Here is a 144,179-nt window from a genome sequence, read left to right on the forward strand (position 1 = left end):
CCTGAAGAAGAACGTTGGAGTGGGAAATGGAAACCACAACCAAGCGTCTGACTGGCAGCTGGTGTGCAGCGGGGCTCTGGTGAACCAACGCAGCGTGGTGGTAGCAGCCCACTGCGTGACGGAGCTGGGGAAGGTGTATCCTCTAGATGCGGCCAAGATCAAGGTGGTGGTGGGAAAGCACTTCAGAGATGACCACAGGGAGAGTAAAACTCTTCAACACCTGAGGGTAAGACTCATAAGAGCACTTTTTACTTTACAAACTTGCACGATATACAGTATACAGTATATACTGTCAATATATATACATCATTTTGTTGTCTGCTTCAGGTGTCCTCCATTGTTGTTCACACGAACTACGACCCCCATATCCTGGACTCTGACATTGCTGTTGTTAAGTTACTGGACAAAGCAAGGATTGGAGACAAGGTTTTACCTCTTTGCCTCTCAGACAGCAAAGGAGAAGAGGTCATCTCTGGACAAGGGCTTGTAACAGGCTGGTCTCCACTTCCTGACTCAAATTTGGGTCCTGATGAGAAGGCGAGGGTGGGGCTAGTTAGCCTTGCTGATGTAGTTCCCTGTGAGCAGCAGTACGCTCGCAACGGCGTGCCAGTCAGCGTCACAGACAACATGCTTTGTGGCAGCCATAAGCCAGACTATGGGCACTCTAACATATGTCCCTCTGACACTGGTGGGATCCTCGTCCTCCCTGCCCTCTCTGACAATCAAGCCAGCCATGACCGAAAACCCTCTGTTGGCTTATCACAGGCTCCGAATGAGAGCAAAGGGCTGTGGAGACTCCTGGGACTGGTGAGCTTTGGTTATGATCAGGGAGAGTGTGATCCTGACCTCTACACAGTCTACACACATGTAGCAAACTTCAAAGACTGGATTGAGAGCATTCTGAAGTAAACAGTAAAGTAATCCTACCAGCTGACTCTCCTTCTCCCCCTTTCCTTCTGAAAATACTTCCATATCTTACATTTCTTTCTTTTGTGTTTGTTTTTCCCTGGTATTTTGCACAAGGGCATTTCTTACACCATGCACCAGCACTGGACACACTGAACAGTACTCTAACTGAAGGGGGTGCTAACACATTAGATGTGCCAGGCATCAGGCGACTTAATCGCTCAGGTCTCTAAACCAGAGGTTACAGACTTGACCAGAAAACCTTCTGAAGCCTCTTGCTGATGATAGTTTTATTGTACCCATTGGTATGTATATATGTTGTAATGTACTGAATTATTCAATCAATTCATATGACTGAAGAGATGTAAATATTGTATTGAAAGACAGAAAAATCACAAGGTTTTTTATTAAAGAAAATGTGGGTGTGGTATAGCTGGTTAGAGTGTGGTTATTTTTAATCATAGTGTAAAGATCAGAATGTATGCATACCCTTTAGAAATATATGCTTCCTACTTCATATGGATTAAATATGGCATTACAATGATATAAAATAAACACCGTATATTTGCTCTCCAAAGCACACAATGGGCGTGTGCAGTGAAGCCAATGAATCCGGGTCAGATCAGCGCTAATTTTCACAACCGTAAACGGAGCACGTTATTTACAGATGAAGTCCTTTTTCTGTGTGCAAATTAAATCAATTACTTCCAATCTGATCCTTCCCTATTATTCAGAAGTAAGAGTGCACAGAAAGAAGACCTACAGCTTATATCGGCAACCAAAAATGGGCAATAAAGAAAACATTTTTATTCCATGGGGAGGAGTAATGATGAGGGAGCTGGGCCTGGTTGTTCAGCTCTCCTTGATTTGGACATTTCCTGATTATTATTAGAAAAGAGACCAAACAAAAGCCCTGGACACGCTGTTGGTGTGATGAGTCAAATCTTGGTTCTCATTAGGAGTTTTCCGACAAAAGGTTTTTGGGGTAATTTTGAAGAGGAACTATATCACTCGGGTGCCCCGAGAACTACATATCATGTGGACCATTTTTATCTGCATTCGGAGTGCCATGGTGCTGGGAGAGAGACTACTCTGAAGCAGGAGCTAAAGGGTTCCTCTACTGTAAATGTGCTAGGACGTAGGTGCTGATTTGGTTTGTAATTCCTTCTGTGGGGAATCAATAAAGAAGAGACCTCTAAGTCACTTTGAGTCAATCTGGAGATCTGAAAACCTCTGTCACTTATTTTTAATTGTAAAATTTGTTTGTAAATGTTTTCGAAAACGGTTCGTGGTTAAACAGGTAGAAGCCATGTTTCGTCTTTTAAGGCTAAAAACTAAGCTGCTAAGAATGGGGAGTAAAAGTGTTTCATAAATGTTATGTAAATGAAAATGAGATGGATTGAAAATATGTTTGTGCTGTTTAAAAAAGTGTTATACCAGTAATGAGTAGTACCAACAAGATGATTTGATAAGGGCTCCTCACATTTGTCAGAAGCTCACAGCTCCGTCCAGGCTGATGGCAAACGGAAACCTCATTCATGGATTAACCCATAATCTATTGATTCTGAATGAAATGATATGACTTACTTTGAATAGGTCAAAATGCTCTAGCAGCACTATGAAGATCAACTTTTTCCACTGTCAGCTCTGAGATGCAAACACCAAGCAAACACTTCTGCCTGTAGATGCAGAAGTAATCATATGAACCCTGATGTTGAATCGTTATACGCAAATATTGATCATCAACAATATCATCCAACTCCGCCTAAAAACACAGCAACACTTTATTGCACTGCACTACAATCATCCCTGAAAACAAAAGCAAAAAAATCAAATATCATTTTAAAACGCTGGCGCATTCTTCAAAATGATCCAGAATTGGAATTTTTCCTGCTATCCCTCTGGCAAACAATTCCCCCCTAAAATAATGGAGGTCGATGTTCGGTCGATGTTCGGTTTAGCAGGAAATATTCAGGGAGTTCATCTGGAGAGAGGGGGAGGGGGTGATAACGTTTATATCCTGTAGCTGGCTCTGGTATGTAATAAAACTGCTTCTCAGAGATTTTTTGTTCTCCAGTATGTTCCTCTCTGCTCTTTTGTTGACACAACAGTGGGCTATATGTCGAGCTTTACATAGCTGAGATATAAAGGCAAAAATTGCCATCATGGCATCAGACCATGTTGCTTCATCAGTTATTTCAACATATTTTTCCCCCATTATGTCCTGTCTCCTGAGACCCCCACCTGGATGTTTAAGCAACCCATTTTTTTTCTGGATTTAATAATAATAATAATAATAAAGATCATTACTGTTTAAACAATTTCAGAAATGGGTTCCGAGACTGAAACGCTTCAGAGACGTACGCCAGCTGTCTGACTACGTTCTAGTCTCTGGGAGAAACAACATAATTATGAAGCTTCTGGTGTACAGCCAGCAGGTAGAAGAAGCAAGATGGAGTTGGAGTGCAAACATCTGTTTAGAGACACATTGATTTCAGGTAAATCTACTATAGATGATTGGGTTTTGAGATAATACTTCAGTGGATTGCCTTCCTCCCCCTTAGCTCTCCACATTGATTGTTTTTTTCCTGGGTATAGTCAATGCCTACTGAACCACAATTGGACCATTTTACTCTTACCACCAAACCAAAATCCAGTCTTGTGCCCAGTATGTCTGAAGTTTTCAGCCAAATATATGATAATAGGTTACTGTTGAAAATTCAATCCATTCTATCGAGACCTACAACTGCCTTCCTTGTACATCACCCTGTCTATGTTTTAAATGACAAACATGTTGAACAAAAATTCTCTATATCACTTTTACTTCACCTGAGGTCTGTCATCTTCATAACTTGTGCTGAGTTAAATACCTAATGATATTATAGTTAACAAATGTTATTTGATCAGTCTCGCTGAAGAGAAAAACTTCTCCCCAATTTGACTCTTTTTTCAAAGTTAAGATCATGCAGTCTTTCCTCAACTGAACTTCCTTCCTCTCCAATCCAACAAGCTGGTCCAAGACATTTCTGCCAGACTTTAAAAGAAGGCATGCCAAAAAAAAAATAAAAAAAAGTAAGATGACATAAAACCTGATTTGGCTCATTTTTTGCTCTCATACATTTTTTCATTCATAATGTCTTACTTCACAACTTAGCCTGATCTGGCCAAGATGATAATTTTTTTTTATTTTTTATATTGAATTAAAACAAGTTTAAGCATAACCTGTAGGCATCAGAAATCCACTTTAACGTTTGTCTTTACCACAGGTGCAAGGAAGTTGTAGGATGTGATCTTCAGTTGATTTTTATTTACTCTTCCACTTCCAGTCTTCAGTAACCTTCAAAATATTTTTTTGTGATATCTGGTTGTAAGGCGGGTTTTTATTCTCTTTCCCTCATGCACAAAAGACGTACCATTTATATTGACCAAAAACATCCTCACTTAATTATATAAATTCATATTTGGAATGCAAAACTGATGTAGTATCTTCTCTGAACTTTTGCAAGAATCTCTATCAAAGACTTTCTGTCTTGTCTTTCCTTCACCCATTTACTGAAGTTGAACAGCTTATTGGAGGCTTATGTTTCCCAAAGGAAAGCTCTGTCCACTCAGGCTGGGAGGCGGTTTGTTCACAGGCCCCGGTTAGCTCACAGGGCATCATCCATAGAAACACAAACGACACTTAACGGAGCATTGACTGTCCTGGGAACAGAGATGTAACCCTGAGTAAAGTACCTGGACAAAGATGAGAAAATGTGACCATGAGAACTCCAGAGCTAATGCTGGAGAGGCGGAGGGTCAAACTACTTAACACCAGTCTTAAACAAAATGTTTAGCTTTAAGTAAAGTGTCTCAGTTAAGCTGAGGGGGTCTCTGCGCTTTGTACTCGCTGAGAGTGGAATCCTTCGAACTAAAACATTTTCCCAATGAAGATTCACACACAGTTATGTTGTTAGTATTCGGACCTGGCCCTCACAACATGTGGCCTCTGAATTGATATAGAATATGTATTCCATTACATTTAAAGAATATGTGTTCTGGTATGTGAAGTCACAAATGTTGAAAGCAACATTTTAAGCGAAATGTTACTCAGTGGGCGTAAATGGACCAGCTGGCTATTCAGTCATTTAGTGAGCAATTACCGTAGCAACAACAGAGTCCATATTTCTTAGACCAACAATCTATTTCCCAGCAACCATGGGAAATAGATTGACAGATCTATTGATATTGCATATGTCTATGATAGATAGACATATGCATTAAGGTGCATATGTTAAGTCTATTGCATGGAGAACCAAAGTGTTGTTCATCGAGCTTTAGTTACCTGCATAATACTGATTTGTAGGATCATTTCATTGTTGGTTTTGGTCTTATTGTACTCTCTGTTGACCGTAAATAACCTCTCCATAAAAGTCCAAAACTCATTTCTTAGCCGTAATATGTTTACTACCCTGTGATGCTATCCTCGTTCCCCTTTTCTACCCATCATGCCCTCAGCAACTCATCATGTTGCACCAGTGACAACCAGTGGGGGTTTCAGCCCCTTTAGCCCTCTAATACATACAGTATGAACCTCAGCAGAGCCGGGTATTATTCAGTCATTACCCCCAGCATATGGTTGAATAAAAGGGAAGGTGGCCATTTATACACTTCCGCACAGTCCTGAATAAATATACAACACACTCGTGTTTCAACACACAAAGCAATTTTTGCGTTATTGATGCAAAGCCCCGGCTGTGTTTTCATCCATATGCAAGCATGTGGCTGAATTGCAGAGCGAGAAGTGGCAATATGATTTATGATAGCTCTGATGGTTTGACTCCTACAGCAGCTGCACAGAGCCTATGTGATTTCTGGCTGATGCAACTGAGCTGAGTACATATAGGGAAGCATAGAGTACAAAGACAACAGGAAAAACAGGAATAAAAGATTGCGGAAAATGTGCAGTCTGGCTGGCATCTGTGGTTCCTTTGTTTTGAGGCCTATAACATTTTCTTGGTTTAGTTGTTCTTGCAGAACAAGAACTAAACATAAATGTAGTGCATTAACCAATCTTTCAAACATATAAAGCTAAGCACATGGGTCAATACTTGCATTAACATCTTCCCCATAGGTAAACTCCCCATCTCCCTTGGGTATTTCTGAAGACTGGTGAGCTTAAGACTGGGGCGGCAGTAGCTCAGTCTGTAGGGACTTGGGTTGGGAACCGGAGGGTCGCCGGTTCAAGTCCCGGCACGGACCAAGTCTGGAAATTGGTCTGGTAGCTGGAGAGGTGCCAGTCCATTTCCTGAGCACTGCCGAGGTGCCCCTGAGCAAGGCACCGAACCCCAAAACTGCTCTGGAGCGCTCGCTGTGGGCAGCCCCCTCACTCTGAGACCTCTCCATTAATGCATGTCACTGGAACCCTGTTTGTGCATGAGTGTGTATCTTGGCCTATGTGTGTGTCATTAGACAGAGTGTAAACCGAATTTCCCCTCATGGGATTAATAAAGTATAACTTCTTCTTCTTTATTAACCTCAAACATCCTCGTAACACTTTTGCAGGTTTTCTGATTGTTCCTGTGAGGCCATTAGCGTTTATGTGCCCTTAATACTGCAGGTGGTGCAAATAGTATGTTTTTTCCCTGTAAAGTGTTTTGATATCCATAACTTTAAAAGGAACATGCACAACCTCTTTTACAAGTAAAGTAAATGTTTAAAAAGTTTACTAATGCCTTCGAAAGGATATGGAAAAAAATTAACTTGTGATTTCAAAGTTAAAAATCCTGATGGGCATCAACAATAATCTTGTTGAAAATAAATCTTCATGACTTTAAAGACACAAAATTATGAAAAGAACATGTTTTTGCTCAGATAATTTATGCTGACTTTGCTGTAATGAGTTATCACATTTTGATAACATTTCTGCTAGCTGGCATACAACAGTCACAAATGAGAGGAGGAAGCTGAAGCCCTGCTACCTGCAACTTATTTAATTGGTCACTTAATGATGAGAAAAAAACATTTATCCGCATCACAGTAAACAGTTAGCATACAGATGCAACAAAAAGTAGGATGTTCAAAAGCTATCTCTGAAATGCAAACTGATGGATTCATAGCATTAGCCAGTGTCATCAGTAAAGTGTGTATATGCTACACACTTTACTGATGAAAATACATGAATCAGCTCACAATAAACTCCTGCTGCCAAGAGATGAGCTGGACTATCAATTAACAACTCCAGCTGTAAAAACACTTGTTGGTTGCCAAACACCTAACACATAGCTGCCATGAGATTTTTGTCCTGATTTTTAAAAAATGCTTTGCCCAAATTCATGATACAGACATTTCAAACCCAATTACAGAAAATCAGTCAGAAACTTTTTATTAAACCGTTTTTAAAAACATATTTGAAATTTGGATTGAAACGTTGGTGTTATAGTATAGTTTAGATGCTCTCCATTATATACACAAGCTCCTACAATTAAAATGGCAATTGTGGATTTGGGTCTTTAAATATTTTGATCCTGTAATTGTATTAAAGTACATCTTCAGTTATGCTACTCATTGCTTTGCCTATCACATCACGAGTGCCACTTTTTTGTTTTTGATAAAGAAGAATGTGGAAGTCTATGTAGGCCTGATTTGTATCAATTCTAAAAACCCTTTGATTGGCTCTCAACAAATTGTTGCTAATAAGGCTTTTATCTGTACATTTGAGTATAGTTGGGCAAGCACAGTGATTAAAAGGATGAAATTAAATGTTCGGGGTTAGGGGTTATTATTTGTAACAGACTAATTCAAAACAAAAACCATGCCAGTAAAAAAAGGAACAGTGACTATCTGCTACCTTATAGGATGACCATACATCCCAATTTTATTAGGACCATGCCGTTTTCAAGCTCTGTGTCCTGAGTCCCCACAAATCTCTATAAAACACTAATATGTCCTTCATTCCAGAAAATGTAGTTCTTCAAGTGCCTGCTTGAAGCTTGCTCTGAAAGCCCCAGAAGTCACATACACCCCCCAGAAATTTGACAGCCTGTTACAGAAAGCGACATTGGTCAGATTAGTTATTGCCCTTATGAGCACACAATGCACGGGGGAATGGTTTTTTTTTTATAATCCATCATTTTTGAGTTTGTGAACTACACAAGTTATCGAAAGATAGGCGAGAGGCTGACCGGATTTACAGGCTGCACGTTGTAACAGTTTGTCAGGAGGCTTAAAACCCACCTTGGCTCTCAAACTGCCGTTAGGATGTTTGGCTGAGACAGGATCCAGTATGGTGGCTTCAGCTGATAAATCTTCGGAGACCCCTGCAGTAACAGATAGTGTATATCACTCAGGCTTTATCCATTAATATTTACTCAGCTGTAATCACCTGAAAAAGCTAAGAAAGTGACACATGGGGGATGATTGTACTGCTTTGCATTCATAAGATTATTGTTTTGTCATGAACTGGTTTAGGGAGTCACAGCAGAAATGTAAGACACCAATTTAAAGTTTAAATATTTATTTTTAAACCAGATCAGATCAAATTAGCTTAACTCTTCATTATCTCCAATTACAGCAAATTAAATATTTACAAACAAGGTGTGGTGCAAAGTCTGTTGTGTGTAATGTGCATGAGTTGAGAAAACTTATAGCAAAAGGTAACTTTAAAACAAACAAAGCAGGGAGTATACCTGTGGAGATTGTGAGAGCAGAGAGGGGAGTGTGTGTGAGACTGTAGGAGATTTGGTAACTTCAGCACACCGGGCCCAGGTGTGATGAATTACTCTCATTAGTGAGCTGCAGCAATATTACAGGTTAGACACATCTTCAAGACAATCCCAATGCAATGAAAGCATTTCAGTTTCAGTAAGCAGGTTAAACAGTGGTTTCAGTTACATGGACACAAATAATTGGAATAAAAGCCTAAAATACGAAGTCATGAATTATGACTTAGTATCTCGTAATTATTCAATTCAATTCATAAAAACTCAATTCAAGGGCACACGGAGCAGCAAATTATTATAATTATGAGATACTATCTCATAATTATGACTTAGTATCTCATAATCATGAGACAGCAATACTTAACAATAGGTTTGTAATTTTGTATTTTTTTTTCAACTGGCGGAAACGGGCTTCCATAGTGAAAAACTAATACAGTCTGATTTTAAAGTAGCCTAATGTCGAAAAGTGGCAGCAACTCATTCACATTTAATGTATGTTTACAGTTGATCATTAATGTGAGTCGGATGATTAATTCAATAATCTAACCAACACGATCATGTTCAGACAGTCACAAGCTTGAGAACATGAACGAGTTCAAAAGTTAAACAACACTGCTGGAAATGGTTCAAATGTCTGACAGGTGTGTATATTACAAAGTTTACATGATGTTTAAACTGTGAGGAAATATATCTTCCATCTTCAGGGTGTAAAATAAAGCATACATACAAAGTATGTACGGGCTGAGACAGGCCTACGACAGGCTGAGATGTCACTTCTTCTTCTTCTTCTGACGTTTCCAGCAGATATGACAGGTAGAACCAGTCTGCGCACGTCACAAAACAGTAAAATTGGAATGCCCAATCGGAATGATTTCAATCTGATTGAAGAAATTCTGCACATGTAACTGCAGCCGTGAGTCAGTTAACTCTGAAATGAGGGAAACTCTGAGTTTTCCGTTTCAGTAGGGGAGGTCACTCAAACCCCTTCCAGAGGAAGAGATTACTTTAGCTCCAAGTCACTATTACTATAATAACTGGGTCTGTAAACCAAACCTCATAGGGAGCAGCTTTTTCTTCTATAAACCCCGAGTTTATCTTCTTACGAGTCTGTGTCAAGCGCATGTTAGTGAAGATCCACTGTTTGTCTCAATGTCCTGGTTGTAGGTAGGCTGTAGCCTATTTCTCTAGCATATAAAATAAACTATTTTGTTTGTATACCACCATGAGCCTAGTTTGTTCTTATATTCTATTTAGAGCTGTTTTAACGTGCCCTTTCTCCCGCTGGATTGCATCTTAATGAATACACATTTTACTTTTAATACAATTCCACCAGTTTGGACCTGCAATATTATCATTTGTGTCATGATTTGGTTCTGTTAGTGCCCTCCTTGTGTGTTCTCTGTTTTCCCATGTCTGTCTGCTCCTCTTCCTCCCCAATCAGTAGCGGCAGGTGTGGCTTCCAGGTGCTCCCTATCAACTCATCAACGACAGTATATAAACCAGATTATTGACTTCACTAGGGGGGTATTGCACAAAAGTAAAGAACTCCAGGAGAATTGAGCAAGCGTGGCTTGACCTAGCCTTCTCGGCGCATCCTGGCTTAATTGGTTGCACGTTTGCCGAGTCAGGATGAAAAGGGCTCGTTCAAGCGAGGTGTAGATAGTCGGGATAAGTGCGTGTTCACTACTTAAAAACTTAAAAAAAAAAACCTTGCGATCGCTCACCTGAATTTCCCTCGGGATCAATAAAGTATCTATCTATCTATCTATCTATCTATCTATCTATCTATCTATCTATCTATCTATCTATCTATCTATCTATCTATCTATCTATCTATCTATCTATCTATCTATCTATCTATCTATCTATCTATCTATCTATCTATCTATCTATCTATCTATCTATCTATCTATCTATCTATCTATCTATCTATCTATCTATCTCACATAATCACTGATGGGAAAATGGACAAGTCGCGCTTTGTATTTCACGGTTGCTGAACAAGAGTTCCTGATACAGTTCTATGAAGAGGTGAAAGAGACTATGAGAAAAAAAGGCAATACCAGTGCCATGATTAAAGAAGAAGGGGGGGGGGGGGGGGGGCAGACAATAGCAAACCTGCTTAATTCGCAAGTAGTCCAAAACTGTTCAATTTAATAAACAGTGCTCCACTGGGACTAATAATAATTAGAGTATAATTAAACTAATAAAGGAGCTACTTTTCAAATTCACTAATCAACTGTTATACACTTTGCTTTAAATGTGGAAAGTAGAGGTGCATGTTACTCAGGAAATGTAGAGTGTGATTAAGTACAAACAATTATCCACAATGTGTGTAATTTAATCTACTTTTCTCGTGTTTTTATCTATTTTATCTTTCTATCCTTCATAAAGAACAAACTTGTCTGACCATAAAAGGACCTGGAAGCAAGTTAAAATTAAATACAAGAACATTTTGCAGGCTGGTTAGTGACTCTAAAGTAGATAACAGTGAATAAATATGGGGATTAGATTAGGTGTCTGCTGACATGTTGAATGTCTAAAAAAGCCCATAGCACTGGCACAGGGGGCGATCCACCAAGCCAGGATATGACCCCAGTGGAGGAGATGACACTCCATTTAAATAAAGGGAGGCCAGTGATGGAGGGGATCCAGGGAGGGACAGTAACCGACTCTGTCCCAGCCACAGAAACTGTCCGTTTCATACAAGGTACATATTGCAGTACTACGGCACATGGAACACAATAAAATAAGTATATTATACTGTCTTACTTTAGATTTCCTTGCAGTGTCTGGGAACACGCTTGCGCTTTTGGAGCCACCACAAGATGATCTGGTTAGCGCATTGTATTGAAATCACAGGCTTGGTATGTCCTGTGAAATCCTAATTAAACTTTTCTCATATACATGTATGTATATGGCAGGGGGAAGGCACATCTGCAGCTGCAGAATGCACTTCTGCAGATAAGGACACTGTGTCACTGGAATCCAGAAGGCTTGAGGTATGTCAATTTTATGAAAATATCCTGCTTATTTAGTCCATAAAGGATATAAAGTCAATGATGTGATGCTAATAGAACATATACTGTATGTGTAACAGGACCCAGATGCTGCACAGTCTCCCAAGCAGCTTGTTAACATTGTGAGTTTTGGCAAAAGTAAAAATACATTATGCACAAATCCTGCTGTCCTAAATGACATTTCTTTTACAGACGTCACAAACTGTCAGACGACTATATGCCCTGAGAGACAGATACAGCTGGCAGAAGTTAAAATCACACTCAAGAAGAGAAAGCTCCAAGAAATAGAGCTGGATCTTGAGATCAAACACCGGACACTCAGGAAGCTGGACCTGGAAATCCAGAAACTAGAAAGAGAAGTGAGTATTTCAGTGCACAAGTACAGTAAGTGCACAGTAACCAAGTTCTTTGTTGTTTTTGCTCTCTCTATTTCAGGATCTAAGCAACCAAGAAAAATGAGGACTGCCAACAATAAAACTAAAAAAAAATCTACAAAACATTGTGGTGTCCTCCCTTTTTCATGAATTTGAAGCCAAATTTTAAAAGAGAACCACCAATGCTAAACAAAATGCACACTCAACAAAACGCATAGATTTAGGAACTTTAAGTAAACCTTAAGTTAAGCTAAATCCAGAAATTAAGTGAAAAAACGTGCAATATACTGCTCCACGACGAGTCTGCCATTAATATTGTCTGGGAAGATTCTGGGAGAGAAGTCAACATCAACAGCCACTCCTTTCTTAGGCTTGCAATGTTATGCAGTGTGGACTAGCCCGAAAGACTCTGGAGTCCTGCACTGAGCCAGGCCACCTTGCCTCTAAATTTCTGACGAGGCAGTCAGCGTCACAGATCATCTGAAATATTAAGTTCTAACCTATTAAGGGCATTTAATGATGTTGGTCATAGTAACCACAAATCACTCTTACCTGAGCATTGATGCTGTGGAAGGATTTCCTGTTAATGTAATCTCCCTCATGTTCTCCTGAGGGGAGTTTGATCCTGATGTGGGTGCCATCCACTGCACCAATGATGTTAGGGAAAGCTGTAACAAAAAATAGTGAGTACCCAACTGTAACTGATCAAATTAGAAACTAATGGTTGCCTGTTGATATTCAGGTTATACACTCTTGTTAAACTCCTCCTTGATGTACCAGGGTTCTTCTGTGACCAGGGAAGGTGATGAATATGTTGATGAATGATTTTCAGCGCCAGACAAACGCGTCTTATTGCACGCCATATGTCTCCTTTATTGAGGTTCTCTGCATCCCCAACAAAATAAAGGAAGCTCCCTCTTGCAAAAAATCTTAATGTAACACAGACCATCTCATGGTACAGTGAGAGCATTGGCTTCGTGCCATCTGGCGCTGTATTCTTGGACCCAGCAGCCTACATAAATACCTTAATCCATTACCTGAGAATCTGTATCTCTCAATGAGATGGTCATCTCCAAAGGCCAATGGGTCTGATCTGTCCCGGGAGACTCTTTCATGCCTGAATGCTCATGACACGCTTAGGGCTTCCTCATCCAGTCCATCCTCCAAAAAAGGGCAAGCCATTATGAAGAGGGAACAGGTGAATGGGTATATATATATATATATATATTGCCCTTGTCACAGATTTAATTGCAAACACCTTTGCAACTTCATCAGCTGTGTTTTGTAATCTCAATTATTGCAATAATAACATTATGAAACCTCTGACAGCAATTTGACAATTTGAGTCTTCATTCAAATATAACACTTGGCCAGAGTAATAATTCTATCACTTGAATCAATATAAAAAGACTGTTGCAATTACAAACAGCCATCACATTTAAGTGGCATGTCATATTTTGATACAGTTTTAAAATGATGCAACATAATTAGAAAAACATGCTGTAAAACACATTAATTCCTCACAGGATTGACGGTGGAAATACAGGTGACTCACTAGGATTAATCTTAGCCTGGCTGTTAGCCTGGTCAGGAGCATGCTAGCTGCAGAGACTAAAACACTAGTAACTTGTAAGTTAAGTTTGATCTGCTTTTATGCAACTGACTTCAGGCTAAATTCAGCCAGGATAACCAACATATCCCGCCTTAATCCTTTATCTTGGTTTTGTGCAATACCCCTCAGTGGAACCAAGTTCTAGTTTCTCGTCCCTTGTATTTGCTCTAGTCATTATTTGATGTCTGATTATATCCATATTTACCTTCCTTGCGTTATCTCTCCCTGCTCGTCAGCACTCAACAAGACTCACTTGCTTTCCTGCATTCCTGTCTGTATGCCTGCCTGCTGCTCTTCAACCCCAGTCTTCACTTCACGTGTGCTGGGACTTCAGGATTTCACTCACCTCACTGCTTGCTGTAGAGAAAAGACTTTTGGCACGTTTCACCTCACCTGTGGTTTTCCTCGTGACGTTAATTAAAGAACTTTGTTATCACGTGCCTTATCTCTGAGTCGTGTGTCTGGGTCCAAACTATACAAGCACTGTGTGTATCTTAACAATTTTGATTAAATAGGTCTATGTAAATGAATAGACTTTATTATGCGCTGATGCGAGGAGCTGTTTTCTCCCACACCACTCCCTCAATTGCGCTGCCCAGGGTTACTTTTTTCCCCTTCTAAAAACTGTGCCTATTTGTCCACATGATACGTTATATTTCGAGATGGTTAAAGTACGAGGATCTCTGTTTTTGTCTTCCATTGCCTTGGTGAATCGTAGTATGGGGCTCCATTAATGTGGCTATTTATCCTCATGGTTCAAGCGCTGAACACAGTGAAGTGATCTAGAAACGGAAAACCTGTGGGTAAATCTACTCTCAGGGTTAGTGTGAGAGTTTGTTGAACCGTCTTTTAGAAACGGGCCCCTGATGACTCTACTGGGCATCACACTTGGCATACCCATATTGACTTCCTGTCACATTCAAGTCTGGTCGCATTAATCCTCACACATTCAAATGTGTGAGACCTACATGATTGGCTCTATCTCATGGGCAAGCAACCCAGGCTATGGTTGGATTTGCCCTGAAATTCTATAGAGGATTTAATTACTGTAGCATAAAGCCAACAACCTCTGGCAGCGAAGCAAGCTACAGGAAAACGGGAATTTTTTAATAAATTAGAAACATTTAATTTATTGTTTGGAACATAACTTGTCAAGGCTCCTTAAAAGGAAAATTCAAATCTCCTGTTTGTTATAGTCAGAATCATTTAGGGTAATGCTGGCAAAAGCTGGCCCAAGTGCCTTGTGGAGCTTATGATCATTTAAGATCAGAACAACTGCACAGCAGGTTACCCTTCCAAAGCAATGACACAATGAGGCAAGCATTTCAGGCTGGTGCTGGCTCACTTTCTCCATCAGAGCGTTAAGACAGCAAAGGGCACCAACTCAAAGCTACCTATAATGGGCTGGTAACAAAGGGAAAAAAAACACTTCTGTTGATCAGTATTATTTTCTTTCTTAACATTTTAATATGTTTAAAGTTTCAAAAACTACCATAAATGGTAGTCTGATCTGTGTGTGTTTCATTTGACTCATATGAACAGCTTTAAGAGAAGTTTCACTGTCCTCTTTCGCACAAACACACTCATCAATAAACACAAGCTAATTGTCTAGCAAAAAAATAACGTCATCACGAATATACCCTGGCATGTTGGAGGCCTGCAGCCATTTTCATGCAAATAATTCTCTTGTTCATAACTTTCGAGATAGGAGTAGAGGGAGACACACCAAACACACATGCCTGCTGGTGTTACAAAGCTTTGCCAGTTTGGCAGGTGTAAACAGAAATAAAAGCGTTTTTATTTGATATTAGAACATAAATCATTATTGTTGAAGTTACTCGTCAATCTACAGTTAAACACATTACAACAAAACTATGTTCACTTTGGCCTTTTTAACCCAACTTGTGTTTTATATAATGAATAAAGAATCACTTTGCCTCTTTAGTTTGTTGTAGCAGACAAAATGACAAAATGCTGGTGCAAGTGTTAAAGGCTGTGTCTCCTCTTTATGAAGTTACTTCGGATGACTGATTATGCACAGGTCCTTTTCAGTCCAGAGCCGTAACATTTAAGACAAGTCTTTTACTCTTGTTAACCTAATGCTTTAATGTATTCATTATTATGTGATATGATATATGAACAGGAAATAAATATGAACATGAAATATGATCAGATAAAATAAATCAGCCACCAGCTATTGATCTAAAATGTAGTGCTAATTTTTTCTATCCCCTATCAGTCTTCACCTGAGAGTAAGTTGCCATTTAGGAAAACTGCTCAGCCTTTCGTTCTCCTGTGTATTTTACTCATGATATTTACTTTGACATTTTCTCCTGATGACTGACAGCTTTCCTTTGTAAAGAAACCACACACGACATCAAAACATTCCCTGGTTAACCTTTATGCATCATTTGAAATAAAACGTTTATTTGTTTCACCAAAGGAATAAAATGAGACATGTTTCCAACTACAAAATACAGAAGCAAACAAACAACAACAAAGATGTCATTATATCTGAAAGCTTTAACAGTGGCTCAGTTAAAACAAAGTGGGTGTGACAAAAATAAATAACAAAATAAGCAAATAATGCATGACGTACAGTACGTGAAGCATGTGACAAAATGCCAAATGATACATCCATGACCAGACTCCATAGTTTGATGCTCTCCATTCACTGTCAACCAATAACATCTCCATTTTGATCTACTCCAGCCAGGTATCAAAAAACAATGTCAGCACCCAGCGGTCTTTCTTTCTAGGTTGTCAGAGCTGTACAGCTTAAGTAGTTGCACAGAAACAGAATCAGCTTTTTTTTTTTTTTGGCTCGGTATGCTTACACACATCAGAATGAATTTAACTTTGGTGAACTGTGCTCTTAATGTACAATGTATAACATTAAATATTAACCCCCCCCTAAAAAAAAATAAAATAAAATAGCAAAGATTATCGACAAGGCTAAATAAGACAGTAGAGCAGTGGTGAGTAGTGCAAAAGATGCAGAAGTAACATTATAATAAAAAGATGCACATACTGAATGTGACATGCGTTGAGGTAGACTTTTACAGTATTTACATTGAAAGTGTGTGTAAATTGATCATTTAAATTAAATGATATATGTATATGTGCATTCACAGTGTTATTTCACAGCGACAGGTGTGACACTGTGACTGTTTAACATTCATGAGAGTGACACCTGGGGGAAGAAAGTGTTCTTATGATTGTTCTTCTCAACGTCAACAGTGCATTCCATCAGTTGCTGCAATGCTAACAGATCACTTTGGGGGGGATTTGCTTTTATTAATCCCTTCTCATTTGTTGCTTAATAATAAGCAGAAAAGACACAGAGCACTAACCCAACTTGTGAAAACAATTATGTTTCTGTCAAGTCTATGAGCAGTTTGGAGTTGAGTGTTGTCATCGTCTGTGGAAATGTTGCCCTCCTTTAATGGGGTCAATTATAAATGATTTTATGGGTCATTTTTAAGTTTGGGTAGGATGACTGGCAAACAACGTGTTTTTTTATCTTCCATTCTCAGCATCAACTGTGTTGATTGACAGTCTACTATGACCTCTTACTTTGTGATATATGATACACTTTGTTGCTTTTTTTTGTTTTGAAAACAAATGTTCTTGCACCATGTGGGAGAATTAAAGCATTACAACTACAGTTCAAAAAGGACAAATAAAGTTTAAGAATCTGCAGTTATATAGAGAGGTGTGAGAATTGTTAATGAAAAAAAAGAAAGAAAGAAAAACAGGTCTAGTTGTTTCACTTTGTTTTTAAAACTCAAAGTTTGCAAAGAGATTTAAAGATGAGCTTTGGAGAAAGTTCTAATTCCGGCTTTGTTATGTTTAACTTTGACCAGCATGAATTTGGGTGTTATTCTAAGTTATAAAACAGTTAGCCCCCTAATTCCAGGAACAGGTATGTGAGGCAGGAGTTTCAAAAACTATCAAGCACTAAGTCACTTTTTAAAAAAGGAATGTCTCAAACAAGTCGTTTCAACAAGCATCTTTAAAATATGGCCCTGTCTCCAATCCTGCCATGCACCCTTCTTTTCTTGTTATTTCTCACTTCACAGACGTCATTGTGATGGTATCCAAAAGCATCTGCATGAATCTAAAAGTCAAAGAAGTTGTTATCAGTCCCCCTACAGAAATAAAGGTCTCCACCTCCCTAACATAAATGGCCCGAATGTCAATCACAGAATATTAATCTGCCAATTGTTTGATTATTACTTGTTTGGATGAAATAATTATCAACAGGATTCATATTACTGATCTCTATGTTTTAGTTTACTTTTACATAAAATTGGCTCTGAAAATTTTACTTCTGATTTTTTTTGTATTAAAATGTTGTAAAGTGTTTTTTAGGATTAGATTAAAGTAATCAGCATTATTTGAAAAAGCATTATGACACAATTGTTAAATGAAGCCACTTCTTTCACTTCTATTCTGTGACTGATAGACGTTTTTGTATTTGCAAGGACCTCAACCTTGACGTCATGCAAGCTGGTACCATAAGACACAAATACAACATTTTGTCACTGTCAGTCATGTGTCATGAGGCACAAAAAAGTATTGTCAAGTCAGTGAATATACTGAAATGAGACAAAGATCTTACGCAGCCCTTTGGCTCTTTTCTACTTTGTTTTGACTTACATTTACAGCTTTTTCTTTTCATTATGCATCAATTTAAATTGCTGTCTAATACTGTAATTACATCTGCAGTACATCATGTTGGCTTCTAAAGATTAAAGAAACACTTAGGCTTGCTATTTCTAGCCTTGGAAGCAAAGGTTTAATGAGTCTCTCGTTAGTGCTTCAAAATAAAGGTCATAAAAAAACATCAAAGGCTGGCCAGAGAGGCTCATGAGAACCTACAGGACACCATCTGCATGTTAATGTAAGATTTAATTGGAGTACTCTCTATGGTTAGAATGGAATTTTCATATAGGGCAGTTCATAGCTAACTAGGAATAGGTGTTGCGTCAAATTCAATTGTGTTTTTCAAATCAGAGTGACAATGAGTGGGTGAGAGAGAGAAAGAGAGAGATGGGAACAGTATAGGCTGTATCCTCAACCAACGGGAGCTGGCATTCCCATGTAGCAGAGACAAAGAGGGGGGAAACGGGCGGAGGCGGGTGCGGGAGTAAAGCGCCGAGGAGTGAGGTGAAGCAGAGCTCATTCAGTGGTATCGTTGAGCTGCGGAGCTCCTCGGATTTAACTGACAGAAAATCCCTCCGTGTGGTCCGTGATCGCCCCTGTGTCCTGGACCCGCCGTGCACCCTGCAGCTCGCCGTGGCTGACCACATCTGAAGCGGATGCGACAAGACCCTGCAAGGGGATAAGACCAAAAACTTCTCTCTTTTTCTGCAAAGGTAAGACATTCCCTTGTATTTCTTTACGCTTACACATCAATGGCTCATTACGCGCGCTGGTAAAGTTGTTGAGGGTATTACTAGATTTTGACGATCTAGACGTGTAATTGGGTAATTGGTTGTATTATCACAGGTTAATGGGAATGATTGCTTTCAACGAGAAATTAAAGCAGGTGTAATGGGATAGCGTGTTTACAGGCAAAACATTCAGAAACACAAATTAACAGATCTGTTAAGTGTTGCTATTGAGTTCTTTATATTTATATAGTCATGTTCTTTATATTACGTTTATGTTCCACAAACAATCATAGATTAAAACATTGCAGTGACAAGGAGCAGTGAAAAACTCTGGAAGCGCACATCGCACACGGTAAGCTCGAGCTGCTCCCCAAGCGTAAACAAAAGAGCCGCTTTTACGCACATCTTTATTCCGGTTTGACAGGTAACCGCCTTAAAACGCCAATGCTTACAATGATTGTCAAATTTTAGATTTTGAGCAGATAAACAATTAGTTAGCACTCTATACACTGTCCATTACAGTTACATCTCAGGAAACAAAACGTGAGGTCTCTGAACGTTTGGTTCTAAAGCAGCCGCGGGCAACACTTTGTTGTCGGAGCTTTACGTTTGAACCATCACCTTATGATGCTGGGGTTTTTAAAAGGCCTTTCAAAAATCTTTCCCTTATCAAAACCAACTTCAGTTTAACGCGTTTGGTGATTGAAGGACGAGAAAGTTGCTTTTAATTGAACTTTATTTTTTAAATTGTCGATGATGTTTCTTGAAAAATTAGTGCATTCCTTAAGGTTATAAACCATATTCGACTGCACTGTATTCTGCAGAGGCCTGAAGTGACTTTGACTTCAGTCAACAAGTTGAAACTCGAGTACAAAATGTGGTTTAAATGTGTTGAGGCTTGCTCAAGAAGATGCAATACCTGTTTCCACTTCTGAGGAAGAACCACAGTTTTACTTTGATCTCAATCTTATTTTTTCCTATAAAAAAAGAAAAAAATTTTGATATGGAAATTCATCTGTGTTTTTCTGGTCTGTAAGCTTGCCTTTTTCTTCTTCCACAATGACTACATCTCTATTTCCGGAAATAATTTATTAATGCACAGAAAACACACCTGCAAGGGACCAACAGAGTCCCTCCGATCTTCCCATCGCCACCCACCTCTTGAGCCAATCACTGCAGCGCTTTCCCTCTTTCATATTAAACCTATACCCGTGCTTGTTCACACACACACACACACACACACACACACACACACACGCAAACACACACACAGTTTTCCAATTGCACCATCAGTGTCACCATGGAAACCAACTCTCCTGGAACCTTCAGTTGATCGCCTTCAACATTACTCTTGTCTTGTCACTTAGAAAAATAGCCTACAGGGTCTTTCTGGATGTTTCTGTTAACGGCCTGTTGATGTATGCAAACCTTGAGAGCAGGTGGTGCTTTTTAATCTTAAACATAAGTATTGGTCCATACCGTTTTTTTTTTTTACGGTGGTATAACCTTTAACTGCCGATGCTGAGAGGAGCTGAACGTACAGTCTCCTCAAGGATCTGACGAGACCCTTCTTTCAGTGTAATTGCTGAGAGAATGTGAAAAGCGAAAGTGTCCATGCATCTAATATGTTTTGTCCTTTTCCCAGAGGCGACTCTCTATACTACAGCACTGTGGCATTCGCTTCTTTACATGAATGAGCATGACAGACCAGGCAGGCACACACATGCTAAAGGCAGGATGAGTCATTTAATATAATGAGAGTATTTCTTTATCTGTAGGGGGGGTTGTTTTATTTTCATTTTATAAACAAGTATATTTTATCATGAGTGGGTTTCATGCTGCGAATTCAACTGTAACAACCAATCCTTACAAGCAATCTCCATCAATGGGAGACTGTTTTGGCAAATTATACACAGAGGATAACATCATTAGTGTAAAGGAAATTTAGCTCTAAGTAGCTGTGATAATTTGATGAAATGTATTTTATAAAACTTGTTCAAAAATGATAGAAAATCACAATTTTCTGGGTCTTTTATTTGTCCGTATGCTTTCGTTTTTCAGTTTCCCATGGCTGAATAGCATTAAATGCAAAATGATCAAGATAATTACCTTTTTTTTTAATTACGTGCATCTATATCCCATTATCAACATACTTTCATTATGACTACTGGCATTAAAAAAATACAAAAATCTTCATCTAATCTGAGAAATCATTAATCCGCTTTTTTTGTGGAAACAATCTTTGTCGATGAGAAGCCTGTTTTTTGGGATTTGACTGTAAACCTAATCAAACCTAGGCCAACACTCAATCATGTCATTATCAGCCTCCTCCTTAGCACAACCATGGACACACACACACACACACACACACACATACATACACACACACAGACAACATAAAGAGGCACCCACACGTCCAGACAAACCCTCCAGCGTTGCCGATCGCCCACTGGAAGTGAAACGAGTCCAAATCATCTCTCTCCGAATCTGTTCCGCAAACCATCTGTGAGGACGTTACTTTAATTAGATTAGACATCGCTTGGGGTACTCAGGGCAGAGAAGATGTTTACATGAACATGTATGTTTGTGAGTGTGCCTTTACACACACATACACACACACACACAGGGGGAGGGTAGCTGTGGAGATATGCCATGCTAAATAATACAGAAAAGGAAGTGGTCAAAAAAATCAATACGCTGACTGATAGCCTCTTCATTGGCTGTGCTTTGATTAAACTTTAGAAGGTCAATCAACAGTTTTATGGATTAAAGTAGTTGGCTGTGCTTGAGATATATAAATGAAGAATCTGCGGTATGGATTTGTTGGGAAAAATCATAAAAGACAGCCATGTTGACCAGACGGCAAATGAACCATCAAGCAGGCATCAACTGATTAAACCACAATTGCATTGAGATTAAGCTGTAAGATCCATATCTATAATATGTTCACATGTGGTGGGTAGAAATGTGAGAGTATGCTCTTGTTTTCATAGCGAGAATTAGTCATATTTCTTTTACATGGCCTGAACAAACCTGCATGCAGCAGACAGTTCCGGCGTATTTTTCTTGCTGCGTTTATATTTTGTACACTGCTCCATAATGCACTTCAGAGCAGTGTGTGAGAACAATGTGTAGACACTCAAAACTCTGCCAGATTAACTGAGATTTTACACTGCCAGAAGTGTGTGAGAGGGAGAAGTGGGAGTGACTGAAAGAGAAAAAGATGGGGAGGATAGACAGTAAAACATGGACTCCTTCTTTGTTTGAAGACAGATAAATGTACCAAGAATGGAGTGAAGAAGGTGGGTTGTTTTATTCTCCTTGAGGGCTGCACAAGCCACGTCAAGTCGAGGCATATGTTACCTGTCTGTGTTGGACCAAGTCAAAGCTCAACTCTCTGCTTCTTGGAGAGGCTGCAGGGAACAGTGAGAGAGAAGGAGTGGTAAAAATAACGAGTGAGAAAACAATGGCTTTTACACGGTGAAGTGTGAAAAAAGAAAAAGTGATAAAGACAAAAGAGGTGGACAAATGCTAGAAAAGGGTAAATGTAAGATAGACACCTGGATACAGAGAGTCTTCCTCATATTTATTGACGTGTGTTTTTTATGCATTCGTGTGGCTGTGTGTCTCCATTCACGGGACATCTCTGTGGTCTTGCTGGCAGTCTGTTTAGCTTCTAGTGCTTGAGTAATCCTCCTGGGAACATGCTGAAGTTGCCAAAGTACCATCCAGCTCCTCTTTTCACTCCTTACCACCCTCATGCTCGTCTATCTGTGTCTCTCAATACTCCTCTTTCTCTGCCATTAGCTCTTCCTTTCTTTCACTCCTTCCCAATTAACTTAATAATTTCATTTGTATCTGCACTTCATTTTCTTTGCCTGCTTCCCATCACTGTATTCCCGGTGTGAATCTTCCTGAAATGTGGGATTCATGCTCTTTTTATCCGCTCTTGTAGTGAAGCCCTATAGAATCCGTGTTTCGGTTCTCAGAGAGCAGAACAGAGTGAGGCCTTTCCCATGGGTTGACCAAACAAAGAGCCAAGCTCCCTTCACTTCTGTATGACTGAACAGGAACAGAAACACAGGCATTCACTAGCCAGTGTGCTGCTGGGCGGCAAAACGATAGATCTCCGCTGGCCCTGGTCAAAGCATTTCTTCAGTCTCGCTATGAGACAGGCGCGATCATTAAACAGCCCATAAATTCAGTGCTGATGGGTAAGGGATGAAGTATATACTCCTAATGTGAAACCAAATGTGTTTCTCATTAAATCAAGCAGACTACGCAGAACTTCAATGTAAAAATAATTCATTTTATTTCAATGCAGATGGGGTGTATGTTGTCAAATCATTTTAATTATGTGTACTGTATGCTCTGTAAAAATGCAATTATCCCTAACTCCCTCCAATATAGCCACTTGATGGCTGTCATGTGGCACATTTCATTACAGATAAGCTCAAGAGAGAATGATCTATACGAACATAAAGGTTGTTCTCATAAAAGTTCTAAACTGGTGTTCTTAACAGCTGATGTGTCTGTTTAAGTTGAAGTGACTCAGTCTGGAGTTTTCCCAAGCTTTCTTTACACATTATTATCAGACCTTAACCTTACACACTGGGTCGGTGGTACAGTTCAGGCCTCAGCCCACCCAGCCCACCACAGTGCCACTGCCCTCCACACCGAACCACCCACATCCCATTGGCACCTGCTGCATCGGAATTCAGGTCAACAGAGGGAGTCACGGCATTGCTCTAAGTGATTGGTGAAGGGAAGAAGGGGTGCACAGTTGGGGGGGGGGGGGGGGGGGGGGGGGGTTCTCATTTTGTTTGCTTCTTCCCTTGGCACCAAAGGCAATGCCACTGAGAACAGTCATCCCATTGTGCTGTCACAAAAGGATCATAATTAAAGCACATTAAGTGCCTCATTCAAAACAAATGGCAGACCGCATCTCAACAGTTGTCACAAGATGCAGGCTGACAGATTCACATTGGTTATCACATGAAGCAACCTGTTCCAAAGCTGTTGCTCTTTGAAACCTTGTTTTAGATAATATCTCAATTTACATGAAAAAAAAAAAAAGAAGTCAAAGATCGCTCACTTTGACTTGAATCTAAGACAGTCAATGCGTGCTATAAAAGTACATTACACCAATTTTTTTTTTTGTGCATCTTGTGTGGAGCTTTGGAATAAAATTTCCCAAATTGCTTGAGCAGCTTTTCTCCTCACATGCTTCTATCCAAGAGAAAGCATTCATGACAGTTAATAATGAGGATAATGGGAGGAGCAGCGGATGGGGACTAAAGAGGAAGGGGATGAGTAGGGGGGAACAAAGGATTTGATGTGGCCGAGACGTTCCATATGGAGACAAAAATGAGGCTTAATATCACTTTCATATTTGATCCTCCTGCCAACAGCTGAGATCTGACATGACACAGAAAAGTTTTAAGTGCAGTTTGCTGTTCACCCACTTCCCCTCCAACCTCCTATTTCTTTGCTCCCTTGTTACTATTCCACAAATCCTCAATTAAGTGCGTAATGGGCCTCGGAGGCAGGTTTGTGTGCCTCATTGTTCAGCTCAGGGGGATCGGCCGGCATTAATGTTCCTCTTGAGTATGTAAATAGCCCAAGCTGTGGGAGAGCAGAGCAGAGCTGCCACTTGTCCGCTTAATCGCAGAGAGCTCCATCACTTTTGGACATTTTGGGGAGCCAAAAACGGGACATGCATGAGAACTTCAGCAACAAATACAATACCCCGCACTCGGAGGAGTAACCTCAGCACCCATGTCCACCTCCCACCTTTTCCGGAATAAACCCTGTTTGCTCTCTCACCCTTTGGGGGCCTCACCACTCCTACTCCACAGATCTCTGGACCAATCCTCCCTCTGCATGGGTGCTGCTCCCCCACTGCTCAGCCTATCAAATCTCTAGACTCTACAGTCTGTTTTGTTTACCTCACCCACTCGTCCAGCGGAACACACAACAATCCCCTTCATTGCATGTTTGTCAGACCCCTTTTCAGGACTAAAAGAGGAAAGAGAGAGGAGGGGGGGTGTTACAAAAACAAAACCCAAAAAACGTAGGAAACAATTAAATGTCCCCTCCTCCCCATGAAGCCCATGCTAGCGGTTTCCCAGCTCGAGATTCTGTGAACTAACTTGGAGGCCCGTAAAGTGGTCCATTATTCTAGTAGGGGTGGCGTGTTCCAAGAGCAACCGGCCTCAATGTCTGATGAACACAGAGAAGGTTTTGTTGGAGGGTTTTGGCTCACTACATTATGCACTGGTCAATTAGGAGCTACAACTATCTATCTATCTATCTATCTATCTATCTATCTATCTATCTATCTATCTATCTATCTATCTATCTATCTATCTATCTATCTATCTATCTATCTATCTATCTATCTATCTATCTATCTATCTATCCATCCATCCATCCATCCATCCATCCATCCATCCATCCATCCATCCATCCATCCATCCATCCATCCATCCATCCATCCATCCATCCATCCATCCATCCATCCATCCATCCATCCATCCCTTCGCCCCTCTGTCTTTTCATTCGTCCGTCCATCCATTCATTACATTTCATTTCTAATGGTTTCTTTGCCTGATGTAATATAACATAAATACATAACCCTGTGTCAGAATAAAGCAAAAGATCAAACTTGTCCAAATGTATTGTCTATTTCAATTGATTTAGGGTTTATCCACTCCAAAAAAAGAAATCCAAGATCGAATCCTGTTTTATCCGGATTCTGACATGACTTGGAATCCTCGTTCCTCTTATTGTATGAGGATTACAGAGCACCAGGATTTCGGGGAATTTATGTTGTATGCCTCAAATCTACACTGGGGGGGGGGGGGGCCTTTAACACCTTCTGAGCTGGCTAAGATCAGCGTGCACAGGGGATTTAATTCTTACTAGAATCAGACACAAGAGATGTGTGGAGAACAATTTTGCACAGAGATACAAGCAGGCTGTCATGATTAGACTGAATGAGCCTTAGCGAGTGCTTTCACTCTCAATGACATTCCAGTGCTGCGCATGTGACTGAAGAAATATTTACATAGTTTGGCAAAGTGTGCAGCGAAGAATGACGTGGAAAGAAAAACAATGAAGCGCAGAACAGAGAGGTCCCTCTGGAGCTTTTCATGTGTAACAGCTGTCAGTAATAAGCAGAGGTTGGTTCATAGTGTTTAAGGATTATGTTCCTGGTTCATGTGTACAGATGTGGTTCTGAAAGAACAGAGTCAGTGAGTTGGTCCTGAAAGGAAAGCAGGCTTAAAGCCCACAGCTCACAACTCAGCCTGACAAGGCTCGGTAAAGGAGTAAAAATGAAAAGACATAAGTAGCATATTAATTTGACCTAAAAAAAGGCTTTATCCTTACATGATTATTTTGTTTACGTTTTCACTTAATGCATCACAGAATGTGTTGTTTGAAATGCTGCTTGCCATAAACAAAAACGTTTGGACAATTATTAGGTTCCCACTAGGTTCCTATTAGGTTTTCATTCTCTGTCAGTTTCCGAACAAGAGGAAAGTGAAGTTCTATAAATTTCTCTAGAGAGAAATCTGACTTGCATAGCAAAGAGACGAAACGCGGTGATGCAGTGTATTTGTTGCTATGAGATCTTGTATTTGTGAAAGAGGAAGACAAACTGGTGGGGAAAACGGGAGTTAAAGAGCGACTGTAATGAGGAAGAGATGAACACTGTAGAAAACACATATCACACACAATGTGACAGAGAGAGTAACAGTGACTGACTACTCTGTCACACTTCCCTGCTCTCCTGATATGATTTCCTACTGTATTGTGGTCAGCGTTGATGTGAAGCAGCTTCTTAATTGCAGAGACACAGACAGAGAACATTGCATTGAGAGAGAAACACAGTGCATACAGGGGGCATTTGCATCAGAGCTATGTAATGAATCAAATGTCCAATATGTCTAAAATGTTTGAGTTGCTGTTTACAGTGATAAGCACAGCATGACATGCGGCCAGTTCACACCATTTGGCACATGCCCCATTTGGAAAGTGCCCAGAGATAAGTTTTATAGCAAATGGAATTAAAATGTGAGCTTTCACTTATTATGTTTAAGACATGTCCCAACATGCCCTATGGTCACTAAAATATGTATACAGCTTGACAGCCCATAGGATTTAGTGAGTCATGAGCTGGATATGCTCATGTAAGTGTGTGTGTGTGTGGTCGTCTATCCTTGATGGCTGATGTAATGAGATGTATGTGTGTGTGCAGGAATGCCCTTTCTGTCAACACTGCGGGGTAGTGTGAGGAGATTGGGGCAGGGCAGTTGCTGTGGGCTGTGCTTGGTCCCTGCAGACTCCAGTGTTTAATTAGTGAGAGAACATCCATCCTCCTTAGTCCTCTTATTAGCAAATCCTGAGTGAGACTGTAAACCCCTCACCCCGCCTCCAATATCATGGGACTGGACCAACTGAGATTTATAACTGCCAGAGCACAATATTTTCTGAGTGTGTGTTTATATGCTTGCATTATACTCACAGAAGTGTGGGCAATGTGAGGCCAGACAGCGAGTTCATTTATCGTCTACGTATGTTTACATTTTTCGAGTGTAGCAGGTGAGTCTACTGATGTATGAAACATAATTTGTGCAGTAATCTCATTTGGTGAGGCCAGCTGCCCCTCACAGATGTCAGCGCTTTCTGTGTCCACACATAACCTGATAACACAGAAACCCCTTGTATGCTGTATGCATAGGACATGGTCAGTCTCATTCTCCACTTCAATTGATTGCTTTAATCTGACCTATGTCCCACCCTCTCCCTCCACTTTCACTTATTTTCTCATGTGTTTCCCATTCCATTCCTTTGTCTCCATCCCTACCTACATCTGCCACACCTTCCCCTTTCCCCCTCCCCCCCCTTTTCCCCTCCACCCTTCCCCCATGCATTGTTACACATCTATCTGTATATGTTTTTTCCCTCAGTCTGCTACACACCTCCCTCTCTCTCGTACTGTCATCCCCCTCTCGGCAATGTAGCGGGTATACTGTAGTGGTGGTTGTAGTAGGGGGTAGGGTGGTCCTGCCTTACTGGCAGATTTAATGAGCTCCAGTGGGGATCGGACCGAAGCCATCAAGAGGAGCGTTCAGCTGTGTAGCAAGATCTGTTAAACAGATGCAACTTTTCTAATGATAGCAGCATTGCTTCATATGCCTTCAACCTGAATGAAGGTTACAGTTGGAAAAGATGTGGGATGTGTCTGCGAGGTGTGTAACCGCTCTTTTACTAAAGAAGGATGTGGGAAGGAAAATCTGACATGACTATACTGTAGATGATCTTCTTTCTCTGTTGACCTTTCATCTGTTCAGCTTTTGACGGACGATGGGGGTTGGGGACAGAAGATAAGAGGAGGAACAAAATCCTTTTTGGTTGCAGCTTTGAAGGACATCCCAGATAAAGTAACACAACACAGTAAAGACTCTTAAGGCAGTATTGAGGAAAGTCAGTTGAAAAAAGATGAGACATTTCATGTGGGTGGGGGGGGGTCATTCCAAAAACTGGAATCCTACATTTGAAAAGGGAGATATATGTGCAGTCGAGAATTTGATATTATTTATTGCTTTATAGAGAACCGTGGTTAGACAAAAATGCCATCAAACCAAATCTCTCTGCAGATATTAACTAAATGAATGGGAAGCATCCAATTCAGCCCTGTAACAGCCGCACTCCAGCATAATAGGCCGTTAGCACATAATTACAGTGGAACTGGTCACATCTGAGAGACCTATGCAGACTACAACACTGGCCTCAGGATTCCCAGAGGCTCTCTCTAATGACCGCCTCATTACGGACACAAAGAGTTGTGTCAAACAAAGGGAAACCTTAGAGGAAGTTGAGGGACAGGCACGTACAGTGTGGGGCAGTCATGCGTTTCGAGGATGCTGATGCACCCTGATTGTAAAACAGAAAAGTAAAAATGTGATGGAGGAATAGAAAACAGGGTTACAGTCTAACTGCTGGTACATAATGGACAAAGCAATTTGCATATTGCCACACATGATGGACAGTTACCAAAAAGTAACTGCTGAAAAAAAGACAAAAACAGAAATGCGCCAAATAAGGAACATTTGATCCAAGATGCCAATGTATGCTAACCATTTGCCCATGTTTGGCATGCATGACTTGTGTAGGCTCATGGGTTTTAGTGCTGGATGGCACATGCACCCAAGAATCCCTGTTTATCGTGGAAAAAGCCAACACTTTTGAGGTCATAGGAGCTGGGGATTGAGGCTGTGTAATTGATCATGGCTGTTGGTGACTTTAGATTATCTTTCCCATTGGATAACGCAATCAATGTATAAATTGTGACATGGTTTATAACTCTGCTCTGAAACAAGTAAAACATAACAAACCAAATTTATTCCTATGAAGTTAAAAATGAATGGGCTCCTTGTTGGGCATTACATTGTTTTTTTAGCGTCTCTAAATGTCGATATTTTTATGAAAATTCTATTCTTGTAAGATATAAAGGTTGGATCTTTTTCACATCAGCCACATAGAGATGCTCAAGCTGGGAAGAAGTTGCAAGTGTGTTTTGGCAACAACACATGATCAGTTGATAGTGGTTTGATATTTGTGTTGAATCTATGTAACATTTTGAGGCAGCATCGGGCAAAACCAACTATGGGAATGTTTTTGTTGCCCACTACTCATAGTATATGGTGGGTGCTTTAACAGGAAGCGCTCTAAGAGGTTCTTGTGTGTTCTGTGTCACAGGATGAACATTAGGATACACTGAGGATGGACTAATCCAATTCAAATGACAGTCCACACATCTCTCCATCACTAGCTATCAGGGAATGCATTCATCCCAACAAGCATCTAGGGATTCATCAGTGAGAGGCGTGGAGTGACAAAGCTTCTCTTTCTTCCAGTGCTGGAATTTATCTCCCACTTCCTATGCACAGCACAACCTGAAGTGTTTGCTGAGAGCTTCATTTAGGTGATGGTGATGGTGGCGGTGGTGAAGGGGGGGGGTCTTTTTAAAAGCTCCCATGCACCCAGTATGTGTGAGCCGGTTTCTTCCCACTGCATGGCAAGTGGCTGTGAGGCCCAGAGGGGGCTAGATATATCCGGAGCCTGGCCATGATCCAGTTGTCTTTACCTCACAGTATATTGTGATGCCTCAGTCATGAGAACGGGCAACAGACCCTTTCAGGGACCAGTGGGAAACTTTTATTCTCATTAACATCTCCCTCTCCTTCTTCTATATCACACACACAAACAATATGGAGATTCCTTAAGCTGCTACCGAACATTCGTATTAGTTAAGCACGTGTGGACAAGCAATGTGAGTCAAAGCATGTGACAGTAGCCTGTGAATTAAGAAGCAGGAACCCAAAATGCATGTTAAAAGTTGTCCTTTGAAATCTATATGTTTTTTTAAGCGGGGGGGGGGGGGGGGGGGGGGGGGGGGGGGTAGTTGAAGAAGTTTTGTTATGGTATGTGCACAGTGTGTGTGTTTGTTTGTTTGCTTGGTGGTGTGTGTGTGTGTGTGTGTCTTCAAGCTTCCTCTTCCCCCTTCATCCCCTTCTCCCTAAGCCGCAGTTAGTTGCTAGGACAACCCCTCGTGGTCCTTGCTGCATCGCAGCGGCCCTCAATGCCAGCACTCAGGGAACCTCCTCGCACTGGGAAGGCAGCATAAAATCGGGATAATCGCTGTCGATTATGGGACACAATGGGCTGCCGCTTGTGAAAGATGCATTCATCCTGGAAAAAGAGACTGTGGAGGGGGAAACAGAAAGGGGCGCCTTGGTCCCTCCGCTGCTCTCCCACGGTGGGCACAGGCATGACATCAGTGGCCTGAAAGAGCTGGCATTCTGGACATGCCCACTGCCCTCCCTTCCTCACACTACCCTCAAACCCCCTCCCTTCTTTTCTCACCCCTGCCAGTTTGGATGCAGTGCTTGGCCGGGCGAGTTGGGGCCACTGCCACTGTTTGCGTGTGAAACAAAGCCCCTCAGAAGGAAGAGAGAGGAAGCAGAGAGCTTCACATGGTACCAGCCAAGAGCAGGGATGGCCTTCCCCTTGCAGGCCTCTCTTTTGGCTGAGAGGTGCTGCTGTGACCCAAGTACCCCCTTCTCCCCTAGTGTCCCTCTTCCTCCCCCTCTGTAACCCCTTCTTCTCTGTCCGACTCTCTTGCTCCCATCAAAAAAAAAAAATGTTCCTCTCTTCCCTGCAAGGGCCCTTTGAATGAGTACGACATGTCAAGGGATTTAGGATGAGTGATTTCTCATGACACAACCTTTGCAGATAGAGCTGGGATTCCTCTGGCTTTTGTTGTGCGGTTTGTCGTTTGTTTGAAGAGGAAATGGCGTTTCAACACATTTCCCTAATTAAAATAATGTGATACTGCTCAATTCAATGTGAAATCCCATGCTGCTGGGAGACTAGAGGGAAATCAGCATGACACCGTCCTAACGTGAATCACGTTGGTCATTTGCAGAGTCCAGTGCTTTTGATTCTCATTGAATTGTGGCTGACTCTATATGCGTGTGACTTGAATCTTATTTTCCAAACAGCTTAAGATACAGATATATGGAACTTCTTTTCCTTTCATGATTTCCATTTGCCTTTTTTAAGTCATTGAGGGCTTTTCTTTGAACACATCTTTAAATCTAGTGATTCTAGGGATTAGTGTGACATCAAAATTTACAGAGATATTTGTATGTCACATAATACAGTATTTGCTCTAGAGTGACATATGCTATATCCTAAAGAGTGATAAACATTAACCTCCCATCTGCTGTCGATCAGGATGACCCTAAAGCCTGAAAACAGCAGCATTATGCACATTAAATCTTCTTGTTCGTCATTATTTTATCCCCCTCTCAGAATAAGCACTCTGGTCCGAATTGAGCCATTAGCAGGCATCATCATGCTCATCTCTATCAGGTGGCCTTTTCCCTCGCTCTCCAGTGTTTCCTGATGACACTGGGAGTGTGCCCTTCTGGGGGGGATTACAATGTCCAGAGAATGGAGGGTCTCTGAGGGATTTGACTCTTAAGCTCAAATACTAACTCCTCCTTCCACTTCTTGGTTTTATTCATTTCTAGGTTTTTATGATCTGTGTGGGATCTATGCATTGGGGTGTACTGTATCTGGTTGTGGGTGGTGGTGATGGTGAAGTCAGAGGGTGGGGGCTGAAGGGGGTTTGCAGACTTTAGGATGGGGCATTTCAGGTTGCTGTGGCTATGACAGGGTCTGTGGTTTGGTTTGCATTGGCTTGCTTCTCTCTGGATCTCTGGATGCTGCGAGGCTTGGAGGACAGCTGAGAGCTGCTAGCTTTCGGCAGAGCTGCAGTTTTTTTTTCTTCTTTTCAACCTGGGACTTCATCAGGAGACTTCTGGAAATAATTTTTGATGGAGCAGTTGTGACATTAAAACCAAGTTTTTGTGCTGACCACTCTAAATACCAAAGGCTGGAGATTTGATTCTGTTAGTGTACATTGCATTGCACTTACCTCAACTCCAACAGAAATGAAGTAAGTAACATGTAACACAGTGACAGTTCTGGGGATAATGAAGTGAGCTACCTTCACTTTGCATGTGTTTCTTTTTTTTCTTTTTTTTACCAAAGCAGTTAATGCTTTTTCAAAATTGAACATCCTAGAGTGCCTCTGCAGGTATGAGGAAACATATCTAACTTTTCTAGTGCTTGAGTAAGTTGGGATTTAAAATTTGAAAGAATTAGAACTTCTTTAGTTTGAGATTTTCTATAATCTAGTTTGACACCAGGTGTTGTTTTATGAAGACCGTCATTAAATCTTCATGGTGTATGCTGTAATGCAATTAATCTGAGTCAGCCCTGGGCCAACATTAACCGCTTCATGAGATTATCCCATTAGAGGCTGCAGTGAAAAAAGCATGTGTGTGTGTGCGCGCGCGTGTGTGTGTGTGTGGTTTTCCTCTCATACATCTGTGTATCTGTATTTGAATGTTTTGACTTTTGAATTGTGAGGTTTTGTCAGACTTTAAAGTCATATAAACTTAATGAGTTGCTCTGAGTGGCACTTTTCTTTCTTTCACTGTTTCTTAAATAAGGAGCTCACATCCATTCATGTCATTGGATACAGAAGCTTAATATTTCCGAGGTTTACTGAAGGGCAGAAAACGATGAGTCTAACCTTGTGTCATGTTAATTGAAACTTACATTGTGCACAGAAAAGAGACACTTTCACCCAGCAAATTTGTTCTGTCGCATCAAAATCACTTTATTTGCTGCTGCTGTGCAGTGATAGCTCTTTGAAGTAATTCATCCTCCTTGCTATAATTTTTCAATTTCATCTTTTATAGGGTTGCACAAGCCCCACACTCATCTGTCTCTGACTTGGTGAGAGAAGTGCTAATGAGAAGATCATGGCAGAGTAATATCTGAGTGATGTCTGCTTCCTCTCTCGTTCTCTCTGAGCTAAAAATAATGAAAGGGAGAAAGAAGGGTGAACATTTAATTAAAAGGATTCATCACTCTTATGGAATGGGATTACATGGCACTGGTAATTATTTGCCCTTTTATTTAGTGGATTTTACTAAATCATTCAGCTCTTATCTTTGGGTTGAAACAAAGCAGAGGTGGAGTGAAATGAGGGCTACCGTTTGCCTGCTGTTTGAGTATTTTTTCTTCACACCTCACTTTGAATTTAATAAGAGGAGATAGGAACGGTCCATCTGTGTGCCTGGAAGCTGACCATTTGGTCTTCATATAGCCGAGCGCAGCAATACACAAAGCTGGGGGAGGTGTGTGTAAATGTGTGAGTGTCTTTGTGGAATTATTAGCGACTACTTACAAAACAACAACAGCGCCAAAAGAGTCTTTAGATATGAGGAAGTTTTCTAAATGGGGCCCCCTTGGTTTGAATTTGATCCAGTTTGGGCTTTGAAAAAAAAAAAAAAGACCTGACAGCCAACATGATTAATATCTATGAAGTGTTCTGACTTCATCGTGGACTAAGGGGGGAGGGTGTGAGGACAAAAAAACAACAACATCACCATTGAGGCTTCCGTGTGTGAGTTTCAGGCCATGAACTGCAGGGGGTGGGATCATAGGTCAGAATCACATTTTATCTTCTTTGCTTCTCTTTGTAATACATCACAGCAGACATTTTCATGGGCTTATTGGTGATGAATAGCATCAGAAAGAACTTCCATTTCCTCATAGACAAAAAAATATGTCAAACCTAGAAGGGTAATTTGATCGATTGTTCCTCCCTCTTGTTTAGGAAACTCTGCATATAAAGCCACTTTTCTTTCTCCTTCCCATCGTCTCTCTGTGACAGAGTTATTGAGCACCTGCCTAACAGGCATGTGACAAATACAGCTGGCTCTCTTCTCACTGACAAACTCATTCATACCTCAACTGGATGGCAGGAAACAGCTCTCTGATGCCTGTGACGGGAAATCATTTTAATTCAATTAATCAAGCTTTGTGACTGAGCCCTCTCTTGACACCACTGTATAAGAGGTTTTATGTGCTTCTAAATTTATACACAATCATAACTGAGGAGGCGAATGTATAGTAGCGTTTGTGGGTGTTGACAGGATATATTGTCGCTCCTCCCCTGTTTAATTCTTTAACTTTTGTACTGACAGGTTGACTTCCATCATTTTTTTTTTGTTTTATAAGAAGACACACTCACCAGGGAGCTTTTGTCCAAAGTCATCTACAAAATACATCACTTACATATAAAATAATTAATTGAAAACATATGCCATTCTACATCATCTTGAATTCTAACTGTGGAACTGTCTTGGTTGATTTAGCACAACAGTACTTTTCTTTTTTTTTAGATAATTAGAGTAATGCTATTTCATGGCACATGATACAGTAGGTTACTTCCATTAATGACATAACTCCTGACATTTTTCAGAAACAGACTTCTTTAAAAAAAAACTTTAGTGTCAAAAGAAAAAAAGAAATATAACACTAATTCTTTTTAATTTACTGATCAGCCCTAAGGTTTTCTCTATGCATCAAGCAGCAGCATGCGTTCATCTTCCATCTGTTTGATACCATAGTAACCATGAACAGTGTTGAGGAGTGACAGCTTGCGAATACACTTCACATTTTGTATGTACAGTTTTCTTATCATGGCAGTATAGGAGACATTATTCCCACTGATATCCTTGAGGCTATTGTTTCAATGTATTTCATTTTGAATCTGACGAATTAGTGTTTAATGTGCTCTTTCTCTGTTACAGTGCCAACAGTATGCCTAAACAAGTGGAGGTCAGGATGCACGAGAGTCACCTGGAGCCCATTGAGGCCAGGCCTCAATCCAAATGTGCCGCAATCTGCTCGAAGCTGTTCAAAAACCTTCTGCTCACACTCACTGTCCTCGGTAAGTCACCTTGTTACCCATTTCTTCTTTGCACATTTCTTTCTTCCCCGAGGGCATAATGGACGTGCTAAAGATAAACTCCCACCACCACTGAGCTCAGCATTCTGTTCAGTCTGAGCTTGATTATGCAGCATGCTCTTTAGATGACGAGAAGATGCCATCTGTGCTCGCTCAGTGTAGCAGACAGTTAGATGACTGGGTGTCCTGACCTTCACCAGCTCTGTGCCACCTGTTGCTATCAAAAGCTTTCTGCAGGAATGGACAACCAAACAGTCCCCGGTGGTGCCTGTAAAATATTGTGATCATTGCGCTGAGCATCTGCACCCTTGGGGTGGGGGATTTAATGAAAAGAAGAAAAGGCAAGAAAAAAGTGTCTTAAATCAGCTGTGTACACACATTCATAATTTAATTTAACAATTTAATTTTCCAAAGTATTTGTTATATAATCATAGGCTGTGGACCTGCTAAACATGCATATATATATATATATATATATATATATATATATACTGTATATATATATATATATATTTACTTTATTTATTCATGTATGACTATTTGTATCACTCCTGCATGGATGCGTGTTTCTGTGAGAATGTGTAATGTGTACATCTCACCCCACTTGGCAGGACTTAAGCAAAGCAAGATGGCCAGCATGATCATTGATCATCTGTCACTTGGCAGATAGAAGCATGAATGGGAACTAGCAAATGGGCCAAAGACAAGGCACACAGGAAATCAAGTGGCATCCAAAACCATTGGGTGTGCAGAAGCCGCAGGATGCTGCGACCCTGGAGGATAGATTGAAGCGCAGAGGACAGCTTCTGATTTATAAAGAAGAAGAAAAAGAAAGGCTGCAGGACTTTTTGATTACAGTGTGTTATTAAACAACATCTTGGCTGTTCGGTAGCAGAGGAAGTTCAGCCTCGGGTGGGGGGGTGGGGGGGGGTGCTAGCGTTTTGTCTGGTTTGAAATGGACGAACACAGGCCAAGGCTCGGGCTTGCTGGGCCATGCTGCAAGAGAGGTTGGAGCACACAGAGTTCACCTTTGAGTTTGGCTCAGAAACACTGTGTGGGATGAAAAAAGAGTTTAAGAGGCGTATGTTGAGAGTTAGCATGTGTGCCTTTGTTAGGGAAGTGCTGATCTTTTAAATCTCTGTTTTCAGACTTCTAGGGAGTAAGTTAAAGTACATAGGTGCAGTTGCGAAGGAACCAATCTGATGAGTAATTAATACCTATGTTGTCAAAAGATAAATCTGAGATTCAGTTCAACAAACTCTTTTCCGCTCTTATTGATTCATAGTTATAGCCTCTTTTACGGGCACTGCCCTGAAGTGTAAAAATCCATTTGGGGTATCCAGAGACTATTGATTTTACAGCAGGGAGTCTGACATTCTGCCTTCCTCCTTGCTGCTTCAAAGTGATCTGATCTTAATCCTTCACAAGCTTTACTTTCACGAAGCAGATTTGTGTTTTATCTTCTCAACCCACTGTCCTCTTTAAGGATGAAATAGAAATCCTGTTATACAGCTCAAAAAAGCTTCATTAATGTGAAAGGCCTATTTTTTAATTTGAAGATTGTATCTATTAGTGCAGAATACTTTGTCTGTGAAAAATGGCTTTCATCCAAAGGAAATGTATTAATTTTATTTTCTTTTAGTTTCAAGCACTCACACTCCTGTTTTCTCTTCACAGGTGTGATCTTGGGAGCTGTATCAGGGATGTTGCTCCGTGTTGCTTCCCCGATCCACCCAGATATCGTCATGGTGATTTCTTTTCCTGGAGACATCCTTATGAGGATGCTGAAGATGTTGATCCTGCCACTGATCATCTCCAGTTTAATCACAGGTGCAGTGAGACTGAATGTTATGAAAAAAACTAATGTTATTAAAATAATACAACTTACTTCATGAAGACATATTAACACATATTATTGCTGTGCAACTGCTAAAAAATACTAAAGCTACAACGAAAAGCCATGCTTTTCTAATTTGTAATACAATAATTTTGTAGTAAAGATGGAGCATTTACATTTGATCCTCTAATAATCTTTCCACAAAGCCATATAATGCTTCATGGTGTTATTAAAATATTTCAATTCAATGAGTCAAAGTGTTAACTAGGTTTTGGCTGCAGGTCTTGCCGGTTTGGATGCCAAATCCTCTGGTCGCCTGGGAACCAGAGCCATGGTCTACTACATGTCCACCACTATTATTGCTGCTATCCTTGGAGTCATCCTGGTGCTAGTCATCCACCCGGGCAACCCCAAATTGAAGGAAAATCTGGGCGAGGGCGAGAAAAATGATGAGGTGTCCAGCTTGGATGCCTTCTTTGATCTTATCAGGAACCTGTTCCCGGAGAACTTGGTGCAGGCCTGTTTCGAACAGGTAATGGAGGACAAGATGGCACTCCCATCTTATTGCTAGTCTGATCGTCAATGTATAAGTACTAAGTGTTCAGAGCATCTGTCTCTGAGATCTGAAAGTTACTTTTAGTGTTTGATTATTGGCTTAACTTAAATGAATTTTAATGTAGCTTTTACGCAGTAAATTATAGTTATTAGTAAGAAGTTGTGCAAGAAGATAATTGTTTTAGTTCCTGGTTTTAGTTTAGCTTTTTTAACGGTAGAATCCAAATTCTATGATTTTATTAAAATAGAAATAGATCAGAGATTGAAGTGGCCTTTTGTCAAAGACAGTAGGCTAATATGTCCGTTTTTAACGTTGATAAAACCTTTCACTCCTGTAATTTAGGTCCAGACAGTCACAAAGAAGGTGGAGGTGATTGTTGAGGAAGAGATCAATGCCACCTCTGTGGAGGGCCTGGTGGCTAACATCACCAAGGAGCCTCAGTTTATGGTCAAGAAGTCCCTGCAGTTCAAACGTGGCATGAATGTCCTGGGTATGTAACAACGATAAACAGTTAGCATTTACAGAAATGAATGAGTCTCTGTGTGGCTATGTAGGCACATGCAAAAAGCAGCATGCTTACTTACCTATTTACCATGACAATGCTAATATGCCTATTTTTATTGGGTGTAGTTTTTAGCAAATTTACCTCTTTTAAACTAGCAGCATGCTTTGAGCACAAAATAAAGGGTAAAGCAGTGTGCTAACATTCCTGTAGTGGTAATGCTGATTTTGAACTGGTATGGATTTATCATATTCACCATCTTAGTATAACACCTAATCATGCTTACATCAGAAAACATGTTAAAAGCAGCATGCCTACATGCTAACAATGACAACGCTAACATGCTGATGTTAAGGAACAGTATTAGCATGTGTGTCATCTTTGTTGACATTTTAACATGTTAACATTGAGCACAACATATTTAGTACAGCAAACGGTCATGAAATTGTCATTACCTTTATATTCATTTGGTTATAAGGAAGCACAAAAATGTCTTTTTCAATTGCTTGCCATGGTAATGCAGTTGAAAAGTTGATATTTTATTCAGACACATACATGTGTCAGTCTACCTTATCTTGGATCCGACAGGCAAAGTCAAGGACTTGTGAGAGTCAGGTATATTGTCCAGAACCAATAAATGTCAATCCATATGGCTCAGTTTGTTTGTAAAGATGTAGTAATAGCCTGCTGCTGTTGATACAGGAATCAGGGCTCAGATAAAATATAATATATTAATTTAGCTGTTCCTTGATTCCTCTAATAAGCCCAGACGGTTACAACTATATTGTTACTAAAAACTGTGTCATATGACATTTGTAGGTCCTGGCTCTAACGAGTCTGTGACTTTTTCTTTAGCCCCAGAGATGGATTCATTCTCTGAGCATCATGAAATTATCTACGAAATTTCATGGCAATACATCTGATAGTTGCTGAGATAATACAGTCTGACTAACCAATGGACACTGCCCTCTCTAGCACAAAGCTGCTCAAACGGCTTAAGATAAACTAAAAGTTTCCACCGAATATTGCTTTTGCAAACATTTACAAAACAAGATTTGCTGTTAACATAAAGCTTCAAGGCTCCTCATAAGTCTTATTCCCCCATGTGGCAGTCGTCTCACCTGTCCACGCTGGTATTTCTAAGTATGATACATTCATGATTTTCTGTCACAGGTCTGATTGGTTTCTTTATTGCATTTGGCATCTGCATGGGCAAGATGGGAGAGAAGGCCAGACTCATGATTGACTTCTTCAACATCCTCAATGAGATTGTGATGAAAATTGTCATCATGATCATGTGGTTAGTATCACCTAAGAATCTCATTGATCCATTTTAAAACTCAGTCATTTTTTCCTGAGTTGGAAATAACTCAAAATGCCAAGTTATTTCTCCTGTCATTACATTTTAAAAGAGTACAGCTACATTAAGCATGATCAGAGTCCCTATACAGTATGCTCTTTGTAATGTTTGGCTTAATTTAAGGCATACTAAAGCTTTCTCATCTCATCAGGTACTCTCCCTTCGGTATTGCCTGTCTCATCTGTGGTAAGATCATCTCCATCAAAGACTTGGAGGTAGTGGCTAGGCAGTTGGGAATGTATATGATCACTGTGATTGTCGGCCTCATCATCCACGGAGCAATCTTCCTGCCCAGCATCTACTTTGTTATCGTCAGAAAAAATCCCTTCACATTCTTCCTGGGCATCTTCCAGGCCTGGATCACTGCTCTGGGGACAGCCTCCAGGTCAGTATCAAAATGTGCATAGTTAAATCTTGATGCTCAATATAAATGAAACAATTATAAACTGCCTGCTTCTGCTCCTTCTCCAGTGCTGGTACACTGCCTGTCACCTTCCGTTGTCTGGAGGAAAACCTGGGGATTGACAAAAGAGTCACTCGCTTCGTGCTCCCAGTTGGTGCCACCATCAACATGGACGGTACAGCCCTGTATGAGGCTGTTGCTGCCATCTTTATTGCCCAGATGAACGGCATCTACCTGGACCCTGGTCAGATTGTCACTGTCAGGTCAGGGGGGTCACAATAATCCATTAATGAAACAATACATTTTAATTTATGCATTATCAAAGCTCAACAAAAGTTTTTGTCATTTTACAAAAAGAACAGATAAAGACAATACTCATTGTTATGTCATTTTGAAGAGCGTAAACATAATGAATATTTGTACTTAGAAATATTTAAAGTTGTAATTGATGAAGATTGTACTTCTAAATTTTTTATCATATAGCCTTCAATCTTATCCTCTTCAAGACGAGTGTGACTAGCATCTCCTCTGCCCATGTTGTTGACAAAGCTGATATTAGATGTGCCGTAAACTCTTGATTTTGATTGGTCAGTGAGAAAAAAGTGAAATTGACGAGTGCCAGGCTGTTCCAAAATGAAAAAAGGCCCTGCCTGGACACACACCCTAAAAGTTTTATGAAATGATAAAACCCTTCATAGTATTTAAGCAATCCCTTTCTAAAACTTGGCATCTGTTATTGATTCGTTGACTAAGAATTCAAATTACAGAGAAAGGCTTAGTCTTAGAAACTGTAATTCTCACTATTTAAAGTTTGGACCCTAAGGATCCAGTTCAGCAAGCACAGTCTCCTCTTATTAACTGAAGACAAACACCAGTGAGAAGACATTTATCAGTGAACAGGAAACTCTCTTTGGCATCAGCTTTAGAGTAGACATTTACAGTTTAGCTCGTAAACCACCAGGAGGAAGCAACAGCATGCCAGCACTGTTTTTCAGGAGGACAAACTCAAGTATCTGGAACTGTCCTTTCCAAAACACTCTTCTCTTAATGGAGTAAGTCAAGGATGAGCGCCCTTACGCCTGACATTTATACAGCATATCAATCCAGGAACGCTGAAATTAAACATCCCATCTCTAACATTTACACCTCTCTTCATGTGCGATGGAGGACCCACTTTGATGCTCTTCATACAAGTACTATAGAGATTAAATGTCTCCATCTGTAGCTGCAACTTGGTTCAAGTCAGGTTCATGGGTGTCTGAGAGGGTTGTGAATGAATAACTGAGGGCTGCTTTTCTGTGTTTCTTCTAGTCTGACCGCCACTCTGGCCAGTGTTGGAGCTGCCAGTATTCCTAGTGCCGGCCTGGTAACTATGCTCTTGATCCTGACTGCTGTAGGCCTGCCAACCCAGGACATCAGTCTGCTGGTTGCTGTTGACTGGCTGCTGTGAGAGAAACACACATTAAATATTCCCTTATCTTCTTAGGTCTTCAAAATGCGCATTTGACCATCTGTCATCTTCTCTCTCTCTCTCCTTAGGGATCGATTCAGGACCTCAGTCAACGTGGTGGGTGACTCCTACGGTGCAGGCATCGTGTACCACATGTCAAAGGCGGAGCTGGAAGAGCTGGACGCACACGCCAAATCAGACGACATTGAAATGATGACAAAGACCCCGTCTTATTACGACGACATGAAGAACCATCACGAAAACAATTCCAACCAGTGCGTCTTAACCGATACCGCTACCACAACCGCTTCTGCCACTGCTAACAATTCTGTCGTAGTAGATGAATGCAAGGTACAATTAATGCTTCCAGACATAGAGACTTGTATATAACCCCTCTGTAGTGTGGCATGCTCACCCTGCGCCTTTGCTTGACTTTGTTCTATTCATCAAATCTTTGTACATTGTCATGTAAATACACACAGTTATTTTATTACAGACATGAAGTGAGAGAACAACAGATGCATGTGCACGTATGTATTTTTGTTCTACTGGAAAAGCAGCTTTTGTGTTGAAGACATGTTAAAAAATTCACAAAAAAAAACACTACAAAAAATATACAAACCAAAACTATATTTATAGATTATCTTCTTCGAGCATACAAATGAGAAACCTGCTCACAGTTTTAGCTATTCAGTTATAATCATTTTAACCTGGTGAGGATTGGCTCGAACTCAAAAGGAAAAGCCAGATAATCCTCATTATGACCCTAAGGAATTATTTAGCAGCCCTCCCATCTATCACATCCTCTTTCCAAAAAGAAATAAAAACCCTCCCATGTAGTATTTTTTCATGTTGTTTCTGAAAACATTTTAAATGTTTAGCAGGTTTATTTCCCAACGCCAGCCTTTTCCCTATAGGGTTGAACATACAGAAAGGGAACATAGAGAAAGGGAAGGCTAATTAGCATTTCATACAGTCCCTACATACCATGCTGTCTGTGAGTCATTCACAGTCAGGTTTTTTATGTGTGTGATTTGACACCAGCTATTTCTGCCCTCTGTGAAAACTGTGCTGTGAAATCCTAAAGCTGTGAAGTATAGCTCTCATAATGTAAAACATAATGCTCTTTGAATTCAGTCTCTGAATGTACAGTATCCCGGGCTTTTAGAATAATATATGGAAGTTCAGAGGGCTTGTTCCCTGAAACACACACACACACACACACACACGCACACACGCACACACACAGAGACAGAAAAGGTCTACTGATGAGCCTTTTCATTTATTAAAGAATGAAAGGTGTTGCCTAGCAACACTGGCAACCTTTCATTCAATTAATCAGACGGTAGTAGAAAGTTACATCCGCCCTTTTTTTAGCAACCATTTTTTATGAGACATTTACATATAAATCTAACACAAAAGCTGCTGTTTCCAGTATCAGCCATGACTAATTTCTTTCTGTTTGGTTGTATGTTTTTCTTGTAACTAGTTCGACTCACATCTCCACCCCCCCTTTCAAAGATAAACCCATTATTGACTGCTAATAAATAGCTACTGTAACACTGCATTCATTCTTTAGTGTTGTACCTTGTTCTCCTTATACTTTGTCTATGTTTTAATCATTTAATCCAGTGTTGTTTTTTTTGTTTTGTTTTTTTGTTGTTGTTTTTTTCACTGCTTTTTGAGTCTGTGTTCGTCTTAAAGCTGTGGTCTGTTCCCAGGTCAGTATTAAGGGACTCCACTCTTAGGACTTCCATGTGCATATTCATCTGTGATCATACAGTACTTACAGTTTTCCTTTGCAGTTTTTCTTTTTGGATGTTACACACTCGCTAAAAGCCTGTGCTTTAATTGCCAAAGAATCTAAAGCTAATGCATCCAAAATTAGAGTAGAGAATACCCTTAATGGTAACATGGATTTGCAGTTACAAAATGTTTACAGATGTGTATTAACAATCCGATAATAGCACAATTAATGTGTGAATGCATTAAGAAAATGTTGTTTGACTGTGCCTTGAATCAGTTGTTTAGATCTCCCTGCTAACATCTTACAGGTAACCTCAGCCACAAACGGCTCTGCTGCGGAGTGCACGCTTGTTGAGGAGGAACCATGGAAACATGAATAATGGCAGCACAGAGATCCCCCCTGCTCCAGGGCTCCACAAGATTTCCTACCTGGTGATTAAAACAACAAGTGAATGGGAAAAAAAAACAAGTCAAACGAACAGAACTACTAATTGTTTTTTTTATGTAGTTTAGTTTTTTCTTTTTTTTTTTATTTAGTCCCTTTAAAAAGATTCTTGTAACTGTCTATCTGACTGATATGTAACACTAATTCACTTAACCGTGAAGTGATAAAAGAGGATGACCTGTTAGAGCACAATTATGTCCTATATTATAGCAGATACTTGCACAATATACTTCAAGGCTCGGGGAGGGAAGGAAGAGAAAAACAAGTTAGATAAGCTGTTTCATGTCGGTTACAATATGGGGAAAAAATGGCTGTGTAACACGGGATGCGCTTAGATCCTCTTCCTATCTATCACACAGGTGATTCATTATTATAGTGGCAGAAGAAGAGTGGGAGTTAGAGCATTACTTACGTCACCAGACATACTGAACTTCCTGTTTCACATCCCTGTTCGTAACATCGCAATGTGTTAAAAAGCCACTTATTTTTCTTCTCAGCTCGGTCTTTCATCCAATAACATCTCTTTTGCTTCTTATACTATCAAAGCCTATATCTGGCTTCTTTTTTACAATATTACCTACGTCCCTGAGGGCCAGTAAACTGATGAAAGCACAGTCACGGCTGAATTAAAAAGCACAAATCAAACCATGGAGTTAATATTTATCCCCCCTTTTTTGTTTTCTTTCGTCTACGTTCTGGACAGAAAAGGGACTTTTATTTTTCTTTGTTTCAACTGTTTGTGTGACAACGTTGTTGAAAAAGAGAGAGAGAGAGAGAGAGTGTGTGTGTGTGTGTGTGTGTGTGTGTGTGTGTAAGAGAGCTGGGTTTAAGAACATGACCAAGTCAATGATGGGGACCAAACAGGCAGAAAATCAATCAACTCGCAGAGGCCTTTGAACTGCCTCTGCGACGTCACTCGCGACACATTCGGTTCAGTTAAATCTTTCCACTGGAGCCAAAACTGAAAGCAAAGAGAGTCACTGCCCTAAATGTGAAACTTCATACAGTTCTTCTCATTTGCTCCCCAAAAAACAACAACTTTGTGATGCCAATGAAATTAAAATGAAATTAGCCCTCCCCCCCCCCCCTGAAAAAAACAACAACAATTAATAATTGACATATCTGAATAAATTGAAGCACAAAGAGATTACATAGAGCACACACAGAATAGAGCACAAATAAAGCTGCTGAGGGCGGAGGGGTCAATGGCATCATTAATACCCAGCATTATTGCTCATATCGACATAGATCTTATTACAAATGGATTTTTAAAACACATTATTTGTAAGAAAATGATACTCAGGCTTGTATGTTTACACTTTACAGAGATATATTAAAAAAAAAAGTTGTCATCCTGACATGTTTACTTGTTCACTAGAGCTTTGAGAAAGTGACGCCCCAGCACAGCACAACACTGAAAAGCATTGACTTTAAAATTGCTGCAAAAGTGTTTTTAATATATTAAAGGCAACATTCCAATAGTGATGTACTACTATCTTAAAGCACAGACACGGTTATTTCTAACAAGATTCGACGAGGTGAACTACGAAGATAATGTGAAAAAGGGAAACTGAGGTACAAAAAGATGCAGTGCAGTGTTCAGCTGTCAAATGGGTTCTTGGCTTGCACAAACGGAGACAGATCATTGATTCGACACTACATGGAGGCCTGCCAGCTTCTTGTTTAGCCAAACCTTAAAGAAAAGTTCACAGCATATATTTTAGCCACCAGAGCTCAAGACTGTTTCTACAAACCCTAGATGCTGCAGCTGCGTGTTCATACAGAACTATGGACACTTCACATGCCAGAATGTTCCCAGCTATCAGGTAAACATATAAACAGTATTTTCCTCTCATGTGACCAAATGGCTTAAAACATCTGTAGACACAGAGACAAAAGCCAAACTACTGGCTGTTAACCTTTTTAAGCCTGTGTGAGTGAAAGTGACGTGGGGCTGATTTGATTGGTCAGTAGTAACGTAATCTTCTCTTCCGTCTCGCTTCTTTTCATTTGTGCTAAATGTGTACTCAGCCTTGCCTTGGAGATGTTCGCTTAAAAAACAAATGCCAATTAAAGTAACACTTAGGAAACTAAAGAAAACATTTAGTGCAGCACTCCAGTCCTTCTAGTTCCTGAAACACACACTCTTTCACGTTCTTTTTTTCATTTCAGCAGAGCGCTCTGATACAACCTAAGAGTATGCATGCTGTTCTGCTGCACACACTGACTCACACAAAAAAAGCACACATACAAGTTCAATTTTCAAATGCACACACATAAAAACACACATGCAAACACCCTCAAACCTTGAAGGTCTCTACATGTCTACTCTGCGAGATGCAGAGCACAACACTGACACCCAAACAGGCCCCACACATCTGACCTTTTCACCTTTAGGAAATATATATTGAAATATATATATAAAAGGAGAAAATGCAGACCATACAGCGTCAATGGGGATTGAGTGTTGGACCAGTATTATGTTGAAATTCACGGTTTTAGAGGCATGAATAAAAATAAAAGTATAATTATTTTTTTGCACCACTATCTTAAAAGCATGATATTTTGAAGTGCCTACTTGCACTTTGTGTATATATTGTAGGTAACAGATGTTTTTTTTTTTGTTTGTTCCATTTTTTTTTCCTTTGGGGGCTTGACATGCTATGTAGGATTATAGGTTCATTGCTGTGACATTTTTAATGTAATCCTCTAGAAGAAAAATATCATCTATGTCCTGAATAAAGTTAGAGTAGACGAAAAATGTATAGAGAGGAAATCGTGTAATAAAATTGCTTGTTTTTTTTATTCTCTCCTAGCTGTTAACTAGTTGTTATACTTACCTGTCACACACCAATATATAAATATCTTCTTTTTTTAATCTAATGTAAGCATTCTGAATGTTTGTTCCATGGAAATATAAGCAGTGTGCATTCATTTTCATTGTACATAAATAAATATATAAATGTTCTGTTCAGTGGCGATGCAGAAATTTTCTGGAAAAATGACAGTGTTCCTGAAGCAGACGCTGTTGATGCATGAGGAAGAGAAAGATAGAGAGCGAGAAAGAAAGAAAGCAAGAGAACAAAGGGAAGTTAATGGTTTGATAGAGGGGGCCAACATGAGTTATTTTGGCAGAAACAGCAGTGACGGCTGATGAAAAGAGAGACAAATAAAGGAAAAAAGGTCATAAATGCCCTGTATGTAGGATAGAGTGAGAAATCAAACACAGCCTCGTCTTTGAGAGACAGAACACACATCAGATGCATTCAAAAGATGGTGACGGCATAGAGAAGTATTCCTCAGGTTGACTCATCAGAACCATTTTGTCTTTTCAAAGGAGAGAACTGGCTTTAGTCTCAGGCATCTTTATTCACCTGGTGCACGTGCATTTTAAGCAGCCACACCCGGATATCTGGATCATTTAGATGTCATGCTGCATCTTCACACACCTGTCATCCATATCATGGAGGGTTTTTTTTGTTTTTTAATAATCTCACTCAGTAAACTGCCTTTTACTCTACTTGCCTTTTTTGGGAAATTTATGCACAAACTAGCCAAGATAAATGTTCGTGATTAAACGTAAAATGATGACACGGAATTACAACAATGAGCCAGTGTATCTTTGAGCTTGTCCTTTTCTACTGAAATGAATCTTCCTTTTTTTTTTTTTTTTTGAAGAAACTTCCTAAACAGAGCTGGTAACCTGTCTCACTCCTGCCTACGACGTGCTTTCCTGATCTTACTTTTCTAGGCCTTCCCTCTTTGTAAAGCTGTTGTAATTTTGATGTAAAGGCAGAGCGTATGTGTGCGGGAGATACACTATCGAGAAAAAAAAAGACAAAAAATATATGAATACTTTCCTTGGTCTATGGTATACATAAAAATAAATCTGTTTCTACATATCAATAAGTGTTGTACCTTTGGTGTACATATACAAATATAACTAATAAATGTTTATTCATAACTAAACATTGCTGCTTTTCTTGAGTTTTGTGTATTTAACTTGATGTTTCAGACATCACACAGAAACACAATTTTATGTCTGTTACTGATTTGTTATTTCAATTAAAACATACTCCGATTATGTTTATTACAACAGAAGTAAACGCTATTAACTCTGATAAGTAAGTCACTGTTAGAAACAGACAATGAGCTGTTATATGTGGGTTGTCTGGCCTTTTGCCTTTATTAGATAGGACAGCTGAAGAAACACATGAAGTGTTGGGAAGAGAGAGTGGGGATGACATGCAACAAAGGGGCGTGGTCAGATTCAACACCCACACCTGCTGTGACATAGACTATGGCCTCCCAACATATGTCACAAGATGTAGGCACTGGGTTAACTAATGCTCCCCAGCTCAATGAAAAGGAGACGTTGAGTGATTATCAACTATTTCACAGGGGAAGAGCATGCTCAGTCAATTAATCTGAAGTTTTGAGTACAGAGACACCGGAATCAATGTCTAAACTCCACACTAATATGAGCAACACCAACTGGTGGATGCACAAAAAGCCAATTAATTTTGGCATGAACATAGAATTGTGCATATGGAGGTGGTGGAGGTCCAGGTGGTCGGAAGTAATTAGAAGAATGACATTGTTCCTGTACAGGGATGGAAAACAGTCCAATTGGATTCAAGATCAAAAAAAATAAAAACAACAACAACAGGTAAAAGGATTTAAACAATTATCTATTTAGTTTGATTCAATGGCCAGGGGGCGCTAATGGCCTAATGGTTGGGTCAGCCACACACAGAGGATATTCCTCAAAACAGATGGCCCAGGTTCAAGTTTGACCTCCATGTCAGCATGTCTTTACGGCCTCTTCCTTATTTCCTACTCTAGCCATTGTCCTACCCCACCATCTAATACAAGAACTAAAAACAAAACAGTCACAATCATTAAAGAGAAAGATGGCATCCTTGATAAGCTACCTTTTTTCTGTGCTTATTATTCCACAAACACAAGTAACCACTGTTTGAAATTTAAAAAAAAAAGTCTCTTACAAAACATTAAAAGTGGAAAAATAATGCATCTTCCTCATGATCAGAATCCCCTATTAAATATAACAAATGTTCTCTGGCAGCTTAACATCTGATCAGCTCCAGAACAGTGTTTAGTGACTGACTGTGCAGCAGACTACATGAATAATAATGAAGCAGTTATTGTTCCCTTGTCAGTGTATGTCAGAGAAGAAAACTTTTTGACAACACAACTCTGGCAGTTTATGGAAAGATGCCATCTGTCTTTCAAAATGGCTGCCATTATCTTAGTCTTAATTTCTTGCGTTAACATGTTCTGCTTTAACAAGTCCACTGCCATGGAAACCTCACTTCCAGCTATGTGTATAGCAATGTAACCGCTCCTATTCCCTGTCTTTAGCATTCACATGCTCTCTTTTGTCAACACGCGCGCACACACACTCACAGTAATCAGTGAATGAATGCCACATTCCTGCACAGGTCTTTCTATGCACATTTATTTTGTCATGACTTTACAAATCCATTCAGCAACATCTTTTGTTAATTCGTCATAGAAACTTTTCTACACTAATACATGTGCTACATGTCTTCAAAATGGATCATTTATGAGCAAATGAGGGAAAAGTCAGAAGTCGGGAACAAAAAAAAGCGCTGATTGTAATCCAGCGTAAGCCCTCATGTACAACGAAAAGCAAGACAAAGTAGCAGATATAGATGTAATAACATTAATATGACACTGTATGATATATTTCACCAATGAGAAGGTGGGGAGAAAAGCTGCAGCATTGTTTCAGTGTGTGAAGATACAGAGTGACTGGCACTTTGGGGTCTGTAGGAAAGCACGCAGGATTCATTCATAGAAACCCCTCCCCCATATTGTCACGGCTTCTTTCATGTGAAGAAAAGCTTTAACATGGCTGTGAATTTACAGCACTTGGGCCCCACATTATCATATGTGCACATTAGTATCTTAGGCTGTTATTTACTTCAATTGAGCTTAAGGTTTTGCATCGAACAATTGTTAATTTGGTGTGTCCAATTCTGTTTTGGAGTTTTTTCCTTTGATCAATGTACACACTGTGTATATATAATTAATACATCTTCTCTGTCATTCCACTTACCCTCAGGATAACATCAGACTCTTCACATTATCATTTTTCCAACTTAATATAAATATATATATAAGCTGACTTCAATGTTGCATTGATTGCCTATCTGTGGATGCTCTACACTGACTTGATTCATACAATCTCAACCTCTCTTTGACTATTGCAAAATTCATTCACAATTGTTCACCACAGAGGTACACATTCTGATTAAATAACTCTCAAAAATGACACATTCCTTTTTTTTTTTTTTTTTTTAAAAAAAGGATATAAAGTCCCATTTTTCTACCAAACAACAAAATGCACTGGCAGCTACTGCTAAGCTGTTTCAAATAACAAACTTTATATACAGAGACCAAGAAAAAGGGATCAAAGCTGCATAAATTAAGATATCCCCAGTTTCCTTGAAAAAGAAAAAAAAAAAAAAAACTTCAGTCCACAGGCAATGTCTGAAATGTACACACAGCTACAACAGAACGTATAGATGCAACATATGGGACATGTCAAGGGTTATTTAGCCTGTCTTGCTGGAAAGATCTTCGAAGAAGTAACATAGTCTTCCTCATTTTTTATTTCATTAAGGCTGAATTAGTGCAATTCAAATTTAACCAATTCTATTTAAATCATTGAATTTATGATATCAGTATGTCGTTGCACAATGGGCTTCGATCCAGTCCTGTCAGACACAAAGCATACATCTCTCAAACACAAAAAAACAGAAACACATCCCATTTACAGGCCCTGCTTGATGCCCCACCATGCATGACACTCTTTGACGGCCTTTCAGACCAAACCGACCTGCCATAACAGAGGGAAAAAATACAGTGTCACATTGAAAGACTCGGTCTCAACAGCTTCAAACCCAGTCCAACACTTTGTACCAGGTCAGGCAAAAAACACAGAAACATCTTCACTCAGTGTAAGCAGGTTTTTAGCTGCAGAGTATGGAGCTAACACCCCCCCCCCCCCCCCCCCCCCCCGAAACAAACTCCCAAACATCTCTCCTCTGTTCTACATCCCTCCTTTTCCTCTTTTCTTCTTCTACACTCCTCTCTCACGCCAGTTGCTCTTTATCCGGTGACTCTTCTAGTGTGATGACGGTGAACTCCTCTGTGTTGCCGTTCTCCTGGATCTTCTCCTTGTTCATGAGGGTCACCATTTCCTGGTCTCTCTCCTGGGCGTGGGAGCTGGATGCTGATGCCGCTGCCCCATTCCCCTCACCGCCATCTTTGGGTGTAATTATCAGGGTCTGTTGTTTGCCGCACCAGCTGGAAAGGCACATTCAGACACGTTTATTTATCACTGAGCCCTGAGTCTGCCGCAAATTGTGTGAAAATTGGAACTGTGACTATTGACCATTGTGCTTAGTAACAACAGGATGAGGGCTCTTTTAGTGAAGGTGGAAAAAAGCAAATAGTCATCAAAGCCATACCTGTTTCTTTTAGCAACAGCTGCACACACGAGTAGGATAGCAGCAACTGCAACAATCACTCCAATGATAACCAGCCAGCCTAGAGGGAGAAATAACAAGATATGGGACAGAAGGAGAAATCAGTGCAAATCCACATCAAAACAGGAAAAACTAAATAATCCAAACATAGTCAAACTCACTTGATGAATCGCCTTGTTTGTCATGCTCTTTCTCAGCAGGACCAAGGACTCGTCCCTTGCCATTAGGTTGCACTGGATGAGGGGCTGAATGTCAAAAACACAAGATGAATGTTAAAATCACCTCAGAGACAGGTACTTCACTGAAACAATTAACTCAGAAGAACACGCTCATACGAAGTTAAGTATCCTCTTGACTGTATCATATCATATACTGCAAATATTTGATGCTTGGCTTACTGCTAATACTATACTTGTTTACAGCACTAAAGGAGGGTGCAGGCTTTTTGGGACCACTTACTGCAAGCTAAAAATACTTTTCCTCAATGTTTATGTGTCATGCTAATTTGATGTAGGCCTATAGATTAAACTCCAGTATATTGATAAATTTGACCCAAAACTGAATTGCATACATATAGTAAATGCACTTTTATTAGTTAAATGTGATTCTTAAAATAATATGCAAAGCCTACTACTTGCAATTGCACAACAAAAAAAATCCCTAAGGCCTGCTGTGTAACAAATTCAGTCCACAGTTAAACCAAACACAAGGGGGCATCATGTGTTCTTCAAACATTTCTTCAGTCCTCCCACAACCTGTTGCACATGATTTCAGGATGTCATAACATGCAAGAGTCTTTACTTTAATAATGTAAGCAAACTTAAATTTGACACTTTATCACTTGTCCATGTGTGTAGACCAGATAACAGGGACTTATAACAATACTGAAAGTACCGTACAGGAATGTCTGCGCTCATTTTCACATACTGCCTTCCACTGTATGAAATAACTTATTAGCACCACAGATGTGTTTTTGATGCTCCTTTGCGTTGTGTTCTTAGCGCACCATGGTTTTCTGGCATAGTTTTCTGTCAAACTACTCTTTGATGTTGTGCTGTTTTGTGTCTACCTGTGATTCTCTTACCCTCTGTTCCAGCACCTTCTCCCTCAGCCTCGGTGGTCTGATTCTGTCCGTCACTCTCAGTCGTAGCATGTTTTTCCTCAGGCTCTCCAACAGAGGCCGTAGAAGAGGCCCCCTCCGGCAGCATCCCAGACCCGGCAGGCTGATCCAACTCCACAGGAGTGAAGGTAGACCCCATGTGGGTGGTCTCCTCAGCTGCAGGATCCCCCGTAGTGGGATCCACTTGGCTCACTTCTGTGTTAAGATTAGTGACTGACTGGGTGGTTCCAGTCCCATCCCCAAGGGCATCGTCACCGGGTGCTACTGTGGTATCAGAGATGCTCTCTTCTTGATCTTCAGCTATTGTGGGCTCTGTTGAGGAGTCAGCTGATTAGAAAAGATAACTTTTCATTTTCTTGGCAGTTTGTTTTGTATCTCTCAATGAAATCGCTGAAACCACTTGAAAAGCAAGCTGCTGGTGCTTTTTAGACAATGCAGCATATAGTGACTCACATCTTGCTTGTTATCATACTTTGTTAGGTGAATATTTGATATCATTTATATATTGTATGCTTCTTCAAATTTTAAGAATGTAACACAATGGGATATATTTTTGTCATTAAAGCAGGGGACAGATTGAACCATTCTCCCCTGAAATTCTGAATACTTCTATTTAAGCTTGTTGATATTGTAAATGTTATTAAAATCCATCAGAATACTTTTCATATTAGAGCTATTTCTATCCTGTGTTTCCATATCAGAAAGTGATTTGTGAATGTGCAGTAAAAATAACTGCAAATCCAGAGTTTATCTGCAGGATAATACAGATTACAAAACATTACATTATAATACATACATAATTATAATACAGATTAATAACCTGCATTGAGGTCATGGAAAGTGCCCCCACTGCTTATGTCTGCTATTTAAAAATGAAGGGAAAAGTTAACATTGTGTTAGGCAGCCACATTTTTTGTAATATGTAACTTTGTCCAGCTTTCAATTCGTTTTGGCAGAGACAGTTTATTTGCAGGTCTCACCTCAGCCCATGCAGACAGAAGCTTCCATGGTGTTGGTTGTGACTAGAGGTGAGTTTTGTTTGTTTCTTTTGTTATTCATGCTAATCTTTACTGCAACCAGAAATTAACGTTCGAAAAAACCAAACATTTAGCCTTATGTTTTGTACAACGTAACTTCATGTGTTGGACATTTTCTATGATTTGACATTCCACACATCAATCAGTTTCCCTTGAACCTAACAAAAACAATGTTTTATTTAACCCTGTATGATCAAACCTGAGTCTGGTTAAAACGGTCTGCTCCTTCTGTTCTCATATTTACACCGACCATGTTTATAGATTTCGATGTACTGTAGTATTTCCTTCCACTATTATCCCTGTCCCATCTGTCCTGCCATTTCTTTATTGTTCAATGCCTTAGTGTGTCCTTTACCAAAAGGTATATTTATAACATCTCTGATCTCGGTCACCTTTTGTGAGTGCACTGACTCAGTGAGATTGGTGAGAGAATCCACTCACTACAGTCAGGTGTGTGTGACTGATGTGTGACTGGTCTGTCTGTCTGTCTGTCTGTCTGTCTGTCTGTCTGTCTGTCTGTCTGTCTGTCTGTCTGTCTGTGTGAAAGAACTATCTCTGTATTTGCTCTCCATTTCCAGTCCAAGGTACTAGAAATTTTGGGCAATTTTGTTGCTACTCTATCCTCAGTAAAGTGTTGAAGGCCTCCTTTGCAGCTTTTGATATTTGTGACAAACTATAGGAGGATTTGAGGTTGCACGGGGGCTCGTAGGGGTCAGGATGTCAGCAATGTAATCTGGTGCTCACCCTTCACATGCTTTAAAAGTGATCACAAGACTTTTAAATTCTATTCTTAAGTGAAGAGCCAGTAAAGTGATTGTAATATCTGTGTTCTCTCCTGTTGGACCTGGTTATGAATCTGGCTGCAGCATTGTAGATCAGATGGATGTTGTTTAGGTTGTGTTGTGTTAGGTACTGTGTTAACATTAACATGTATGTTGTACCAACCTGGTTCACCTGAGTTTGTTGGTTCATTTGTAAAAGCCTTACTACAGTTTCTACCCGGCCCATCTGGAGGGAGAGAAAGGGGAAGTCATCATATGCAACTAAAATAAATGGATGAAAAGACATACACTATGTATTTAAAGAACTGAAGGGTGTATCTTGTAAGAGTATTTCTGTTGCATATGATCACCTTGCTCGTCATAGCAGTAGGCATCAAAGGGTTGATCAGCATTTACTTTTGGATTAGCGATGAACCCAGTCATGTTCTTCGCACAGTTTTCATGTTGACTGTGTCTGAGGATGACGATGCTCACATTGCTGGTCCAGCCGTTCCTGAATGGACAGAAGAAAAGGATTGTAAGGACACATATTTTGAAATAAAAAAAACTTGATACAATTGCCTGATACACAACTTTTCTTCAAGAAATAGACCTCTAAACACACAGAAAAGAAAAGTTGCAGTCGAGGAACAGATGTTGGTCTCCTTCATGTGCAATGTACACTGTTAGTATACCACATGATGTATCAATTCTCCAGAGATACTGTGATGCTGACTTGGATTAAAAACGTTTTCTGTGACCTTTAAAAAACAAATCATGAAATGTAAAAAAGATGCAAGAGGACCAAACTTCTTGAAAAATCCAGAGAAATTGGGGGTTACATTTTCAGCTTATAATGATGTATTTATTTTATAATGAATAATATGATGGCCATCAGTTTTTCCTACACAATGATTTAATTATAAAACAAAAGGCTTCACCTGCATGTCTCCATGGATTTATTATAGGCCTCCAGGACTTGTTCTTGACTAGCCAAGGTGCTCTGTAGCTGCTCACACATCTTTCCAGCCATGTCAAAGTTCAGCGAGTGACGGTGCTCTCCCTGGACCAGAAACACACCAGCGTAGCTGCAGCTACGAGAGTTCACTATAAGAAAGAAGAAAAATCGGAATCAGCGTTTCACAGGATGTGTCACCACAGAGTCCATGCCTCTTTCTAAATGAACATGGATGCTTCTGACTCGACTTGATTTTCCACAAGACACCTCGACGGTGCACATGAATGCTTTCACCACCAATAAAATAAGTAAGATCCTAATTTATACACATACAGATTGTTTTGTGTCATTCCACATGGAGTCATGAGTGAAATCAGATGACTTCTCTAGAAGAAACAAGCAGTGTAATGTCCAGTTCAGCCCCCCAAAGGCCTCATGACAGAGTCTTTTTTGTTCTGCACAGCACTTGCTAACAAGTGTGTACATATACATATATATACTCAATTATGTAATCACACACATATTCACAGTGATGTATGTTTTAGTTGCCAAGAAAATACAGTTTCAATCGTAGCAAGAACGTTTTATAACACTTTAAAAAAGCCGCTGATCTCATGACGAAAAGTTTAATTTCTTACATAGGAGATAAAGTTATGAGGTTGTGATATGAAAATAAAGCAAACCTTGAAAATAGTTTTTGTCTTATGAGGTTAAAATAAAAGTCTTTTTGTTTTATAATTGTTTACAACAGTTTTAAACAGTTATCACATCATTGTTAAGTAAATCTTGCTGGCACATTTGGGTTGCCAGTTTGTAAAAATCCTATTGGCGGTTGTACAGTACAGTATATCATCCTCCATCGTGTCCTATAGTCTTACTCTGTGTAACTGACGTTTTACTGAGTCTGTAGTAGAATTTTACTTACTCATATTAACAATATTTATCTTCTATAAATAATGTAATAGAGCAAATGAACATGAGACTAAAAGAGGATCCTGGGACTGTGTTTGAGGTGGGAATCCTCAAAATCTTTCATTTGTACAAAATCAAATGAGATCTGGTGCACTGTCATTTAAAAATGTTGACCAAAGAAACCACACATCAAAGAAATAACTCTTTTGTCTCTGACATGAAAACAAAAATGTAGAACTGGCCAACAAAACGACAGATGAGTAGGCAGGATGTGTGCAATGGGTAGATCACTCCAAATTGAAATAGGCATGTGTGCACAAAAACATGCGTTGCTTGACACTGTCAAGGAATGCATTTTGGGAAGAGGGGTTCCATTTATGAGGAGGAGATATTTTGATAGACGATTACAGACTTCGAAGAGCCTGTGAAGTGTGCGTCCTCTTAACTCAAAAAGGATTGAGTCTGCGTTCCTGTGGAATTTTATTATACAGTTCTATCCACAGTGCCTTCGGGGTTCCTACCCAATGTTGTTTAAAATGTACAATAACTTGTTAAACGGAGAATAAAATATTTGAGTTCAACATATACTCCAATCCATACTGTGAATGTAGAAGAAACCCTGATTTGTTTAGTGCGTGTTTCACAGAATAGGAATGATGTGTGATGCTGAGTCACTCAGGAATAACAGCACTCGTGTACAGGAACAAATTACCCAAGAACACAGGCATACATTATTTTTGAAGTCTTGGAGCTTCATGTATTAAAGACAAATCTAACCTGCACATTAAACTCAACGACTATTATTCATACAGTTAAAGTAACTCTATTATGGAGTTTACACTGATTTCAGGATCAAATTCTACTAACTGGAATACTTTAGGATTATGTAACAAAGCAGCAGTTTCAGTGTTTACAGTTTAGTGAAAATGTATAAAAGGTTCATGCTCACAGTGGCAGGGCTGTATTTCAAAATTAAATTAGAAGTGCAACATAAATCAAAATTTACAATACTTGTTTTCCCATTCAAGCTCTAATAAAGAGTTGTAAAAGCTCCAAATAACCTTGACTAAATGAACCCAATTTGTACAGTAAAATGTTGTCTCAATCACATGTCCTACAATGAATTTAACATACACATCTGGGAAGCTTCTTGCAAACTGCATCAGAGAGATACGAAACCCGCTCCACTACCACTTCCACATTGGTCTCTGTTGAGGTATTGTTTCATACGGTGCGTGTATGTGCTCACACAGTTATCACATGACCATGAAACACAGAACAACCCTTTCAACTGACTCAAGTCAGAGAATCTTCTTGCAACCATACGGCCATTTATCACGCTTTATCATGTGGCATGTAAACGCATGAAAACATAACAGAAATATAAAGATCACAAAGACTTTGTTTTCTCTCATTGTAAAGTCACGTGTGCTGTTGTCTTCTCCTGTAACTGATATAAAGTAAAACAGGACTCAGCCTTCAAGTTAAGACTATAAATGGTAAGTTATTGGCATCATTTCTGTTTGTTGTTTCGTAGCCATGTTTATTGCCTTGCTGCGAAGAAAGCTGACTTTGAAAAGACATTTTCCACTGGCTGTTATGAGTAAACACTCAGCTAGCAGTAGCAGGAAGTTGAGCTCTCTGCTGTTAGTGGCATCAGCCAATGGAAGTAAGTGCCAGTACCTTTTTTTTGTAAGAGGTGTTTTTTGTATGTCTCTTCTCTCTCTCTCTCTCTTCTCTCTCTCTCTCTCTCTCTCTCTCTCTCTCTCTCTCTCTCTCTCTCTCTCTCTCTCACCCACAAACAAACACACACACACGCTGCCACATGGTGAGGTGTCCCTGAAAGTAAAAAAAAAAAAAAAAAAATGAAACAAGGCAACAGCCCTGGCCTTGCTTTACTGCCGGGGAGATCAAAGTGAGCTCAGCGAACCATCAGCGAGCTGAAAAGCAAGCTGACATGAGTCTGAGGAGGAATCATTAGTATGCAGAGGGACAGTCATGGCCGTCTTTATACAGTTGAGAAGCCTCCTTTGCCAAGGCACTGGCCCTTCCAAAGACTCCATTGTCACCTAATAGAGAGTTGAAACCAAGGAGACTGCACAGTCTGGATGTGCAGAACTGGGGAGAAAGGGAGCTTAAACAAAGCCTCTTGCCAGAACCTCCAGCTGCTCCACAAATAATAGACAAGCCCGACTCTCCACTCTCACTTCACTTTCTCTCTCTCCTTCTCTCTTGTTTTTATCTCATTACTCTCTGTTTGTCTTTTCTATGCCAGCAATAAAGTACAAATTACCCCCTGCATGCTGATGCCCGAACACACCGGCAGATCACAGATGCACACAAACACACTTGAACAACTAAAGTTTCTCAGGTCCTAACCTTTGTCAGGGCAGGACGCAGCATGGAAGAAGGATGTTTTAAGTATCCTGATGTTGAGTTTAGGAACAAACACAACAATGGCTTATATTGGAATTTCTTATCTTTAATTAATGTTTGTCTGTTTGTTCTTGTCCAAGGAAAGACACCGTACTGAGAATGTTGTCACTTATGTTTTCTCATGTATCATGGGTGCAGGAATCACATGATAGAGCAGACAAATCTACTCTAAACTTCCCAGAATACACTGTAAACTTTCCAGCATATAACTGTAAAATCCTTTAAGCCATAGTCATCAGCTGGTTTCCAGATTCCAGCATCACCAAACGTTGTGGGAAGTTGCTCTGTCAGCAGGGATTTCTCTTATTTTGGTCACATGTCCATCGGGCCAGTGGAACAGGTGAGACATGAGATTGTGTGCAAATATGTTTGTGCACACTCATCAACCCACACAAACATACACACTCTCAGATTACTATCTAAAGGTCACAAGAAGGACTCTCAGAGCCCTACTGTGGTATTTTCATTCACCCCATTCAGCCTTTCTACACCTTCAACCTTGACATACACTTTGGAAAGCACTCTGGCTGCTTTCTTTCAAACAGAAAAAAGCTCAGGCATTCTTTTCTCCTTTTCTTTTTCATTAAACATTAGCCTTCAAGCTCTCTAAATTAAAAGAAGGTTTCAGTGGATTCAGATAGATGATCTGTGATAAGATAGCTGACCTTGAGTGTTCTATTCAAGCATTCAGATTTGAAGATAAAGGGGACTTTAGAGGAAATTGCACAGTTAAAAAAAGGTCCTTGCTCTTAATAACACCTTAGTTTTCTTTTTATTACTATCGTAAGCTTCCTGTTGAAAAAAAGAAAAAAAAAAAAGGTTTTACCCATGTTTTGAGAAAAGTCTTTGGAAAAAAATATTTTACTGTTACAAAGACATTTTGACAAGAAAGATGTATTGCCATGAGGCCGTTAGCGTAGCTTAGCAAACAGAGAGGAAAAGAGTATCTGTAGCTCTGTCTGAAGTTTAAATATATGCTTAACAGAACTAATAAAGCAAGGTATTAAATGTTCTTTTGTTGAATATATTTATTCAGGCACCCTTTCCCTTTTTTAGACAGCGCTCTAATGAAGCTCCGCTGTCATTAGGCCTAGGTACTTATACATAGAATTCATGACAATGTAATACAGGTTTCCCAGTATGGGAGCTTACATTTCGTTATTGCCTGCTGAAGCATGAGAGACATGACGTGTGAACACACTGTGGGTGTGTCACATACACAAACACACACACAAACATAGCAGTGTTCAGTCTTGATATCCCCAACATTTTACAACGATCCTATTTACCCCTGTTGTCTCTGTTACTACAACACAGTCTAGCAGTTAACCAGGTGTAGACCAACCCACCGTTTAGATTGAAGGCGAGACACAAGAGGTTGATTATGGCAAAAATCACAATCACGATTGATTATGATTGATATTAAGATCGCGATGAAACATAATTACATGTTGCATGCATCACATGCATTTATTAAACCTAAAGAAGACTGTGAAAACGTGGAAAAACAATAAATAAATGAATCACAATAAATGAAAATAAATAAGTATGAGTATAAGTATTCATATGTTTGGATTATCAATAAAAAGTTCTAAGAATTAATTGGTGGAATAGGTAAATATACATCAGGACATTAAAAGAAAACTATAATGATTGATTGTTTTATTTATTTACACCGAGAGACATCACTCTCTAATAGACATCACGCTCCTCTGTTGGAATCTTCCTCATCAAGGCTCTGAAGCAAGGCTAAAGCCGCCATAGCCGCCATTCTCTTTCTACGTGTAATTTGTGTCTCTCTTGGGGTGAGACTATAACTAGGTTTTAGCTTCACAGAGCATAAAGAACAAACACAACAACAGAGCAGGAAAAAGGATGGGGAAATGTAGCAAATTACACCCCCTGTAAAAAGCATGCAGTCAATTTGACTGCTAATGGTAGTTCGAGGTAGTTTCACTCATATGTCATTTGTGTTTTGAAATTTTAATGATAAAAAAATGTTAGAATGAAATATACACACATTTAGGAAAAGTCAGGGTCCTATTGGTACATAGGTTTTTTTTTTTTAAACCAAGTTATGATGTTTCAAATTTTGAAAACAGTCAAAATGACTGCCTTGGTAGTTCGAGTGTTAATTGTCCAGCATTAAAATGTCATTGAACTGTCAAGAGGCGACTGTGATACAAACATTTTAGAAGCAACATGATGCCAAGTTAGCTGTTAATGCTGTGCCTGCACTAAGTTATTGTCCGTTGTTGCTCAACACTAAGGGAAAGACAACAGGTATGGTGTAAAATGTCTGATCAAATTATCTTAATAATTTACATTGACTGCTCCTCTAGAGATAATTATATCGGTCTGGTTTGTTTTCTTTCGCCCTCTAATGTCTGGAATAGGATAAACTCCTCCTGTTCGTCTCAACATGCTTGTTTCAGTGGCTTTGTGCTTCAACTCAAAGTGGAGTAATCTGCTGTTATGGCTGATGATACAGTGTGTTAGAAAATCACTGCCTCATTCAAGGATGTGTTTACATTACAGAGATCTTTCTGGGCATGTTTCTCAAGGACACAAAGACTTCAGTGTACACTGAGGGGAATAGCAAACGAGGGAGTGTGGGTTGTACCCTGAAACTCACAAAAATGTTTTTACAAATATGATGTGCAATGATGTGAAATAAAATGCAAAAAACCTCAAGCAATTAAAACAACAAAAAAAAACACTTCAAAAAGTTAAGACAATAATAATGCGACAGAATTAAAAACAGGAGTTACATAGGATCTTGGTGAAGGGCTCTCCAGCTTCAGGGTGGTTGGTTTCCAGAGGAGGGTATTGGAAGGAAAAGTCAAACACGTGTCTTAGAGTCTCAGGTGGCATTAGATGGTATTCAGAGCCTGTACATGCACAAGCCCTCTTTGTCAGGGCCCAGTGCCTTGACCACCCCTCACCTTGAAACATGATTCAACTGCATGCAGGAGTGGTCGTTTTGCCAAGGAGGCACATACGGCCACATTTGCAGGAAGTCCAGCCGTCAGGTTGGAATGAGTGAATGCTTTTGACTGAGGGAGATACTGGGAGAGAGTGAGACTAATCCTCTGCATATAGGAGAAGCAGGACTCCTCTGACTAATGATATGTTTGTTATTGCTATAACTTGACAATCTGACAAATTGGAAATCCAACTAAGAGCACTTAGTTTATCTGTCTTACAGATAATAAACATTTGTAGTCCTATTAAAAATAAAATTATTCAAGGGTTATAATCCATTTGAGTATCATAAATTGGAGTTTTATTGAATTTCTTGCCAACCACAATACATTATTTATTTTTAATAAATAATTACTATATATAACTTACTATTTTTAACTCTGTAAATGATAAAATAGTAAGAAAACCTTGTCTGATATATTATGATACAGTAAGATAGGTTACAATATGATATATGATTGAATATAATACAATGCACTTTTTTGGATTGGAAATTTGTTTTGGACTTAATTGCTGTCCACATTTAGATGTCTCTACAGTAGTACTTTCAAATATAAACATTAAAAACAATCAACAACACAGACCTAATGTTTGGCTTCCAGGCTTGAATAACTGTGATTACAAGGGTTAAGGATTGAAGACAACTTCTGCACTCGGACAAGTTGACACCATCACACTTGTCACTTTGCATCACTTACTCTCAAATTAAAACTCAGAATTACATGAATGAATGAACAAACACACACACACACACACACACACACACACACACACACACACACACACACACACACACACACACACACACACACACACACACACACACACACACACACACACACACACACACACACACACACACACACACACACACACACACACACACACACACACACACACACACACACACACACACCTCACCATACCCAGAGCACATGTTGACAGACTGGTTCTGGGACGGTGTGGGTCCCCCTTTGCCTTATCCTACATAAAGTGCACATAGAAGCTGTCGAAGTAGTAGCCTCTGATTTGCCTTTAACTACTGGTCAAATTTATAGCTTGATTGTTATTTGGCACAGTGCCTGCCAGAGGAAGTCTTTGTGAACAACCCTATTACAACCTCCTCAGGGAGCAGAGCCAGACGAAGCCAGACCTGTTTGATTCAGTACACCTCCAGAGATATATTGCTTCGAGCAACACAGCCAATCTAAAGCTTACACAAAAAGCACATGTGAGACAAAGAGAGAAGAGGGAGATATTTGAGGAAGGGGGGGGGGGGGGGGGGGGGGGGGGGGGGGGGGGGGGGGGGGGGGGGGGGGGGGGGGATTGCTGAACATCTATTGTGTCAGAGAATAAAGCATTAAGCGTGGCACTAAAAGAAAGGAAAATCTCTATTCCGCACGGCTTCTGAAAAGACGAAAGCTGTACAGCTTATCCAAAACCATGATAAATAAGGCTCACTTTCCTGGGTGCGAATGTGTGTCAGACATTGAGTGAGCAAGATTCTCCTTTGTGTCTATCATGAGTCTCAGACTGCCAGACGTAAGCCTGTCTGCGCAGGAGTAGCACACGCTCTCTTGCCGGCATCCACTCATCCGTTCTACAAGCAGCAACAGAGCACAGCCTCTTTCTTTCTTTCCTTTTCTCTTCTCATACTCATTCAAACTCTTCACAAGGCTCAAACAGGAAAAATAACTACTAAATACGGTGTAGTTTGAAGTCAACTAGGTAGACAATTAAGCAAAATAAGGATGTCTAAAAACAAAGAGCCGTCCACTCGATAAAGTCACAGTCTCCTCACCTTGAAGTTGCTCCGACCTGGAAGAGGCCAGTAATCCAAAGGTGACCCCCAAGAGAAGCGTCCACATCCTGGATAAAATAGCTGGTGATGGCTGGGCGAGAAGCTGGGAGTAAAGGTGTGTAACAGTTCTCCACTGGTGCTGCCTTCTCTCTGCCAGGAGAGTGGTGTGGTGTTAATGTGTGTGTGAGAGAGAGAGTTGGAAAAAGAGAGAGACTGAATGAGTGAGAGAGAGCAGTCCAAAAAAAAAAAGAAACCTGTCACTGGGGAGGGAGTAACTGTGAGTGTCTGGTAGCTGCTGGAGCTGACTCAGACTTTGCTCCAACTTTTCTATTCTCTGCCCGAATGAGAAAGAAGCTATGGCACACACTCACAGTGAGTGGAGGGGAAGAGTGGTTCATAGAGCACACACCCTTCTGCCTCTCCCACCCATGCTCCACCTCCCAGCCCACCTCACACAGCCTCTTTCGCTCTTTCTCTCTTCTCTTCCTGCTTCCACAGTTTGTAACAGATTAGAAGAAGGTGATCTGCTTCTGTCTGGCTGCTTATCCTTCCCCTCCCTCTCTGTCTCCTGCTTTCCCTCCCTTTTCTTCTTCTCTTGCTCCTGACAGCAACAGTTTTTTGAGAGCCCATCTGGTCTTTTGTTCAGTCAATTCCTTTAATTTTTTTTCCTTTCTCTTTATCTGTATGTCTTGGTTTTACCATCTGGATGAAGTCTCATACATTTTACTGACCACTAACTCAATCCTTGAACATTTATACATCCAAAACATTGTAAGCAACTTTAAAATAGCAAATACTTCTTTATGTAACATCTGATTTTAAATTGCCTTTATTTCACATAGAACTCTATTGACACAACATGATTTTAGAAATCAATTTCAATAACACCTAGTTAGGTAAGTAGCCTCCTATGGAACCATGCCGGATGCCATAAATATATATACATTAAAAAAACAAACAAACAAAACTTAAGCAGGAGATTTTTTATTTTTCTTCTTCAATGATGTGAAACTTTCCACTTTTACCTTATGTTTAACATGCCACTTCTCAAAGGTGACAGATGGAGTCATCCATTTTTTTCCGAATCTTCCAACAGCATCTTGTGTTTGCATGTGATTGTGCAATACCACAAAATAACAACTACGAGAAGAATGTGTGACGGCTGTCTAATTCTGTCTTCCTCTCCAACAAGCCGTACAGAGTGTCTAATGGGAAGGGCCAGTACCAGGCAGTCATGTGTACAGAACTTAACTATCTCTTTAGTTGCAGTTGTTTCACGTATAGCTAATACTCTACAGCATTTCAAGCTTATTTTGCCTTTTAGAAAAGGGCAATAAAAAGTAATTGTATTTGGTAAAACTCCATGCAATGTGAACAGATATTATGCTGGGTAGATGCTACTCAAACAAACAAAGCAAAAACAAACATGCAAAGGCCTTAAATCACAAGTAGTGTAAATGAACAAGACTTAGTTTAGCCATGCTAACAGTAATGTAAGGCTGTACATTATGCTAGCATCAACGTGTTAACATGCTAAAACTAATAAAAGCTATGCTTCTCTTTAGCAATCATACGGCTAATGTTTACTGAAACTAAACACAAAAGGCTAGTCTACAGGCTGATTTTTTTACCAAAGGAAAAAACCATTAACCCTTGCATATATGAAAAATTAACTAATGACAAATAATGAATACAATTGCATCATCTATATAGATAATGTAAAACCATGACAGTTTGTTGATATTTTCAGATTAGTTGTAGTAATAGTTGAAATTTTTGATTGAACAACAGAGAGACTCTTCCATCATTTTAGCCATGGCTAAATACCTCAAAACAACTTCCATAAGATCCCCAAAAAACAATGTATTTCACACACAATGATCAACACTGTAAACATATGTAGGAAAAGGAAGATGTGGAACTCACTCTGAGGACAATAATAGGGCTACGCCCAGTGGAACCAGTCCAACCTTAACTTCCTTTAGCATTTAATGACCTTTTGTTTTTGGGCAAACTGAATGTTTTTGCAATAGCTCAAATGGTTTCACAATAGAAAACCCAAATGGTATACAAATAAAAGAGCTTAAAACATACATTTATTTGGAGAGAGTTTAGGTTTGTGTCAATGAATAAATTATACATTTAACAGATGATATTGAATTTGGACAGATTTAGTATTGACACATTAAGTGATGTCTGAATTCACACCAACCTATGATTTAAATGAGAAAATAAAGCTGAAATGGAAAATACAGCATCAGAATGATTCCCACATCTGATTCCCACTTCCTGTTTTAGCTGTTGCCATGGTGACACATCTGAAGCAAAGCATCAACAGCAAAGAAACACGCTTGTTTATAGCCTTTGAAACCATGTCATGGTTGTACTAAGTTCTATGTTTTCTCTAAACAATCAGCACATGACATGCACAGCAATAATAAAGTTAAATAAAAAATACCATACCCTCTGTTCGTGATATTTTATTATTAAGACTTGAATAAAATGTAATTCAATTCAAGTCCAATCATAAGGTCAAATTCAAAACAAAAATCAAGTTGGGGGCAGTGAAATGTAGACTGATAAGTGAATGAAAAATTGTGAGACTAAAAAAAAAAAGTTAAAGAGACAAAGTCTCTAAATGATTATCCAGGGGGAGTGTTTTCTTTTTTTTACCTTCTCAGAACAATGTCTGTCCTAGTTTCTCTTCCTGGTGAGACAATATTGACCCTAAGACAACTCACTAATGAACATTCTGGTCAATGTGTAACATTGCCTGTGATTGATGGAGCTCATTTTTAACAACTGAATTATAAACACACAGTGTCAAGGAGGCTCAATGAATAAATGAGTACATTGTAAACACTCTAGCAAGACAAAATGCAGAAAACTATCAATCACTGCTAACCAATACAGGACACAAGTTGACCATTGAACTTATGTTTGAGCGTGAATGTGGGTCATTTTACATAAACACAAGATACTTGTGCCCTAATGAAAGGGGTAAGTGCTGAGTGAAGGCACCCCTTATCCCATCCCAACCCCCCCCACCATTGCCCTACTTATGGCCCGTAGTTGCCAACGCACCCAAAACAGCCCACCTTCAACAGAAGAACTCACACAGTGCAAAACTGTGTTCTTGTTGCTTTTTGGTAAAACGGGTTAAGGTTACTTTCAAGTTCTGTTAAAAGTATATGAACGCTTCCATTTCCTCCCTTTAGTTGGATTTGGGACTACATTACTAACTTTCCTGTATTTACTCCCTTATAGCCACAGTTCTGTCCTGTCCTATGCATAGTTAACCTCCCATAGACTTGTTCTTGGTAGCAGGAGTACGCCTTTCCCATACAATGCCAACCAACTAAGACAATGAGACAACCCTGATCATTTCACAATAAACAAAATTACTAACCTCGGCAGCATTTCCACCTTTGAAGTTGGCACTTCATAAACTGACAATCTAAGTAATAGTCTTAGCTGTAAAAAAAAACAAAAAACGCAACTCTAACTTAGCTGAAAGTGCTGACTTTTCTCTTTATTTTTATTTAATTGTCAAGTGACTTGAATACAAGAAGTTTCCCAAAACCAACCTCAATGAGTTAACAACCAGGGTGCAGGATTATTATCTATGTGACGTTACAGCAGCATAAAAAAGAAAACAGCTGTGTAATGGGTATGACTGAACCCTAAATTAAACATCAGACAGCTGAGTCAGCCGATATATTCAGAGGGAAAAAAAAGGTTTCCATTATGGTTCCTCAACGAGGACACACACATGCATCAGACATCCTCATGGCTGGTAATCATTGTGGTATGGCACCTCCTCAGCATTCCTTTTTAGTCAACGCGTCATTTTCCCTCCGACCAGCACACAGTCACTGGAATGTGACTAAAAGAGACTTCAAGATGACCATATACGCACAGAGGCAGATGAAAGCAGCCATCACTGCCTAAATATCCAGTCAGAACGAGTGTGTTTTTCAGATGTGGTGTGATGGTAATAACTAAATGGTTTTCAGTTGCTGGTGTTAAATGACTTTGAGCAATAGTGGTCAGTAATAATGACAAACAAGTTACCACACATTTCATTGTGTTTCGCTATGACAAGAAAAAGAAAAAAACATTTAGACAAATGTGTTATTGATTCCTGTGACCTTTTCACCCAGTTTGCTCTCTGTGACAATGGCATTCTCCCTAACTATGGGTGAAGAAAACCAACACTGAATTTAAGAATGAACATTATTAATTACAAAAAGACAAACAAAAAAAAACTCTTTCTAGGACTGGTATTCACTATCAGATAGATAGATAGATAGATAGATAGATAGATAGATAGATAGATAGATAGATAGATAGATAGATAGATAGATAGATAGATAGATAGATAGATAGATAGATAGATAGATAGATAGATAGATAGATAGATAGATAGATAGATAGATAGATAGATAGATAGATAGATAGATAGATAGATAGATAGATAGATAGATAGATAGATAGATAGATAGATAGATAGATAGATAGATAGATACTTTATTGATCCCGAGGGAAATTCAGGACTATCATTGCAAGCTATGTGTATTTGGCATGGCATGATCTGCACCCAGAAAGTGGGATGACCAAGAGTAGAATATATCGGAGCTTGCAAATGCTTTTCACCAGGATGTAACTGGAGCCAAGCAATACCCACCTGTCTGATCTGAACCAAAATGGACTTATATGTACACATGATGTGGTTGAGTTGAAATTCTATGAACCAAAAAAAACCAACTTAAAAACAGGCTGCAACAGCAATATCTGGAGTTAACCATGAATTTACCTTGCATACAAAATATCCAGCAACATAGAGGTGTTGGTGCCGTGTATGTGTGCATACCAGTGAAATATATTTTGGGAGTGACGATTCACTGGAACTTTAATTGGAAAAGTAATTTCTCTGGGCATACGTAGTTTGACGTTTTCAGTGATATTTGACAGATATGCCTAAACCTGAGATTTCACAGCTTGAATGAGCTGTCCCAGCATCAAGGGAGCATGACTGGAGTGCTTCAAAAAGCCAGGCTTTGTGCAATCAAAACAATGAAAGGCCTCGTTTGAGTTTGGGTGCTGGGACAGCAGAGCTGGCGTGTTTGGACAGTGAGTGTCACAGAGTGCTGTGTAGAGCCATCAGGAATGCCCTGTGTCATCCCTGAGCGAGGTCCGTTATACTCTCAGTCAGCTCGGCGATGATACAGTACACCGCTCTAACTTCACAGGTGAAACATGCAGACGACATTCAGTTTTGTTGTTGATTAACATGTGCTTCCTCTCAGAACACTCAAACAGGAAGCTCTTGGTTGTTCAGGAAGTGTTTAAAGGAAACAACATCATGGTTTGATTAATTAGAGGGAAGTGTGAGTATGAGATGTAATTTCATGGTAAGCTTCTGAAGTAAAGTTCCCCGTTTTTGCATCCCAGTTTTTTACAAGTTTCAAAATGGAGGTATGAGCTTGTTTTTAGTTACAGGGTATTGCCAACTTTTCTCATTTGAGAACATTGGCTTAAAGAGCCAGTTTCTCCTTCTCAGTCATAACATGGGGAAATTAATCATTTAAAAAAAAGACTGGTGAAATATCAAAGGTGACTGAATGGTGGAGTGCTGGCGGAGAGGGGAAAAGAGCAGACCAGAGGAAATCCTGCCAACAATGGCTGTACAAACTTGAGCGTGAGATAATGTGGATGAGGGCAAGCCTCTCACCAATCCTGATGATCATTCATAAAGCAGGTTCACACACAGAACTATCTGTCTCCCTCTGTAGAGACTAGACAAAGTGAGATGGTGAGGGATCCTGAGGCTACGTTATCACATTTAAACATCATTTCTGTATGATTCATTTACAGTGTTATTCAGACATTAATCACAAGTTCTTCTTTATTTATGATGATCAAATATTTTCATTTCAATTATGGAGGTTGTATATGATGTCAGCAAATCATTAGCCCTAACCAACTCTCTGCCCTGCGTGCCACATTGTTACATATAGATAAATTACTGAGATTATCAAACATCAATGAATATAAAAAAGGGAAAAAAACAACAGGTGAGTTGCACCTCATGCCTCCACCCTGTTTTTATCGGATCAATGTGTTTCTAGCTTCTTATTGTGTCAAAAAAAAAAAAAAAAACTCAGACATGGGCTTCAGCCACTGAGTCTGCCTGTTTATAAAATCACCTTCATGAGACGCCGGATATGAAGGACATCCAAATATCAGCACACACTCGCCCACTTTGGTCTCCATAGCAACTGCCTCCATCACCCTGCACCGTGCTGCGTGTCCATGAGTCTGACCTACACAGCAGCCCGAGCCCCATTTTCTGTCTTCAAGACCCTGCACACAGTTCATCAAAAGCTTGCTGGGACACACATCTGATGCCTTACGTCTGGCGACTCTCTTATCCAGCTGTTACACATAACAAGATTTCCGGGCGGAGATTGGCGGCCGGCAGTCGGAGGCGTAAATGTCAGACTGTGACAGGAGAGCCAAGGAAATGTCAGTGTGTGTTTTGGTGCATTTGCAGAGCTGATATTTGGAAGGGCATTGTTCAACCGCTCTGCTTAACTTCTCTATTTGAGCTGACAGCAAAATGAGATGCAGCAGGTCCAGTTTGACAACAGAACATGATTTCACCATCTAAGTATAGAGAACAAACCAAGAGGCGTATGTAAAGATAAGGGATATTTCACCAACAGCAACAACAGTGTTTTTCAGCACACATATAAGGTCTGAAGGATTTCGCACAGCGCAACCTTATTAGGTGAGGGGGTGAAGTGGTACAATGACATGAGAGAAGTGAAGCACAATTCTGAGAAAATGAAACCGCTTTGTCTTGAGCACTTGAACACTGATTTCCTGTCAAAGTGTAGATTTGCCATCTGATCTAAAGGTGCCAAAAAGCACAAAATGCCTACCCAAAGTGTAAATACACTCATTTGCAATAACTTCCTGTCTTTTTTTCTTTTCTTTTTTTTCTTGATGTGCTTCGTTGCCAGCTGACATATAGGTTTTGCCATCTTAAGCAGTTTCAATTTCTGCCCTGATCTACGGTGACTCCATGAAGTGAATGTATCTCTTCCTAACAGCTGGCGTAGTTGTGCTCACAGATAAAGACTCAGCAGTTGGATTATGAGCACGGCTCACGGGGCAACAACACATTTATATTCAATAAGGGGGAGATAAGAGGAAGAGAGGGATAAGTCGGGCTGACAGGAGACACTGTAAGAATGTGCAATAAGGCTCCAATGTTATTTGAAAAAAAAAGAAAAAAAAAAGACAGAAGTGATGAAAAACTGACAGTGTGACATTTCATCAACAAACAAAATGACAGATATGATGGAAAAACTGTAAATGAACATCCCTGACTCCTGCCCACATTGTTGTTTGGTGATTATGACTCAAGCTTCGATGTTAAAGGACACCGTTTTGTTCTCCCCTCCCTCAGTTTTTATTTGAATGTACCTTCCATCACTGTGGCAACCAGCCCTGTGGAAGGTGTATGTGGTATGTGTGTGTCTGCAAACAGCCAGCTGCACAGTGAGCATACTGTAGGAAACAGCTGGGCTGTGCCAATCGCCTGTACCCTCCTCCCCATGTCTCCCTGCTAAATGCAAAACGCACACATCTCTATGTGATACCACAGCAACCAGTGAACAAAATGTCCTTGCTCCTCAGTCATTTGAAAGTGGTTTAGAGAGTGAAGAGATGCAGTAAAAAGGAGAGTTGGACACAATGTTAGTAAAGTAACTGTCACAGGGAGTTTTACGACAGCCCTGGCTCTAGTAGCATGACATATGATCACAGTTTCTCTACCTCCACTCACTTTTGTGCATTTACATTCTGCATTAACTATACTAAGAACTATCGTGTACATAAAAACACAAGGCCTCAAGTGCAGTCTGTGCCTTGTCCAACTGCACCTGGATCACTGCACTGTACACACTGGCCTCATATGTTGTGAAATAGAAACACACGCTGGAGTCAAGAAAAACACTGAGATCATGACTGACTCGTTTTCAGTGGCGTTGTCTGCAAAAGAAATCAAATATACCAAACCAAGCTCATGCAAATCTGGGATAAGCCGTGTCAGACTGGTGCTGATACATATGTAAACAGCTGTGCTGCCCACGCTAACAGCAAAGAGAAACATCTGCCAGCAGAGGCTGACCTGTATACTCAGGCCAACAAATTATCCTAATTGGCCTCCATGAGCAAATTTGTTATGTAATCGCTTTAGATTCTAATTAAATAGGAAATACACACAAATATATCTGAGCGTTCCCATGTAGCGTGCGGAGTAACGTGAGGAAAGGAGGTGAAACGTGTTTTCATGGATGGCACAGACAAGTCAAGTTTGATCAGTGTGTTTTATTGGCATCTAAGGAAACCAAAAGCTATATATACTAATTTTTTTTGTACGTTGTACACACATGGACTTGAAAAATTGTTTTCCAGTGTTGTCGAAGCATCTGTCTGAAATAAGTTAAAACATATCAACATGAACAATTTTGTCCAACTTTTGGAAGTGGTAATTTTAGAAGTAACTACAATAGAGCTGATGATCAGTAATAAATATATCGGACCAATAAACGTAGGTTTTACATTTGAGTTCATAGTGACTTAGAGCAGATGCACTGGGAGTTGAAAATAGAACCTGAACTAGAATAACCACTTTATTTACAACATCAGGGTGACAGAGGGATTTAAGATGCTCTATTATTGTGGTAATATTTGGCAGCGCTGCTGGACTCTGGCATCAGCAGCAGGCCAGTTTAAAACCTCCATCACAAAGCCTGGTGACTATCTGAAGGAAGCCCCAACAGAAGTTTATACTATGTACAAGCCTTCATCCATGCAAGGACAGGAATTCATTTTTTTAAGAGATCATTCAGGTGGTGAAATCACAATCCAGACTTTATTATGAAGGTTTTGTTTGTTTATCTCACTCACTTCTTTTTTCTTTTTTTTTTTCTTTCAGGCAAGGGCCATGCGTTGTGGTTTTTCTAAGTTTGCGCGGAAGTTATCAAGAAACCGCGAGGCTAACTCGTCATCGACCAGCCGTCCGTCACTAGAGAGTGTAACTGTCATTAGCTGCCGGGTGCGCAGGGTCTGGTCCTCCTCGCACAGTCCCAGCTCAGACCTGGAGGTCCCGACGGCGAGGATACACGCCTGAGGGGGGTTGATCACGGCGCTGAAGCCGCTGATACCAAACATCCCGAGGTTAGATATGCTGCCAGAGAGTGTAATAGAGAAAAGGAGGGAGGAAGGGAAAAAAACAGAGAAGAGGTTACACATACATACATGATAAACGGGAAAAAAACATGCATAAAAATCAACTAAGCAGATCTAATGTTGGCACTAAACCAGCGTCTTAGTAAAAAACCATTATCTCAAAGAGCGAGTGCATTAAAGATGAGGAGGTGATATCGGCTTAGAAATTTCATTGGCCACGAACATTTTACAAATAGAAATCTGATGGGTGATGATTTGCACAGCCTCCAAATGTCTCCCTAAAGATGGCGAATGGTGAACAAGACTGACCCGGGGGCAGTCTGCTGTTTGCCTTAATGAGAAATGTAGCTTAGGGGGTGGGGGGTGGGGGGTGGGGGGTTGACGATACAGATAGAGGGAGGGTGTACACATATATCCTCAGGAGGACGAACAGGGCTACATCTCCATAAGAAATCATCGCTCCTGCCTGACACACAAACCCCATTTATGTCCAAATGACACCATTAATTCTAATGAGCTGAAGAGCCGAGCGCTCACTTTTCTACAAATGATGGTACGGTAACTGATGGCACTTGTCGCCCGGGACCACGCTCACTTCAGGTCCTAGTGAGAAGTAGAATATGCATAATGTATTGAATATCTGCCGAACCGGATTTCATTCATAATGGCGGAAATTTACGATGGCTATCTTTACTGCTGAGCTACAAAGGAAATTGTGAGATAGAATCAAGAGCTATGAACGCACCACTGTTTCCACATAGATAAAAACCAGTTCACTGAACTGAGGAAATGGACAGTTTATACTGAGAAAATAAGACCATTGCTATGCTATGGTTCTTTTAAAGGCTTCTTCTGCAGTACCTAAGCAATAATGTACGTCTAATGTTTACCTGAATGAGCCTCCCTGGTACTCCTCGGGTAGAAGTTTCCCATCCCGGGCCTTCTGGGCCAGCGCCTATGGAAATATGAATCATATAACGTTATCTCTGAAGCTTCTTCTCAGAGAGAGAGTGAGAGAAAATAAAAGATCCAAGAAAGGTTATTTGACAGAACAGAAGACAAAAACAGTGCTAAGAAAAAGGAAAACAAGTCATGTTTAATAAAGTCATGTTTAATATATATATATATATATATATACACTTTTTTATTTATTTTTTTTCAAAGCTCTTCCACTCAGTAGAATGTGCCAAATAGAGCAACAATAAATTCAGCAAGTCTCACAAATGACTGGAGTAGATACTAATTCATAAATAGACCTTGAATCCATGGATCAATGAATCCAGAATCATTTTGACCCTATTCACAATGTAATCGTGACCCCAAGAATCAAAATCCAATCCAATTGTGACACACCTAAAGATTCCCAGCCCTAACAGCTTCCATGCTATGATTATCAGCTCAGCCCCGGTAACCAATCCCGTCTATCTTAAAAAAAAAAGACAACTAGCCACAACAGACGTCAGAACAATTCTTTACAAGTGTAAAAAGCCCCTAAGTCCCAGTTTTATATCATTCACACCTTTCGGGAAGAGGCCACAGGGTCCAATTCTAGAAGCTCCTGTTCTGAAAAAAAGATTAAATGTCCGATAGCAAGCACTGAGATAAATGGAAACTATCAGACTGTGCACTGGTAAAATGAAGAAAGGGAATTGCCAAAACCCAGAGGGGAGGGAGAGACATCTGGCTGGGAAAAGCTAACGCATCGGATTCAAGTTCAATCAGAGCATGAATAAGAACGACACCTTTGTCGCTAACTGTCAATAAAGACATGAACTGTAGGTATCATGTTTGCTTTGTTAGAATGTGTGCATGAAGAGCATCCACTAGACCTTCAGTGGACTATTATCGTGTCACAGATCAAGTGTGCTCCTTTCAAATCTGTATACTACTACGTCATAAAAGGAATACTATTTAAAATATATTAGTAAATGGCAATGCTGCTTTTTTTTTTTTAATTTAAAAAAAATAAAATAAAAATGAGCACAATGTCTTTTTTCCATCCTGAACTCTATTTGAATGGAAATGCTCTCAAAAGGTTAACACAGGGACACGACCAACACAGAAAGTGCAGAGATGACTCACAGGATCAGGAAACACAGTGGGACATGGTGGGCACATTAGAGATGAGAGCTTTCAAGTATAAAGCAGTCTCATGTACCGCTCCGTCACATCAACAGCCAGCGGCGACTTCTGTTCGCTTCATTCAAACCACAAAAATGTGAATTTAACTCAACGCAGCAGCATGACTCCACCGAGTTGCAGTGGGTGTCAGAGCACCTTTTGAAGGCTTAAGTGGATTGCTTACAGCGCCAGTGTTTTACAGAGACTGCTGCTGCTGTGTGCGTGTAATAGTGCGGTGGGGATGTTTTAGGCAGCGGTTTGATTCCCAAGCACCGACAGACACTTTAAGTGTTTCAAGTTATTTAACAAGAACATGTGCACCGCATTATGATTTCTTTTTGTCCACAAAGGGGCACAACTAAGTTACTTCAGAAACCTTTCATCCAGCAGACGAGGGAAGAGATTTTGGACATTTCAAATACCTGGACTTTCAGATTACACCTGCAGATGCGTTTCCATGAGAATGTTGGCTTGACAAAGTTCACACTTATCCTGATTTCATATAAAAACAAGAGCCCGATTCATTAATCGCAGATATGCTTCAGTATTATTGGATTTATTTATCAGTCAAATAGCATTTCATTTGATTATCGTTAAACAACACTATCAGTGGGGGCGGGTTTACGTCCGGCCTGTGGCAGACTCTCCTGCATGTCTCTCCCCACTCTCTCTTCCCCTTCCGACTCTATCCACCCTCCTCCACAATAAAGACTACAAAAAGCCCGAAAAAATAAATAAATAAAATGAAAAAAAACACTATAGCCCCGTTTCCACCGAGCGGTCTGGCTCGGTTCGTCTCGGTACGGCACGCATTTTGCAGCGTTTCCATAGACTAATCCTGGGCAAGATTCCCAAATAACTGATCCATACCGTCCCACTTTTTAGGACCCTTCCGTTGGAGTGCCAAGAATGTCGAGCCGACCCGGAAAGGTCACTTCCTGTGTCACTTCCGTCTTCAAACCATACACAGCTGATTGTTTACGTCTGTATTTCTCCTCGCGGCACACAGCCTTCTCTGAAACAAAGCTTGATTGAGTTTTTGTAATAAAGAGTCACATGCCAATGAAGTGGATGAACTGCTGGATGTCTTCCAGCATTGGTTTTGTTTGTGTAGTGTTTTTCTCCTTTGTTGAATTTATTAGTTAGCGGTTAGCTGTTAGCTGCTATCATATGACGCTATTTACATAGCGGCTATCGGCATCCGGCTTACACGCCGACTACCAAATAGGGCACGGGTGGCTGTGGAAACGCAAATGGGATCGGGTTTAATCGAACCAAACTGTACCGATCCGTACCGGACTGCTGTGTGGAAACGGGGCTTATCGGTTCTCTTATTGGCTGTCACCAGTGGCGTGTGCTGTTTGGACCAAACAAGCATCATCACCTTCCAGAGTGTCAATCAGTGACGAACGTTAATGAGCATTTACTGACCAGTTAAGGGACCGTCTTGACTAGGTTATGCTCGAAAGCTTTTCCACAAGTCTTTGATAGCTGATCAAACATGGATCTAAGAAAGACTTCGGCCTATCTATCGGCATCACACTATTTTCTCTCCCAAATATCGATATTTGGTATCTGCCCCAAAAATCCCGTATCCTGTAAATGTTTTCATGAGGACAGATTACTAACCTTGACAACAGCACTTTGAAGCATCATATCGTGAGCACACCTCACAACACTGTCGTGCACGAGCAACAACATCTATGACCTGTGAGCACCAATGGAGCCATTACGGCTTTGTCATAAATGCTGCAATTTGGAAGAAAATGAGTCTATATGAACTAAATGACTCGGCCCCTTTCTCCCTCCCTCTCTGTCAGGATAATACAAACAGTGCGACTTCTACCACTTATAAAGAATGATACACAAATTAAAACCCTTTCCTTTTCTCTAATATAACAGCTGCAGCACACAGCACCGCTCATTACTCTCCCAGTGTTGTAAGGAATAGCTGTTCATGACTCTTTGTATCTTGGCTGATATGACAGGACTAAATTAGAGTTCATTAGGATCACTAGACTGCTTGTGTCTCGCTTTCATAAAAAAAGGTCATGAAGACCAATCATCATGTTTATTTCTGCACCTTCATATGAGATGTATGATGACTTGTCTGTCCCCATCTGCTGACCATTGCTACTTTGGTCTCCGCCTGTGGCCAGTTACAGCTGAGACCTGCAAGCTGACAACCCAAAAACAAAACTATCCCAAACACAATCAGCTGTGTGCACTACCATCTACTCGACCCGAGCTAATGCACAAGCTCCTTTGCCTGCAAGAAAGTTCGAGGCAGAATGTGAGGACATCTGTACAGACGCCCACAGTGTTTGTGTTCCCATACAGCTGGGTTGAGTTCAGGTCTCCGTTATCTATTTTAAGGTACACGTCTGTCACGCTGCAGGTCCCTATAGCTCAGAGTTATAATCTTCCATGGCAAAGAACACATGACAAAAAGGCACACTCGAGATGAAATAACTCTCAGGATAAAATCGGCCGTGAGATAAAACTTTTCAAACCTGATGCCTTTCTTGTCCTTATTCCCTCCTACCTTGGCATTAGCGGAGATCTCCTGGACTCCTTTGTCCGCAGCATCCTTGATTATTGGGGTGATGAGGCCTTTGTCTGTGGCCACTGCGATCGAGATATGGATCGAATCGAGTGCCCGGGGTCCATCCCCAGACCAGGTCACGTTCACTTCAGGCATCTCCTACGATAGGAAAGTCAGAGGTCAAGTCATGTTGTGACTGATACTAACGGAAGATTTAAAAAAGTTAAGGAGCAAAGAAATACAAACGCTAGAGAACACTTGTGACAAAATATTATTTTCCACCATGCAGTTAACAACACGAGTTTGTGAGGACTGACATCAGAAGCCTCTTCCTGATGTTCTTAGGTCATCTCAGGGTAACGTGCTGCAGCTCAGACGTTACCAGTATTACCTGAGTCAATCACAGAGGTCAATCCAAAGGGATACTTTGGCTGTGTGAGAATGTGTACATGTGCTTATCTCTGGCATTAAAAACTCACATTAACAGGCACATGTCAACATTTTGGTTCCACATTCCTCACATCTACTGGGACACAGGTTTCTCAGCTGCTGGCTCTCATGCAGCCGTGTTTCATACATGTCTTCATGCACTCTGTAGGGTGTCGTGTTGCGCTCCCGTGATGTCTGGAACATGTTACCGCGTACGGCCAAAACACATGGTGCGGCAGAAAATGAATTTTAATAGTAATGCATGAAGTAATAAAGATAAGTGCTGCTCGTATCATCTGCTGCTGACACAGACTGGGCAAGAATAACTCAATTACCAGAGGACCATGTCCCAACAGTGAAGGCGTGAGATCGACAGACTGATCGGTGCAGCGTCCGCGGGTCATGCGGTCGTCTTATCGGTCGTGGTGAAGAAGGAGCTAAGCCGAAAGGCGAGGCTCTCGATTGAGCGGTCGGATCTTCGGTCCTACCCTCACCTATGGTCATGAGCTTTGAGTCATGACCGAAAGAACGAGATCCCGGATACAAGCGGCTAGATTGGGCTTCCTCCGCAGGGTGGCTGGGCGCACCCTTAGAGATAGGGTGAGGAGCTCGGAGTTAGAGCCGCTACTCCTTCACATCAAGAGGAGTCAGTTGAGGTGTTCCGGGCATGTCCCTCCGGGAGGAGACCTCGGGGTCGACCCAGGACACGCTGGAGAGACTATGTCTCTCGGCTGGCTTGGGAACACCTCGGGGTCCCAGTGTCTGGGGCGAGGGAAGTTTGGGTGTCTCTGCTTAGACTACTGACCCTGGGCCCATTTAAGAAGCAGAAAATGGAGGGATGGATACCAGAGGACTGACTCTTTTCTTTCACATCCACTGCCTTACATACATTTCTCAAACCATGCTCAATGCGTACCTTTCAACTGTATAAAGCATTCATTCGTGAAAAAAAGAAAAGACAAATAAGCGTGTTTGTGAGTGAGTTCAGGTAGTAGAGTGGGTGGTCTCTCAACCAGAAGGTCGAGGGTTCCATCCCCAGCTTGTGCAGTCACATGTCCGATGAGTCTTATGTCTTGTCTATGTCTTCATACGTGTATGAATGGAATTAGATGCAACAGCAGCCTCTGTCATCATTATGTTCTAAATACAGTATATATTTTTTGTCTATATTTTATTTTATTTATGGTCTCTGTATTATATACTATATTTTATTTATTCTATATTTTTTACATTTCATTTTGTAAATTCTAATAACTCATTTTTATTTGTTGCTGTATATATGTGTATTACTAAATTGAATGCTTATTGTTATTGTTATTGCATGGCCTTGCGGAACAGTCCTTACATTTCACTGCGCATCTGTATGAGCATGTGACAAATAAAAATCTTGAATCCTGTGTCCGTGGGTAGATGTGACGTTTGGTCGTCAGAAGACTAGAAAAGCCCAAGAAAAGCTCAAGTCGACCACATTTACAAAAAGAAAAACCATCTGTGCTGAAACCTTACCGTAATCGTTTACAGTATGGACGACAGATTTCTGTCTACAGGCTTTTTTTTTTTGTTGAAGCATTTATAGCAGATTCTGAGGAATACTTACTTTCAGTGTAACAGCTGCTGCCTTGATAATGAAATCATTAACGGACACTTTGATTTGTTCTGAAAAGAGAAAAGAGGAAACAGTCAATCAAGCTCTGACACCAATCAACATATCAGGTTTGTTCTTCTTTAAGAGAGCTGGAGAGTTTTTAAGACTTGGACAGAGGTATGGCTGAACACAGATACGTCTATGAGGCTTTTCTGCACAAGAGGGGAAAATAATTGATACTACACATTCCCTCAGTTAGAGAGGGGAAAAAAAAGGTCCTATATCGCCTAAATCTGATTGGCTTAGACTCCAGCTGATCAGAATCAGTCTCTGCATATAGACTCAGTCGAAAGCATTTGCTCTGCTCCCAGCTCTGTGTGGACGACCCGGAGGGCTCGGCATCGCTGCCAACTTTAACCAGCGTCGGCCCGATAGTGCAGCACCAGACGGTTATGAATGCTGCGAGAGGCATGATTAACGTGCTAACCGTGAAATCGGACTGCTCCTGAACAAAGAGGCCCCGCAAAAACAACCGGGGGAGAGAGAATCCCTCAATACACACACCCGCTCGCTAATAGGTCTGGAATGGCCGTCCCATTTCCTCCAGCACAGAGACAGGACCCAGAGAGATTTACAGCTTGTTTGACAGACGGGCAACGTTGTTACGCCAAATAAAGCCAATCGTGCGATGACGTGTCGAACTAAATGTTTAAACTTTTTTTTTAAAAAAGCAGCATTGCTACATCAACTTGAAAAACAGTGTTAAGTGAGCACGGCTTACATTTTAGGGATGCATTACAGGCAGCCGTTAAAAACGGCTTCTGTCTTGGCCTGAAGTAGCATTCTGTTGAAAAATGACTGTTGTAACACGTGGGCATTGTTCCCGTTATCGGCTTGTGGTACGAAACACCCTTCACCAGACATATCCTGAGGGCTGTTTCACAAGCAGCTGTGGTTTAGCTGTAGGACAGTTGCTAGGGAAGTCTGAGGCTGAAAATATCAAGTTTCTTTCCAAACAAGGGGAAGAGCCCGCTTGTACTGTAACACTCGTACGTACAGTGCCTTACTTAGTGATTCACTGAGGGCGACTCCGTGACTAAGGTCTTTTCATCTAGCTTCCTCTACCCTCACACAGGGCCTTTTCTGAAAAAAATACTTTTAATCATGCTTTTATCAGTCATTTACGTTTGGGTGCATCAAAGATTAAACGGACCACTTTGACTCCAGGAGAGTGCTTTACACAAACGGATACTCCAATGAAAGCTCAGTGTCGTGATAAAATAATAACGCCAACCAAAGTTTTGACAACAGAAGGCAGAACTAGTGGAATTATTTAGCGCTCTGATCTCGAGTGAGCAATTTCAATTTCATGCGAGCAGATGCAGCAGATGTGGGTGTCTTATCAAAAGCAGCCTTATTTTTTAGAAAGAAACCAGGTGTGATCAGTGTCGGATGTTGACGCATCTTATGTGGTCTGGTTTGCATACATCTTCAGGACCACAGGATCATGACTGAGTAAACATACGTCATAGCATCTCGAACGCAAAAGACTGTCCTCTTTGTCAACCCAGCAGTCATGTGAAGTCCCTGAAATCTACATTGTCACGGAAACGTTCCCTCCAAATGGAACTGTCAGACATTCACTGATGGACATTTAACTTGTTGGCATGACAACAGCAGTGCTATTGCAATACACTCACAACACTAGGTTTTTTTTTTTTTTTCACCTTTGGCCAAGTCTTTGCGGAGGTGCATGACAGCAGCCATGTCGCAGTCCACTGAGGCGTATGCGTGGGGGATGGTGGTCTTCGATTGCGTAAGTCTTTGAGCGATCACACGGCGGACGTTTGTGGCTGGGATCTCTGTGAAAGTGCCCTGGGGGGGGGGGGGGGGGGGGGGGAGAGAAAGAGAAGAAATTCATAATGAAAGGAGAAGAGGACGTCTGGAGAGGAACAACAGGGGAACACCAATGTGTGACAGCAGCTATCACTCACTCGGGGGGGAATTCTCTGAGCTGATCACATGATACGTGTATTTTATTTTTTTGTTTTTTTAGATCCCGATTGGTGACGTCAATACTCACATTTAGCAGAAAAAAAAACATTTTGAGATAAGTGAAATGACTCCGACACAAACCATAAGTGGGAAGATGGGCAGTGAACTGTGGCTGATTGTGTCTCGTGTCATTTCCACGACACTACACTGACGGTGTGTGTTTGAGCTTTGTCTCTACAAGCATGAGACAGTGTTAGTAGTGCTCACAGGTGCTCCTGGTTTCCCTGGTACAGAAAGAGGAGGTATGTTGGGTCTGCTCCCAGGGGGCGGAGGGGCTGCTACTGAGGCAGGGACAGGACTCGGGGGAGGCGGGCCAGCTTCGGCTGTTGTTGTTGTTTTGGCAGCAGGAGACGTCTTCAGGAGATTCAACGCATCTCTGTAATCGTAACACAAAACAATGACAGACAATCCTTTCAACATTTTCGATCACAATATGTAAAAAAAATCATATGAACTCACTACAGTATGTCATCACGTTTTTTTACGCATTGGTCTGCATTAGTAAGGAACATTACAAAAGGCACTTTTTGTTCATCTAAGATGGAATGGTTGACGCTCAGTTTTATCCCGACATAAAAAAAAAAAGGAGTTCAACTTTTCCATCATTTCTATTTCAGACGACAGAGCGAGGAGAGCTGGTGTGGTTGGAAGTACTTGGGCAACAAGATGTAAATAAACCGATGTTGCATCACAGTGGAAGAACAGGTCAGGTTGTTCGAGTGTGCCCTAGTCCTCCGAAATCTAAAATATTGAGAACTTTTAGAATTAACTATGCTACTTCAAGCGACACCTAGATCTCTAGATTTGTCTTCATTTTCTGAGATTACCCATGATGGCCTAATTTTACCAGTGAAAGAAAACTCTCCCTTCTTCATTATAATTACAGTCATTTCTTTATTTCTTTTTCCTTTGACCATTTATATGTGATTTCATTATATATGTGATTATTCAGTTGCATTATTAACCCATTAGCCTTCCACTTGGCCAGCTGGTTTAGTCAGGACTTCATCTGTGCGATCGCTCTCAGGGAGAGGTAACTTCAGGTTGTTCTCCAGTGGATTGGCGTCAGGAGATCATTTGCTAGTCATAAACAAAGCCCAGCAGGGTAAGGCTTAGGGCGAGATCAGGTGCCAGCTGCAGCTTATTCAAACCCTTGGTTTTTTATTAACCAACCCTCCCTTCACTCTATACCTGAGGCAAAGCAATAAGATATCATAGACTCATTACTGTTTTTGCTTTGGATGCATGGTGTTATCCTGCATGCTTAAACGACTTAGTTACATCTCTGATGGAGGTGAATTTTCCACTTACAGATGGCCTAACATCAAATTGAGGGCCTCTATTTTCCTCCGGCTTACAGTACACCGCACAATGATTTGCCCTGGATTTTTTTTTTTTCTTTTACACCCATTAATTTTCCTAGCAGTCCTAGCAGTGAAAGAGATGGGAGGGGCAGGTATCAGGTGTTCCTGCTTGAAGCTCTCTGGTTCCAGCTCAATGCACAGGGGTCCAACAACTCACACACATGCAGTCTTTTGTCTGGACCAGCTGCCTCTGACCTCACCGTGTAGCTCAGAACTGTCTGGGCCCCCCAGCTATTCTCTCCTCTCAGAGCTGCATCTTTTATTTTTCTTCCTCTAGCACAAGCTCCTTCCTTTCTCTGAATGATAGGAGGTATTTGTTTGTGGAGGGACTGAGGCAACTTGGAAATCCCCCAGATAACCTGAGAGGACTACACGAAGTATCTCATGACATTAAACAGAAAAAGCAGCGTAGCCGTTAAAAGACGTTTTACAGGACATGCAAATAAATACGAAAACAAGTAGCAAAATAGGGAAGGAAACAGATTTGCCAACTCTTTTTTTTTTTTTTCTCCAACTGAAGGTTTGTGAATGTGTCCTAAACCTCAGTGATAGTACATTAAAAACAATCCACTATGAATTCAAAAGGAAGTCAAGTCAACAGCAGCCTACAGTGGGCATTTGGCAATTACACCATGATACCTTTTGTGGAGCCGACCATGTGCTGTTCACACCAAGCATTTACAGCCCGACTGACAAAGCAAAGCAAAGAAGCCTCTGAAAGACTGAGAAACAGTGAGCAGAATATTAAAAAGGGACTCAGGCAGCTTGCACAAACACACACACGTGAATACACTCTGCCTTCTACTGCCACCTAGGACAAAATGCTGGATGGTAACTGCATGCCTTCTTGATATACATAAAAAAAACACATTAGGGAATGTAAACAACACATGGTCTGAAATAGAGACCAATTCTAAAGAGGAGTAAGCTCTACTTTGACTGCTCATTTCTAAAAAGACTCTTTAGAGATGCTGACTTGTGTTAAAGGGATACTTCACCCATTTACATGAAGCTGTGTGTCATTAGAAACATGGTAGTTGTGTTGAATGGTTATGAGTCCAGCCCTCATTTTGCCCTGAGACGAGAAAAATATGTTTTTCTTTGCCTGGAAGTTTTCTTCATGTGATGCAATATGACGCTTTTTGCATCACATGAAGAAAACTTTCAAGCAAAGAAAAACACATTTTTCTCGTCTCAGGGCAAAATGAGGGCTGGATTCACGACCATTCAACACTACTACCATGTTTCTAATGACACACAGCTTCATGTAAATGGGTGAAGTATCCCTTTAAATGGCAAGAGAAGCTCAGTGCACAGCCTGCAACACGTGAAGGTTAGAAGAACACAAGAGGAAGTTGACACAAGCTGAATGCGTTTGCAGTGAAGTGTTGCAACAAGTGCTTCTGAAACTACAGAGGAAGGAACACACACACACACACACACACACACACACACACACACACACACACACACACACACACACACACACACACACACACACACACACACACACACACACACACACACACACACACACACACACACACACACACACACACACACACACACACACACACACACACACACACACACACACACACACACACACACACACACACACACACACACACACACACACACACACACACACACACACACACACACACACACACACACACACACACAATAATGTAGGGAAATGACTGTTGAGCCAGAGCACTGACATCATCTTCTAGCAGCACAGCTTTCACCGTTCAGTCGGACACATACTGTATGTGGTTGGTTGAGTCACGTTTTACAGGAGAAGCCCCTCATCATTGAAGACTTGTACTAGTCAAGGTCGGTCTTTATTAAATGCTCTCTGGGACAGACGCCTTTTTGCCACAGTTGTGCCTTTCATGGAGCAGGAAGTAAAAAAATATATGAAATCAATGTCATGCAACTTGGATAAATATTCATATCAAATAGCAGCGTGCATAAATGAACATACTTGTTCATGTGTCATGGCGCGTTCACTGCTCTAACTCATTCTTTACACATATCATGATGCCTAAAAGAGAAACCCTCTCCACTTTAACGGCAGCATTTCCTTTTTTTTTTTTTTTTTTTTTTTTTTTTTAAATCACACACGGTCCAGTTCTAAAAGTAAACAATGGTATACTGACGTTAAAACCAATGACAAGGTGAGCTTTACTTCTTGGTTAATGTTGCTTTTTATGACCGGGATAAAGAAGATTAAAGTAGTGCTATAGATGTGTTTGTTTGTAAACAGTCTCTAATTACACCTCGATGTAGATTACGTAACACGCTATGATCTCACTCCTGGGTTGCGTGACCTCTGTTATTCAGGCCCTCTATAGAGGGGCCCTCAGTGGAGTAGAACTGAGAATGGGAGGGGGACACTTCCCTGCTTTCAGTCTTATCTGATGTGCCGCAGGACAAAGGAAGGGGAATGGCGTCTATCCTGGCCTCTCTTAAAAGAGCTAAGCCCATATGTCGCTTTACTGTCCAGGGAGATTCGGTTTTCCCACCAGAACAGAAGTGCAATGTCTTGCAAAGCTCCTTACAACCTCCTATATCAAGCTAACAGTAACTCTGTTAGCTCTCAGTGTGTCCAAAATGTGTGGAAACATCAGCGTGATAGACGCATCCACTGCTTATATTAATGCAGGAAGTTTGAGTGACGTCACGTGTCTGTTAAGGCAGCAGCTGGAAACACTGTCTGAGCCCAACTTACAGTCATCCAAATGACGAACCGTGACATCACACCCACCTGTCAATCATGTCTACCACACGTCCCACTATGGATAACAGTGTGTGACACCAACCAATCAAAGCTAACTGTATTTTGTATCAGGCTGTAAACATATTTATTATGCTGGAACTGGCTTTTTTTCAAGGCTGGAGGTTCCTGTTGGGATAAACCTGAGGGGGTGATAATAACAGCATGTCTACAACATCCAACTGTAGTGCTTATGTTACAACAGCCCACCGACTGTTTAAGTGATGTTAAATAACATGTAACTTACTCTAAACTTAACGTAGTTTGTTTGTTTCTTTTTAATTTTGAATGGGAATTCCAGAGATGTCTGATTTTTATGCAGGACAATTTCTACAGAGAAAAAAAAACAGAGAAAACTAAAAAAGAAAGAGAGGGGGGGGGGGGGGGAGAGAACAAACTGTCCATTACCAAGCAAGGTAGCACCATCAAAGTGAAGCTTTGTGTACTTCGTGTTGGCTGTGGGCTTGGCCAGCAAAGTGTTTTGGAAAAGAACATCATTTGATTCACTTTGCAAAGATGCAAACTGCGTCAAGAGTCTTTCAAATCTAGTCAAAACCTTCCTCTGCTTTCTTCAGCATCCTTTCTGCACTCTTGCCGGGCTGATTAGTTAGTCTAGGTGTCAGCGAGTGAGTTGGCAAGCTGAGTCGGACACAGGAGAGGTAACTCAAACTGCCACACTGATAAAACAACACATAAGGGTGCAATTAAAACTGCCTGGCTAATTAAACGTAGTTTGAGCTTCAAAACCCAGAAATCATGTTGACAACCCTGCAGCATAGAACCTGCTCACGTTTATTAACCCTGACAATTAATTACAGCTTAATAACAAAGAGCCGAGAAGCAGAAAACATTCTCAACAGCGGTCCCTAAATGCATCGTCGCCCCCCCATTCAGATTTTCATATTAAAAAAAAAAAAAAAAAAAAACAACCCTTACAACTTCTTAGACTTACATTACCAAAACATATAGTCAGCGTTTCTATGGTCACCTATGGGTCCTGGAGACTGGGTTACCATGACGACAGAAACTACCTAATGAGATTCCCCAGCAGGGTGTAAGGTGGGTAACGGGAGTGTGCAATCAGGTCCCTTCTGACTGCAGGTTGCTAGAAGTGTGTGTGTGTGTGTGTGTGTGTGTGTGTGTGTGTGTGTGTGTGTGTGTGTGTGTGTGTGTGTGTGTGTGTGTGTGTGAGAGAGAGTTCTCAGCTTCTTGTAGTGTGAAATGACCATATAACAGGATTAAATAACCTCAAATCCTAACCAACACATTTTGTCACTTATCAGATTTTATTCACACTACCTCCACATGGCTATAAGCCCTTCTGCTCTAACTGACTGTCTGTCCTTCACACACTTGGCCTGGTTGTTATGGCCACAAGGGGACCCTCTTCATGTATGCCGTTGGGCCTTTTATATCACTAAAAAAAAACTACACGTCACCTCTTGTGTAATCAATGTTGAAAACTGACATGTTTTCATCACTAATTTTTTACCCTTATTATCTGATCTGCATGTCTTAACAACCACACGTTTTTTATTTTAGCTCTTCAGACAAAAGCTCTCATTCACACTCACTCCTTGGTGATAAGTCCTCTTGGTCCAGTGGGTGTGGCCAGTTTGTGGTCTAAGCCGTGGGTGTCCAGGATATGTCTTGCTGCTGGACTCAAACGTAAACTGGGAAAGAAAAAAAAGAGAGAAAAGTAGGATTTCACAAAACGTGCAGTCCGACTTTCAGTAAGGGTGAGTGAAGAAGAGCAGGCACTAAATAAAAATCAAGCTCTGGTCTGACGTAATCAAAAAAAACTGTAGGGTTTTTTTTGTTTGTTTGTTTTTTAAATATGACAGCCCCTACATTCTAAATACCTGCGTGTGCTTGAGATGCTCGAGCATCAATAGTGTAAACAAGATTTCATCTACCAGAAATAAGGAAGCTGACACTCACGGTCCTGATACAGCTGGTGGAGGACGAGGAGGAGGTAGAGAGGGGGCAGCGGCTGGGGGAACAACTGGGGCAGCGGCCTCACTTGAAGCAGGTGGAGCTGCAGCATCTGGAGGGGGGATCTCAACCTGCTTCCAGTCCTGCCCTTCCTCCACCATCAGGGCAATCAGAGTTCCCAGGCGCACGTTGCGACTGCCCTCCTCCATCTGCAAAGAGGGCGAGAGAGGCACTTATTCGGTACGTGGAGACAATTGACCCGATGAGTTCAGTCACTTCAGAGGAGAATAATCAGAGTGCTTGAGAGTAAACAGGTGAAGGTCTCCCACTGTATGAAGTGAAAAGCAAAAGATGAGGTCAATCGTCTTCAAATGGAAAAAAAAAAAGAAAAAGCCTTTTTCATTTAAATCTCCATCATTTCATTTTCTTCCTGTCCACTTTAAACAAAACATCTGGCCGAGCTGGAAGAGCTTCTTGCAGTGAAACCAATGTATTTTCACGCATGTCATCTATTGATTCACTATCTTGTTATGGAGTAATCCCAATCCATCGCAAGCCTCTCGCTGCTCTCCCCAAGCTGCGCAAGGTGTTGTTCCTCAGTCAATATTGATCAGTGTAAATGAAAGGCCAGGCCCAATACACAGAGCTCGCCTGCTGCACTTCATCTCTTTTCAGAGAAGGTATCCACTTAGTGCGCCGAGAGCCAACCAAGAGGGTGAAAAAGAACAGCACTAAATGGAAAAAGACACAGCCTATGTGAGGATGTGTTGTTGTTTTTTTATTTTTTTTATATTTAATAATTTAGCAACAGCATTAACCAGCCCATAGTTGATAAACTGCAATTTATATCAACAGACAGATAAACAAAATGGAGCAAATGGGAAGCACAATGAATAAATCCAGTTATCAACAAACTGTGCCTGCACCCCGCTCCCTCTAGCAGGCTTGCTAAATCAAAAGTAGCACAACAATGATGGTCTCCACCTAACCGGAAAGAAGAGCAGGAGATATGAACACCTGCGCTCACTGGTAGAAGGAAGCTGCAGCTCCATGCCTCCTCTTCGTATAGTGCAGAGCCTAATTGTCCTGCAGAGAGGTTGAACAGATAAAAGGCAAGGAGGATTAACCAGCAAATCAACTCGCAGAAGTGCCGAGCATCTACTACTAGGGAAACAACAGCCTCTGATTGGCTGAACAATTAGGTCTGATTAGTGTTTAACACAGGGAGAAGAGAAAATGATGGCTGCGACGAGGTCGACTGTAACGTTCTCGTCGCTTCAGGAAGCCGTCTCTTTTGTCTCTACATTCAGAACAGAAGCCCTTTGGCACTTGAGGGATGTAGTGACTGCAGTGTCAGGACACGAGCAGAACTGGGATTTGTGACATGTTTTTAGGACAGACAATCGAGACATCTGAGTGTAACTGGAGCGGGAATCATGTCGGTGCCGAGCGGCCAAAAAGAAAGGGCCAATATACCATCCGCCATTTATTCTTCGCAGTGTAGAGTTAGTGCACCTAAACATGATTAAATGCTCACGTGTGTCATCATCAACAGCTACAAACTGGGAAGAGGTCGAACAGCCTGAAGGAGAACAGACCGTAAAGACAATAGTCATGAGTGAGTCATAATGTTGACTGATAATCCTTTTAACCACAAAATCCCATTACAGAGTCTAAGAGAGCCCACCCACATTGATTTACACCCATTAAAAATGTTATTAAATTGTAAAAGATGAACAAATGTAGGAAAGGAAGCTCAATAGAGCAGGAGGCAGAGCAGCACTGAATCCTTCAACACCTTCCTGTTTGCTGCCACTCCCACCTCCCGAGGTGATCACAAATACATGCTGGAGGAGGCGTCAGATACCAGTGCTGGGGGAAGATGAATCGACCAAACAGAGCTGCAGTCACGCTGGTCATATGTCTGTCGGGCAACACATAACAAGAAGTGGAAGTTGTGGACATCACGTCAGTGCACACCACACTGTGGACAAATAACACCAGAAAAACAAATAAACCAAAAAAAACGAAAAACAAGAGCGGTTACACTGGGCGACTTCGCTGCTTCAGAGATAAGTGAACCACGTCAGCGTTATCACAGTATATCCACCTGCACTGTGTACAGACTGCATGGAGAGCTGGGACATCAGTGGCAGAGTGGGGGGCTCAACACTGCCATCAAATGGTTGGAGAACACATTGAAATCTATAGATGCATAGATGATGCTCATTGGGTGAAATGTCCAACAAATTAGTCAACAGAGGCTTCCCTACTGTTTGAAGAAAAAAAACAAAAAAAAAAACACCATGAAGCTGAAAAGCAAATCATAACATCCTCTTCACTGTAAACACATAACTGATGATGAAAACATTCTTTGCATTTGATGTCTTGAACTTTACACTGTATATATTTGGAATAGGCTTCGTATGTTGGAGTGTAAACCCGAGCTTGTTGTTGTTGTTGTTGTTGTTGTGCAGAAGGATCTGGCGTGCACACACGTCCTCAGAGAAGCTGATGTGAGGTGTCACAGTGTCAGTGAAGCTTCAAAAATACTCCAATCAGTGCAATCAAAGCCGGCCTGAAACTCCTCCTCTGTCCACTTCTTCACTTTCCTTACTACAGGCTAAGCAGTTTGTTTTTTTTACTTCTGCCTGTCTGAAGTACAATGTAAATGCATCCAATGGCATAGCTCTTCAAATAAAAAAAAGATTAAAAAAAAAAAAGAATCACACAGCAGTCATGAAATTAATAAATCTCTGAATCTCCAGTGAGCTTCAGTGTTCGGTTGTTTTTTTTACACCTGTATTTGTATCGCTCCCTGATTTTCACAATCAGTGCTTCTCTATCACTGCTTCATGTCGTGTCCTCACAGTCGTCCTCTCTCTGATGTGAAGTGAAGAGACGGCCCGCGCCAGCGTAACCCAGTCTTTAGTCTTTTTTTTTTTTTTTTTTTAAATAAACATTTTGCTCTTTGAAAGTGCAACAGATCTCATGTGGAGCTCTTAAGGGACCCTCTCCAGAGCCCATCAGCTCCACTAATGATATTACAAAGTCAGACGAGAGCATTTACGAGGTTTAACCTACTTACTGCAGAAACTGTTTTCATACAGCCCCCCCCCCCCCCTCCCGAGAGTCTCACAGCTCAGTAACAATGAGGCAAAGTAATCAACATTTCTATTAACTGTAACGAGTTCGTGGAGGATCAGCCTCGGATTGTAGGAGGGGAGATGTTTTGTTGCAGAAGGGAAGCTGGTCTTAACCGAGGAACGCTTGTAAAGAGGAAAAAAAAAAAAAGGGAGAGTGTTTGTTTAGAGGGTGGGCTTGTCACCCACCGGTCGATACAGCGTGACAGATCTCACACAGAGAGGGATTGTAGCCACATCCTTCTTCCTGACAGTAACAGACCAACAGCCCAATAAAAATCGTAAATTAAAGCTCAAGAAGAGTCGACGTGTTTTTCTCCCTGACCACAAACGTTTTTGCGGTAATTTTCCTTCATGGCCTCCCTTCTTAAACTGCATTACGCTCCACTTTTGGTGTTTTGTCTTCACGCGTGATGATGACCATTCAAATATTTTGTTCCCATATCAATCCCAGCAGCCCCCCCCCCCCCTACAAATGCACTCACTCACACGCCCGTCTTTCTGGAAGGAAAATATGCAGAACAGGCAGATTCCATTCAGCTTTTTACCAGCCGCCTGTGAGTAAAAAACACACTCACCTGCTTTGACCTGAGAATGCAGCAAGGTTAGAGAGTGATTTATAAAGCGACGACTGAAGAATTGATCTCTTGGAGGACAGTGCGTGGAGATGGAGGGGAGGGGGGGAAAGAGGGAGTGATGAATGGGGAGCCGACAGGTGAGCGCGGCAAAATGTGTTGGATATCTTCATCAATGTACCGATATATCTTTAGGCTCCTGTTCTGCCATGTTACTCATTAAATCAATCATCAACTCATCCATGCTCAACTACCTTCTGATGTGCCTATCAATCCTTTTTTTTTTTTAAACACCAGCAGCCTCCATTTTTCTCTGAGAAGCATCCATCTCCACACCAGTCGTTTGAACACAGAGGAGCTACATGTATGTGCGCACACGCGTGTCGTTTCCTACAGCCTGTGATTGATTGTACCCACGGCAGATTTTCAGATTGAAGCCCTCGGGTCAGGGTAGAGCAACGCAGTGTGATGAGATACAGTAATCTGCGTTCATGGTACTGGTGCTCCAATAAACACCCCCTCCTCCCCCCCCGACCCCTTAGTTGTCTCAGCCCCAAGAGCAGCGGTTAGACATTGGTAGAGGGCCATAGCAGTGTTTGACCCCACCCCCCCACCCCCCCCACCCATAAATGACCCCTGTGGACAACAGGAAGTCCAACGTCTACTGCTGCCTGTCAAAACATTTGGCCGCAGGAGCTAATTATAGTAGCCTCTGAATTAGAAACCCACTGGGTGCTTGGGGAGCCACGATTACGCCACTAAGAGCTAATGCACTCTGACCCTGCACTGGGCAGGCTGCACGAGCGGAGGGTGCAAATCTCCCACATACCGCCACTAGCTGCTGTTATTCTTATTAATGATACACACGCTCACCAGCACATGGAGAGGGAGAGAGAGAGGGAGAGAGAGAGAGAGAGAGAGAGAGCGAGTGAGCTCAGGGGCTTATCTAATGCAGACCATCTTTCTCTGCCAGCTTCAGTCGTGAAGCCCCCTACCCCCAATTCTTGGGTGGTTGCTATAGAAACTACATCATCCCCACAGTGGCAAAGACAAGGATGGAGTAAGGGAATGTGGGAGAACGGATGCAAGGGAAGTAAGAGGCAAAAACAAAAAACACACAAAGGCTTTAGGGTTCTAAATCAAACACTAGTCCCCTCTGATGATTTACTGATTTAATTCAGCCATTTTGGTTTTTGTTTCTGCCCGTATGCGTGTACGTGCATCCTTCATGAAGATTGCGCCTCCTCTTTTTGGTGTTGCTGTGTAATTGTTTTGTGTTACTGTCGCGTCGAAAGACGCAACATGGAATTAAACACGGCTCCACTCAGGCTTGTCCAAAGAGACGTGGCCTGGAAAACGTGTGTTGTTAGAAAGTCCCTCTCTGTGGAGGCAGCGTGACGGCACAGACACAGCACTGTCACCGTTAAAGTTAAACAAACAAGATCATTGGCAGTCAATCTCGCCTGAACGCCTTTAATAAAAAGAAAAAAAAAAAAAAAAAAGAAGCAGCGACGGCTCCCACTTCACATACTGTGGGCAGATTTCTTCCACAACAACAGCTAAACGCGCCAAAAGAAGATGAAACATCTTCATCTGATTGTACAGGCGGGCGGAAACATGTGCTGGAGTTCTGATGAAAGACGAGCCATCGCCGTGGCTTTGGCAGCTAATTAAAAATTCAAAAGACAAACAGGCCGATGAGGGGTGGAAGGAGGGACATATTTGTCACTGAAGACACTTCACGTCAAATTCCTTGCTGTCAGTGTAGCGCGGCCAATTAGCACAGGCGAAGAAGGAACCCTGCAACATTTAGGCATAAATTAACAGGAATGCATTCAACATGCAAAACATGATGAAGGGGAAAAAAAAAAAAACCCACTAATGCAGATTAAATGCCGTTGTTTGAACACACTTCAATACTCACTCAGCCTTTTAATTAGTTATCGCACAGACCTAATCCTGGAGTATACCTCTTATTGCTTTATCTCGTTGCGTACCGCGGGACATGTTGATGAGCGTCTCTCTCACTCACCATTATCTTCGCCAGGACGCCGTCGTCATTGGATTCCAAGGTAACGACGGCCTTGTCCGTCTCAATCTCGCACAGGGCGTCACCTGCTGCCACGGCCTCACCTGAGGAAGAACAGACACACACTCAAACTCTTTCACCTTTTGGTTTGTTTTGTTTTTTTAAACATTTGAAGTGTCTGATTGGACGACGATAATTAGCATTATGTTCAAAACCCAGCACTCTCTCTAACTGGGAACACACACACGCAGAGCAAATTGGTTGAAGGGATTTCAATGAATGGACACAAAAGGGTTATGTGAGAAAATATCTGCTCGGGCTTTGGCCTACATATCAAACAAACTGCCCTAATCAATGTTTCATGGGAAAGAATGTGAGATATGGAAAGGCAGCGTGTCTGATGGAAGTGCGAGATCTTTGCCTATCCTTAGAATCCCCGCAGATTCCCACTGGTCCAGCACTGCAGAGAGCCGGAATATATTAGCATCCGCTTAGCGAGAGAAAAAGGACGGCAATTAGGACTCGACGGTTCAGTTCGTCTGTGCTTATGTATCCATTCTGAAATACAGCTGTTTGTGCACGAAGGGAACCTGCTTTCCGATGGAAATTACCTCGACAATATGGACCCTGCTTTCTCATTGGACGGAAAAAAAAAGAAAAAAAAAAAGGAGGGGAACCTGAAATACAATGCTTTTCTGTTCAGTCACATTTACAGAGAAAATTTGTTTGAAGTCAATAGTTCTACGTTGAAGGTGAAGAATGTAATCTACCTCCCAGAACTGATATTTTCTACTAATCAACACGTGCAGCAAATCTCAGTCAGAGAAACAGAGTGACGAGCAGACGTCTTTGTGACACATGCCTGTTTTAAAACGTGAGCTACAGTATGAGGCAAAGGTCAATGGTTATCCCTATCTGACATTGAGGTTACATTTCTATCTAGTGGCAGAAAGAAGCCGTCAGAGGCAGCATCACGTGCGCATGCAGCACAGAGAGGGAACCCTGAGACCGCAAGATCGCGTCCACGTTTTTTTTTGTGTGTGTGTGTAGTGTTTGTTTAAGGTGGAGAAATGGGTGGGAAATAGAAACAGAGTGGGTCGGGGGGGGTTAAGTATAAGGTGGTGGGTGAGGGGCAGGGTGGAGTATTGACGTGGGAAGCCCCCCGAGAGCGGGAGGTAGTAGTCAAGATTGGATTTGTATGAGGCTTTAACACCGTGTGACCTCAGGGGTTAGGTGTGATGTGCAATATTAAAGATTAAACAGACAACTCCATCACCCCCCCCCCCCCCAGTCAGCAAGGTAATGGGCTAAACAACTGAGAGGATACTCAGAGTGTATGGACGCTTGCAGGCCAACGCTCTCATAACCTGCTCACAGGAATCTGCTCAAAAATCAGACTTTCCCCCCCCCCCTCTTTCTCCTTAAACCAAAACAGGGAATTTTATGTCTTTATCAGACTCAGTGAGATGTGTGTTTTTCTACACACAAAAGAAGAGACCAGTTCTTGGTACACACACACACACGTTTTCTTTTCAGTCCCTTTTAATTCACAGTGATAAATCAACTAATAAAAAAAAAAGAATAAAAAAAAAAAAAAAAGAACAGCATCCAGGAAGCGGGGATGTGTTTTTCTTGTCCCTGACAATTCATCTTTCCCCCTTTTTGTCCCCCCCCCCCCCCTTCTCACTTACACACGCATGTGAATATCTCAGCCCGAGCCCACAAAGAAGCACATGGCAACACAGCGCGGCGGCCAATCAGAATTCAGTGTGCCGCCTCCTGATAAACGAGTGTGCGGCTGAGGCGCCTGGCTGAGCAGAGTTGCTAAGCCTTGATGAATAGTGACTGCACTGTTTCCCTGAGCCAATTACCCACCAGAGGAAGCCCCTCAGGTGCTCCAGCGCTCAGTCTGCCTAACAGAGCAACGTGATGATGTCATTGAGAATATGATTAGTGCTCGAGTTGGTCCGTCGGCGGAGGGAGAACCGCCCGAGCTTTTTGGGTGCGGGGAGAATCCCGTGTGTTGGGATGAAACCGCCTCGCCCGATAAGCTGCTAAAAAGTTGTTTTAGCAGGTTAGTAAAAAAAAAAAAAAAAGTCGAGCATGAATGTGTATCGTGAATGAGTTTGTTTTCATTTCTCCTCCATGCGTTTTATTTTACCTTCCTTCTTCAGCCATTTCACTATGTTTCCCTCCTCCATGGTCGGGGAGAGGGCGGGCATTTGCACCTTGAGTGCGCTGACACCTACAGGATGAAGAGAGAATTGTTTTTAGACCACCAAAATCACACGCAGGACCTTCACACAAACCAGGATTATTCGGCATTCACTATCGGCAGGATGACTGTCTGAATAAATCACGTCACACTCAAGAGAAGTAGCATGGTTTTGGTGAAGAAGAAGAAGAAGAAGAAGAAGGCCGAGGGGGACGCGCAACGTGTTCAACTCAGGAGCAGATCGCAGGAAGAGACGGGGCGGCTTTGACAGACGCATGCTGGCAGGTTCACTTCGGTCATTGTGATCCTGTCTGACACTTCACCAGAGGCTGCGCGGGAACTTGTGCTCTTGCAGGTCTTTCGAGTTGCCGTCACATCCCCTCTGTCACCATCTGCAGACACTCAGAGGGGGCAAGCAACACCGCTTCACTCCGTCTGAGCAGCGGTGCCACACACGAGGGAGTCTGTGAGCTTACTGATCAGACGTGGCGGTACGAGAAAAGTCATCGGCGCGTTGTTTGGATGAAGCGAATGTCTGACAACTTTGCTTTATAGACAGACTGGAATCATTAAATCAACACAAGAAAATAAGTTCTCCCATTTATTCATACTGTATGAGAAGAATGTAAACAGACTGACACAACACACCATGTGTCGGGTTTTTCCCGATACTTGAAAATGAAATCAACACGTTGAGCTTTAAAAACACTTTCCCACTGAAGACAACACAAACCTGTGTGGCGTGTCATGTTGAGTGCTGCTGCCATCTGCTGGACATTTACAAATATCACACACCAGCACGCCCATACAAGAAGACTGAAATCTCACCTTGTCTTGATCATAACAGAGTCTTTACTGTGTTTGTTGACGTGCGGGCAAAACTACCAATCACTGTGATTCCCATGATCTGAGCCATAGTCAAAGGCAGAGTAAATGAAGAACTTCTTGTAAAATAAAAGTAGGTGCAGTTTCAAAGTGATACCCGTTTGTCTGCAGGTATTCTGACGTGCTTTACCACGAAGAAAGCGTGGTAAGGATGGCTGCCAGCAGGTTAGGTGGGTCAGTTTAAGAACCTTTTAATGAACGCTCCCGTCTGAAGGTTCAATGGAGACTTTATTATCATGATTAGTGATAATGCAACTTTTTCAACAGCAACAATACACCATGGCTGGGAATTATCAGAGGCCCCACGATACCATATTGAAGTCACGATGAGATAAGACTGATCGTAATCATTTTGCGATTTACTATATATTGTGAATTCACTTTTTTTTTTTTTAACCACTTCTTTCAACAAACTAAAAAAATCAAGAACTGATTGGTCCAATTAGAAAACGTTCTCAGTCTCTTCATCTCACTTCAGTGTTTTCATTTCAACACGATGGGAGTCGAGCCCACACACCGAGCAATGCTGTGATCAAATGAAAAGCTTGTAAAGGGTGCACGCACCGAACGATGTGAAGAACTGACTCCGAGTCTAACTCAAACATGTACAGACGACTGAACACTTTTTTAAAAATACAACTTGTTCAAAAGTAAGTGTCCGACCCCTTCAGCAATTAAACATAAAAAAAATCACATTTGGCATCATTGATGTAATAAAAGTAACAACACTCAGAGGCCATGGTTGATAAAACATCACCAACAAGACAAGAAAACCTTGAGTTTCTTATGACCTGAAATCTTTTCCTGTTCATGAAGTAATGGTGTAGTACTTCCCACTGAACTGATGGGGAGGAGTTTTTTTGTTTTCTTCTCTCTCTCTCTTCATTTTTCTCACTTAAAGATAAATCACATGTCTGGATCCTATTTTTGATAAAGGTTACGAGAAAAAAATGTCTCATTTAACTTTCTTTTTAGGAAACAATATTTGCTCCCAAACCTTTTCATGGCCATTTATTTGCCAACACTCTACTTTGCTGATCACATTCTCACCAGACAATGTGCCAGACATACTGTAAGTGTCGTTTTCAAAAGAAACAGCAGAACGAGACGAAGCTCCGAGGTGATATTGTGATGTCTGACTTGTTCAGGGCTTTGTTTTCCAGAGATGATTTTGTGGATGTGGAGTCACTGTTGGATTAGTTCAGTTGTGTTTAAACTTTTTTTTCCTCATGAGCCAAAATGATCGTGTTAGAATCGTTCACAGGTTGTTGTTTTTTTTTTTTTAAACACTATAAGGAACATTTTGTATTTTGAGCTCTATAAAAATAAAGTCAATACACTAACTGCTAGTTACAGTTTTATCAACAAATAGTAAAGATGTGTGGATCTGAATCAAAAGGTTCACAAAAGAAACCCTTCAATAACAGGAAATTAAATATTACAGTTTGGATTCTGAGAAAAAGGTTCAGGTTATTAATGGTTAAAAACGGTCTGCTTGTTTGCAAAAAAAATGCAAAGGTTTATTTTCATTGTAAAAAAAAAATAGTCAAAGCTTTGAAAACAAAAAAAAGAAAAATCAGCTCTCTTTAACATGAAGAAGAACAATAACAAAATCATCTGAAGGAGAATCTGCAAATGCTTTGATGTCAGGGGCCGCAAAAGATCCCCTCAAGGGCCGCAAATGGCCCCCGTGCCGCTCCTTGGACAGCCCTGGACTAGTTGGAAACTTGCACAAATAATTTAGATGAACCAATCTTTGAAAGACTTAAACAACATGAGTTTAGACTAAATGAAAATGTATCCAGTCCTGAAGGAGCTCGGATCATCGTGACACCAGGCTGAATACAAACCTCACCGTTCAGGCAGCAGAAACGTCATAAACTATTCTGCATTTAACAATATACGTATTCTTTTAGTGTGATATAAAACGATTTCATTAAATTAATCACATGAAGAACAGAAACATGTTAACTAGTAAATGTCAGTCGCTGTCAGACACAAGGACAACAGCTTTTCTGATAGTAGACTTGTCAACACTCACCGAGAAACCATGGGGACTGGAAGAAGTGTCTGACATGCTCCTGCCATGGATGTGTGGCCCATAAACATTTATTAAAGCCAGATAATCTAAGGCCAAATAAAATCCCTTGACGACCGAGACGCAAGGAGGCCGCCATGTTGTCGTCCTCCGTCGGCGAGACGAGTCCACAGAGCCGCCTGACGGCGAGATGGCAGATCTGGGAATGACTTCCTTTAATAAAATGTATCTGCTAAAAACCTACAGTTACATAAACCAGTAACCTCGCGGACACTTTGGAAGATAGACTAAATATTTTGTTTTTTTTACAAATATTTTCTGAAAGGGTTAGTGAGATACAAACAAGCAGGCTAACCAGAAGTCAGGCTTTTGGGTCCTTCAGGGTCCTTGATAGTGTTGTTCTGCTCTGTTTAAATGATAGAGACACCAATGACTCTGTGAATCATTGCCCTCTGCTGGAGAGTCAAAATACAGGTTGTATGTTTGATAGAGAATCCAAATGAATTTCACAACTTTTAATGTTTTTTTTATTAATCGATTTTGTTTCATGTGCTTTTCAAATGTTGTTTTATATTGAAACACCAGTAATGCATTTTATTTGTTTCTATAGAAAATAAATCAATAAATTAAAACATAATAAAGGTTACATAAATCAAGGTTACAATTTTTAGATTAAAAAAAATCCAACTTATTAAATCATTTTTCGTGTAAATAGCTGTGTACATTTCTACTATGAATAGAAATATGAGAGAAGAAAGGGCTTTTCCATCTCAAAGACAATGATTCAAACAAATCTTTGTTAACACACCTTAATGTTGAGTAAATATAGACTGTATGTCTTCATATCCATCATTGTCTGTCCTTATTACAATGTGTAAAATAAAAACAAAACAAAAAATAATTTATATAAAGTGAATTTACATGTAGCACGGTTATTTAATCTGTTTAACTACACATTGCTCAAAGAGTATAATCTGCTATTAATCTGTTGAAAGAATCTGATCAAGATGTGAAAGTATTGTGACCTGACTTCCGTTTTATTTATTCACTTTAACAATTAGAAGCAATATTTGTAATCCAAAGGTCTCTTTATCCAATTTAAATGTGTAAAATGTAAAAAGAAAACCAAATACCCGTTTTTGCAGAGAGTTGTTAAATACAGACTTTTTTGAAAAAACGTCTTTTGTGACAGCGTATCAGTCTTCATATCATCTGTTTATTTAAAGCTCTCTAAAACAAGGAAATTGAAGGCTAAATAAATGCCTAAAAGATATGGGAAATGGCCATTTATTGACAGCCTAAACGTCTTACCGGGAAGTAAACACTATATCATCTTGGCTGAACAATACATTCTTTAGCAAGAATACTTCCTCATATTTTGGTCATGGCAAAATGCAGAAAAGGTCTTAAATCATTCTTCATTATCAGTTGTTTGTGTAGGTGCGATTCTAAAAAATAGTCCTTTTGTTTTGAACCATAGACTGCTTGATTTATTGACATTGTTGTTACCCTGTCTTTCATAAAGTAGTGTCTCTTTCAGTGCTGTGACACACTTCCACTCAAAGTAATGCTGCATTAGCAGCACAGCTCTAATCTGTCCAATCCACAGTTGGGGCTGAATGCCTCACAGGTTCATTTGAGTGTGAAGAGAAAGTGATAAGGGGCCATGATAAGCCGGAGCTGTGTATCTGCTGGGAGAACACAATAGCCCCACTGAGCAGCTGGGGACACAGACACAAAATCCCAGCTGGATGCCTTTATGCCCTTGATCAGACTATCTTTCATCACTTCCCTGTCCTTCCTCCAGCAATTATCTGATTGAATTAATGGCCTCACTTTTAAATGATAAAACAGCTCTTGCGTGGCTCATTCAAATCTGAAAATTATTTTCTGACAATAAGAGATAAAGGCCGGAAATTGTATATTTTATTTTCTTTAATCAAAACAAAGGCATCCATTGTGTCATCTTTGCAGCCTCGTGGAACAAGAAAGAAATAGATTGTGATTCTAGAAGATTGTACCTGTTCTTACATTTTGCAAACATTTTCCAAAACAATCATTGGCACCACTCATTGCATAATTTGATGTTTGACCAAAGCAGCACACAGCTCATATAGACATGGATTAAATATCCCTCTGCAGCATGCGCAAGTGTGGTTTTTCTTCCTCCCCAGATCAATTACAACTCGTTTGGGTGCATATTTTGGGTGCTGTCTGTGTGCCATCAGTGCCTGCCTCTAGTGCACCTACTAGCAAGCGTTGCGAATATACTTGTCACGCTGGTTTTACGGTGCTTTCCCAAATAACTGACAACAATGCACTTCCAGTTTATTCTCAATAGATGCCAGAGTAAGAGAGCTGGGTAAAGCATGCAAAAAAGGCTCCTCACTTTATGCATATTAAAGGCTGATATGAATCAGATGTGTTGTCTTGAATCCTCACACAGTTCGGGTATGTAAAGGGGACGTTTGCATTTACAGGACACTGGTCTGTTAGGAAAATCCATCTCTTTGCTTTTTTTTGTGCTGCATTAGTGAAAACAATTTGTTTAAAACAGGTCCTTATCGCCACTCAGAGACACCAAACATGTGCTTGTATCTCGCCTATATGAGCAGCGTTCACATTATTCAGAATTAAAAATGTTTATTATCCTAGAGTATGTTGATTTGAAGTATTTTCCTTTCCCTGAATATTATTTCCCCCCAGTTTCTCCCTGATCTACTTTCCTGTCTCAAGAAGAAATGCATAAAAAGCTCCAAAAATAGAAGTCATCACAAGTGAAGAATAAATAATGCACAAATGAAGAATGGAATTATTTTTATCGTTTGCTCTCTTTTGCTGTACAACAATCCAACACAATATCAATGTTTTCTATATTTATTTCATTTTGTTAAACTTTTGTAATTCATGGCCCTGACTTTAACTGAACAAAATAAATATTTGAAAGAATTAATCAGAGAGATGTTTGATTATATTTGCATTTTAAATGTAAAGTGGATGTTATGTATCATATTAAGTGCTGCGTGAGACCAAACAAAGTGTGATTGCTCCATGTTCCTACACAGACTGAAAACAATGAAATTTGATGGAAGTGCACTCCAATTTGAACTGCATCGCTTGCTTGTTTCATGTTGTTTCACAATATGGCAATCAATGACAATTACATTGATCCAATCAGGCGCTTGTCACTTGTTCGATGGTCTCTCTGCACGCAATTCGCTCCATCGCATCCAACCGCCTGTGCAAAACTAAATAATAGGAGCAAACTTGTCTAATCTGAGATGTTTTCCGGCTAACAGGAAGAAACGCTTCGTCTGCGGGCTAGAAATTCCATCAGTAGAGCGTACTCGATCCGATTCTTGATAGTGACGTGGTGTCATTGGCTCCACTTAGCATCGTGACAGTGTTGGTTGGTGACACTGATGTGTGTGAGAACAGAGCATGAAAAGTGACAGATAAATCAGGGAGAAGATTAGACACAGATTTGCTTGTGAACCAAACCAGAGAAAGACGCCCTTCATTGACACTGCTGTTATCTTGTTCACTATCGAGAGCCACTAATTTGTAAACCGCCTGCAGGAACCACTTTGACACGAACTTGCCAGCACTCAACTGTACGCCCTCTCTCACCTGCCATGATGACAGAAATAACCTAACTTCACTATCTCTAAGTGAAAGGCTTCACATTTAGATTCTCTGCAGATAGCCTATTTAAGCTCGAGCCTGGACAAAAGGTGCTGCAACAAGGCTGAAAAAATTAACTTCATGGATGGTAGCGTTGTCGTCTTTTTCTAACTGGAAAGTTGATTGTTCGATCCCCAACCCCTGCAGCAACATGTGCGGTGTGTCCTTGGGCGAGACACTTAACCCCAAATTGCTCCCGCTGCTTTGTCAGCAGTGTCTGAATCTGTACGAATGGGATTGGTTGTTTTGGCCATCAGTGTGTGAATGGGTAGGTGTGACATGTAAAAATCTGAAGAGCGCTATGCAAGCTGAAGTCCATTTACCGCTACAATGTTCTTCATCGACTGATAACAGAAAGCAACATCAGGGACCGTCCTCTTCTCTCTCAACCATAATGACAACAAAGTTCACATAATTCAAATGAAAAAAAACCCACAAAGCCATGAAATAAAATGCATCAAGCTTTATTTGTATTAAGGGTCAGCACACGTACACACTTTCTTGCTCAAAAGATGCACAATGAAATGAATACAATCACACAAAGCAAACTGTCTCTTTGATGTAAATATCTCTCTTTGTTTATGCATAACATATTTACTTCATTTCTGCATTCTGCATATGGCTTCTCTTATCTTTATTTGACTATGTTTTCCTGCAGTCATCAAACATGATTCCCAAAGGACACGTCAGTGTAAGTGTCACAGACATGTTTTTCACATGTGCGTTACATGCTACCAACACATGCTATTTTAGGACTTGTGTGTGGAAGGAAAATGAATAAGAACATCAGAAAAAAACCAACATCTTCATATGTTTAATGTAAGCGCTTTGTGCTTGTGATGTCATTTCTTCAGTGAAATAGTATGTAAACAAAACATATACAGTCCTACCTAACAGCGTATTTGCACAGTTGTAAGAGGTACGCTATCAATAAGGCACGGTTAACAACGTCTCAGTGCAGTGTCACAACAAGGGAAGAGTACAAACAAACAATCAGGGAAAACACACAATTATTTACAATATGTGTACAGTTCAAATGTGTCTTTTATCAAAAACAGATCATTAAAATGACAAGACAGAAAACAATCACACTGAATATAACCATCACAGAAAACTTCAATGAATGAAAGCATCATTTCTCTGACTCCCTCCATCCTCGGGCATTCCGTCCAAACTTGTAAACCAGTCTGCGTCCGTCTACGCGCTCGAGGATCTCTCTTTTGTAGTAATATCTGAAACGGAGGACACAGATGAACGGATGATTCAAAGGAATAGTTGATGTCAAAGAATGCTATTAAAACCTTTCTATTGTTGTCTGAATATATGTATGGCTATTTGTCCTTTTGGAACTATTTGGTGGTCTAAGGCTTCAAATAGTTCCTCAGACATTTCAAATCCCACATTGCCACACTCTTCCCTCTCGTTTGATGTTTATGGACTTAGGTTTTCTTTGGAGGAATACTAACATAGTGCTGGTTTTGCTTTTTTTCCACAGAATTTGCTGGCGATAACAGCCCCGTCCTGTCACTCTTTGTCATCATATTTCACTTTTTTTTTCTTCCGCTGCTGCATCATAGATCATTTGTATGCATCCATTGAATCTTTTTTTTTTTTTTGCATTCACAGTTTTTCATCCTGTGAAAGATGGAAACCTTTTTTTTTTTTTTTGAGGAGTTACAAGTTCCTATGTTCCTCAGCAAATAGCATTTATTTCAAAAATATATAAATAATGAAATGTTTCAAACTTCCTTCCAGTTTGATCTCATGCATTCAGAAGCAAGAAAACCAAATAAGCGTGGTTGTTATTCGTCATGCCTTTGTTATTCATAACAGGAGAGCACACTAGGCCGTGATGCCGCCAAGCTGCAAATCCTCCTGCTTGCGCCACAGCGAAGAGAAAATCAGCTTTATGGTCACAGTGACGATACCTGTGGGCACTTTTTTTTTTGTAGGTCCCAGTGGTTTGCACAACAATGACATTAAGCTCTCTCCATTAGCTCATCTGAATGTAAAGCTGTGACGACTGCGAGAGCCAGGAAGGTTTTCTGAGGTGAGCGCCTTTTTCAGTTCAGTTGGGAGAAAAGTGATGACAAAGAGCAGTTCTTAAATGAGTCCATTAGGTGATCAGTGATGGGAAAATGAGTTTTGAAAGGGCTTAAATCACTTTTTCTATTTGTTTCACACTAATTGATACTACCTATAAGCATCTGGAGTTGTTCTAAAGTCTTTTTTGATGTTGTTAACAGGTATTTTTTTTACAGGCAAGTGCACCATTAGCTGCTTTAGCTAATTGGATTAAAAGCAATGCAGGGTAAATTTTGTCCCCTGCACACATTTTACAACATATTTCTAGACTGAATAACACCACTGTGGACATGTGGGATGAATATATTGAAAGTGAAGGAACGTTAACACAGGAGAGAAGTATCAAAACATTTTACAAAGAAATGTTGATTAAAAAAAAAGAAATGTGATTACATTGGTGGCCAAAGTCTTTGAAAGCATTAGAATCAATAGCAGCGACATTTAACAAGATATATCATGATATGTCCAGCTACTTCCTGTGAAAGACAACGAGATGCTCCTTTTTTGAAAAAAAAACAACAAAAAACAAGCACAGGTTTACCTCATTGCCCGACTAAGTTTTTCATAGGTCATGCTGCTGTTATTCTTCTTCTTGCCCCACAGCTGTGCCACAGCCTCCGACTTCAGGAAGCGGAAAACCCCCTCATCCCGGTCCTCCCACTTGATCAACCCCGGGTTTCGCTCTGGGTTTAGCAGAATGTCTCTGATGAACTCCCACAAGTGAGTCCCCCTTGGGTCTGCGTGTGGGGGAAAAAATCAGCACGTTAAACAGTAGAAAAAATATACCTCAAGAAATATGTTCAGTAAATACGACAAAATACTCACTGTGTTTTTTGACCTGATGAGGACGACTGTTAGACCTCTTGATTTCTGAGAGAATTAAGTCAGATTAAGTTGAGATGTTGCATCAAATATATGTATTTATCTTAAATAGAGTGATTCCATTTCAAACCGTTCAGCATGAACATGTTTCTGAAATCCATTGTGAATTCCTCACCAGGACTCGATGGGGTGGGAGAGGCAACAGATGCTAGGTGGATTGAGGGATCATAGATGTCTAGAGAGAAAACAATAGAATCAAAGTCAGTGATTTGGGCAAATGTGTTTTAAACCAAGCAAGAGCAGCAGAATAATCAAATGACCGTACCTCCAGGTGGATAGCTGACATCTGGGAATGGACAGGAGAAGTCGACTATAAAGGTTGGTGGGTGAGGACATAAACATGATTTTCATTTATCTGAGCGTCTGTTGGGAAGCCTGTTTGTCTTTATGAGGTTATTTTGTTTCTTAAAGTGTGTGAGAGATTCTTACACTCTGGTTTGAGGTCCAGTTGTTCGATATCCACATGGTACTGCCCTGTGCATGAGAAAGAAAAAGGAAGTGAATTATTCGCACCAGGGGACAACTTCAGTCATATTGAGAGACATTTCTGAGATGATTTACTTTCAGACTCATCATGACACACAAACAACTACATACAAACCAAACAATCGCTAAAGGAAAGTCCATCGATGGAATTTGATCCAACGGGATTCTTCATACATTTATACTGTATTTAGCCATTAATCTTCAGACATTTTTTACACAACATATTTCGATACAGCTCTACTGGCCAAACAGGATGATGCTGTATTTTAAAAACAATTTTTTTGTTCAATATATAATCTAAGATTGGCAGTAAAATAACCCGTTTTTTTTTGTTGATCTTGAGCATAAAAACAAGCAGAGATAAGAAGCGATAAACGCTTCGCAACAGGAAGCTAGACGGGAAATCTGATCATCTGTTTGATAAAGGCAAAAACTTCCCACACTGTTACCTGCAACAATGGCTTCATGATTCTGTCATAATTATATCTATGCATATGAAACACACTCTTTTCTCAGATAGAACAATAGCAGCTCTGTGCCCTATTTTCAGTTAACTACAGGTTTCGTTAACCTGGAGGTTAAACCTGTTGTGTCTGGTCTTATGACACTAGGAACTGTCATAAACGTCAGCTATTAATCATGTACCTCAGCCAATTACCCAATGATGTTCACTCAAAAACTGGTATACATGTTTTTTTCTTTTTTTAACTTTACTTCCCGCTTGCCGATGTTAAACCACTTTTAATACTTTTAACACACAATTCTCATCTCAGCCTCACCCCCTCTCTGCTTTGTTCAAAGAATCTCTCCAACAAAGAGCAAACAACAAATCCATCATGTCCCTCGCTTCATGCTGTCTCTCGCCCCCAGCCCGCCGCACTGTGACCCCTGACCGGCTCTCTGATCCATTCCAAGAAACGCTTCAGCAAAACACTTTCCCAGAAGCTTCTCAGCTTTTCATTGGGCTTAATGATCCCCCCCCCCCCCCCCCCCCCCAAGCCCCCCTCCTAGATGTCCAACGCACCACCCCACTTGAGCTCTGAGATGCTGTGGAACAGGATGTGTCCCACGCTGCCTGCAGCACGGAAGAAGTCCTGGTAACTCAGGCTGCAGAGCTGATGGCCATCTATGTCGAAATTTTCGAAGGGGACGTTGGAGGCGTCAATCTGGTGCATGTCCATGACCTGCTGCAGCCACTCCCACACCTGGAACTTAGTCCAGAACTGAGGCTGGGAATCCCGGGGCCACAGGCGACTTGTGTAACCAGACACCACTGTTGAAACTACAGAAAGATTTTCTGCTTAAAACATAGAACACTCATTAAATTTGAATATAAATAGGCATCTAAAGAGGTAAACATGAATTTGTCTGAAGGTCTTTGCCAATAATTAATTGGTGAAGCAGTTAACCGAGAGAGCTGTTGAGCTCTTCTCAGTCGGGAATCTCTAATTCATGCCATTTGTTTCAGATCTCTGGGCTCACCAGGTGAGCAATACATCAGCTGTTAATTGTTAAATGATTTCATTCTGCGTTGCAGTTTGATAACAAGAAGTGGATTGTTGAATAGAGAGCAATTAGAATTATTCACAAGAAGAAATTAACATATTTTCTCAAGGCATTTTTGGATATTATCCTGACAATTTAATTAACGGATTTATGTCAGTGAACGGTGCATACATAATGGCAGAAAGGCACCCAATGGGCATCACTAAGGATGGAGTTGGTGAAGTTGAAGAGTCTCACCATCAGGGTAAGAGTTAGACGGGCCCCAGGTGGTGGTCAGCTGGCTGTCCAGAATGCAGGATGGAGTTACACTCATGATGTAGCTTCTACACTCTGATATACCATGGCATAGAGGCACAGCAGGAGTGGGGGAATTAACTGTGCAGATAAATGGAAAACAAAATAATAGTCTTTAATGTAGCAGAGCAGCAAACAACACTTTAAACAGAGCTTGTCAGCCTGTCCAGAGGGGTGGTCAGGAGTGGCGTGTACCACCCTAGAAATCTGATTGGCCAACTCAGATGCCAACCCAAAAATCCAAAACTGTGATTGGCCATTTGCACTGTCAGAGATGGAACTCATGTTATGTCTTTTGTTCGTTCTTGATTTTGTAAATACATATTTTGCACATCTCTTTAAAAGACTGGTGCTTTTTTTTTAGTACTTTCAATCATGACCTTTTGTTTTAATAAACATTAGATTTGTTTCACTCTCTTTAGATATAAAAAGTGAGGTTAGAAAAGGCAGATATTAATTGGTGTGTGTTTGCCACCCCTGCATAAGTCAGTGCCCCAGCTGGGCCACCCCAGTCAGAAAAGTATGGACACGCCGCTGCAACTACTGCAAGGAAGACTTCCTATTCACAGGTAGAAATCTTAAGCAGAACCAGAGTCATTGGGGCACAGCCAGCTGGGCTGATTATAAATTTACAGGAAGTATTAACAGAACATCTGGTATAATGTCAAACATAATACAGTTGTTTATTTGTAATAAATGTGTATGTACAATAAAGCTATTATTTTTATAATTTCAAAAATTAAACCTGACTCTAAAATCCAACTGATGGCATCCTTGTTTACTATAGTAATTGAATGTGTATACATCAGTAACTTGTCTCTCTTTTTGGTAGTTTTTATAACCTGTGGAGAAGTCCATCATTTCAAGGGTTCACACAAAAGACAACGATGCATGCATGTAGTCCAGTACAATTTATCTCCATAATATCTTCCTCCATGCTTGAGCTGCCTTCCAATTTACAAAATATTCTAATGCTGCTTTTCAGGAAAAGCAAAACAAGGCTTTACATAAAACTGGATGTGTTTAAGTAATCCCTGTGTTCAGTAGCTGTGTAGCAGTACTGTGTGTGCGACAATACTCAATACAGGTGTTGCAAAATCTACCAGGTCTGAAATATTTCCATTTTGAACTGTATACACAATATACGTCACACATTTATGCCTCATAAGCATCACAGAAGGATAAAAAATAAGACTACATTTTAAGGAATTTTTGTTCAGTAATTGCAATGTAAAAGCTGCCGAATGTAGAACATTACAGACCGACGGGTCAGTTTTATGTTATAACAGAGCATTGTTACATTTGTTAAACTATAATTTCGTATTCATTTTGGTTTGTTTTGGGCTTCCGTTATTTGTTCACGTGACGCTCTTATGTCATGATGGTGTGAAACTGTTCAGAGCAACCAAACGTGACATCTGAATATGTATGTACAAAAGAACATTTGGAGGACACCTAATCCACTGCGGAAAGAAGTCTCAAAAAAGTCCACAGGCTGAGATAGATGCAAAATAATAGTCTCTTTAATTAAGATCTGAGTGATCAAAAATATAGGTGCTCACAGTGCAAATGGGTGAATAAAAACAGCAGCAAATGTTAGAGTCCTTGATTATCACCAGTGCCTTTTTTAAATTAATAATATACTTTTACACTAACTTTAAAAACAGTACTGTAGTTACCTCTGTCACTGTTTCAGATTGAACTCTCTCTCCTGCTCTAGTTTGCAGCGATGTACAGTATACATACAGAGGTAAATAATGACATGTTTCAGGCTTAGCCACAAGCATATTTGCATCCCATGGAAATTAACCTTGTAAAATGTTAGCGCTCCAATGTATTCTTTCTACTAGGAGGTGAAGAAGTGGGTAGTCATTTATAATAACCAAGAACAGGTTTGCTGTTACTCTTTTCTGTTCCATGGAAATGGAGTGAATGTTAGAAACAAAAGACACAACATCCCAGACAGCCATAAGTAATGGGTCATTTGCCTCTCATCATTGCAATGGCAATCCATGTGCCGTTTGAGTGCTAACAACTTTAAACTTTTTAGTAATGTTATACAGGGATTGGGAAACTTAGCTCTGCCCCAGATTTAATAGTTCACCAAAGGTCCTAGTGACGGTTAGCACTAGTGCTGTAAAAGGTTATTGAGTTTTATGTCCTATTCAAGTTGCCAAAGGTCAATAAAAAAGTCTTATTACAACAAATGAAACAAATTCTTCTCATGGTCCTCTTCCATTGATAATATTAGTCACACCTTTATGTAAGGGTCAAAAACCACACTACAGTACTGCAGTGCTTGTGTAACTAGACAAGAAAGATTTTCCTATAAGATCTGGCAGATCAGTTTCATAACAACCTAAAGTCACGTGCCCTGAATAAAATTTCCTCAGGGAATAAGTGACACATGCCATCATGCCGAAGTAGATCAGCTCCAAAGCTGACAGTCTGTCAAGTCTGCTCAGACGCCGTATGCTGTGTGTTAACCCTCGACACAGTCTAACACTGTCAGGGAAGTATCTCAACAACAAGGCAGGTATACTCTCTGCCAATACAGCAGGGGCTAATAATAGACACACTGACTGTCTTTATCAAAGGTTTGGATCAATATTCCGTCAGCTGAGTCATAGTGTAGTTAAAAAAATTAAAAAAAAGTTCACTATTGTATAATCCTTTGTGATAACATGAGGAGATAAGCAATCAAGGCACTGTTGTATTCCGATCATACCATTAAATCAAACATTAAATCTATTGTCATTGTTGGTTTGAAACTGATCAACAACTTAAACCACCAACAGCTTATACATAGAATATGCCATACATTATACAGACTATTTGATTAAGAGTTGCAAGTACGGATGAACACATTAGAGTAAAATCATTGATGTGCATTCCAATGCACAGAACTATTCTATGGATTAGATTTATCCTCAGGACATTTTGACAGAAAACATAAAGTCAAGTTTATTATATAGTTGTTGTTTTAAATTCTGAGTTGTTTTTTTCTTAAATTGAGTCTTACATTTCGTTGATCTGATTTCATGTTTAATGCGACAGGACAACAAATTCGATCATGTAATAAAATATGAGGTCTATACTGATTGGACGCCACAATTCCGTGGTGTATTTATGCAAAAATGATCATAAGATAAGAAAAAAAACAATACATAGAAGGTTAAGATATTAAAAGCTTCTTAAGCATAACACAACCTGCATCAGTGGGGCCGCCTACCAGAGCAGAAGAATGACTTCAGATCAAGCGTCAGAGATGTCTTATGTAGCTCCTCTCTCCACACAGCAAAACAGACAGCTTCTGGAGGGCCAGATAAACTGAAACACTGGTGGTAAAGGTAAATCAAGGTGCGTTCTTCAGCTTGCCAGACTTGGAATAAACAGAAGAAAGCATGCAGTCATACTAGGTGCTGCCCTACCACAATGACTGTTTTATTTTCCCAACTTCCTTATACCTCACCAATCGGTAACCTACCTGTCCATGCTCATACCAGGTAGAGATTTGCATAATGCACACCCACACAACAGTAATCCTACACTTACACGCGCACACAAACACACACACAAACACACGCACACACACAAACACACGCACACACACCCACACACACACACACGCACACACACCCACACACACACACACACAGGCATGAAACCAGCACACACCTGACATAACTTGTGTATTACTTATTGGCACTGTTTCCTCACGTTCTTTCTCACACAATCACTCATTTAACCAGGAAAGATGAAGAAGACTTGGATACACACAGTGTTAACACATTCAAAAGCCCTAAAGAGGAAACAATAAAGGGTTTGAAAGCTGTGTTCATCTATTTGCTTGAAATAGTAGCTAACCTTTAGAGAAATTTCCTCCTGTGTTACTTTGTTTCACAATAATTGTTTTACCTTATTTCATCATGATGAACGAGGTGCTGACAGTTTAGGAAAGAGGCCCAGGGAGACTTTTTTTCCCTTCCTTTTTCAATCATCAAAGTCGCTGGAAATGCCTTGTAAAAAACCCCCCAAAAAAAACACACACACAAAAACACTTGTGACTATGTTCCTGAAAAGACTGTAAGAAAATGCCTTTATCTTGGTTACACGTTTAGAAAGGTCTCTAATTGTTCTACTGAGTCTTCTTTCAGCTTTGAGATGCCTAAATGCATTCCCACATTGTGTCTGTTTGACAGATGATTAACTATAGACTACAGGACAGGGTTTTTTTTCTAAATCTCACCTTGAGTTAAGGATGACCTCACCTCATCACAATCACATTACACTTTGAACAGCTCTTATAATAGCTCCTGCCATCATGCTGTGAACCACAGGTGTTTGAGTGCAGACTGACAGATGACAATTAACTTCAGTATGCATCTCAAACACCAAACTGAGAGCTAAAGAACAACTACGAGAGAGGAGAATCAAAAGTGTGTTATATGTGTTCATATAAGCTGAAGTTTAATCATCATAATGAGGATGCCTTTGTATTATAAAAATGTTCTGTCTTTAAAGAGAACACCAACAAATATTGTGAATGACATGTTACATTTAGATAAGTCAATGTCATTAGTGTAAAACTGCTTATTTATCAGCTATTGCGAACTCCGAACCTGCAATAACAGACTGTGAAAGTGAATTCCTCAAAACATGTTTGCCCTGTTTGGTTGTTTTCCCCCCTTCACATTAGCCAAATGCACAGTGCGACTTTCCAAAGCAAACAAACAATATCGCTGAAGGAGGCTACACATGTAGCACCCTTTATGTCCACCCCACACTGTCAGTTTGGTCAGTGATAAGATGGAGTTCAAGAATTCTGTTTTTGCTTGATGTTATTAATTAGTGTTTGTGAGGGGGAAAAAAAGAGAAACATCTTTGATCTGAGATCTAAATCTGATCTGTAACATTGTACCACAACAATAGCAACAATAGTGCCAGCGGCACAAGACATGTATTGGTAATTGGAGTGACTATGAGTAATGTTGAAATGTAACAGGCTAGAGTAGGCAGACTTCTTTTTACTAGTGTGAGGTTTTTCTTAGAGGTCCCTTACAGTGGCAGATGAAGGGGAAATAAGAGGTAATGCACAACTAAAAAAATCTATTAGTTTACATGTAGGCTATACAAGGTGTCATCATGTCACGCCAAACAGTTAATCATCTAAAGATGACGTGGCCAACAACATATTCACGAAGCAGCCATTTTCCTCTGTCATGCTCAATGAACCTGAAAAGTCAGTGGATATAAATCTGAAAGGAAGGTGGCCCAAGCTAAAATAGATAACCAGGAGCTAACTTAAGATAGCAGCAGACCTCAGCATGAACTAATAGGAAAGTTGTAAATCAGCTAACATGAGCTGATAGCTACTTCAATGTTGCTTGCACTATTATAATTTAGTGTAATTCTTTTTATACAATATCATTAGCAATTTAGGCCTTTCTTGTAGCAACTTTATCATGAAACCCTATCTAATTCATTTCAATATTAGACAACAATTACTGTTAATGTCATGCAAAATGTCTTGCAAACTTTAGGCTGCTGTTGGCACAACAGAGTTAGCTTGTTGACTACTGCAAAACAGCTAGACAATAGGACAAGCTTAATTTCCTAGTAAACTTTTCTGTAAGGAAGGGATAGTCTATAAGCCTTTCCTAACATCATGTTAAAGTCTCGAGCTATAATCATAGTAATGGCCTAAAAGTTTGCTGCTCTGCTAATGAGGTATTAAAAATATTTTTACACACGACACTATGATTTGCCTGATAATCATGATCTATTTTCTTATTTGTTTGTTGTTCATTTTAAGAAGACTTCTTTTGCAGTGGAACAATAGAGGTTGTCAGATTCTTATAACAACCAAACCTTGAACACTTTGAAAATTACCATTGTGTGGCCTACATATGGTCAATTCCTCACTTGATAGATTCAGGTTGTCAAAATACTGGCTTAGTCGTCTGCCCTCCACAGTTCACGCTGAGCTCACTCTCACTTTCACGGAGTGTGTAAGTGTGACTTGGACTGCTGCCCGCAGCTCAGCCTCAGAGGTAATGAGGGAATTCAGTGTTAGCATGATTATCTCTGAAAGTCCCCCTAATGGCAAAACCCACCAGTCCTCCTGATCCCTCTCTAACACTGCTCTGTACTTGCAAAAGTTGTGGATAAGTCGCCTCTGGCTCTCCCTGCAGCCCGTCTACTGCCTGTTTGTAACACAGGTGCAATTTGCTGGATTTTTTTTTGCAGCAGTTTCGCTACCTTTTTTAAAGGGTAAAGCCCCCCCAGGGTGTAATTTGGAACCAAGGCCATGTTTGGTGCCGTCCTTACCGTGAGTGCCTGACCAGATTTTATTGCAGTAAGATTAATAGGCACATCAGCACGGTACTTAAGTCACATATCTCATAATGGCCAATGGTTTTGTCCTGCTTCTCAAACTTTTTTCGTTCCCTTTCTATCACTTTTATTTTTCACCATTTCACCAGGAGAGCCAAGTATTTGGCATCTCATTTCATGGATCTTCATTCTGCCTTTTCAGGATGGATGTGGGTCGACATATGCAGAAGTCCACTGGGGGAATGAAAAAAAAAAGAGGGAGAGAGAGAGAGAGAGTGCGAGAGATCAAAGTCTGTCATATCAACTCCACTCTGTGTGAGTCAGTCTACCAACATGGTGAGAGGCAGTGAAGACATCCTCCCAGACACAAGAAAATGTCATCAAAATGCTGGCATTACAGGCAGTGTCATCTATTTTTAAATTGGAGAGTTAAGCAGAGGCTTATGTCACTCTCCAATAATAGTACACTACTGATCCATTTATAAAGAGGCTTATGACTTGCTTAGCTGCACTATGAAATATTAATGCTTCATTTGAGGATACGGTCAAAAGTTGCCTTTTGACTGGGAAGGCTGTCAAAGCTGTCAGTCAGAAGAAACAGACAAGACAGGAGGAGGATACAGTTTGCATGCTCTAATGAACAGGAACTTATTAGCGCGAGAATGTCTATTACTGTCCCGCTTGCCTCCCCTCTTTCATTAGCTGCTTATCATGCCTGTTAGTGTCTTCTTTGATTCTTCACATTTTTGATTAGCATATGATCCAAGGGGAAAGAGGGGAAAAATAATTTTATTAGTGTCAATTACTGTAACAAATGACGATTTCACTGCCTAAATTGTAATTTTACGTTTCCTCCCTGTCAAAGAACAATGGCTGTGTAATTACAGTGATGAGATAGGAACATGAATAATTCAAAATCCTCTTCCTTTTATGATCTTTTTACCAGTACATGTCTATTTGTGCAGCAACTGACAGTGTTCTGCAGGTAGAGAGCAAGTTCTGCACATCTCAGCACTGCAAGTTCAGGTAATGTAGCCCTTCAGCATGGTATGAATGATGTGAAGAACATTTTTTTTTCTCTTTCACAGTGTCCACACTACTTGGTAAGGCATGTTGCATGTTGCCTCTCTTCCACCTGTAGGTGTCCCTGTTGTCTCATATTCTGCTGGGAATCAAGGGTACGTATGAGTGAATAATGGAGACGAGATATGTAGGCCTATCATGACAGAACATGACGACAAAGCCTATAGATGGTGATTCTCATACAGGATAAAATAACCAACACACGCTATCTGTAGCCTCAGGGGGATATCACAGAGGTGTAAAAAGGGTACATGAGAGAGTAAGACATGTAAGAAACAAGAAAGGAGGGTCAGTCCAGACTGCAAAGAGGGCAGGACAAGCCTGTTGTGACAGGGCTTTTCTGTGTAATTGGTTAGCCACAGCTAATGGCATCCCTCTTGTGTTTCAATTAACACATTTCAGAGATGAACCACCAACACGGATATTCATGGACGTCAATGACTCCTTGATTAACAGTGTCCGAACTTATTCAGGTGCAATACATCAACGTAACGGACCTTTTCATGAAACGTCTCTGAGGCTGCAACAACAAACATGAGAGTAAAGAGTTGTATTACAGATCCGCCTAAGCTTGGTCATTGATTTTGAAAAAAAGCTTTCATGGGTTATCAGTTATAAGAGAGTGACTCTCGGATGTTTGCACATTTAAAATGTGACATTTAAAAAATATGTCTAGAAATTACACATTACACTGAAATTATTTGAATATGTGCAAGATAAGAATTTTAAGTTTTGTTTTGAAAATAACTGAGTGCAAAGCAACAAAAAAAAGATTTGCTATGTTTTGGAGAAATACCACACATTTGGTAAAAACATTTCCTGAAACCAGAGAGACCGTGGCACAGATGTAAAGTACATGAGCTGTTCACGTGTAATTATTCAGGTTTTGATAAGGCTTATTGGCACGTTGGTTACCATGGACACACACAATGTATCACATATTTGTCAGACCATTATAAAACAACATAACCTACCTGGTACACATTGTCAGCTGTTAAGAACTAGCATTAAAAAAAACCTGACGAATGGCTAATTTTGAAATGAACATTTGTTGAAGCAGAAGGCTGAGCCAAACTGTCAGCTAACCACCTGTGTAAGCAGGGGGCTGATATCTGGTCTTAGTGAATTAGCTATGGAGCTGTCAACCTTTTGCTGAAATTACCAGCTACCCCTAACTGTGTGCATATGATTCAGGTAATATGATTTCTCTGATGCACGTTGGAAGGCAGAAGTGTAATTAATTACACATTGAAGGCAAATATTAGTAGCATCATTCGTAATAATGTAGTAGAAAACATCTTGACACTGCTTCTTTGCGGGCCAACAATCAAAAGCTGACATTCACAAGCTTAGAGCCGTAGTAAATATCATTCTAACATGCAATTCTACAATTTAATAGGCCTTTGTTGGTCATAGTAATCATCTGACCTGTCCATACCAGTTGTAAAACTATAAATCTCTTGTAAAGTTCCAATGATAAGAGATTGGAACAGATCCTCAGTCCTTTTTCTTAAAACTTTAAGGTTGGCTTAGTTAGCTAAATCCAAAAGCTTTCAAAGTTATAGCCTATTATCAATAAAATAGCTTCTTGTTGTAGGCCAACTTTCTCCCACTGTACTGTCTGGCCACAAAGAGAATACCTTTGGGATACCTGATTTAAATGTAAGTCTGCCAACGCTGCTAGAGCTTGTGCGTTATAAACTTTTTGTTTGACTTGACGGAAGGTAGGGGAGACACTTTTAAAAGCTAAAATACACTAGCGACAAGAAAATATTACGCATCCAATCGAGGAAAATACATTTACAACCAGAATATTTAGAGTTAAGTTACCTGTGACTCTCTTTGATTGTCTTGGCAATTTTTGTCTGGTCTATATTTGTTTACAGTATTGTGATTTTAAGCTAGCATACAATGTACACAACTCTTTTGGTTATAATGTTTGAAATGCTGCCATTTTATTTGGCTACAAGTGGAAGGCTGAAGAGCAGTTGTTAAAAAAGTTAAAGTTGATTCTACTTATTCTTTGAGCAAAAACAGCACAATGACGTTGTTGACTGAACAGCATTGTGGCTTTGTTGATTTGGTTGTTAAAGGGCAGCGCAAGAGAGACTTACAGGCTCAATTGTAAAAATAATTTTGATGTAAAAATTGTTGTATTTACAAATTCTTCTTGCTGTTAATTGTTTAACTTGAAAATAGAACTAGAATAGAATTTAAAATCATTTTCCTCGCTTATAAAGCTCTGAATGGTCAGGCACCATGCTATCTCAAAGAGTTAATGGTGCCATTCTACCCGTTGAGAACACTGCACTCCTAGAATGCAGGCCTCCTCCTTCTGTGGGAGGTAAAGCTTTCAGTTATCAGGCGTCACTTCTCTGGAATCGCCTACCAGTCGGGGTCCGGGAGGCAGATACACTATGTACTTTCAAAAATAGCTTGAAAGCTATAGCTAGACACAGCTTTGGCAGACGGCTGTTCTGTCATGAGCCCGGGTCTGTTGAAGATTTCTGCCTTTTAAAGGGAAGTTTTTTTCTTGCCACGCAATGACGGATTAAGCAGGGCCCTTTTAATATAGCGATAAGTGAGGTCTTTCACCTGATTTTTGTAAACATAAGAATGAGCATGATCTTTCTACCTGCTCTTTTGTAATGTTAACATACGAGTAAAGTCCTTTACCTGCTTTTTGTAAAGTGTCTTGAGATAACACCTGTTATGAACTGACGCTATACAAATAAAGATTGATTGATTGAGATAAATGACAGAGGAATATAGGTTTTTTTATTGTTTATTAATATATGAGTTATCATACATTATATTAATATGACATTCAATAGATTTTGTTTAATATGTTTTTCAAAGGTGACTATATTATTATACAAGTTACAGTTGAGTCTATGAGTTTGTCACTGAATAACTTGCAGATGTGTTGTAAATGTGAAAATGATTGTTCAAAACAAGTTTAACATGATCCTGCAGTGTTTTTAGGTCTTGTCCTTCATGACTCCATCAGTCTTAAGAGTCTCCCAGAGTCTTATAGTTACCACATGAACAAGACACAACACTTTAATATAATTACAGTAAGTAGTCTGTTTCTTTGTAATGCTTCCTTTTTCAATTAAGCTCACACAAACTGCTCTGAATACACTGATAATTCAAGCCAAAAGAACCATTTCCCCAATAGCAGAAATGTTGTGTGTTGTGCTACATTGTCTTGATAGATCATTATGATTCAATTAACAGGACTGAAAAAGGAAGTTGCAAGCAGCACCACGCAGGATTCTATGAAGACAAAAAAAACAAACAGGGAAAAAATTCAAAAATTATTTTCTATTCAGTATTAGACTATATCATGATGTGTTACCAGGCTCTGCAGCATCATGACGTCTCAGAACAAACTCTCAACACCAACTATCAATAATTGCAAATGTAGGATGGAGGTGAATGCAATTACATTCCTAATAAGTATACTGTTTTTCATGACCTTCTCCCCTAAACACGAAGCTAATGAAGGATAATAAAGAAAGAGTAACACAGTATGTGACAAAGGGATTGATAGAGGGAGTATTGTTCCAGCACATTTGAATGTGTCATTATTGTCTGAGCCCTCCAGCCTGCCACCCTTACCTTTCCTCACCTTTTTGACTCACTCACTCACTTTCCATTTTCAATTAATAAGCTCTCAGCAGGGAAATTTGAACTGTAATTTGAAAGCTTTTCAGAACAACTTTGACAGTCTAAAAGTTGCACACCATGCCACCTGTGGAGGGAACAAATTAGGTTTTAAGAAAAGATAATGTGAGAAAGTATGTAGAAAGAAATGAGCGAGTGAAGGGAGGAGAGCAACAATTAGCATTCCACGGGCTGCATGTGCAACTAATTATGTGTGAGCATTGTGACAGCAAGGCTGTTGAGTGCAGTAATGGGATCCCTGCTGCTTAATGAACATGTCACTAGCTTTTGTCTGAGCTGAAGGAAAGAGACAGCTCCTGATGACCACTGGGTATCTACTGGACATTTTGCATGTTCAATGTGTTTGTTCGTTGTGTTGCTAAGCGAGGAGGATTGAGATCATTTTCTCTGGGGGAGTGGTATGTGATTGCAAATGAACTAATTCTGAGAATGAAAAGTTTTTTTTACTGATGAATAAATTGTTTTATTATACAATAACACACTGTTTTTGCTTCAGCCTTTTTGTTAAAACAATATAATGAGAACTTTGCTCTCATTTAGCTTGTGGTGCTGAATTCATCAATTATTTTTTCGTAATTTCAGTGATCTCTGTCGCCTGGTGTCCCTGTTGTATTTTTCATTTCACGGCTGATAATGCACTATCCCTTTTCAAGTTAATTTTCTCCAGTTCCTTGCTAGATTTCATTTATTGAAATGAGCCCTGACCTGTTCGAACCCACCTGCATCTCGCTATCTCCTTATTATCTATGTTTTCAATCCCCGTTTGTCCGCCCTCATTTTGCCAGTTTGTTGTGTATTCCTCCATGATACCTCATCCTAATGTTTTTTTTTTTTTCCAGTGAGTTTAAGCTGCTGTGTATAACTTTGGTCTGCTTTTGACCCCGTCTTTTGGGTGCTCATTTGGTCTTGTTTGCTTGTGTTTTCTGGACTCACTTGGTATTGAACTGGACTGTCAATAAACCTTACTTTTGAACTATACCTGTGGAGTTAGGTAAGTTCAACTTTATGGTTAAGTGGCGGCTGTGGCTCAGTTAGTAGAGTCATTGTCTCAACCGGAAGGTCGAGGGCTCGATACCCAGCTCCTGCAAGCCACATCCGATTTGACCTTGGGCAAGACACTTAACTCTGAATTGCTCCCCCGGCTGCGCAAGGGGCGTATGAATGTGTATGAATGGGATTAGTTAATTGAGGTGGCTAATATACATAGAAACCAATGGCATCAGTTTGTGAATGAGTGCAAGTGGGTAGGCGTGACATTCGGTGTAAAAGCGCTTTGAGGTGTCAGAAGACTGGAAAGGCTACAGCTTAAGTCTATTTACCATTTTATGGACTGAAGTAAATAGAGGAAAATATTTTACAAATAGAGGCTCAACAGGTCTGGAAGAGAGATGGAGTGCATATTTGTTCACTCAGAACCCATGTGCACAAACATGAGAGAGCGTTACGAGTGGGACTTGAAAAAAACAATACTTCAGCACCTTTCTGGTTGGTTGGTGAGGATACTGGCTCACCAGCCAGCGGTCTGTAGTACTGATCCCAACTGTTTTATGGACCCTCTCCAACTTTCACAAATTAAAATGAAAAACCAGAAGAGTACTATTTATTGTAAAATGAATCAACCCACGATATGTTTCAATAATTATCAGTCTACTTTGCAAAATTAATCTTGAGAATACCAGTTGACCCAAATAGCTGATCAGTGCGTTGCAGGCTGAGGAACACCTATGTTATGTTCCAAAGTGGTGCTTAAACAAAGTGGCTTACTGGCAGAAAGCACTGACAACTTTTCAATACACCATACATTGATCCCAAAGCTATTGTTTGGCTCAGTTTTTCGGAATACTGGCTAAATAGTGCAAACAGCACTATCTGCATTGCAGTATCTTTATTGTTGGCACTCCAGCTGCTCTTTGCTTAAAGGGGCAGAGCTGACTGGCATCTCCTGTGGCTAATATGCTTACTGTTGACAGGTACCTATTCAACCCCACTTTAAAAACACAAAACTGTCCCTTTAAGGTTACTGCTAATTAGTCAGTGTTAATTAATAACCCTAACCCTAATCTCAACATAAGCAAATTAGCATTTTATCCCTCTTAGTGACAACCTACAGAGAATTAGTTTCCTGTGCTTTGGAAGATTCTATGCAAATGTTTTGCTCACAACTTGGTTTAAACATTAAAATATTTATTTTCTTTATTACTTTGACAAATATAAAAGAAAATATTTTGTTATTTCTACACATTTTATTGTATCCATTATATAAGAAAGGCAATGTATTTCTGTGTGATTATGTTATTCTTATCAATAAAATTCAGCTTATATATTTGTCGACAAGTTTCAGACAGTCCCAGAGTTTTAAGTGGCACAGGAGAAATACTGCCACATTTCCAAAGTTTGACAAGTTCTCTTAAGGTAAAGTAAATACAACTTAGAAAAACTCCTCAAATACAATTAAGTCACCATAATCACTTTCCTGAGACGACAGCAAGAAGAGAAAGATTAATGATGTGGAAGAGCTGTGAGGGAGGGGACATATTCTTCACCATCTTGCCCCTTTTGCTTGCTTATTTTCAGTCCCCTTTCTTTTGAACAGCTGAAAAGTCTGAGATACATTATTGGAGCTAATCAGACTCGAATGAGGAAAGCGCTGAGGTGAGACAGCAGCAATTACCTTCCTCCTCAGCCTGCCTGCTCTCTGCAGTGCCCGCTTTCACAGAGCCTCTGTCCACATGTTCTCTGATTGAGGGCAGGGGGTGATGAGGTTTCTTCTTAAACTCTGCGACCGTTGCAATCTTCAAATCAAGAGGCTTATGAAATGACTCTAATACTCTTAAAGGTTTTCGTAGAAAGTGGACATGACTTCATTTAATTAATGCATTTGTTATTCTTTCCAGTTGTTGGCAGTTGTGATAGCAAAGCTCTTTTGACTGACGTGCCAAAGAGCTAACAGCATGCACTGTACAGAGAGCTAACACAATAGCCCCTCATGCAGTAATGATAAAACATTACTGTAAGGCAGTAACCGCTCTATCATTATAGGGCATCAGTAGATATTTAAGGAGGTGCTTGGTTGTTTTTTTCTGAACAGAAAATCATTTCAGTAGCTCAACATTTGTATTTTTTTATTGATAATCAAAAGACATTTACAGCATAGGGACAATTGTACTTGCAAAGTGGTTCACAAGAAAGACTTGCAACGAAACCATTTTTTAGCTGTCTTCTATGTACAAGAAAAATCATAAAGCCCAGTGTATAAAACCATATTAATCATACTAAAGGCTAGGCTGAACTACTATGTGATTTAAACCTGTCTATATAATAAGCCTTTAATATTAAGTTTTTCCAACAGTGGAAATATATTCTCTCAATTCTTGTTGATATATGAACTTATTTTAGCATGTATCTAATATACAAAGCTTTAATAATAAAACTGGATAAATGTAAAAGAAAATAGTTTTGATGTAGTTTGCTTCATCTTCTGTTTTAGTGCAACCTAACTTGCCACACAAATGGTGGTAGTCACAGTGAAGTGGAGTTTTACTTCGTATGAATAACTGGTAGCTTAGCGAAGTGCATTTTACAAATAGCTTGCCCAACTGTTACGACTGAGATGATAATATGTATTTTGTTATTGATTGTGTTGGTTGCGTCTGTGTTCTCTTGCTGTATGTAAATAAGTGTGCCAGCATCAGGAGCCAAATGGCCTATCGATTCCCGCTCCTGTGAATGATAAGCTACAGAGATGTCTTCCCCACTATCAAAGGCAGGAGGATGATGTCGCTCTGGTGCAGGTGGATCACCATCTACCTCAAACTCCAACTACCATGCCATGTTTCTTTTGTTAATCATAATGAATCGCTAGTTACTATAACCTTGTTTTCTCATCTTTGTTGTTAGTTCGGGAGGTAAGTTAGCCCCCCCCCGCCCTTTTCTTTGATTTATCAGTTAGACTCTATTTTGTTTGTTACGTTTGTTTGCCTGTTTCACCCTAAAGCTAATTCTTATAGTCACTAATATGTTGGTGTTTATTATTTCTGTATCAAAAAATGAATATATAATTCTGGTGAAAGCGTTAATTATTCTTTGTTTTTCATGTTGTGTCTTGGCCTACCCAAAAGGCATTCCTTACTTAAAGGAGTGTTTCCTCGTTCCATTTTCCAGAGCTCTGGGAAAAATAAGCATGTCAAGACCTGAGCAGAGAAAACGGAAAGTGGGCTTGATTTAGTTCTAAAGCCGAGGTGAGCAACTGGCTGCCCGGGGGCCACATGCGGCCTCCATCAACCCTCAACATGGCCCTCAAGTCCATTTTTACACATTAATTAATTAAAAAATGAAGAAAACATGACAAAATCTGCCATTAAATCATATAAAACAGAAATGATGTCCATAATAATATTTGAATATTGAGTTAAATTTGAGACATAATTGACTGTAATCATTTGTTACCTACAATTAAGCCTCCTGGCAGTGACAATTATAATGAATGTGGCTCTTGCTGTGACCAGAGTTCCCCATCCCTGGTCTAAAGGCTGATCACAGGGCAGTTGGATAAAGGAACTTTGTCAAAGTTTGCTAATTTGAAGTTTCAAGGCTGACAACAGGCATGCTGAAAAAAATGAAGCACCCTCAGACCAGTGTTGTCAGGTTCATGAATCTTTGTAGTTTTCCAACTGGCCATTATTTAACTGCCAGGGGTGTTTGTATCATAAAAGTTTGAGAGTAGACAGAGAAGTACACACCAGACACCCACACGTTTCCATGCTTACACAAACAAGCAGTGTTGCCCTGTTCTACGTGTAGCAGTAAACTAACACCTCTTCAGCATCTGTCGCCTCAGAGGACAATCACCAGGTTTTACAAAGCAGTGACAGGCCCCTCTGTCCATTCGCATTGTCCCTACTGGCGGAAACCACTTCTCCCCCTGTCCCCTCACATTATCTCTTTACACACGGAGCTTCAAGCCTAGGGGTGCACAAGAAGGCTTAAAAGGTTCATTAGGATTTATTTTTGTTCATTTTGTGGTGTGCCTATGGAGTGTGTTGGTGCTTCCACAGCAGGACCGACCCCACGGTTCAAAACGCTCTAACAGCCCATAAACAGAGACAAGGCCTGCAGATGACAACCTGCCACCGCCCGGGATCCGTCATCTGCAGCTCACCAAGCCCTTTAAATATGTGTCTGGGGTGTCATCGTCTCCGAGGGTTGCCTTATGGGAAGGTGTATAATAAACCAAGACTATAAAACTGAGTGTTAGTGGCACAGCCTTGCCTGTGGCTTATGCTGAGTAGTGGTAGTAGCAAAATGCAGGCTGTGTTGGTTGCGTCTGAGAGAGAGAGAGAAAGAGAGGTAATGAATAAGATGCTTGTAATAGAAATGAAGACTAAATCTTCTTTACTGTTTCATGCATATTTTTTTTGCATTTTTTCATGCACACTGATGTTTTTTTCTGTAAAGCTCACTGCAAATTAATAATTTATAATGCCCTATGATAATTTTATTTACTCTTCCATTTAGTAATGAAAATTAAATATCCCTCCATGTTGAAGCTAAGACATTTCTAAATTATGCTTATCAAGATGTCATTGTCTTATGCTGAAGCCTGCACTCTCTCTTCATGTTTCCTTAGTTTAACTTGGCAGCTTCAGAGTCTGGTCAATAATGATGTTTTCTGTTTTCAAAGTGCTGAGGAGAGATAGTAGTTCTTAAGCCTTGGCTTTGAAAAAGGCTTGTTTTCCAGCAGCTATAAGTGCATACAGAGGTGTGATCCAGGAAGAGAAATAGCCGAAAGCCATCTGCCAAAACAAGAACATCACAAGCAGATGCTGTGCTTTTATGCATGTGTGTATTAGTTTCAGATTACATCATTTACATATTAAGCAATACCACAATTCTGTTGGGCAGTTGGCCCATCAGAGAATAAACCTTCATAGAAGTAAATGATAGTACGAATTTCTGTGAATACGTTCAGTGTGGTTACATCTTGTGGAGATGATTTTGCTGTTAGCAGACTACGATTTATTCTTAGAAGATATTACCATATTTTAAGAGAAACACGATATATGAGGTATCACAAAAGTATAATGTATGGCCTCAGTTGACAGTACAATGATGAAGTGTTCCTCAAATATAAGTGTGACATTTAAAGAGTAAAGGTCATGTGTTTCTTCATACCATGTACAGAAATATCTAAAGCGGGAAGGAATTTGTGACATCTGTTGTGCTGTATATAAGGGCTCCACACTGACCAATAAATTTGTCTATCTCTCAGCCTGCACAGAGTCTCAGTGTTGTCTGTTAGATCAGAACCACGGCCGTGATATGCTGCGTGAATATTTTCCAGTCTGTTGATAGATTCAGCTTTAGGGACATTTATATTATTCAACCCATCAGTAAATAAGGTGGTGAACAAACACATCTGGAATGACCTACACAAACACAACAATGGACATCATGTTCCTCATACCTTCATATATATAGGTCGCCGTAAAGCTTTATTTTTTGTACTGTTTCATTAAGAAAAGCACAAGAAATTTGTGGTGGTGGAGTTTGAGTTACCGAATGATCCTTTGAGCTATGTTGTCGGGGGCTTTATGCCCACAGTAGGGTCACCCAAGGCAAACAGGTCCAAGGTGACAGGTCAGACTAAAAGCAGTTCATAAACCCTTATGAAGGACATTAGAACAAGGACCAAGACGTCGCCCGGCATGGAAGAGTCGGGTCCCACCCTGGAGCCAGGCCTGGGGTTGGGGCCCGCAGGAGAGTGCCTGGTGGCTGGGCCTTTGCCCGTGGGGCCCGGCTGGGTCCAGCCCGAAAGGACGACATGGGCCCCTCTTTCTGTGGAGTCACCTCACAGAAAGGAAGCCGTAGGGGTTGGGTACATTGTGGATCGGACGGCAGTTAACGGCGGGAGCCTCGGCAATCCAATGCCTGGACGAAGCTTCTGGCTCTTGGGACATGGAATGTCACTTCACTGAGGGGGGAAGGAGCCTGAGCTCGTGCGAGAGGTTGAGGTGTACCTGCTAGATATAGTCAGGCTCACCTCCACGCATGGCTTGGTCTCTGGAACCCAACTTCTCTGGAGTTGCCTGCGGTGAGAGGTGGCGGGCTGGTGTGTGCTTGCTCACAGCCCCACAGCTCAGTCGCCAGGTGTTGGAGTTTACCAAGTCGGGGACAGGTCTCTCACTGTCGTCTCGGCCTACAGACTGAAGAGCAGTACGGAGTACCTGGCCTTCTTGGAGTCCCTGGGAGAGGTGCTGGACAGTGCTCCAACTGGGGACTCCATACTTAGGGACTTAAACGCTCACGTGGGCAATGGCAGTGAGACATGGAGGGGTGTGGTTGGGATGAATGGCCTCCCTGATCTGAACTAGAGTGGTGTTCTCTCATTGGACTTCTGTGCTAGTCACAGTTTGTCCACAAAATAAACGCCATGTTCGAACACAAGGATGTCCGTAAGTGCACGTGGCACCCGGACACCCTAGGCCGGAGGTCGATGATTGACTTTGTGGTCGTGTCATCTGACCTCAGGCCGTGTCTTGGACACTCTGGTGAAGAGAGGGGCTGAGTTGTCAACCGAGTTGGATGCACTGGCAGGTGAGGAAGCCAGTCAGATGGGGCTGTTCGCTGCAGAGTGTGAGGCGGCTGGAATGAAGATCAGCACTTCTAAATCTGAGGCCCATGGTTCTCGACCCGAAAAAGGTGGCTTGCCCTCTCCGGGTCGGTGGGGAATCCTTGCCCCAGGTAGAGGAGTTCAAGTACCTCAGGGTCTTGTTCACGAGTGGGGGGAGGATGGAGCGTGAGATCGACAGACAGATCGGTGCAGTGTCAGTAGTCATGCGGTCGCTGTATCGGTTCGTCATGGTGAAGAAAGAGCTAAGCCCAAAAGGCGAGGCTCTCGATTTACTCGTCCATCTTCGTTCGTAACCGCCCCTATGATCATGAGCTTTGGGTCATGACTGAAAGAATGAGCTCCCGGATACAAGCGGCTGAATTGGGCTTCCTCCGTAGGGTGGCTGGGCGCACCCTTAGAGATGGAGCTGAGGAGCTCGGTCTCCAGGGAGGAGCTCGGAGTGGAGCCGCTACTCCTTCACATAGATATATACACACACATTATTTTGTTGATGTTTTGACCCTCAAATCCAGATGGAAGCATTCAAGAAGCTGCAGAAATAATAAAGGTCATCGGGGCTGTTCACAGTCCTGCTGATTTATGAATGCAAATGTTGTAAAAAAAAAAAAAAAAAGCTGGTGTGGAAAATTAGAACTAGCTATGTTTTGTGTGTATCTGTACCAGATGAATAATGGATGCAGCTATTTTCCCATCAAATCTCCTTTCTCCATCATGGTTAATAGTGATGGTAAAAGGGCAGAAGGGTGAGGAAATGATGCAATGCCTTACATGTCTGGTGGCTGATCTTGTTTTCTTGTCGATGCAGTACTGTGGTGTATTGTTAACCATGACATGGATGACTGTATTTTGTGGCTCTTCCACCATATCTGCGTAATGACCATCTTCCTGAAAAGGGTCCCCGTGAGAGTCATTATCCCTGATCCAATCGTCGATGACAGGAGGAAGGGGATGGAAAGGACAGATGTAAGATGACAGGCGCTCTGCTTTCTGATGTCCCTCTCATGTCTCCTGGGGAAAAGACTCCCAGCCCCCACTCGTACATCAAATCCAAACAGCAAAGAAAGTAATCAGGCTTCTTCAGCGTCAAACAGGGATTATGGGTTTTTTTCTGCAAAGCTACATATTTACTCATTGATGTGCTCCTTAAAGGGCAGCCTTTTGTGTGCAAGATAACATCAAGGTCACTGGGGTTTAGAAGAAAGCCCCCTAACACACCACATGCTCCATGACATTTGGATCTGATGTTTCCCTTGTGAAGGGGCTAAAAGCCATTATATAAAGCCATAGGCTTTGTTCATGGTTCATTACATTTGTTTTTGCCACTCTTGTTATTTGGTAATAAAGGAGTCCCTTTCTCTTTGTTGAAAACAAACATGCAAGAAAATGTGTGATGGCTAATTGATCGACAAGTGATTGTTGCAAATGATTACCTTCAGAGATCCCAATATGAGTTTGCAAAACACTGTTTGCTTCACCATTTTTACAAAACGACACAACACAGAAATGGTTCATATAAACATTGTTATTATTATACACAATGTGTGTATCATAGCAAACACATTGTTCTACTTTGATATCACCTGATGGATTTGCTCATTTAAATTTGTATAGAACCTCTGATTTTATTCAATTCATTTTTGTTTCCAAAGGAGGTCATCAATATACAAACTACAGTCCTTCTTGCCTCTACAACCAATTAGAGTATAACCAATGATCTGACTTCACAGTATGGCTGTCAGGCTAGCCAATATTACAACAGCTTTTTGAAATTCAGCCGGTCACGACCTCAGAGGAAAATGGCTGCCATGTTTACATGTTGAATTCTGGCAAACTGCAGAAACATGCTGATTCAACATGAGAAACTCTGTGGGACAGGACCCGCTATCACCTAATGAAAACACACAATAGATGTATGACAATTCTGCCAATATTTCCACTACATCCTATTCCTTTTCATAGACACAGATAATGCCCAGTTCATTCAGGAGGATGATTAGGCTGATTTTGGCCCCGATTCTGCCCTTGTGATAATCTTAAAGACGCCCTGATCATCGTAAAATAATCTAATAAAATAATCCTGCTGCGTGTGGCATGTTAAGACTGCTATCGTCTGCACGGAAGGATGTCGGGACTGCTCTGATCTTACATCGGGGATATTCAACACGTTGGATTGGATTTCTCATTGTGCGTGGTGGCCCATGAGGGGAAAACGAGCACGAGCCTGTTGGCAGTGACGCGTAGACAATCAGAAAGCGAGGTGACATAATGGCGAGGAAAATGCCGGGAGCACGCAGGGTATCCAAAAATCAAAATACGCTCAATCTCGAGGGGTTTTGCGAGACTTTCCGTCTGATCAGGGGAGGTACGCGAGTGAAATCGGTGTGTGTTGTGTGTTGATGTTGCCATGTGGCTGCACACCACACACTGTACAACAAAAGCTGTGAATCCTCCGATTATTTATCGCCAGGTGTGTGGTCTCTAAGGTTTGTGAAATCAGCCGACAATTTTAAGGTCATGCCGTGTGAACCGGGCATAACACAAAGCCTAGTTAAGCATATTCAGTAGATAGTCACCTTCTTTAGAAAAGCTATTTAAATTTTTGGCTTTAGCTGAAAGGCGCCTTTTCTACATTCAACGCACAAAATTCAACCCTGTTTCTTACAGTATAAATGATATACATCAGTATTCATGTTTAGGTATTTAGATTTGCAGAAATAATTAATGCCAATGTAATGTTTAAGTGTGAAGGCCATTGTGTAGTAAGTATAACACGTGTAGAGTTTTTAAGCACTTGACCTATAACCTTCTGAACACCGTTTGGTTTTGATTGCATTAAACAAACCATAACCCAGTGCTGTTTTGTTAGCTGTGTACATTTCCCAGCAATAAATGCCATCCGGCAAGATAGATTAGCAGGCATACTCAGTAAGTCTCTACTGTTTGATAAGTTGATGAAGGAATCTGTAAGACGTTATGTTTCACCCAAAATGTACTTCATTCATGCAAATGAGTTGCACATGAATGTAAATGTATAGAAGAAAAGACTGGAAGAATTATGCAGCACTTTAAAGTACAGCTGGAAATGTTTGTGTTTGAATTAGTTCAAATATTAAGTTCTTACTGACTGAAGTTTTGAACATTCTGCTCAGAAGAGTTGCTGTGTCTCTTGTTTTCTCTTAACAGCTGGTTGAGTAGCTCTGCTGTAGGGAGCCATGTTTTCTTATATCACCCAGGCTGCACAGCCAGGCTGGGTCTGCTGACTTTGTGCTTTGTAAATGTACTTCTGTATTTAATGCCATTCTCTATAGTCAGGTAATCTGCAACCCGGTTGAGGTTTTTTTTATTTTTATTTTTTACAGGGTTGCATGGCTTTGAGTTTACCTCAGTGGTTCTCCCACCGTTCAAATCACAGTTGACATTGTGTTGAAGGGAATTTGGTTCAGTTTCATTGGTTTTAGAGGCCCAAAAGTAAACAGGAACAACAAAGAGAGAATCTTTGTTTTATATCCATGTTTTGGTTTAAGTGTTGACATTGACAAGTTTCTGGTTTTGAGATGTAGCAGTTTTGTGAAATTGTAAGTCGAATCATTTGTCATTATAGACTGCCTTGGCATTGCTTTGAAAAAAACAACTTTTTTTTAATTTGTGTGTGGGGTTTTTTCGGGTAAAGTTCAAGGGCCAAATTAAAGCTGCAAGCGGTGATAAAGGGCCCTTGCAACCTTGTGTATGTCGGGGCATGTCGTGTCCGCAGGGAACGCAGCAGCAGAGGGATGTGGCCAAGCAGTGAGCTGTGCAGTTCAATTTGTGTAAGTCGTAGTACTGACAAACAGTAACGCTGTGAGAATCACAGAACATCTAAATGCAGTTCAGGTCTATGGAGATAGATTTATCTCAAAAAGATTTATACATATAGAAATAATGTGAATAAATATGCATTCATACAAAAATGTCATATTCAAATAAACTAATTTGTATAAATGGCACGTATTGTAATGTATTTTCTATCTAGTTTCAAGATTCAAAAAAAATGCTTGACTTCTTTGTTTAATTTGCATTTGTGGATTGCTTTTGGACTTTTCTCTCGATTAAGTTATTTTAAGTCATATTTACCACACAACGCGAATACGCCCTCCCCTGAACAACCAGTAGATGGCAGTGTTGTGCAGCCACCGTTGGTTATGCTTATGGTTAGGGTGAGGGTTAGGGTATTTGGCAAACACTTTTATTGACTAACTGATGGATAAGTAATAACTGTTTCCTGCGGGTTGTAGTGCCATTTTTTTTTTCATATGTCAATTCACACGCGGTTGAATTTTGGGTTAAGTTTTCCATGCATGTTAAAGTCTCCAAATAAGCGATTCATTATGGCAAGGAAGAATTAATAACTACGTTTTAACAGGTTCCTCTCACTGAGGTCGGTGCTTGGGCCCTAAAAAGTAATTAATTTTAGAAGAGCCTAAAACAAAAAGCTATTCTTAACTGAGTATTCGAACAAAATGCACACATGTTACAATCCTTTGATAAATGTTAGTGCTCCAAGTCTGTGCACTGTAATCTTTATTAACAATGTGATGCTGATTCACATAGAATGGGAGATCTCAATGAAATTCTTAATAACAGCAAAAGTTATGTGGTCTGAAGTTCCTCTCATTAGTATGATATTTTACTAATGAGAAAAACATAGTTTACACGATTGGTTCGAGCAACTGTATCTTGCTCAATAATACATATGCTATAATAGAGCAGATAATAATTGGTTTAAACCTGGATATTTTTAGTTGTCATTATTTCAGGAGTTCTTTTTTTATATCTACTTACAGCTAGCTAACTCTTGAACTAATGCCAAACCTCATGCTGGTATTGTATTGATTTTTACTGCATGCTGGTGTGTTGTGAATACATATAGGTCTCCGGCAGAACTTGTCGTAATTTGAACTCTTATTTTGAGTCCATGCCTGTAAGCAGAGGTCTGACTCTGGAGGAGAAAAAGTAGTGTTTGCGTGAAAGGTTACCTTGTACGGGGAAATTCTAAAAATATAATGTTGCAAATCAGTTTCACGTGAAGAATAAAAACTCGAAGCCTGAGAGATGGTGCCCATAAATGAGAAAAAGTTCAGAAGCTCAGCATGATAGGGTATCATTTGAACATTCACCTGTAAATTTTTAACTACATGCTCAGGTTTGTTTCCCTGCCTCACAGTGAGTGTTTCATTATGAAAAGAAATGAAAAATAACTAAAGACACACATTTTAAAGCGTAACAAAAAAAAGGGAAAAGGTTTAGGCAAGGATCCTCAACAACACAAACAGTATGACCTTTTCCGTTGGTTCGCCGGGTAATTGTAATTGGCAGAGAGGTTGGGTTGTCCATGATGTCTCATTTTGGCTAAGCTGAACAACAACTCATATTTTATCTGATTGCCAGGCAGATGGATCTATCAAAGGAACCAGCAGCTTTGCCTGCAGAAATCTAAAAAAGATATGTGCTTGGTGACATCTCTACAGATTAGGCACCTGAATAAAGAGAGAAATCTGAGGGAGATGGAGCAGGTATGAGATAAAAAAAACAGCACCCAGGAGAAACATCTCCTGCAGGCCTTGAAGACTCAGACACTTGTGTTCAAACACATGCACGCACACCCGTAAATGCAACCAAAGCACACAAGTTCTAAAGACACACCTACATGTACACAGGCACGTGTTTGCATATTCCCTCCACAAGTATCAAAAGTGGGGGAGGGTAACAGAAAAACAACCCTTCTTAAGTATTATGACCTTGACAGCGGCAACACTGCTTCACCTCACTTGATTCCCTCCACACACATGCAAACACTCACGCACACACAACATCCTACAGTAAAATCTCAATCCATCAAGCCATTTTCAACAAGCTCCTTGTAAACCCTCCCAGGGGTACATTTATATGAAACATTAAACACAGCTTGGCTAGCTTTAGCTTTCTATTTATCTGCACCTTAGTGTGACCCCAATTACATTAAGGTAAACTGCTGATTTGAACAACACACTTTTAACAGCCTATTTACAACAGTGGTAATAATCCTGATAGATCAGAGATGTAAGGGGACAGTTTTTTGCACATGTCCATGTGAAGATAGAACTACTAATGTAACATGATTGAAGCATGGCATATGTCTGGTTCAGCTGTCAAAGTAATGATGATCAATGACTGACTGGGCGATTAATTTGCATTTAATCAACATTACCATTGGAAAGGATGTTTCGTGTCCTTCGCATGTAACAGTTGGACATCTTAGATGATTATACTTGACTGGTAAATTTGTTTTATCCTGCCGTGCAGAAACAGCAAAAAGAGGAGCACACTCGACAGGAAACACTGTTAAAGGTGCACGACTACAAGAAGATGAGGAAGAGACAGAAAAGTCACCACACGAATGACCTTTAGGTTTCCTTTATCTGGTTTAGAACAGCAACACAACAGCAACAGACGCATTTCGGCACCAGGCCTTGCAGCGTTCCTGCAGTGCAGCCTTTGACATTACACGTCATTGTGATTCTGGACTATCAAGCAAACATTTCTTCTTTTATGCAATCTAGGGATGCCCCTATAGCGAGTCATTTCCCTTTCAATGAAGCAGGAACTAAAAATCTATCCCTATGCAGACCGCTGTTTCAATCCATGTTATTTACGTCATGGTGACGTTTCACCTTCAGTCTGAATGTTGCCAAGGCATAACGGGGAAATGGAGCGATCCCACCTCTGTACGGTTTTCAGAGGTTGTAACAGAGATGAGATGCTTTCAACGCAGCCAGCATGGGAGCACAGGACGCGTGTTTGTGCATATCTGACTATGTCTATATGTTGAGCTCCTACTGTGCCATGCTTCCGTAACAATGAAACAGAATGTCAATCTTATGCCATTGTGGAATCAATGCGAATGTTCAAAGACGTGATAACTGCTATCTTTATTTATGGGTCCTTTGCAAAAAAAAAAAAAAAAAAAAGTCTAAAAAGGGCTTCAGACTAATGCACCAGTCTACACTTAAGGAAACACTCACAAAACAGCCAAACTTAAGCAAAATAATAACAACATTGAAACATTGAAGGCCTGATTTGCATTCCTCTGCAGATCTATCAAGCTGGTTTTCCAAGTGTGGCTAAAGCGAGCAGTGCAACCACATGCCTTAGGCGCCCTCCACTAATTGCCACATGCCTGTACTGAATGTGGTTACACATTGCTCCAGGTCAAGTAGTTATGGTAGTTTACCTTAAACCAGACTGAAGACCAAGGGAGACTGTGCTTTTGAGGATGTGGCTGCAACTTGTTGATATACTTTGCCTTTGGGTTTGAGATCCGTGGACACTGTTGACTCGTAAGACCCATTAGTTTAGACTTGCTTTTGATCAATCTATTTTGTTTATCATTGAGATTTGTTGTTGTTCGCTTATTCTGTCTGTGCTAATCCTTTTGTAAAGGAGGCCTTCTTTTACGATGGTTTCTATTTCTCCTTGCAGGAGAGTTCAGAGGGAGTTTCAGCCCTGCCTTGTGGAAAGTGGCTGCATTACGAGGTAGACAGAGTATTAATCTTGGATTCTAAGCCTACTTGAAAAAGCTTTTAGGAATCAGTTTAGCAGCCTTGTAATTATTGTTATAGCATGGGTGACTAATCACACACATCCCTAATGGTAACAGACTGTACTGAATTCTTCCCTGAGTACAACATGTAAGGGATGACTTTGGACAGCGAAAGTGCCATTCAAAGAAAACTTGGCAAAGGATTTTGTAAAGGGTCACACAAGTCTTGAATGATTTATAACCCTTTGTCTCTCTTTTTTTTATGGCACTGAAGCCCGTGTGATGTATTGCATTTTATCCTCCCTGAGAACTCCATTGTCTTCTAATGTGGACGATTGTGCATGGGTCCAATGGGACGCCTCAAGTGCTGTCAAGCTGTCCTTTATTTCACACATCGGCAGCTCTGCGCCTTCAGAATTATAGGCATGACGTGAATGCTTTTTGGATGGTTGATGTATTATAATACTCACAGATAAATGGCACAGTTCACAATTGGCTGTGCATGAAATATGGTTTACCTATTATGACATCAGGAGAAGATAATAGTGTGTCATTTCAGGACCTGCGTCCCATCTACATGCTCTGGAAAAATGCATCTATGTCAGTTTTTATGGCTAATATGCATTAGGCTGAGAAAACTGATTGTAACACATAATCTTTGTGGTGTTCCCTGGCAGAATACAATGAATAAATCACATTATATTGAATAAACCAGACTTTATTTGAGGCTGTGCAGTTACTCACTATGCCATTATAGAAGTTAACTTTGTGATTGGGTGCTTTTTCCTGCAACCTTGAAGAGGAAAAAAAAAAGTTAACATCAGTGTGAAAACAACTTCTGACTCCCCTGGTAAAAGAGACTTACCTATTTTTCTTTTTACCACCTTGCATTCCTGATGTGCAAACACACATTACTTGACCATCACTTATCTTTGCACGCTTTCTTTGTCCGTCCATGCACTCCGTCTTCTTTCTCCCTTCTCTGTCACTCCCACTGCAGACACCTAATGCTCCCTTCTTCCACCTGACATTCTTACAACATACACCTGCCCTTGACCGCAACTCAAGGGTCCATCAAAACTTGTCTCCTTCGTCCCAAGCCACCGCAGCAACACCTCAATATAGCATCAACACACCATTAATGGTCTCCAGTCAACATGAGCACTTTCTTGAGGCTAGCAAGGAAGTCCACAGGGAGTTTTTGTCTCTCAATATATGTTTGTGTGTGTGTGTGTGTGTGTGTGTGCGTTTGCATGTGTGTGTGTGTGTGTGAATATGTTTTTTTTTACTCCTTGTAAATCCCCTGAGAAAAAGTGTTCACTCTTTCTAAGGAGACAACACTGAGGGCTGGTCACACCTCATTAATCAAGAAGGTTGTTTTTTTTTTTCTCTGCCATACACCTGTATCCTTTGTAGCAATCTCTACAAATCTATCAACACACACCAAAGTACAAGGAAGAGAGTTTGTCAGGTGTGCGCGTGAGAAGCAGGAAGGTGAAACAAGCTTGATTTAACCACATCTCCGTCCTTACCTTGTGTTCTCCTTGTGGCTACACTGTCCAGGTCAGCCGAGAATCATAATTGGGTCCAGGGTGGGACACTGACAATGTACGTAATGGGACATTCCCCCTCACACACACACACACACACAACCTTAACCTTAATCATCCATTCTCTCTGGTCGAGGATACACACAAGCTTTGTGTGCGTGTGTGATTGTGTGTGTGTGTGTGTGTCTTGAACCTATGAGGTAAAAGCTTTTGTCCCATTATGTTCACCAGTACAATTGCTTTTTAACTACATGATTAAAGTAACTTCCACAGTGCCACCAATGAGAGATCTGAGTAGTTCTCTCATTGGGCTCTTTGTCATTAATTTTTAGATTGAAAATCTGAAAATCTGCATCCTTGATGCAGTTGCAGCACAGCCCTGTATCCCCTCATAATTACAACAAGGCCGTGAACAACAGGAGCTGTCTGAAGAAGAGAATAAAAGCTGATTGCTGGTATTCACCTTCAGGTTAAGGCTGCACTTCATACAATCCAGCATGAGTGTGTGTGTTTGTGTGTGTGTGTGTGTGTGTGTGTGTGTGTGTGTGTGTGTGTGTGTGTGTGTATATGTTTGCTAGTATTTGTGTTCGTGAGACTGAATTATTAATACTTGACAAATGACTGCCATCCTGAACAGAACCTTCCTCGACATCGATTAAATATAAACAATACTGATGTGTGAGCAAATGTGTTTCTACCACTGCTGCTGGAGCAGCACGCAGCTTTGAGATCAGGAGAGGGAGGCAGAGATTGTGCTTGATAGCATGGGGGGAAATCTATTATGCTAGACGGCCACTTGGTATGCAGGGACAAGGACAAGCGGTGCAGTGTTTCGCTTGACTGTTCCACCATCATATGCATTTCTTTTGAGGGAGTTTCTGTTTTTGTTGGTTTGTGTCCTTCCATGTGCTTAAATGGTTGCTTGTGCAGGACAAAAAGAGAGCAAGTGGAAGAGGAGCGGGGTTAAAAATGAGTATAAAGAACATAGAAGTGCAAATGTCTGTTTGCTGGAGTGAGAAAAATCATTTGGAAAACTGAGTAAAAATGGATTACAGGGTGCATGAGTCCTAGTGTTCACCTCTCTCTCGTTCACCTGTGAGCGGGGAAAGTTGATAATGAGAAAAAAAGGCAAACAACTTTATTGGCTGCCTCCATAATTTAGCAGCTGTATCAGGGGTCATGGTCTTTCCTTTGAGGTTGAGCTGCAGAGATGAAACTTTAATGCACTCCTGCCGAGGAATAATGGATGGCACGAGCCAGCTACCTGGCCATGTGCAGGAGCTGTGTGAAGGAGAGGGTTATTAAGGACATGTATGGGCTGTGGACCAAAAGTGGATCGAAACTATCGAAAAAGTGTTTGACAGTGATGATTTGTGTTTGGTATATAAAATGTGTCAAGTCTTGTGTGTATCTTGGACACTGTGTACAAACAACCACTGCGAGACTTTATCATGAGCTTTGCTATACGAATACGGGCAGGATTTCCACAGATGACAGTCTTTTTACAGCTGCATAGCTCTGGTGCCCTTAGGGTAAGGGAATGATTGAGCTGCACCACCCTTCCTAGCGTGACCCACTAAGCCTCTTTGCCCTCCTGTGCTCCCCTGGCAGCCCTGCCCACCTGCTCTGCCTGCACCTGGACTGAATGAGCAGACTCACTTGCCTACATACACACACACACACATTCATAGTCTACCTACAGAAGGCAAACAATCCTCAAGAAATCCAAGGGAGGAAAGAACAATGCTGCAGCACAGCAGGTAAAAGCAGAAGTGTGGGGTTTTTTTGTGGCTTTGCACAGCAGATAATACCAGAATAAAGCCAGTGAGTTAATATGATCTGATAAGTAAGCTGTTTTTTACAGCTTCCTCTCGGAGAAGGATTTCCCTGGTATACTGCAGTGCTGATTTTAGACATACTGATCCCTCAGATGTAGCCTCATTTTCTGTACATTAACTGACACGTCACAATTTAGCAAATCTAAATGCAAGCCCAAACAGCAATATACTGCAGACACAGCTCAAGTTCATGTGTTAGCCGCATGTGTCCATAAAAAGGCCATTTTCCAGGTTTAAGTACCCCATGTTTACAGTATATCCCTCACAGTCCAGATGAGCTTTAGCCCCTCTGAGGTTTAGAGTGCTGTCAGTGTGGTGTCACGCATTGCGCTAACATGCTAATGTACAACATTGCTAAGCCGGGGGGGGGGGGGGGGGGGGGGGGGGGCGGCAGAGGAGAAGCTATCACAGTGAAATAGCTTGAGTTTGTAATTTCCTCTCAGTGAACTAGTTTGTTGGTGTATTGCATTAAATCATTTTCACAAAGTGCAATATATTTACCCAAAGTAATGCATTAAAAGGGGAATGTTATATTATTAGAGAGAGAGGGAGAGAGTCGCACAATGTGAAAGTGGGTCACCCACAGCCGGTGTGTGGAGTCGGCTCATCTGAGCCGAAATGGGGTATAAAATACAAACAAATGAGCTAGCAATGCAATACACCAAGAATCAAACATTGCCCCAGCCCTTGTTTTCCCTCTCTCTATCTCTCTCTCTTTCTCTCTCTCTCTTACACACACAAATACGCACACAAACTTCACATATCAGCTCGCTCAAGATTACATCTCAGCATCTTAGTCAATCAAAACCTCCCATTCCCTCAATCATCTTGAGCTCTTACCCTGCACAGGGAGGATGTCGTACCAGGAGTGGGCTTTACAGGTTTTTTGTTAGGGGGAGAGAAGTATAGATGGAAGGAGAAGAGGAGGGAAAAAAAGTTGTCTATATAATGTGACAAGCCAGGGGAAAAAAAAGAGAGATGGACCCTTCCTAACCCCTTGCCATACGTAAATCACAATATATTCCTCATTTAGAGGGTGTGAAAGCAGGTAGCCACACGGCAGCAGAAAGCTGAGAATAGTGGAGCAGAGTTCATTATAGAATGACATTGACTCAGGCTGATTTGCTGAGACGAATCAGATTGCAAAATGAGACATATGCATTTTTTTCTCCCCTCTCTATTCCCATTCCCTAGTGTGCAATGAAATATTAACTCCTCCTGTATGGCAGCCCCTTAAATTGCATGCGCGTCTCACACAAAAGGCCTAGCAAATGTGCCATTACCTCGTTTTAATCTACACCATTTTCCCGGCTGCCTGCCTGCTCTCGCCTACCTAGAGGACAGATTGTTGATCTGAGGGATCAAAATGGGGAACAGCGAGACAACCCTATTTGAGGGTCTTGAATTTCTCATTTTAAGGGCATCATTCAGCAGCTGATGATTGTGTCTTTTATCAAAAATGCAGCAAAATCTGTATGAGCTCTCAATGATCACATGCAGGGACATGCAAATCTGCAAAGCTTGGCTCACAGTGTTCCAGTGTTGATGATTAAGATCTCGATGATAGTTGATTATATTACTGCTGAGATCACATCATCACATGAAAGGAAGCTGCAGCTAAAAATGTATTCAGCTTGTGTTTGTAACACACTGAGACTCATAACACAATAGAGCACAACGTGCTCTTACTGTACATTCTGGGACATGATAGGGCTGGGTTTTTTTTTGACAAGACATTACAGGTTATGGCAGATTTTTGGAAATTACTGTGATTTTCTGAGGTAAATGCGTGTTCACCATTCACTCCCTTGAACTGTTCAATCTGTTGTTGTATTATTCTTTGCAATTAAAATGAAACTTCTTGGGATAATGTGTAATGATTCGAGGCAAAGTAGTCCATTCAATTTGAAATACACAAGGAGGCGAGGATATAATATATATATATATTATATATATATATATATATATATATATATATATATATATATATATATATATATATATATATTTGCAATCGTTAAGAAATGATAATATGAAGAAGTTTGAATTTTGTTGAGAAACCACCAACGCCAAGCCCTATCCGAGCAGCAACCTCCAGACTGGAGGTGCAAAATAATCCGCTTTGTCAAGTGTCCGCTTGAGGCTTGCGCCAGAAGTACAGGAAGTCATATAAACATAACTGGGAAAAAAAGTATTTTTACTGCATAAATAAACACGTTTCCAGCCTGGTACAAAAACAAAGAAAATTGGTTTGATTAATTATGCTGATCACTGGCACACAATGTACGGGGGTGACTTTTTTTAAAACAGCTGGATTTTTGATTTTGAGAACAATATGTGCTATCCATTGTTGCGCGCATAGCTGACATGATTGACAGGTGGATGCGATGTAAAGGTTCTTTAAGAGGCATACAACCCGCCTCAGCTTCGTCTCTGGGACTGTCGTTGGGTTGAGACAGCGGTTCCAACATCGCGGCAGCTGCCGATGAGCCCCCTGCGGTAACAGATTTTCTGATGTCACTCAGGCTTCGTCTGTTATGATTTACAGTCTATGGTCCTTTCACATACGAATGCTCTCCTGAAAACACATCAAGAATTAACAAGTAATTAAAGATAATAAGGGGCTGTGGGCAGACACTCAAAAACACACATTTTTCACTTCTACTGTATTTGGTCTGTCTGTAAAACTGTTAGGAGTAGTGGGGATGACTTTTAACAGGCTGAAGAGTTTCTCAAGCTGAGGAGAAAATTGAGAATCGTTCTTCAAACATGACAAAAAATATTATTGAATCAGAGTCGGGCCGAAAATGCAAAAATCATTTGTGCAGACGTTTCAATCCATACTTTTTTCAGTGTTAATTGAGACATGCATGTTGAGTTCCTCTACATGTGGTTACCTCCACTAATAAAGGCTCTTTACATGGCTGCAGCACAAGTGCACAAGATTTTAAACGTTTTGTTGGCTATACTTTTAAATGCTTGCTTTATCCCACAGATACTAATTTCTGTTAATTACATAATATCTGACTATGGTAGATTATATGATTGCCTTTTCTCTCTCTTTTTTTTTTGGATGAAACTGTCACATCTTCTGAAAAAAAAAGTGTCATACCTTGCACTAAGATAAGCGTTTTTGTCCCTTCCTTGCTCACTCTGAGAATGTCCTTGTCATTAAATCCCTCAATAGCATGTCTAGAGCTAAGTTAGGAGCTCTCTGAGAGGATTCTCAGAATATTTAGGAATACCGACCCAGGAGTTTTGTGCGAACCAATTGCCCTCAGTGAAAAAAAGTCTAATGAATCCCTGTGGCCGTATTCACAAAGCTTCTATTTGTACAAATTACAATACTTACTAAATTCTATTCATTTTAAGAATATCCCCTTACAGTTAGGACCTGATCCTTGACAATCTACAATTCATTCACAAAGCATCAGCCCTTATGAGAGCTCCTCAAGCGGGGTACACACTACAAGATAATATTCTCGATTTTGGGCTCGATTTACCCCTTCCAACCAAAGTCAACAAAAGCCCGATTATCTAAGGTTCCAAAGACTATCTTGCCAGATACTTCTGTGGGGCTGTCCCAATTTAATCATAAATATTAACAATTTTGAGGTTATATACTTTAACGTACGGATAAATATTTTGTCAAGAGATATGTTAATGTCATAGTGTTCATCAATATACCATGCCTGACTAGATTCTGTGATTGGGCCCAATCAATTATACTGTCCTTTCCTGCTCATTATCACTAACGGAGCACTTTTTAGCCTCCATTTATTAAATCAACGAATCACAGCTTCTGAAAAAAAAATGTGTCATACCTAGCAAAGAGATTGTCCATACCTCCTCATTAGAGATTAATGTTCTGTCCCTTGATTGCTTAGAGTTCTAAGGATGTTCTTAGTCACTCCTAAACTCGCCAAGTATTGTAAATGTTCCCTGAGAGGAATTTCTGCAAATACAGAGAATGACGTGCTTAAATTGACAAACAATTAGATATTTTGGAGAACACGGTTTGCCTTAAATTGCAAATGAACAAATGCATACAGTTTAAGGAACTGCAAAGGTTAAGCATCACTGTGGATGAAACACAGCTTGTGATCAATACTAAAGGGGTATGGGTCTGTTCCTTACTGTACTTAGAACATATGGACAATCAGATGAAATAGGAGAAATCTAGCACTGTTACTGATCAGTCTTTTTTGGAAAGCAGCACTATTGTCCTATGAAAGTTGAGCTTTGTCTGCTAAAACCTGGCATGGAAGTCAGAAAATGGACCTGTTGCTTTTCTAATTTTCTCCAGCCTCAGCCTTCTGAACCTGGTTACATTAGGTAAGCTTCCAGTAATGAGTGTTGAAAGAAAATGAAAAATCCTCTCTATAACGGCAGTTTGAGTTTTTTTTGTTTTAAAGTCTGCTCATCATATAAAAAAAAACAACCTAGAACTCACACATTTTTGTTTACAGATCTGTCAGTGAACACATTTTGTTTGTGACTTATTAGGTGCCAATGTTTTTACATCTTTTCTTAGATCCAAATCTCTCACTATTGTTCCTGCTGTCTCATCTTTGCAAGTATCACACAAAAATGAAGCCTCTAAAATTAGTCGTTAACAAGGAAATTCATGTAACTTCAGTAGTACTTTACAATGTAGTTTTTCAGTCGAGCCGTTTCTATAATTGATTTAAACGAGCGGGATAATTTCCCTGCAGTCTGACTTTATAGTTTTCTTAGTGTCTCAACTGGTGCAACAGCTACACCTCTGGTTCCCCTCCTAATGCTTCTCCCAGGGATTTATTGGGGCCTAATTAGCCATGTTGATGGATTGTATAGACCGCTTGCTATGCTCCTTACGCAGGGTGTTGAGCTGTGAGAGTCCCTTGGGTCTATGTTAACGCAGTAGTTCCCTTTCGGAGAGTGCTAGCCATTAGCAGGCCTCTCACCCAGCCAACATGGGGGATTATGGGAATAAAGGAATGAGACTGCATGACCTTGGCCTTACACAGCCACTTCGGCATCAGCACATCACATTTGGGTTGTGTTAAGTCTGCGTGTGTGTATTGCATTCTCACATATATGTGCTGTTCCCTGAGCTGTAAGGAGATATAGCGAGAGATAGATTCACACATAAACACTTTACTCAAGGGCAACCCTTACAGCCTGGACCACCTATTTTTCTAAAACCCACATACTCTTCATGGCATCCAGTCAAACAGGAGAGCAACTGAGATCAGAAAATGACAAGAGCGCTCACTTCACTGCACGCTGAGATGCTGACACTCTCCCTGGGATGAGCTAAAGTTTCAAGGAATACAACAGGGAAAGGGGAAGTTGCACCTAAGAGAACCCAGCAGGGTGCTGTATTCTATGTTTTGGTCTGTCTCTATCAACCAATCAATTAACATCAAAACAATCCCATGGAACTTGACAGCCCGGCAGGGGAACCGTCAAAGCCTTACTCGTTACCTTGAGAAAACACTTTCTGAGCTGACAATGGGATGATCGCTAGAAAAAGAGTCCGGAAGACTGAAATAAATGCTCTTTTTTCCCTACTGATGTACCCTACCTGCTGCTGGATGATTTGACCTAGCAGCAGATGATTTCTGTCACGATTGATCCATTGTGCTGAACCCCTGCGCTCCTCTGCCAAGAACTCTATTTAAGGCGAATGCCATACATCCATCAACTTCAGAGATGAACTGCTGGTGAGCAGAGCATTTACAAACCACTTACTTCTTTCCTTTTGCTACTGTATCCATATTTCCTCCTCCCATTCCCCTCTACTGCTATTCTATTACTACCCTTCTGTCAGTCTTATTCTTTATCTCCTGCAGCATATCCGTTCTGTGCTGCACCAAGGATACACAACCACACACACACACACACACACACTTTCAGATTCAGAAACCTCCCAAACATGCATAAACCCAGACAAATATGAAAGAATCTGGTGCAGTTGGTAGTTGCACTGACGACCAGTAGAGGGAAACAGAGCACTGTCATTCATCCCAGTGTAGATGCAGTCATGGTGGCCCTCTTCTGCTGTTGACATGCATGTAACATACACACCTTTTAAAGTCCCATATGTTTCTCCACACACATTGGTATGACTTGGAGCTTGTTGAAGATTCCAGGCAAAATTAGTTCACAAAAGCAGGGTCGTTTTATATAGTGCTAGAACATGCAGGATAATCAAGTTTTTGTATCAAGAAAACCATGTCAAATTGTGCTATGTTCTGTCTGCATAAAAAGAGAAATCATGGTGTTTAATCCTTACGAGCAGCAGACACTGTATGTGAAGAGGAGAAGCTGCTCTCGCCTCTCTAGTATCTAGTTAGAGGTGATCATTCTCCAGAGCAAAAGCATATTCTGCAGTGCATTTGAAATGAAACACATTTTAAGAATGGAGAGATCCATTTATTCTGATTATCTGCACAATGCAGGAAAAAGATTTTACTTCCAACCATATCATTTCCCACCATTATTTATTTTGTCTTATGCACCACTCAACATTCTTTGCAGGCTAACTGAAAAGGAACATTGTGTGTTTAAATGTCTCCTTGTGACCTTGTCATGTGGGTAGCAACAGAAGAAGAGGAAGCCTGGTTAATTCTCGTTCGTTGAAGGAGTGCACTTCGTCAGAATACATTATTCATACAATCAACACGCTAATCATCTTTTTACATAATCTAGGGAACGGCTATTTTTACTTAGCTCATTTTGATGCTTTTTTTTCGTGCACTTCAAGCTGAGCAGAGAGTGACAATTATAACACTAAAGTACATGCACTGAAAGTAAGAGGTGATGGCAACATCAATGGAGGGAAAAAAAATAACAGCGACACATTATAATAAAATCTAGGGCAGAATATCAACACCTTAAGTCTCATAAATACCAGGGGGATTGTAAGCTTTTTACATGCAGTGTCATCCCTGCACGTAAAGTAAGCTGTAAACCTCCAGTGTAGAAAAATTAAGCCAATGTGGAAGTGCAGAAAACTGCAGTTACTCCACCTGTGCGATTTTAGAGTCTGCTGGGGCCCTATAGTCAAAAACTAATTCAGGGCCCCTCCAACCACTATTACATCAAGCAGTGTAACAACGCTCTCTCTCTTCCAGTCATTTTCATTGACAAACTTTCCCAAGAGTAATACATGATATGCTAAGCAGGGCACCGAGGGAGCTGTTAGATGGGGCCACATTTGGGACGTTTTTCTAGTGTCACTAGAAAATGTGTACATTTTGAGCTACTGCTGTGGTTTGAAGGTTTTCGGCCCATAGGTGATCTAAGGTCCCAAACAGTTGCCTGCCCTTGCCGGTTGACAAGCAG

General features: G+C 40.6%; 5 protein-coding genes across 7 annotated transcripts in view; 2 read left to right on the top strand and 3 right to left on the bottom strand.

Moving 5' to 3' along the window:
- pamr1b (peptidase domain containing associated with muscle regeneration 1b) overlaps positions 1-1,336 on the top strand; it is a 25,377-nt gene extending 24,041 nt beyond the window's left edge. The window contains exons 13-14 of the mRNA XM_079346136.1: positions 1-226; positions 328-1,336. The exon at positions 1-226 is cut by the window's left edge and continues 136 nt beyond it. Of these exons, the coding sequence (XP_079202262.1) occupies positions 1-226; positions 328-909 (808 nt within the window). The 3' untranslated portion in view covers positions 910-1,336. The remainder of the gene's footprint in view (positions 227-327) is intronic.
- Positions 1,337-18,747: 17,411 nt separating this feature from the next.
- LOC306825416 (excitatory amino acid transporter 2-like) lies at positions 18,748-46,927 on the top strand. 3 transcript variants are annotated; one of them, XM_079346138.1, is made up of 11 exons: positions 18,748-18,993; positions 35,259-35,398; positions 37,094-37,246; positions 37,535-37,785; positions 38,152-38,299; positions 39,485-39,611; positions 39,823-40,056; positions 40,143-40,337; positions 41,386-41,520; positions 41,614-41,875; positions 43,579-46,927. In XM_079346138.1, exons 2-11 carry the CDS (start codon positions 35,269-35,271, stop codon positions 43,648-43,650), a joined length of 1,707 nt encoding a protein of 568 aa, XP_079202264.1. In that variant the 5' UTR covers positions 18,748-18,993; positions 35,259-35,268; the 3' UTR covers positions 43,651-46,927. The 3 variants fall into 3 exon arrangements, with proteins under 3 accessions (XP_079202264.1, XP_079202263.1, XP_079202265.1); XM_079346137.1 differs by lacking the exon at positions 18,748-18,993 and adding an exon at positions 32,241-32,545; XM_079346139.1 differs by lacking the exon at positions 18,748-18,993 and adding an exon at positions 32,244-32,545 and having other exon boundaries at positions 41,614-41,799.
- Positions 46,928-49,172: 2,245 nt separating this feature from the next.
- Positions 49,173-63,724, bottom strand: cd44b (CD44 molecule (IN blood group) b). The gene is made up of 8 exons (XM_079347037.1): positions 63,264-63,724; positions 55,113-55,278; positions 54,543-54,685; positions 54,356-54,418; positions 52,338-52,685; positions 51,415-51,498; positions 51,236-51,314; positions 49,173-51,071 (listed from the first exon to the last, which is right to left on the bottom strand). The coding sequence occupies exons 1-8, from the start codon at positions 63,328-63,330 to the stop codon at positions 50,858-50,860; spliced, it is 1,164 nt and encodes a 387-aa protein (XP_079203163.1). The 5' UTR covers positions 63,331-63,724; the 3' UTR covers positions 49,173-50,857.
- Positions 63,725-71,648: 7,924 nt separating this feature from the next.
- Positions 71,649-98,601, bottom strand: pdhx (pyruvate dehydrogenase complex component X). Its single transcript, XM_079347036.1, has 11 exons — positions 98,232-98,601; positions 95,252-95,335; positions 93,094-93,194; positions 87,350-87,552; positions 86,983-87,081; positions 81,470-81,638; positions 80,935-81,082; positions 79,220-79,278; positions 77,194-77,352; positions 73,418-73,482; positions 71,649-72,525 (listed from the first exon to the last, which is right to left on the bottom strand). The coding sequence occupies exons 1-11, from the start codon at positions 98,365-98,367 to the stop codon at positions 72,270-72,272; spliced, it is 1,479 nt and encodes a 492-aa protein (XP_079203162.1). The 5' UTR covers positions 98,368-98,601; the 3' UTR covers positions 71,649-72,269.
- Positions 98,602-102,360: 3,759 nt separating this feature from the next.
- Positions 102,361-110,533, bottom strand: ehf (ets homologous factor). The gene is made up of 9 exons (XM_079346531.1): positions 110,398-110,533; positions 107,109-107,246; positions 106,390-106,647; positions 105,309-105,353; positions 105,145-105,189; positions 104,995-105,054; positions 104,823-104,867; positions 104,539-104,734; positions 102,361-103,144 (listed from the first exon to the last, which is right to left on the bottom strand). The coding sequence occupies exons 2-9, from the start codon at positions 107,182-107,184 to the stop codon at positions 103,045-103,047; spliced, it is 825 nt and encodes a 274-aa protein (XP_079202657.1). The 5' UTR covers positions 107,185-107,246; positions 110,398-110,533; the 3' UTR covers positions 102,361-103,044.
- Between the last annotated feature and the right edge of the window lie 33,646 nt (positions 110,534-144,179).

The sequence above is a fragment of the Symphodus melops genome (assembly GCF_947650265.1).
Source record: "Symphodus melops genome assembly, chromosome: 6".
Lineage (NCBI taxonomy): Eukaryota > Metazoa > Chordata > Actinopteri > Labriformes > Labridae > Symphodus > Symphodus melops.

What these genes read in the sequence shown, in the direction of transcription:
- pdhx (XM_079347036.1), bottom strand. Translation starts at nt 98,367, where the DNA reads ATGGCGGCCTCCTTGCGTCTCGGTCGTCAAGGGATTTTATTTGGCCTT. An exon ending in AGAGGACTTATCACCAAGGA is followed by an intron (nt 81,639 to 86,982) that starts GTGAGTGTGAAT and finishes TTACGATTACAG; the next exon opens with AGATGCGTTGAATCTCCTGA. An exon ending in TACCAGGGAGGCTCATTCAG is followed by an intron (nt 72,526 to 73,417) that starts GTAAACATTAGA and finishes ACTCTCTGGCAG; the next exon opens with CATATCTAACCTCGGGATGT.
- cd44b (XM_079347037.1), bottom strand. Translation starts at nt 63,330, where the DNA reads ATGTGGACGCTTCTCTTGGGGGTCACCTTTGGATTACTGGCCTCTTCC. An exon ending in CAGGTCGGAGCAACTTCAAG is followed by an intron (nt 55,279 to 63,263) that starts GTGAGGAGACTG and finishes TCTTTCTTATAG; the next exon opens with TGAACTCTCGTAGCTGCAGC. An exon ending in GCTGTTGCTAAAAGAAACAG is followed by an intron (nt 51,072 to 51,235) that starts GTATGGCTTTGA and finishes GTGCCTTTCCAG; the next exon opens with CTGGTGCGGCAAACAACAGA.
- LOC306825416 (XM_079346137.1), top strand. An exon ending in TGCAGGCCTGTTTCGAACAG is followed by an intron (nt 37,786 to 38,151) that starts GTAATGGAGGAC and finishes CCTGTAATTTAG; the next exon opens with GTCCAGACAGTCACAAAGAA. An exon ending in GGTCAGATTGTCACTGTCAG is followed by an intron (nt 40,338 to 41,385) that starts GTCAGGGGGGTC and finishes TGTTTCTTCTAG; the next exon opens with TCTGACCGCCACTCTGGCCA.
- ehf (XM_079346531.1), bottom strand. Translation starts at nt 107,184, where the DNA reads ATGAGTGTAACTCCATCCTGCATTCTGGACAGCCAGCTGACCACCACC. An exon ending in CTCAGAGCTCAAGTGGGGTG is followed by an intron (nt 105,354 to 106,389) that starts GTGCGTTGGACA and finishes TCTCATGCACAG; the next exon opens with GGCAGTACCATGTGGATATC. An exon ending in ACTGGACCTCAAACCAGAGT is followed by an intron (nt 105,190 to 105,308) that starts GTAAGAATCTCT and finishes CAACCTTTATAG; the next exon opens with TCGACTTCTCCTGTCCATTC.